This window comes from Calliphora vicina, chromosome 4 (genome assembly GCF_958450345.1).
Source record: "Calliphora vicina chromosome 4, idCalVici1.1, whole genome shotgun sequence".
Classification (NCBI taxonomy): Eukaryota; Metazoa; Arthropoda; class Insecta; order Diptera; family Calliphoridae; genus Calliphora; species Calliphora vicina.
In genome coordinates, this window is record NC_088783.1 from 46,356,980 (window position 1) to 46,501,158 (window position 144,179).

The 144,179-nt window shown below is 29.7% G+C and overlaps 5 protein-coding genes across 6 annotated transcripts in view; 4 read left to right on the forward strand and 1 right to left on the reverse strand.

Moving 5' to 3' along the window:
• Positions 1 to 3,005: 3,005 nt before the first annotated feature.
• Positions 3,006 to 56,064, reverse strand: Chpf (Chondroitin polymerizing factor). The gene is made up of 7 exons (XM_065509048.1): positions 54,559 to 56,064; positions 28,812 to 29,549; positions 7,867 to 8,022; positions 7,196 to 7,804; positions 6,822 to 7,133; positions 6,575 to 6,755; positions 3,006 to 3,996 (listed from the first exon to the last, which is right to left on the reverse strand). Exons 1-7 carry the CDS (start codon positions 54,892 to 54,894, stop codon positions 3,560 to 3,562), a joined length of 2,769 nt encoding a protein of 922 aa, XP_065365120.1. The 5' UTR covers positions 54,895 to 56,064; the 3' UTR covers positions 3,006 to 3,559.
• A 10,516-nt stretch (positions 56,065 to 66,580) lies between these two features.
• Positions 66,581 to 99,577, forward strand: LOC135959033 (serine/threonine-protein phosphatase 2B catalytic subunit 3). Of its 2 annotated transcripts, none has more exons than XM_065510024.1 (3): positions 66,581 to 66,730; positions 91,282 to 93,647; positions 98,262 to 99,577. In XM_065510024.1, the coding sequence occupies exon 2, from the start codon at positions 91,713 to 91,715 to the stop codon at positions 93,456 to 93,458; it is 1,746 nt and encodes a 581-aa protein (XP_065366096.1). In that variant the 5' UTR covers positions 66,581 to 66,730; positions 91,282 to 91,712; the 3' UTR covers positions 93,459 to 93,647; positions 98,262 to 99,577. The 2 variants fall into 2 exon arrangements, with proteins under 2 accessions (XP_065366096.1, XP_065366097.1); XM_065510025.1 differs by lacking the exon at positions 66,581 to 66,730 and adding an exon at positions 71,182 to 71,525.
• Positions 99,578 to 105,807: 6,230 nt separating this feature from the next.
• On the forward strand, positions 105,808 to 109,137 carry LOC135958824 (nuclear envelope integral membrane protein-like). The gene is made up of 4 exons (XM_065509734.1): positions 105,808 to 105,986; positions 106,045 to 106,555; positions 106,618 to 107,092; positions 108,226 to 109,137. Exons 1-4 carry the CDS (start codon positions 105,878 to 105,880, stop codon positions 108,676 to 108,678), a joined length of 1,548 nt encoding a protein of 515 aa, XP_065365806.1. The 5' UTR covers positions 105,808 to 105,877; the 3' UTR covers positions 108,679 to 109,137.
• Positions 109,138 to 121,215: 12,078 nt separating this feature from the next.
• Positions 121,216 to 125,959, forward strand: LOC135958395 (uncharacterized). The gene is made up of 2 exons (XM_065509299.1): positions 121,216 to 121,356; positions 125,235 to 125,959. The coding sequence occupies exons 1-2, from the start codon at positions 121,216 to 121,218 to the stop codon at positions 125,805 to 125,807; spliced, it is 714 nt and encodes a 237-aa protein (XP_065365371.1). The 3' UTR covers positions 125,808 to 125,959.
• A 16,406-nt stretch (positions 125,960 to 142,365) lies between these two features.
• Positions 142,366 to 144,179, forward strand: part of LOC135958396 (nuclear receptor coactivator 6) — a 4,016-nt gene continuing 2,202 nt past the window's right edge. Inside the window, exons 1-4 of the mRNA XM_065509300.1 lie at positions 142,366 to 142,371; positions 142,533 to 142,624; positions 142,691 to 142,820; positions 142,872 to 144,179. The exon at positions 142,872 to 144,179 is cut by the window's right edge and continues 2,202 nt beyond it. Of these exons, the coding sequence (XP_065365372.1) occupies positions 142,366 to 142,371; positions 142,533 to 142,624; positions 142,691 to 142,820; positions 142,872 to 144,179 (1,536 nt within the window). The remainder of the gene's footprint in view (positions 142,372 to 142,532; positions 142,625 to 142,690; positions 142,821 to 142,871) is intronic.

The following is a 144,179-nucleotide window of genomic DNA, read 5'->3' on the forward strand; positions in this document are numbered from 1 at the left end:
TTGGGAACTTCATGCACTTGGCGATATGTCTTGCATTTAAACGAGGGGCCATTCTTGGACTGCACGCTTTTAAATTATGTTTTCTGAGACATGTGCGAACTGTTTGTACTGTCGTAGTTATATTAAGGTCCTTTATTAGTTCGGTTACAGCTTTGAAAGGATCCTTTTTGTCCTCGCGAATCACAATTGCGTTGTGAATCATATTGTTCGAAAACCCAACCAATCCACCAACTTTTTTATAAGATTTTCCATCCGATATTAGTTTTTTGATTATTTCACGCTTCTCCGCATATTTGCGAAACAAAACTGTTTTTATAAAAAATGTGTAAGTGGTGCTATTTTATTTTTCGGCATTTTTTTGGTACTACTTTTTTAATATAGGGGACATGCATGTGCTATTATTTTTTTCCCAACTGTATGTATTTTTTTTTTTTGAAACCGGAACACAAACCAAGAAATAGGATCGTTTTATAAATTTAACATACCCGAGGTTGGGGACCCCAAATTCAGCATGTCAAATTTGAGGATTTCAAATTTCATTCAAAACGGACTAAACGTTTAGAAGATACATATTTATTTCACTCTTCTATTTTTTCTATACCACTGTGTGTTGTCGTTTTAATTGTGGTTTCTATGTCATTGTCGTTTTTATCGGCGCTTCGTTCCTAAATTGGAATGCTTGCAATACATTGAAACGAAAAAGATAACTTCGAAAACACATATAAAGGTGGTAGCACTGCAATATTTTACGGCATATTTTGACTTTTTACTAAAGTATTGCTGCGTTAACATGTTGATTTTTAAAACGTCTTTTTATTTTCATTCACTTTTGAAGTTGCTACCAAAAATCATTTGTGTTCACATCACAAATTATAGAGATATGAATCAGCTGATTTCAGAAATATAGCAATAGAAAACAAACAAAAGAAAATGCCATCACTTTATGGATATAAATAATATAAAAAATTACATCAAGATAAAAATTCAAAATGAGTTTTCCCAGTTTTTTTTCCAATTAAAAACAATTAAGAGTGTTACAGAATCTTATATAGGTACCCACCACCAATATAAGACAGACACCGATTTTTGTACATTTATTTTTATCTGATTATGTCTTTTTTCAATATCATATTTTGTATGGATACCACTATTCTATAGACATTTATATATCATAGAGCCATATTCCGGGAAAAATATTTGAATGGGTGTTACTAGAAATCATGGTCCGATTTTTACCATATTCAACAAATTGTTCTTTTATAATAGGAATAAAGTGGGCAAAATTTCAATTAACTATCTGCTGAATATTTAATGAAAATCGCAAAATGAAAAGCTTTTCAAAACTGATGGATATCTCACAGTATGGTAAATATTTCGATGTGTTACAAGCGGAACATTGTTGGGATTATAAAATATGTTTGTTGGTTACTTAAAAAGCATTGGAAAGGCCTCAGTTTCTTCTTTCTAAATCCTCTGAGAAACGCTGTGTTGATATTCAAACTAAGTCACTGGCTTACATATAAGTAAATAAAAATACAAAAGACAATTTTGTTCACCTGTAACTCAAATTGTTTAGGGTGTTTGACAAATTTCAAAAAGAGATTCTTGTTGTACTCGACAAAACCTTTCAGAAAACTAGAATCGGTATTTCTACTTCATTATTTTTTGTATAACTATGTTATTCATTCCTCCATTTTAAAATAATGTATTTTTAATGAGTTTGATTATGATGCTTTATGTCTGATAAACTTCACAACATAGAATTCATCAGAATAAAGAACTAAAACTTTCTTCAGAATTATGTACATCTGGAAAAATGTAGACTTTTTGAATAAAATCGTTTATTGTTTTCTTTAATTTTATAATTACAATTACTACAATTTTCAATAAATTACATAAAACTTAATACATAATGCACATATATACAATAAATTGATACAATATAAATTTAAAATTTCCTGATTTCTGTAAAACTTAATTAAAAATGTATTTATGTTGGTATTGCAACAAAATACAATATAAATGAATGTAAATTTATTATTACATTCGTATAAAGTAAACAATTATATCAGCAAGTAAATGGCATAATAATTTTACTATAAATTTTATAGGATTTTTTGTTTTATTTATAGTTATATTTGTATGTGTATTTAGTAAACTTGTCTAATATAAAAGTTGTTAGTAGACCTTTGGCAATTTTACAAAATAATGTAAATTAATATTTTATATGTAGTTTATGTATGTGTAGTTAAATAATAAACTTAATGAGAATTATATGACTACAAATAATAAAAATGAAAGAGAGGTAGTAGTAACATCTAAGGCAGTCATAAGTTTAAAGTATGTAGTTTTATATATAATTTTCTTCATAAAAAACAAAATTTATCATGGAATCCTTTTACAAAAAACACAGACCAGTTGAAATACAACAAATATGTAGTATATAAATTAAAATAAAACAAAAAATTAAAAAGACTTAGAAAAACCACTAAAACTATAGGAATAATTTATTTATGAAGGCATGTTTACAAGCAAGAATTTGGCAAACGAAAGTGAGTGATATAATTAAATATATATCTATTTATATGTACATTTTGACATAAATTGAGCATTAAAAAACTTCGTTGGCTATTTTTCTTTTGCTTTGTTTACTTGTTGTTTACAATTATGTTTATTTTTTTTTTTTAATTTTTTTAATAAATACAAAAAAGGAACTGCTTTTGAGGAAATTTAAGGCCTAATGAAAATTACATAATATAGTTTTGTTTTAAAGTTTTAACGAAATATTATTTCTGTTGCAGTACTAGTTTGAGTTGCAGATTTTCAACTTTAGCTTAAAATTTCAATATAATTTGTTGTTGTTTTTTTTTTTTAATTGGTACTATAATCTGTAAATCTGATTATACCATATTTCATTGGAATTGAGAAAATTCCAAATGAATTTTAGAAAATTACAAATTTAAATTGAGAATATTCGAAATAAAATTAAGATCATAGATAAATACACAGATTGGAAACTCTCCTGTCAAAGGCCGTATTCATGACAATTTTTGCTTAGTTTTCACATAGTTTTTTTATTAAAACATTCTCACCACTTAGGTTTTTGACAACTGAGTTAGGTTTTCACAAGATATTTTCCAATCTATGTGTATTTTTCTGTGACTGTAAATTCCTTTTACTTTATTTTTTTTTTGATTACTTTGGAACACAACTTTAAACACACATTTTTGTCTATATATAAACGAAACAAAATACAAGAGTCCTTTTAAATTTTAATTTTAAACACTTATAAACTAACACTTAATACATACATAAAATATTATTTACAACAATTAATAAATAACAATAGAAAATAAAAATTTTTATTTAAAATTTCCTAACTACACGCTATAATAACAATTAAAAAATAAAAATACTCTCGCAAAAGATAAATGAAAGAACTTAAAACCGAAAAATCTCTTATAAAACTACTACATCATAGTATGTACTTAAGAAATTAGATAGGAAGGAAGTAATTATGGGGCAGGGGGATAGGATGACGGATGAAGTGGTTTAATTTTCATTTATGTATAATACTTTTATCTTCATAACGTATTATGGAATCTCCAATTTGTTTTCTCGATGCCAAATGTATGCACTTATGTCGTTGTTGTTGTTGTTGACGACTACTGTCACTGCCACCACTCCTTCTTCTGTTGATACCATCATCAGCATCATTATTTTGTTCATCGTTTAGCATCATACACTTTGGTATGTTATTATTATTAATTTGGTTGTTGTCATTGTTATTGTTTTCATAATTTTTATCAATGAAATTTTTTATGGCCGTACCATAACGTAGATTTGGTTCCACGCCACGCAACATGTGCACCGGCAGCTGTGATGACACAAACATATCCAGAATATTGTTTATTGTTTTATCAGCACGTGTAAGCAATTGTTCGATATCGTTATCGGTGCGTGTAATCGGCAACGTTGCCTCCACAAGTTTACGAGCTGTTAATGAAGGAAAAAAAAAATAATAATTGTTTAATTTTAATGGAAAAAATATGTAATTTAATAGATAAAAACTAACAATGTAAAGAACATAATTTTAAGGTTATTTTAATGGCGGAGTTTCATAAAGTATCATGTAAATATATTAGTTTTCCCTTAAGTATCCAGAAAAAACTTGGTAATGACTTGCAATTACTCAATAACTTACTTTTCAATGACTACTTTATACCATCTGCATTACTTAGAAGTACATAGTCGTATAATGATATATAGTTAGCTTAGTGTACAAAGGTGTTAAGTCCACTTTTTATGAAAGTTTAGAATTTAATACAAAACGTTAGAATATGTAAAAATACATGTTTGCGTAAACAAAGTTTACAATTATTTCTTTTTTTCTCGTTGTTATACAGTATTATAAAAAAGATCTATGTCCACATGACGTTGCTCCATTGCCTTTTCAGAACAACTTAAGTGAACATCATATACCAGAGTTAAAACGATAATAATAAAGAAAAAATGGAATAGAAAAATGTACAAAGTCCACTAAAAACACAAAATAAGTAACAGAAAAAGAGTTAAGTCTCAAAATGGATTTATATGTATGAATATCACAAAAGCACTTCAATTAACTATGTTTTATATAAATAGTAGGGACTTAAGTTTTATGAGTGCATAACCAAAAAGAAATTTTTCCGAAGGAAAAATTATAATAAATTCAAGAAATATCCTCGAGAAAGGATATTTTAAAATACATAACTACATTTTTTAAATTTTAATAATAGATCACAGTTTAAAGATAAATATGTCAAAACTATAAATTGATACCATTAAAATGTTCCGTGAAAATATAGTTATTTAGAATCTCTATATAGAATTTTACTATATTTTCTCTCAAAATGGAAATATCTTTCGACTCAAGCGAATTTTTAACTAAAAATTAAAAGCACTTTTTCTCTGTTTTTCTTTTTATGGAGACAGTAATTAATTAACAAAATTTGAAGCAAAGCCAACTGTTACAAACTACTGATGTGCACTCATTAACAACAGAGTTTGGTCGCTTTAAAAATTGCAAGAATTAGCGTGATTTTTTTTTTAAATACAGTTTTTCACGAGTCACATCCACATTTGCTATATATAGAATAGACTGTTTTTTTGCGTTTGTTCTACACCATTTCCAATTGTATTTCAGTTGATTCTAATCATATTTCAGAAAATTCCAATTAAATTTCAGAAATTTCTAATTATATTTCAGAAGTTTCCACTTGTTTTTCAGAAATTTCCAATTGTATTTCCGAATTTTTAATTTATACTTAAAAAGTTTTTAATTGTATTTCTGAATTTTCCAATTGTTTTTCAGAAATTTCTATTTGTATTTTAGAAATTTCCATTGGAAATTTATGAAATAGAATTAAAAAATTTATAAATACATTTTGAAAAATCTAAAGTATTTCTACTTTCTGAAATACAAATGGAAGTTTCTGAATAAAAAAAATTCTGAAATTCAAAAAAAAAAAAATCTGAAAATGGTTGTGGTTTGGAAAGAGAGACAAATATACCTAAACTTGCTGCCAAGGCGAATTCATTATAAGTTGAGAGAGTTTCTGCAATAAGTACAACATTTACAAACACCACGTGTCATTTCTTTATGTTGGCTGAAACTGTCAAAGTTTTCCTGTTGTGTTTGTTACATTTCTGTTTGTTGTAGTATTCGTAACAACAAACAATAATGAATTTGACAGATCGAGCAGCTGTGCTATCGACACCACCTTGTATAAATACGTCTTGCTTGTTGCCAAATATTATAGAATTAAGAAGATCAAAGACATTATTTTTTTTTCATGAGAAGGGTATATATAAGTTTGTCATTCCGTTTGTAATTTCCACAATATAATTTTGCGACCCTATAAAGTATATATATTCTGGATCCTTATAGATAGCGGAGTCGATTAATCCATGTCCGTCTGTCTGTTGAAATCATCTTTCCGAAGCCCCCAAATAACTTACATAAACGATTCATACATCAATATCTACGGAATTCTTCCGGCTCGGTTGCTTTTTAAAATCGAGAAAATCGGTCCACAAATGGCTGAGATATAAGAAGAAACCAGGTCAACCTCGATATTTTACCTATTTTTTAACTATATCTGGATTACTAAGTCATTAATATAGACAATATGGATATCTAATGATATGTAGATATTTCAAAGACCTTTGCAACGACGTATATAAGACCATAATAAGTTGGACCTACAATGCGTCAAAATCGGAAAAAAAAATTTTTAACCCGATTATTTTTTCACCAAGTTTTTTTCGCTAAATATTAAAAAAAATAATGTTTTAAAATTTAAAAAAAAAAATTCGAAATTTTTTTTTCCAAAAAATGAAAAAAACATCTTTAGAAAAAAAATAAATTTTGTTTACCTAAAAATATTTCAATTTTTTATTTTGAAGTATACAAGGGTATATAAGATTCGGCACAGCCGAATATAGATCTCTTACTTGTTTTTTTTTTAAATTTGAACTATTATTTATAATTAATTTTTAATTGAGATATATAGTAGTATAACATTACACTCACCTTGTACATAATCTCGACTGTAAAATGAAATAACATCATAATTCCATTTATCAAAGTAACCAGTACTTTGACTAACATCACATGACTCACATTCTTTGCAAAATCCAGCCAATTTACAAGGATACATCATAAAACCAACAGGAGAATACACTTGGAAACCTTGTATGGTATTCATGCGAACCTAGGAAAGATACAATATAAATAGTAATTTGTCTAATTTAACATTAAATATATCAAAAATACTTACACGATTAAGAAAGTCTGGTTTAAATGTTATGGCATTTGAAGCCATTAAGACCAGACTTTCTAAACCAATTTTAGGCAGGGCAAGATCAGCTACAGCCACACTTAATATTTCATTATGGCCATATAATGAGTTGAGCATAACATCTTCCGATGGTATGGGATCACTTAATACGGAGGGCAAACGTATGGATACCCAGGCGATACGGCTACCATCGGTTTTATATTTCGAAGATAAATCTAAGGCAAGAGTTTTTAAAGATTTGAAAGGATCTGTGTCTCCTTTGCTGGAGGAATCATAACGATACATAAAAATCTATTACAATGAAAAGAAAAATTAAATGAAATGATTCCAAGAAATATCAATTATATAAATACCATTAATAAGAATGTATTATCCTGATTGTGCATGCATATCTTTTCATATTGAGTAATGAAATCCAAAGCATCATCCAACTGATGTTCGAAGGTGGGCACCAATATTGCTATGCGTGTACTTTCCGTCACATATGGCGAGGGCACCACTTCCACACGACCCAAAGGTTTTACAATTTGAAAACTCTTTATGATGCTATTTCTTTGTGTTAGAGCCGACATTCTGCCCGTATCACGCATATTTAAGTGTATTTGATAATCCATGCCACGCGTAGCATCAAACCTTCTATAGATACTGTGTATGCCCGTATTAACCATTGTAGGAAATTTAGTTTTGGCATATTGTATTGTTATGTCGAGAACCTTTTCCAAGTCCAACGATTCAATTGTACTCAAAGTCTCGATATTATTCTCTCCATTTGGTAAAAATATATGAGTACGATTAATAAGATGCCACATAAGAATGTCATGTCGTGTTTCGGGAGCACTAGCCAAAGGTACACCCAGCGGCCATCTTATTTCCAATATATTATTCGATATGGTGCCATTGGCAATGCGATATGATTTCTGTTCCAATTCTCCGCTTTTAAGATGGACAATTTCTAAATGATACTAAGATAAAGTAAAGTTTAGCAAAATAGTTAAAGTAACTTCGAAATGATATTTAATATTACCTTTGAGAAATAAGCATGAAGTCTATAAAAATCATCAGTTGTTGTGACCGGATATATTGTGGTGGCATTACGGAATGCCTCATCTTTAGCTAATAAATTTAAATCTTTAAATAATTTTGTACTTGTCTTCAAAGCGAACGCTTTCTGTTGAATTCCCTGTAAATGATATAAAACAAAAATTTCAATCAAACATATTGTAACCAAATGTTATTTTTTTTATAGCTTAAAGGCAAATACATACATAAGTATATCTAAACAAAAGTTCATTTTGTTGACATTATTTTGCATACGAATATTTAGAAATGTATAATACAAATACATAGTTTGAAAATTTCACAAAAAAATTTAAAGAGATCATTTATATACACCCATCCTATGTTGACTGCAACTCTACTAGCAATACTTATGTGGAAAATATTTACTGTCAACATAAAAATTCATCAAATTGCCATTAAATTCTTATAGACCATAAAAATATTTATGTATATGGCTTAACAAAGATAATTCATTGTTTCAACTTCACGCCAAATATTCGGAGGAAGTTTATGCATATTTAGATATAGATACATTAGGATGGTACGTACGGTTTGTGTGGAAGAATAAATAAAATAATAATTTAATAATTTTTCAGATAACAGAGCACTGTTAATCACTGAACAATCATAATACTTGAATTATAATAAGCAAATTTATATCTACAATATCTGAAATAATTTTAGAATAAGAAAAAAATAAAAAAAAAAAATATTTTTATAATAAATATTTTATTTATTTATCATCAATTTATATAACCAAGCCTTAGGGCCGGGCCATTAATTATTTGAAGGATTTTGAAAAAATAAATCTGTAGAGGATTTGTGGCCATTATAGAAATTAGGAAGAGTTCTCGGATATGACACTATATTGAAATGATAGTAAAAGTGTCACTGAATGAAACCGTAGTAGTGGAATATCTGAATTAATTTTGAGATTCCAGATTTATTTTTTAAAAAACAAATTTATTGGAATACCAAAATTATTTCAGAAACATATTTCAAATAAATATTTTTTTCTTATTCTGACATTATTTCCGATATTGTATTATGACTAGGGTTTTTATCCCGGGAATTCCCGGTACAAATTTCCCGGGAATTTTGCCAATTTTTTACTATTAAATTAAAAACTGACGAAAATACATAGAAAACAAGTTAGAACTTTTTTTTAACGAAAAACAGTGAAAAGTTTTTTGCATATATCTTGGCAATAATAGACCGCTTATTATTATTTATCTGGAGTTTTTCGTATGAAAATTTAAAAAGACAATTCATTATTTATAGAATTTATTTCTTATTGAATCATTCTAATTTCTTTAAATTTCTTCTTCAAATCAATAACAAAATAGCTTCAAAACATTATTAAATGATTAAATTTTTCTTCAATTAAAATCTAGTACAAAAATGTTTAAGACAATTTTTATACCCTTCACCTTCGTGAGAAGGGTATATATAAGTTTGTCATTCCGTTTGTAATTTCTACATTTTTCATTTCCGACCCTATAAAGTATATATATTCTGGATCCTTATAGATAGCGGAGTCGATTAAGCCATGTCCGTCTGTCTGTCCGTCTGTCTGTTGAAATCAGTTTTCTGAAGACCCCAGATATCTTCGGGATCCAAATCTTCAATAATTCTGTCAGACATGCTTTCGAGAATTTTGCTATTTAAAATCAGCAAAATCGGTCCACGAATGGCTGAGATATGAGGAAAAAACCAAGACAACCTCGATTTTTGACCTATTTTTTACCTATAACTGGATGACTAAGACATTAATATAGACAATATGGATATCTAATGATAGATATTTCAAAGACATTTGTAACGACGTATATAATACCATAGTAAGTTGGACCTACAATGGGTCAAAATCGGGAAAAAAATTTTTAACCCGAATTTTTTTCCGAATATAGCACTCTTACTTGTTTCAATTAATTTTGGAAATGATTTGATTTAACTAAAATTTAATCATTCAAAGTTTGAATAGATTCTGTTATTAATTAACTATAAAATTAATTCAGTTTAAACAAAGGCTTTGGAATGAATCTAAAAAATTAAATATTATTAGGAAGGGATTTATGGAATGAAAGAAAGGCTGATATTTTTTAATTACGGATTAATATTTTAGTGAATTAAGCTCAAATTTTATTAATAAATTAGTAGATCTGATATTTAATAATTATAACACTAAGTTTTTATATGAAATTTGGCTATAATATTCCTAATTTACGGTATCATTATATATTTCGGGAATAGCCGGGTACCCGGGAATGTAGAAAAAAAATTCCCGATTCCCGGGAATCAAAAAAGGTCAGGAAATTAAAAACCCTAATTATGACTGCAAAGTGATAACAGTGCTCTGTTAATTGCAAAATTGGCTGTGCTTAAAATGTGGTTTATGTCTGTGCTAAATAAGAAATGTAAGAAATGGGCCCTATTCCACAAAACAAATCAAATTGGTTTTTTGGTATTTTTATAATATTTGGGATAAAATCTTCTAGAAACAATCGAATCAGCAAATTTTTTTAATTTTTTTTTTTCTAATTAAATGGGTTCTGAAAAAATTTGTGCTTAAGAAAACGTACAACACTAGTATAAAACGAAAGAAAAATTATTTAATTTCAATGTGTAATTTGTTTATGTATTAGATCAGGATTAAAAACATTCATTTAAAATATTATCGTTAAAAAAAACTGATAAAAAATATACTTTTCAATTTTGTTTTTAACAAAACGTACCTTTTTTTTCTTTATTTTTTAACAAAAGGTTCTTTTTCCGATATTAAAATGGGGTTTTATACCAAACATCCTTAACTTTTAATGTGGTGACTTATGGCAGTTGAATGTATTTATTGATAAGTAAGAAACTTGTTACCATTTCCAGGTTCATGCATTTTTTTAAGGGGCGAAATAAATAAAACTCAATTTCCCAAAAATTTTAAATGAGCGAAAAAGTACCTTTTGTTCTGCAGCTCCTCATTTAATGCACCTTCTACCAAATTTGTTACTTTGGTTATAATATGTGGAAAATCTGAAAATGTAGGCAAATTCTATATGGTTCTTTAGTCCAGGCTCACAAATGGCAAACGAAAGAAGAAAAGTAAAAATTGGGACCATCCTTATATATATACATACTTATTTATGCATGTATCTACGAGGTTAGATCGATCATTTATAAGAACTTTTTTGTATCGAAAAAAATACATATCCTTTATTTAAAAGCTAAAGATTTTAAATGATCTATCTTAAACAAGTAAGAGAGCTATATTCGGCTGTGCCGAATCTTATATACCCTTCACCAAATTATACTTTAAAATAATTTTTTTTTTATATTTTTAGTTAAACAAAATTTTTTTAAAAAAAGTTTTTTCCAAATTTTTTTTTTGAAAAAAAAATGTATGACAAAAAAAATTGTTGATGAAAAAAAAATTCGGGTTAAAAAATATTTTTCCCGATTTTGTAGGTCCAACTTACTATATATAGCCTTATCTACATCGTTGCAATGGACTTTGAAATATCTATCATTAGATATCCATATTGTCTATATTAATGACTTAGTAATCCAGATATAGATCAAAAATCAAGGTTGTCCCGGTTTTTTGCTCATATCTCCGTTATTTATGGACCGATTTTGCTGATTTTAAATAGCAAACTTCTCGAAAGCATGTCTGACAGAATTATTAAAGATTTGGATCCCGAAGATATCTGGGGTCTTCAGAAAATTGATTTCAACAGACAGACAGACGGACATGGCTTAATCGACTCCGCAATCTATAAGGATCCAGAATATATATACTTTATAGGGTCGGAAATGAAAAATGTAGAAATTACAAACGGAATGACAAACTTATATATACCCTTCTCACGAAGGTGAAGGGTATAAAAATAAAGCGTTATTAAATTTGGAAACCAATAAACTAAAAGATCAACCAATTATGTTACAATATAATTGATTATGAAAAAGTCAGAACTTGTCAATCACCACAAAAATGTTCGATTTGTAGTTTTTATATATGCCCGATTCGGGGTGTAGTGTTTTAAATAATAAAATAAGGCAGAGTTTTCTATTATTTTTCGGTGAAAATAACCTGGAGATTATGTATATCTTTAAATTTTAGGTAAAAAAAACAGAAGCTGTCGTGGGTTTTTGCTTAATTCTCAAGTCTTTAGGTCTGACTCTAATGTTTTTCATTATCTTAAAGCAATAATATAATTCAGTGATGTTTACTAATTTTTCGAGCCTATACTTTGTAGGATCCGAAATTAATCTTGTAATGATATATAATGAGGTTTATATAAATCCGAAATGAAATACTGTGGAATTATACTGTAGTCATGAAACCTCGTATATGCGTCTAAAAAGGATGTTTATATTACGACGAGTCATAATAAAAATGTTAGATACTTTTTACTGAGAATTAAACAAATTTTGTTTTTACTGTTTCACACATTTTTTTAATTAGCATATATCCTAAATTTTATGTTCATTTTGCCATATGTTCACAATATGAGTGGGAAATATTTTGCGAAAACTTTAGCATCTTAAAGTTTTTATTTAACAAACTGCTTTCAAAAGTCTTTAAATTTGAATGAATGTACTTCTTTTCTTACGCTGCATTTATCAAAAATACCTACATATTAAAGAGTGAGCCAAAAAAACTTATTCTTGTATTAAGTTAAATAAATCTTAAACCATTCAATATAAAAATTCTCAAAAATACCTAAATTTGTTCAAATACAACTTCATTAAACTTTGGCATATTACTCGTTATTTATACAGTGGTGGCCACCAATTTAAGACAAATACTTGAATTTTTTTCATCAACTGAATTTTATGTGCGATACAGCCAAAATAAAAGAACCTCTAAGGGTATAAAATTTATTATTAATGTTTCTAGTTTCTGAAAAATGTTTGGAAAAATCGGTAAAACATATATGGACAAAGATATGTGGAAATACGTTGACCCACCTCAGCGAACATCCGCTGTTAATAACATGATATGACCGAAAATAATGGAAATAAAAATACGAAATTTGGTCCGATTATTTTATAATAATAAAATTATAATGATATAAATGTGCGAAAATATGTTTATTTAAAAAAAAAATGTTTGGTCAAGTTGTAGAAAAATTTTATGTGTTCGTAGTGAATATGTATGAATTGACACAGTCGAATAAAACACTCTTGTGTGTTAAAACAGTCCTCATGCATACATATTTGTGGAAATATTTGAAAAAATAATTGACAATCACGTGGAATTTAGCAAACAATTTTTGTCTTAAATTCCTGGCCACCACTGTAAATGTATTCACTTTTTCTGGAAAACCTCCCATTATCATTTTTTTTAGTTGCTTACGTTACATTTTTGGATGAGGAGGTACACTTACGTCCACTTACTTTACAAGAGCCCAATACCTTTCTACAGGCCGAAGTCACACGAAAAGTTGTATTTCTTTTAATAAAATTTTACTTAAATTTGTTCGCTCGTTCTTTAGCTTCTAAGTTGTTTACCGATAGAAGTGTTCGGTGCTCTTCAACTTCTTTTGCTTTACCAATATCTGTTAGACCTTTTTTTCATCCTGATCAAGGTTTCCTTTTAATGTTCAAGTCATCCTTATACTGTTTAATAGCTTTTGCTATTCTTTTAAATTCCATATTGGATTTTTTGGAAAGTTTTCTCATAGTTTTTTTCGGTAATAATTTGTTGGACCAAGGATAAGTTTTGGTTGGAATAGAGTTTATAAGTTTTTTTGGCTCACTCTTTATTATCGAAAATATTGAAAAATATATGGAAATGTCTGCAAGTATCTGTTTGTCTTTACTCTGTTTACAAGAAAGTGTCGAAAATCACTGTTAACCAGCAGTTAAGCAAGTAATCAATGTATTCCTTATATACAGTAATTGTGACTAAAGACTGACGACTTGGCTGACTCCAATTTATATATTTTGAGTCATTTGACACGCTCCTTGTAGTGCAGAAAGAAGTCAATTGATTACTTTACATATCTCATGTAATCTAGCCTGAAGACAATTGTCACTTTAGTGTCTCTAGGTAGCCTAGAGTGTAGTCACTTTAAAAGTTTATTTTGTAATTCTCTTAAAAAAGTAGTTATTTTTCTAACCAGAAGTAATCTATTTTAGATTTGTCGGAGGAAGGTTTGTTGGACTGTTTATGAGATGTCTTTTTAACTACCTATATAAGTTGATCAAGTTTCGTTGAATACTTTGGACTAGCTACCACACTGTCTCATTGCAATACAATTGTACGTCATGCAAGAGTTAAAAAAACTAGTCATACAACTAGTTATATAACTAGTTGTCACCCTAAATGATAGGTAAAATAACTAGTTCGGGACAGTCACCAAGAACTGCTGGACAGTGGAGATTTATTTAATTTTTCTGGATTAATAAAAAAATAGTTTTCAAAATATTTCCCTTAGAGGTACCCTAACTAATAGTTTTTGCGTTATCGTGTATATTTTTTGCATTTTAGTGAAAGTAAACTTGTAAATATTTTTATGACACCGTTTATTTGTTTTACGAACAATTTGCTTCAAATTAAACAATTTTACTATATTTACTTTAATTAGTTTCTGTTGACAATTAGTTTAATTGTTAGCAAAGGGTTTGATTAAATTTGTAGTTAAACGGTGTAAATAAAAAATGTAAAAAATAACAACAATGTATATAAAATAATAGTACAATTTTCCATTATATTTATTTAAGAAAGCTACATATATGATTAGGGTTAAAGATATAATGTTTTTTAAACTAATGGTATATATGTATAACAGTTAATTGCAATAAGTAATTAGATTTAATTGAAACTACACAGAGAAAACAGATTCGTGGTAGCAACCGAATTTGTAGCCAATCGAATCATTATGTCTTAGTGAACGAATATTTGGTTGTGGGTACAACATTTTAGAAGAGGTAACAAAAGTTCAGTTTTTACAATGGAAATTCTTCTTTATCAACTAACTTTCTGTTGATAGAACCGACAGATTCTATGTGTGCAACCGCATCATTCGATTGGCAACAAATTCGATTGTTACTACGAATCTGTTTTCTCTGTGTATTAGAGTTAACTAAATCACATACCGCATAATTAGTGTATTGCAACGGAAATTTTAAAATTGTTGAATTTTCTAACTGAACTGATTTTCACAATCCCAGCTATTTGCCATACACATAATTTGGATAAATTGTGAACTCATTTCATTTTGAGTTGTGACGATTTTGCCTTCTGTGAGTGATATCTATATTTGGACACATCTCAGACAAGTAATTAAAACAATTATAAAGAATTCAACATGATTCAGACATTTTGTTTAAAATACTTTTTGTCTTTCTAAATAAATGAGGCAGGCAGGCAGTCAGTCATTAACAGTTTTATCTTGCAGAATTCCATACGAATGATAATAATGTTTACTTATTCTCAACTCTTATGGTTGCTATTTTCTAGATAAAAGAATTTTATAATGTATCTTTTTTTTGCAAATTTAAATATTTTGGTCGTCTACCTATGTAAGATATCAATAAATTGTTTTGTTCTTTTTCCTAATTAGCTTTGAAAATACAATATTTATTTGCATTTTTGCAAATTGTTTTAGAACATTTAATCAGTTTTTTTGTTTTTACTATACGCAAATTCTTGTTAAAGAAATAAACATTATATAAAGGGTGATTTTTTAAGGCCGATGCAACCTGAAATTGTAAAAAATAAGCCAAAAAGGTACTCAACGCTGAACACAATACTGCGATAAAACATTCGTCTATAAGTTGCGCGAATCAATGACTGATTTCCAAAGTAAATTTGCATAATTTGTTAGCGTTGATCAAGCGTCAATCTATTCATGATGATTTGCTGATCATAAATGTCAAAAAGTGATCACAGTATGACAGTTCATTTTGCAGTTAACCCTCCGTTAGTCGCAACTGATATGGTTGATACACCAACATTTTTTTTTTTAATTTTTTTTAAATGTCCTAATTTTGAAGCTATTTTTTGATAAAAATGTATTTTTTACTGAAATTTTATTTTGATTACTCTATTAAATACTTGGAATTTAATATTATTTTTATGTTTACGAAATAAAAAGTGAAGATATTATATTCAAACGCGGCTTATTCTTTATTGATATCAATTTGATACATTGAGACTAATCTCAATTGAAAATCATTACGACTAACGGAGGGTAATGCTTTTATAAGTTCTATTGGGCTTAAAAAAACACCCTTCATGTATGTTTATATGTATGTATGTAGTTGCATTTTAACGTTTTTTCAATATGTTTGTTTTTCCTAATTCGTTAAATTTTAACTATAAACATTTTATGTGTTTTGCACAGATGTTTGCTTTTGTGTACCAGTAATCGTGTTGGTGGCGTTAAAGCGGATTATAAAATCAGAAATCTTATTTAATTTTTTGCAGATGTAAGATTTTTAATAAGATTAATGGAATTCTCCGTACAGAAAATGTGTCAGTCTAGAATATCTCAAAGAACTTGAAGAAAGTGAACAAAGAAAAATTAGAAAGTAAGAGCAAATGAAAAAGCTACAAAATGGTAACTTGGCATGTCTATACTATATATATAGTTCCGGGTTTAGCATATATGTGAATTAACTCAGTCATTTGATTTTTATGTTAAGGTCAAAATATTCTTAAAATCGCCATACATATTTTCATATTTTTTATTCATAAAAAGGTCATGTTTTTTACATTTAATAATTTAGCATGACGTTTCTTTTTATCAGTTGTTTGCATAAAACATATATTGAGTTGAAATAAAACTTATTTACAAAACTACGTGTAAATTGTAGTATTAACAAAAATACTTTATATGTTGCTACTTCAGTTCTAGTTCATATTTTGGGTTTCCCATCTTAAATTTAACCATTAAACAAATACAATTTTGGAGTGGCATGAATCAAAAAAAAAAAAAAAATACAGAAAAAAAACTATATAATCACACGTACGTATGTAGATCTTGTTTTTTGTACTTAATTTAATTTAAATACTTTATGTTTCTTAAGAATTCACAACGCTAACTCTTTTGTTAAGTGGCTGGGAGCAGAGTTTTGAAAGTATTATTTCAAAAATCAATTCAAACAAGTGGTTAAAAAATAGCGCTTAAATTAATTTATATTCTCTTTCTATATACAGTTAGAGAATAAAGTTTAAATACACCTCAAAAATATTTAAACTTTTGTCGAGTGAATTTTATAGTATTTTTAAGAATTACCGTTATGTTTGTAATGAAGTTTATATTTTTATTTTTTTTTTATATATTTGAAGTCTATAAAAAAACTGTATACTTTAAGTTTTACTTAAACGTTTACTTTTCTTTAAACAATCAATATACAGTCTCTGACTGTATATAAAAATTAAATGGTCCATGTATGTAATGGTACCACGTGAGAACGGCTGGAGCGATTTGGCTGATTTGTATACCCTTCACCATCTTGAGAAGGGTCATTTCCGACCCTATAAAGTATATGTATATATTCTGGATCCTTATAGATAGCGGAGACGATTAAGCCATGTCCGTCTGTCTGTTGAAATCAACTTTCCGAAGCCCCCAAATAACCACATACACGATTCATACATCAATATCTCCGGAATTCTTCCGGCTCGGTTGCTATTTAAAATCGAGAAAATCGGTTCACAAATGGCTGAGATATAAGGAAAAAGACAGGACAACCTCGATTTTTGTACTATTTTTTACATATATCTGGATTACTATGTCATTAATATAGACAATATGGATGTCTAATAATAGATATTTCAAAGACCTTTGCAATAACGTATATAAGACCATACTAAGTTGGACCTACAATGGGTCAAAATCAAAAAAAATATTTTTTAAACCAAATTTTTTTTTCACCAAAAGTTTTTTTCGCTAAATATTAAAAAAAAATTTAAATATTTTTTAAACCGAATTTTATTTTTTTCACCAAAAGTTTTTTTTTCGCTAAATATTAAAAAAAATTGAAAAAACCCCAAAAAAAATTTTAAATTTAATTTTTTTTTTAATTTAAAAAATTTAAAAAAAAACAATTCGAAAAATTTTTTTTTCTAAAAATTGAGAAAACATGCTCGTTAAAGTGATTTCCGGTTGTGACACTTATATGGAAGCTATAACTATTTACCCACTATGGTGATTTTAGGTATAAAAATTGGCTGGAATACTGGGAAATGAACTGATTTTTTTATTATTTAACGGGAATGGACAAAATCGTTGAAATTAGAATCCTTATGAATTGACTAAAATCTAAAACTACAAAGCCATCTGCTGCCCAGAAAAATTCTTTACATCCCATGCATTTGAAATTCGAAAAAGTAGTATTCGAATTTATCGATTAGAAATAAACACTTTTATGAATGAATTCTTTGCAATACCAAATTCTAAATACAACAATGTATGTATTTTTTTTTTAATTTTGCCTCATATACATATCAACATACTGCATACAATAGATGATGATGAATGAATGATTTAATTTAATTTTACTTTTATTTATTGTATCTTATTTATAAACTATTGAATTGAAATCGTGGCGGAAGTTTATTAGCACCAGCACTCACTCTTATTCTTATTCATTCCTATGTTAGCTGTTTGTTATTTTTATAATTTGTAAAAACATTTAAGTAATTTGAACTAATTTTGAATTGAAAGCAAACAAAAAAAATATTTAGAAAACCAAAAGATATTTGTTTACTCTAACTACGCAAATTATTATTCACTTAAACAATTAATTGATTTTGCAGTTGGTTCTTGAAAATATATGGTTAGTAAAATTTACAGAAATAAAAGAAATTCGAACAATTTAAAAATACTGAAGATTTCTAATTTGTTGAATCATAATTGTATGCACGAGTATGTTTGTAGTTATTTATAGCTACAAAAATCATTTTAATTGATGTTGGTTTGAGACAAAATTTAGAAACCAAGCACGACTTCATGTTTGTTAGGCAATTAAACTTTTTTTGGGAATAGCTAATTTATTAGCAAATTTTATTATACTGACACATTTTCTAATGTGAGATTTCAGTTTAATATGCTGCTGAGGAGTTGCTAGTATTTTCCAAATTATTATTTATTGTACAAAACTCGAAGGAATATTAAAATTGCAATAATGTTTTTAAAAAATTTAATTGATTCTAAAATACGATATGCTAAATATTAATTAACAAAAATGAAGTCATAATTGAATAAAATATTGATAGAACATTCTAGATTAGGGTTCCTACTATTGAAATCTTACCGGGAATTCCCACAAAGTATATATATTCTGGATCGTTATAGATAGCGAAGTCGATATATCCATGTCCGTCTGTCCGTCTTTATGTTGAAATCAACTTTCCATAAATAATTTACATATATGATTCAGACATCAATACGTCGGGAATTCTTCCGGCTCGGTTGCTATTTAAAATCGACAAAATCGGCTCACAAATGACTCAGATATAAGGAAAAAACAGGGAAAACCTCGATTTTTGGCCTATTTTTGATCTATATCTGGATTACTAAGTCATTAATATAGACCTACAATGGGTCAAAATCGAGAAAAATATTTTTTAACCCGAATTTTTTTTCATCAACAATTTTTTTGTCATTATTTTAAAAAAAAAATTTTTTTAAAAAATTGGAAAAATTTTTTAAAAAAAAAATTTTAAAATTTAAAAAAAACTTTTTTATAAAAAATTAAATTTTGTTTACCTAAAAATATGTTTAAGTATAATTTGGTGAATGGTATCTAACATTCGGCACAGCCGAATATAACTCTCTTACTTTTACTATATAGCTTCTTACACAGCAGACAAATTCGGTCCTTAAGAATGAATTATTCGATTAGCAACAAATTGAGTTATCACAACACAACGGAAGCCAAAAAAGTTTGAATTTTGCGAGCAGCAGGATTCATCCAAAAGCAGGGAAATTAGGTACCGTACAAATTGAAGATGAGAGACCTTGAAAGACGATTTTGCATGTTTGAAGTGATGCTTAAACGTTATAAAAGAAAATAATTTTTTAACCGAATTATTACTTGCGTTGAAATCGAAATCAAATCCAAATATCCATGGTGATGAGGTAATTCTCTGTATTGGGTGGGAGCAAAAGGGTCCTATCTATTATCACAGGGAACCTATAACGAAAACTAATGATTCGTTGTCCAAAAAACCCCAATGCTCGCTTCATGCAATACCTGTTAAAAAGTATTTAGAATGAAGTGGTTGGGAAGTTTTGCCTCACCCGCTTTATAGTCCAGACCGTGCCCCGTTCGACTACTATTTGTTTCGATCGATGTGAACGCTCTCTCTGAAATACGCTTCACTTTGGAACAAAGTATCCGATATTGGTTTGATTCATTCGTGGCCTCAAAGGTTTCAAATTAAAACCTACAAATTTAAAAAATAATCCCGCATTTTCAAGTCATACACCCAATATAAAACAAGTAAGGAAGTATGGTCGGTCAAGCCCGACCATATAATACCCTACACTAAATAAAAGTGCAAAAACATTTTTCTTTTAAAATTTCAATAATTTATATTTTTGAGTGATTTTCGGAAGTGGGCCTTATATGGGGGCTATGACCAATTATGGACCGATCACCATAAAATTAGGTCGTGTGATTTATGTCTATATTAAAGTTAACTATGTTGAATTTTGTGTGTATACCAACATTTTTAAGCGATTTATGCACGTTAAAGTGATTTTCGGAAGCGGGTCTATATGGGAGCTATGACTAATTATGGACGGATCGTAACAAAATTTGGTGACATGAATTTTGTATATATAAAACTTATTTGGAGCGAAATTTGTGTAGATACATAGATAAATTAAACATTTATGACCGATAAAGTCCAATTTCGAGGGGACATTTGTATGTGGGCTAGGTGAAATAATGGACCGATTTCAGCCAGTTTCAATAGGCTTGGTCCTTGGGCCGAAAAAGTAATATGTACCAAATTTGATCGATATATCTTCAAAATTGCGACCTGTACTCTGCGCACAAGGTTTACATGGACAGCCAGCCAGAATGAAAACATTTTTTATTACTTCCCGGGAGAAGTTAAGGAACCAATTCCGGATGTTAAATTTTACTTCAATAGTAAAATTTATATTTATGCAAACAAAAATATATAAACAATTTTTAAAAATTTAAGAAAACTGTGAATAAATTTAATTATGCTAATAATGATTTTTAGTTTTTTTCCAAATTCCAAGTTTTGTCGAATTTTAAGCTCTCAAAATATGACAATGACATGTCAAAGAAATAACTATTGATATTTTAACTATCGACAGAATTCATGTTATAGAGTTATTACTGTCAAAACAAACATAAACTTAATAAAAAACACTCATTACTTTTCTGCCGAAACTTTTTGCACATGGCAAATTTAAAAGAGTTTTAAAAACTTTATGATTGGATATTAAAATTATTTAATAAAAAAAAAACTTTAGTTTTAACTATGATTCAGCATTTTAATACATAAATAATTTCTTTCTTTTTTTTGTGATAACTACAACAAAATTAAAGAAGACAAAAGCAATTGCGTCAGCATTTCTTATACATGAAAAAAGTATAGTTTATTTGTTGATCGGTTGGGCAGTTGGTTGGACGTTTGCCGGTGGTTGGTTTGCTCATCATCAGCTCACCTGATTTTTATAATAAAAAGAAAGAATCTGTTGTCGATCACACTGTTTTTATTTTCAGTTTTACGTACTCAAATTCAGTTGAATTAATAACAACTATAAACAAACATTTTATTTTAACATTGGCCAAAATATTTCAACAAGAACACCAACAACAACAACAGCTAAATAATTAATATTTTATGTAGTTTTCTTCAAAGAGCAGCTAGTAAATCAAACTAAAAGTAAACAATTGTTTAAACAAAAATTAAAAACTAAAGTCTGTACATTTTTTTCGCAAATGAACGAATAAAATTTAATAATAAAAAAAAATGTTAAAGAAATTGTATGAACCATCTTCCAGTCCCCCATTTCCCATGATTTTAATCATGATTATTTTTTATTTTGTTCGTTCTTTTTTAATTTTTGTTTATTTTTCCATTTAATATGTTGTAGTTTTCTCATATAGAATTTAGAATGGCATGGAGTGAAGTGTAGTGAAGTGGAATAGTGGAGAATGTAATTTAGTATCAATCATGTGTGTATTTGAGTGATAATTTGAATATATATATATTGAGGCTTCCCATTATAACCCATTCATCCATCCATTGGAGAGTTTGTTGGTTTTTTTTTTCGTTGTTTAATGCTGTAATACAAGTATTATCCAATTCAAATATTATTGTGGTTTTTTTTAACACACTTTGAAGTTCATTGCTACCAAAAATCAACAACAATAACGAAACTAACCAAAATGACCCTGAATGTTGTATGTGGTTATTGCCGTTCAGTGACCTATAAAATTATTCAAATTATATCAAAATTACTGGAGGGTATGACGATTTTTTGATTAGGATGCAGACACTATTTTTGGGATAATTATTTTTAAGTTGTGTATCAAAAGATACCCGTACATACACTAGTCTAGAGAATATATAAATATATATTGTAATAAATTGTTTAAGGAGAAAGTAATTTTGTAATTGAAATATGTCCGAAGAATATTTGCAAATTGTTTAATAAAAAAAAGGTATTGTACACCATCGAAAAATATGTTTACTTCAAAAATTTATTATAAGAGTGCTCTATATTCAGCAAAATTAAAGATAAATATCGAAAAAAAAAACTTTTTGAGTAAAAACAAGTAAGAGAGCTATATTCGGCTGTGCCGAATCTTATATACCCTTCACCAAGTTATACTTCAAAATAAAAATTTTAAATATTTTAAAGATGAAAAAAATTTATTTTTTTTCCACTTGTTTTAATATTTTTAAATTTTAAAACAAATTTTGTTTGTTTTTTCACTTTTTTTTTAATATTTAGCGAAAAAAAAATGTTTAAAAAATATTTTTTCCGATTTTGACCTATTGTAGGTCTTATACATTGTTGCAAAGGTATTTGAAATATCTATCATTAGATGACTATTGATCAATGACTTAGTAATCCAGATATAGGTAAAAAAATAGGTCAAAAATCGAGGTTGTCCAGGTTTTTTCCTTATATCTCAGCCATTTGTGGATCGATTTTCTCGATTTTAAATAGCAACAGAGTCGGAAGAATTCCGGAGATATTGATGTGTGAATCGTGTATGTAAGTTATTTGCGGGCTTCTGAAAGTTGATTTCAACAGACAGACGGACATGTCTTAATCGACTCCGCCATCTATAAGTTTCCAGTATATATATACTTTATAGGGTCGGAAAATTGTATTGTGGAAATTACAAACGGAATGACAAACTTATATATACCCTTCTCAGGAAGGTAAAGGGTATAAAAATAATAAATTAGCACTGAAAGAATTATGGGGAAGAAACATATTAAGGAATAGTAATACTGGAAAGATGAAACACTGAGATAGACAGATGTGACATTACAAGCCAATAAAAACAAGTAAGAAAGTATAGTCGGTCAAGCCCGACCATATGATACCCTACACCAATATAATTATGGACCAATCGCAATAAAATTAGGTGGTATGACTTCTGCATATATGAAACCTATTTGTGTACCCTACACCAATATAATTATGAACCAATCGCAATAAAATTAGGTGGCATGACTTGAAAATGATTTTCGGAAGTTGGCATTATATGGGAGCTATGACTAATTATGCCCATCGTTAAAATGTGATAATAAAATATCTGTCTTATATAGGGGCCAATCCTCACAGAAGTTGGTAGAAAGATTAAGGTTCAATTTAAGGTACAATTATAAATGTTCAAGTCAATGGGACAAATGTTGCCCGATTTTCGCCATACTTTACAGTCAAATTTTAGAGTACTTAGAACTAATTTCTAGTCAACATTGCTTCATAATTAATATATTTATGACTGCTCAAACAGTATCGAGGGGACATTTGTATGGGGGCTAGGTAAAATCATGGACCGATATTGCCCATTTTCAATGGTATAAAAATAGGTCGACTTTATAAAAATTTTAAGTTCTTATGAAATTATTATGGTGTGAAAAAGGTACGGAAAATTGGGAACTCATAAAAATATTTTTCGCTGGTTTTAAGCTGAGATGGGAACCATCAAACTCAGGTAAAGCAAACGCTCCGTTCCGTTCTCCTTATTCTTATATTTTTTTTAATGATATGGTTTCAACTCGATCTATTATTTTCAAGGTTGTTTTGGGAATTTTGGGATTCTCAATAGCAAATGTTAATTCTTTTTTTTCACTTTAGCTTTTAAATCAAAAATGGTTATACGAAAATTGTAATTGTTCAAAAAACTCTGCTAAATATTTTTTTCTGTATTTTTGCAATAAATCTTCTATAATTTGTTTAACTATTTAAAAAGTTATACATTATTGAAAATAGGACACAATTACATATACTTTGATATATAATTTGTATATCCAATATATTCGCTTGTCATTAATGAGACAAAGTACATAACTCTCAGCTTCATCTAGTAGTTTTTTCACATATTTGATATTGCCGTAGTCGGTAATGCAGTGACAAAAGATATATTATAACACGGGAGGATTCAGCCAATTTCCTGTATTTTTTTTCAATGTTGTGAAGTTTGTGCCGGTATGATTATATTTACTTTTAATGATGAATTATGTTATTTTATTAGAAAGGAACCAAAAAAAGTTGAGAACATTTTAAAACCAAATAATTTTATTTCAACTGCTACTAATTTCATGTCCATGGCTGTATAGTTAACATACAAAGAGATTTTGTGTGAAATTGTCTGTACCACTCATAATATTCAACTTAAACTCAATTTTCTTTAATTAAATTGCCTTTCCAATGTTGAGAGTATATTTAATTGAACTTCAGTTTTATTTTAATTGAAATAAATTAAATTCCAGCATGTAGTAAATATTTGCAATTGAATTAAAAATAAATCAACCATGCAGAAACTCTATTAATTAAATTCACAAGCGAAACTTTTTATTAATAAATAAAAAAAACATTTATAGAACAATCATTAAATTTTTAGCATAAAAATTTAAAATTTTTGTAGCACATTTGCGAAAAAAAATGGTCATAAAACTTCTTTAACGTAGCAAAATCTACTCGAACCTAAATATTAAAGAAAATATGTTTTCAATTTATTGTACTTCCTGTCTGCTGTTTCAAACATCTTTAAACTTTCTAAGGAAATGACATATGGATCAAAGCATTAAGAACATAATTATAATGAAAATGTATACAGATTTATTCACTTTTGGATTTTTTAAATTCTAAACACATTTATTAGCCATTAAAGGGGAAAATTATTAGCAGTATTTCCACATGCAAGTTTGTTTGACAATATTTTCCTGCACAGCATGTTCGTTAAACAATAGTAGTGAGTGTTTTGTTTGTTTGTCTGTCATTGAATTGGGTTTTGACTTGCATAATTCGATACTGCAACTTTGTATGGCAAACAGAACCTAAAAAATGCTCACATAATTATTTAAATTTGTTTGACATCCTTTTGTTTTTTTTTTTTTGTTTTGTAAGAATTTCAAACATTAACGGAAATATTGTGCTGCATAATAATTAATGTTAATTTAAATCAGACACATGAACTTTGTGAATCATAAAAAACCGAATAATGCTTTGTCAAATTAACAGTGTTTTGAAGTTTTTGTTGCCAAAACAGATACAAAATTCACAAATTTATGTTTTAACTGTAAAACTTAAGCAAATATTCAATAAACAATACGAATTTAAACAATAATATTAGCATATATAGTCACATAATTTATATGCTATAATATTTATTGGGTGCAAATGATCTAGTGATATTTTCTTAGAAACATAAGTATTCCAGTTCAATTTTAATGCTAAATTAATTTAAATATACATACATATATTTTTTAAGTTGAAAATATCTCACAATATAAGAAATATGTGTGGGTATAAAATAGTTTCCCTAACAATTATATTTACTGAGAAAAGCTGGGTGTTTGACTTAAAATTGTGAAATTTCCAATAGATAGCGTATCTTTCGAACTCAGTTTTTGTTTTTAATAATTTATATGTAATTTTGAAGGGTACATAATATGTGTCATTTATTCTCACATAGTTATTGAACATTATAGTGTAAACTACTATATTTTTATACCCTTCACCTACGTGAGAAGGGTATATATAAGTTTGTCATTCCGTTTGTAATTTCTACATTTTTCATTCCCGACTCTATAAAGTATATATATTCTGGATCCTTATAGATAGCGGAGTCGATTAAGCCATGTCCGTCTGTCTGTTGAAATCAATTTTCTGAAGACCCCAGATATCTTCGGGATCCAAATCTTCAATAATTCTGTCAGACATGCTTTCGAGAAGATTGCTATTTAAAATCAGCAAAATCGGTCCATAAATAACGGAGATATGAGCAAAAAAACCGGGACAACCTCGATTTTTTATCTATATCTGGATTACTAAGTCATTAATATAGACAATATGGATATCTAATGATAGATATTTCAAAGTCCATTGCAACGATGTAGATAAGGCTATAGTAAGTTGGACCTGCAATGGGTCAAAATCGGGAAAAATATTTTTTAACCCGAATTTTTTTTCATCAAAAAATTTTTTTGTCATACATTTTTTTACAAAAAAAAAAATTAAAAACTAAAAAAAAAAATTTCTAAAAAACTTTTTTTAAAAAAAATTAAAAAACAATTTCAAAAAAAAAATAAATTTGGTGAAGGGTATATAACATTCGGCACAGCCGAATATAGCTCTCTTACTTGTTTTAGCTTTTGTTTAATTTTGTGGGAAAGTTTGGCTTTACTTCTTTAATTTGAAAAAGTGCGACTGAAGCAAACCGATTGCTCATCAAAGCTTATGGTGAATGTACTCCATTGGTTTGCGAGAGATGGCTTGTGCGGTTTAGAAGGGGTGATTTTGACTCGGAAGACAACGATCGCCCGTAAAATTCTTAATACATAAGTTTGTCATTCCGTTTGTAATTTCCTCAATATAATTTTCCGACCCTATAAAGTATATATATTCTGGATCCTAATAGAAATCGGAGTCGATTAAGCCATGTCCGTCTGTCTGTTGAAATCAATTTTCTGAAGACCCCAGATATCTTCGGGATCCAAATCTTCAATAATTCTGTCAGCAATGTTTTCGAGAAGTTTCCTATTTAAAATCAGCGAAATCCGTCCATAAATAACGGAGATATGAGCAAAAAAACCGGGACAACCTCGATTTTTTTACCTATTTTTGATCTATATCTGGATTACTAAGTCATTAATATAGACAATATGAAAGTTCAATGATGTAGATAAGGCTATAGTAAGTTGGACCTACAATGGGTCAAAATCGGGAAAAATATTTTTTAAACCAAAAACATGGGACTATTTGGTACGAAAAGTTAAAGTCAATGTAGGTTTAAGAACATACAAGGCTCAAAAAGTTGCTGACAGAAACTCTGCTAGAAATTTAGATGCTTTCGAGAAGTTTGCTATTTAAAATCAGCAAAATCGGTCCATAAATAACGGAGATATGAACAAAAAAACCGGGACAACCTCGATTTTTTACCTAAGACAGCACGCAAATTGAAGTAAAATTGTATACATAAAATATACCTGTTGCATAATGGATGACGAAACGTAAGTATGGAAAATTCGTCACAGCTTCCGGGCAATATTTTTATGTTGCTGATGCTCGAGAGAATGTTGTAGAAAACTTAAGGATCCAAAAGCAGAAAATTTTCCCAAAAAGTTCTTGGCATGGCAAGCAATATGAAGTTGCGGCAAAAAAGTCAAACAGTTGTTACAAAGGGCTCTATAAATACCGAAATTTACATCAAGGATTGTTTACAAAAGAGGATGCTGCCATTCAAAAGATTTCTTAATGTGACCAATTATTTTTGCCCTGATTTGGCATCCTGTCACTATGATAAGCAAGGTCTTAAGTGGTACAAGAACTATAATATGGCATTTGTACCAAGAGATGTAAATCCTTCAAACTGCCTGGATCTAAGGCCAGTGGAGAGATATTGGGCTCTTGTTAAAAGAGAATTGAGGAGCACAAAAAAGGTGTCCTAAAGCGTGGTATATTTTAAATGGAGATGGACTACGTGTTCGAACAAAGTAACAGAGAGCTCTATAAAAACCTTAATTGTAGAGTTTCCGGAAAATGTTCATAAATTCATCTCTATTGATTAGAACTATAAAAATAATAATTTTTGTAAATAATAATAATAATTTCAATCAAATAAAAAAAAATATCAAAACTGTAAGTTTAGTGGTTTCTTTTTTATTAATATTTATGTATGTTAAGATTTTTTCGATCTCAGTTCTTATTCCGAATATCGCTCTTGTTACTTATTCTAAAGTTTTGTATTAAAACTTCAATTTTCATAAAATGTAACGATATATTAACTATTTGTTTTAGTGTAAACATTAGTAGTATTCCTATTAAAGCAAGTTTCTATAGGAATATAGCTTCTTTTTGATACAGAAATTACTTTTTACCCAAAACACGCAAATACCAAACACTCACACCCAGCGAAGTGCTAGAAAACCGAAAAACATATTTAGTAGAAAAAACACCTTTGGTGGTTAATGATGTTTCAACGAATTTTTATATTAAAATCCCACAAAAAAACACTCATAGATACATATATTTATTATGTACGAACAAGACTAAAACAAAACCATAAATATTTGTGTTGTGGTTAGAACAAAAAAAAATACAGATTCGACATTTAAAATTAAAAACAGCAACTACTAAAACTATTAATTACAACTAAATCATAAAATAAATGTTAACGACTTGTTAATGATTTATCCGTAAGATTAATTAATAAATTGCAACTCACCTGAAATTTTTCCTGGCAACCCGGTAAATTACTCGAATATTTTACACAGCGACCAATATTAATGCTATGAACATTTGTAATGCCATTACGAACACACCAGTCTAGATTGTTGCGCATTTTGCGTATAACACTGCTGCTCAATAAAATGCCAGCATTTAAATCACAATAATTACGATCACTTAACATACGAAACTCATCGTTACTAGCAGCACCATCACCACCGCCGCCAGCAGCGTTATTATCATTATCACCATGATGACCATTTAAATTGCCAGCCAAAGCGGCCGCCAAACCACCTTCCCTGCCGCCACCATTGTTGTTGACGCCATAGCTGCTGTAACTGCTCTCAGCAGTTGCTCCCATATAAAGATCGAATGTTATGCTCATGTGGTACAACATTGATTTCAGTTTTCGTGCATCCACATACACGTTGTCTTGTATGATTAGAAAATAATCATAATCGTCTAGGTAATTATCTGCAATGTATTTGATGACATGGAATGGTCGCAGATTTTCTCGTGTGTCCGTAAAGCCAACAATGTTCTTTAATTTATAATTGGTTTTAACATTGTCGGCATTGATGAAGAATTTAATTTTATTCACTAGATGCGCTGTTGTGCGATTTATCGCTGTGGCCAATGTATTGATGTTGTCCTGGGTTGTCATGACACCAATAAAGATTTTCTCACGTATACCCAATTCCGAGGAATAGTAGCGCGGCCGAATAACATTTTTCACCTGAAAATAATCAAGGTAAAATCGTTGTTGATGAAGAATACGTTCAAGATAAAAACTGTTAAATACTTAGATTAAATTATTAATTAGAATTTTAAGAATATGTTATTTTAACAGCAATTTAAATTAGATATTTATATTTTATAAGGACAAATGTCAATAAAATATAATAAATATAATGCTTCCTATAATGTATTCAGAACTGGTTCTAAAATCGCTAGTTCTAAAACGAGTATAATCTGCACCACTTTAGATACTTTGATAAAGTCCATTGAACTATACCATTTCAAGTTGAATCTGTGAAAATACAAATTAATATTGAAAAAATTCAATTAATATTGAGAAAATAATAATTGAAAACAAAAAATCCAAATTCAGATTTTCAGACAAGAGAGAAATTCAGACAAGTAAGAGAGCTATATTCGACAGTGCCGAATTTTATTTTTATTATATTTTTCCCGGTTATGACCCATTGCCGGATCGAATTTCTGTTGCAGAGGTGTTTGAAATAGTTATACTAGGAGTGAGATCGAAAAAATCTTAACATACATAAATATTAATAAAAATGAAACCACTAAACCTACAGTTTTTTCCGGAAACACTTCCATTAAGGTTTTTATAGAGCTTTCTGTCACTTTGTTCAAACAGGTTTTCCATCTCCGTTTAAAATCTACCACACTTTTGGACACATTTTTTGTGCTCTTCAATTCTCTATTAACAAGAGCCCAATATCATTGCACTGGCCTTAGCTCCAGGTAGTTTGGAGGATTTGACTCTCTCTATGTACAACTACCACATTATTGTTCTTTTATCACTCAAAACCTTGGTTATCACTTAGTGACAGGATGCCAAATCAGGCCAAAAATAAGTGTACACATTAAGGAGTCTTTTGAATGGCACCATCATCTTTTGTAAACATTCCTTGATGTAAATTTAAGTATTTATAGAGCCCTTTGTAACAAACGTTTGACTTTTTTTGCCGCAACTGCATATTGCTTGCCATACCAAGAACTTTTTGGAAAAATGTTCTGCTTTTGGATTCTAAACTTTTCTAAAACATTCCCTCGAGCATCAGTAACATCAAAATATTGACCCGGAAGCTGCGAAAAATTTTCCATACGTAGTTTCTTCATCCATTATGCAGCAGGTATATTTTTTTATAAAATTTTATTTCAATTTCCGTAGTCTGTCTTTGGCCTCTAAATTTTTAGCAGAGTTTCTGTCAGGAACTTTTTGAGCCTTGTATGTTTTTATACCCTTCACCTTCGTGAGAAGGGTATATATAAGATTGTCATTCTACATTTTCATTTCCGACCCTATAAAGTATATATATTCTGGATCCTTATAGATAGCGGAGTCGATTTAGCCATGTCCATCTGTCTGTCCGTCTGTCTGTTGAAATCAATTTTCTGAAGACCCCAGATACTTTGGGATCCAAATCTTCAATAATTCTGTCAGGCATGCTTTCGAGAAGTTTCCTACTTAAAATCAGCATAATCGGTTCACAAATGGCTGAGATATGAGGAAAAAACTAGGACAGCCTGGATTTTTGACCTATATCTGAATTACTAAGTCATTAATATAGACAATATGGATATCTAATGATAGATATTTCAAAGACCTTTGCAAAGTTTTTTCGCGGAAATATAATATGAATAAAAAAATGAAAAAACAAAAAAAAGTTTTAAAATAAAATTTTTTTTCCAAAAAATTCATTTTGTTTACCATAAATATTTAAAATCTTTATTTTGAAGTATAATTTGGTAAAGGGTATATAAGATTCGGCACAGCCGAATATAGCTCTCATACTTGTTAAACCTACATTGGCTTTAACCTTTATTACCAAATAATCCGAGTACTGAGCTAACCCGACTGCTTTCCTACCGGATGTGTTGGGAGCTCTTTTGAAAATGCTTTCTATTTATTGGCTTTAGAAACATCATGCGGAGCATTCCTTCTACCTGAACTAGGTTTTTGTATCAACGGACAAGTTCTCCCGATACTGTTTACTAAAATTGGAATCAGTTTGACTACAGACCTCTGATTGTTTGGCCAACTTTTTGTAGGACCAACTTAGGTTTTCGTGGAAATATTTAATAATTTTAGTACTCACTTTTTTCTCGTCACTCATTTTAATCAGATTAACAACAAAAGAACATAATTGGCATTAAACATAATAACTGACATAATTATCAAAGGTAACGTGATCAAAAAAAAATAAAAAAATCAAATTAAAAGTTTTAAGAAAAAACGTGTATTAAGGTTTTTTCGATCTCACTCCTTAATAAAAAAAAAAGTACTAAACGAAGTGAGAAACAGAACTCTATGGAGTTCCCATTTAAATATTTGCTTCTAAATGCACATCTTTTTGGAGTTACACCGAAAACATGCTTTCAATTTACATTTTTTAGAGGTCTAGATATATTTTGTTTAGAAATAATTGCAATTTTATGTTTTACTTTGAATACAGCAAAAATACCAAGGTCGCGCATAAATAATTGATGGGAAAAACACACAAAAAAAGTACACACTAGTAGAGTCGGTTAAATATTAGAAATGTAAATATTTAAACAAATAAATTAAAAGTTAAATAGGTGATTTTTTTTCCTCGCTTTTAAGAAGAAAACGAATTAGGAATATTGAAATGTAAATATTATATGTAGCACCTACAAACATTGATCGATACACAGTTGTGATCGTACATCACTCTGCGATAGGTTTAAATGTATGAATAATATCTGGTATCTATGAATGTCTGTCTGGAGGGTGAAGCAGTGAAGTATTCACTAAACAAACAGTTGTAAAAAGCAACAGCTCGGTAACAAAAAAAAATATTATATATGTATGTATTTTATAGTTGGTTTTCCACTTCACCACTTTAGTTTGTTGGCGGAAATAAACAAAAAAGTAAATAAAAAGAAAAATTAAATAATAGTATTTTTTTATTTTATTATTAAGTAAGTATTTATATACCTCGTACTTATCGGTTTTCAAATTGTTTTATAGGCCCATTTATAATGATATAATAATGATGATGGCGATGATGATTAAATACAAAATTGAAGTAGGTGCTGGTTACTGGGTTTTGTGTGGAGGGAAACATTAATAATATTTTAAATGAAACATTTAACGGCTATTTATATTTGATCGATAACAAAACTGAAGAAGCTTTTTTAAATTGTATTTTTTTAATATTTTTTTCATTTAAATTAAAGCACAAAGTACAAGGTCGTTTGGGGAATTCCATATTGAAGTGAGCTTATTTTTTTATTTTTATTTTACAAAAATTTGCCTTATATTACTCGTAAATGAATAAAAGTGGGTAATTGCTATTTACTGCAGACACAGTTTATGCAATTAACAAGTTTATAATCAATTTAAACATTTTTATCAATTGTCTGTGAGGAAATGCAAGAATTGCATTACATAAGAAAATAACAACAAAATAATATGAGTAGATAGTGAGTGGTGGTGTTTAGAAATGAATAATAATGATAAGATTTCCGAGGAAGAAATTGATTCTTAAAAGGTTTTTCAAATTAATGTTATGAGTTATTTATAATTGTTTTAATAGTGTGCATCAGGGTTGGATAAAAAAAATTTATGTTTGGTATCAAAATGATGTAAAAATAGTACTTTTTTCAACATCAGAGTACTAAAATTTCAAATTTTATTTTTATTTTCCATATTAGCGTAGCATTGTGTTTCAAATCATTCGTAAAAATACTTTTATATGCAATATTTTCTATAGACAATGCAGTTATACCCATAAATAGAATAGTATTACAATATTTTCGATAGAAAATACTGTTACACTAAAGATTTCATACAGGAAATACTGTCATAATGAAGATTTTCTATAGATAATACTGTCATAATTAAGATTTTTTATAGAAAATACTGCTATACACATAATTTTTCATTAAAAACAGAGAAAATAATGTAAATTTCGCGGGAGTACTTCGGAAATTTTGAATATGAATTGAGGATTGAGAACGAAAAAATCTTAACATACATAAATGTTAATAAAAAAGAAACCACTAAACCTACAGTTTTGATTTTTTCTTATTTGATTGAAATTATTATTATAATTTACAAAAATTATTATTTTTATAGTTATAATCAATAGAGATGAATTTATGAATATTTTCCGGAAACCCTTCCATTAAGGTTTTTATAGAGCTTTCTGTTACTTTGTTCCAACACGTAGTCCATCTCCATTTAAAATATATCACGCTTTAGGACACCTTTTTTGTGCTCCTCAATTCTCTTTTAACAAGAGCCATAGCTCAAGGCAGTTTAGAGGATTTGCCTCTCTTGGTACAAATACCACATTATTATTCTTTTACCACTCAAGACCTTTCTTACCATAGTGACAGGATGATAAATCAAGCCAAAAATAAGTGGACACATTAAGAAGTCTTATGAATGACATCATCCTCTTTTGTAAACATTCCTTGATGTAAATTTCGGTATTTATAGAGCCCTTTGTAACAAATGTTTGGCTTTTTTGCCGCAACCTAAACTTTTCTGCATCATTCCCTCGAGCATCAGCAACATAAAAATATTGACCCGGAAGCTACGAAAAATTTTCCAGAATATACGTTTCGTCATCCATTATGCAGCAGGTATATTTTTTTTATAAAATTTTACTTCAATTTCCGTGCTCTCTCTTTGGCCTCTAAATTTTTAGCAACCTGCATTGGCTTTAACTTTTCGTAACAAATAGTACTCTTGCCGCTTTCCTACCGGATGTGTTGGTAGCTCTTTTGAAAATGCTTTCTATTTATTGGTTTTAGAAACATCATGTGGATCATTCCTTCTACCTGACCCGTGTTTTCTATCAACGGACAAGTTCTCCCGATACTATTTAAAAACATTGGAATCAGTTTGACGGCAGACCTTTGATTGTTTGGCCAACTTTTCGTAGGACCAACCAATTTTAGTACGCACTTTTTTCTCGTCACTCATTATTTATCTTATTAACAACAAATGAACATAATTGACATTAAACATAATAACTGACATACTTTTCAAAGGTAACTTGATCAAAAAAAAATACTTGGGTTAAAAGTTTTAAGGAAAAAACGTGTGTTAAGGAGTTTTCGATCTCACTCCTTAGTACCAAAAAAAATACTATTGTGTCAACATTTCCATCCTTAGTGTGGAATAGGGTGGTTCATTTAATATGTTAAATTGAAGGTCGCATATTAAGGAAACATTCTCATTAATGTAGGTCCGGGATTGTGGTTTGGGTCTCCTAGGCAATTTAACCGCACCCTACAGCGCACAGTGGGGGTTTAAAATCAAAGTGGATATAAATCTGTAACGAAAAAAATCTTCTCTTTTTTACAAGGCCAAGAGCTCCATATCATGAAAACCGCAAATGTATTTATAATTTTTGGAAAAGTAACATTTTGGAAAATAGTTGGTGCATGACTTTAAAATGAGGGATCTACAATTTAACATATCTGTCATTTATTCTTACTTAGTTATTGAACATTATAGTGTAAACAACAAAGTTTTCTTTTGCTTCGAAAATTTCGAATTTTATACCAACAAAGCGTCATATGCACGTTTTTTCAAATTACTTCTTCAATTGGAAAAAACGTGCCGCTGAAGCACACCGATTGGGAATGTGTTCCATCGGTTCAAAAATGATGACTTTGAAACGGAAGATAAAGATCGCCCAGGCCAACCAAAAAAGTTTGCAGACCAAGAATTGTAGCCATTACGCCATGAAAATTGGTGTAAAACTCAACAAGAGCTTGCAAAATTATTGGTAGCTACTCAAGCAGTAATTTCAAAACTTTTGCGAGCAGCAGGATTCATTCAAAAGCAGGGAAATACGAATTGAAGCCGAGAGATCTTGACGATTTTGCATGTTCGAAATGATGCTTGAACGCTATAAATGAAAATAGTTATTGCGATGAAAAATAGATCCATTACAATAACCCGAAGCGTAAGAGATCATATGTGAAACTTGGCCAACCGAATCGAAACCAAAGTCAAATATCCATGGCGCTAAGGCAATTATGTGTATTTGAGAAAAACGTCCTATATATTATGAGCTGCTCCAATCAGACCCTATCATCACAGGTAACCTTTACTGAACGCAACATATTCGTTTGAAGCAAGCATTGACCCTAAATCGCCCAGAATATGCGGCCAGACATGAAACCGTAATATTCCATCCTGACAACACTCGGTCACATATTGCAATACCCGTTTTTAAAACTATTTAGATTAAGTGGTTGTGAAGTTTTGCCTCACCCGCTTTATATTCCAGACCGTATCCCGTCCGATTACTATTTGTTTCGATCGATGCAAAACACTCTCTCTGGGATACGCGAATCCAATATTGGCACGATTCTTTCTTGGCCTCAAAAGATGATCAGTTCTCTTGGCTCGAAATTCATATGATTCCAGAAAGATGAGAAAAGGTCATAGCTCACTATGGCCAATACTTTGAAATAATTTATATTGTACAAATGTACATTTTAAGTCAAACACCCCATAAATACTCGTATATCAAACATTTAACAACACATTTATTAATTTTCTAACTAAAATAAATATTTCCACTTATCATTAAGCAAACAACAATAAAAATTATTAAAATTCCTCAATATCTAACTATTGGAAACGTCAAAGATTATGCAAATCGAATGCCATTTGTGTATTTTTATACGAACATCTTAATAAAACTATAAATTATTGTTTACATATTCCACTATTATTTATGAGTATGATCTAAAGTAATTAAAAGGAAAGGCTACGTGACTTCAAATAATTGAGAATTGAGATTGAATTGAATCAAACCAATCAACAGCAAGCACACTACATTAAATCAACAAATAATCTTAAGTTTTTTTCTTATTCGAACTTGCATGCAGTGATTTTCTTATTTACTGCGCGCATAAATATCAATTGCAAGGTGTTATTAATTTATCAGCACGCGCTGAACTCTTCTAAAACGCTTATTGTAGAATAAAAAAAATACTAATAATTTTCAAAGCAATTACGAGAACAATAAATAAATACGTAGATATATGATGATCATGGTACAAAACTCAAATATCAATTTATTAACATGCGTTTTAGAAAGTAGATTTAGCTACAATAGCGAAAAAAAAACAAATACAAAATTATAGAATGAATCGTGTAGACAAATAACAACAACAATAAACTTAAATAACAATTTAAATATAAAAAAAAAACAAAATTCATCCTATAAATCAGAACAAACAATTGACTCACTGACGAATTAAATAACTGCAAAATGTATTTTTAAGATTTTTATTGAGCGAAAACAAAGAAAACTGAAAATAAACGTAATAAATAATTTACCAAAAAAAACAGCGTTATTACAGCTGAACTAAAACGACAAGGGAGTGACCTACATCTATCTGTAAAGAGTGGCCATATTTGAGGTTATGAATATCAAGTAAATTGTCAAATTGATAAAATTATAACAAAATTTTAAATCCTTTGAAATTTATTTTGCATGAACTTGGAAAATTTTAAACATGGAACGTTTGTGAATTTGGTTTTTAAAAAAAACTGAAAGAATTTTCAATTATGTGTTTATGAAGAGTGATCTTTGGCGCCACGAGCAATAAAGCCGGCTTAACATTTCAATTGTTGATCATTTGGCCGCTTTTATCTTGAGTACAAAGATAGAAACTAATGCAAGGTTGGCTACCGTTAACACTAAAATAACACTCCATCTGTTAGACGAAATTATTTACCTATATTCCGGCTTAGTTCGAAGCTCATTCCCGTTTGTTCACCTTATTTTAGCATATGCATACTCATCGGTTCTTTGTTTATTCCTTATTCTCGTTAACTCATCCCATTCTTCTTCGTCTGGTATTCGAATACTGTCAAACCTTTCTGTGGAAAAATAATCCTCTCGTAGGACATTTATTATCCTTTGGTTTCTGGTTTAGAGTTCCATATTTCACGGCACCTTAATGGTTCCTTTTTGCTATTAAAATTTCAATTTGATTCATTCTTAATGACCGAATACAGTTTAGTGACAAAAATTTGGTTATTTCTACTGATCCACAATCGGTTTCCACAATCTCTCGCACTTTCAATCTCCGATCGGCGAACACCATATCGTGAGACCTCAACTGGGTGTCCAGAACTTTCGGCATCTTCCCATAGTATTTATCAAGCTTAGCCAATATTTGAGTAATTGAAAATAATGCTTAACGAGCAGACGAAATTCACTTTTTTCCAATTTCTCCTTAAGTCACGAGGTAATCTGCTATCAATGGCTGCCAAACACAAACTAAATAACACAGCTTGATAACATTTTGACATTAGTCTGACAGATGCCTGTTTACAGGAGTAGTCTATCCCTTTCAGTTAAGAGATGGGAAATTCTAAAAGTCGCGGACTTATTGACCCACCCTTGACCCACCCCCTTTCTCCTACTCTATTTCTAAACGACCTTCACTTCCAAACCTATCTATTCTTCTATATATATAAAAATTAAATGGTCCATGTATGTAATGGCATCACGTGAGAACGGCTGGAACTTGAAGAACTAACATTAACAGCTACCGGGCGAAGCCGGGGCGGTTAACTAGTTTGCAGATAAAATGTAATACAACTCTCATGAATGTGGCGGTGCTTCGAAGTCTATTTTGGAGTTACTCGACCGCGTACAGGAGAGGGCGAAGGTGCTTATAGGTGACAGTAGGGTATCGGAACATGGAACATCGTGGCAATGTGGATTGTGTTTTACTGTTCTAACGATACTACAATGAAATGTGCTCTTCTGAAATTAAGGAACTTTTTCTCGAACTTTCTGCTGAAGTCTTTCCTGTCACTTTCAATATAGGACAAATCAAATGTCCACAAACACTATTTATTCTATCCTCCCTCATATAACCTATTTTCCTAGTTCCAACAGAATTCATTGCATGAGTAAGGGTCATCCCATGAGCACTGGTACAAGCAAAAAAATAGTAATAAATAAGTTATTATACGACTAGTTCTAAGTAATTCTGTCGGTATTTAGTTAGCATTGCAAAGTAAGTTATTGAGTAATTGCAAGTTTTTGCTGGATATGTATGTATTTTCGTAATATCTGAAGTTAGCTCGCTATTTTAGAGCTAACGGTAGAATCCAACTAAAGAATATTTTAAGGGAAACGGTGGTTTTGCGATAACGGTAGCTAACATTATTCAATTTTATGAATGAATTGAATTAAAGAATTTAATTGGGTTCAAAAGGGTTCGAATTGTAATATAGCCTAAAATTTTAACATTTTAAAACTCCGATCATTCAGAATTTAATTTGTTAATACAAATTTGAACCAATAATTTTCAATATCTCACGTTTAAGTGCTATCTTATATCTAATTCAAAAGCCACAATGTAGAGAGCATAAATAGAAATCCACTTGATATACATTTACTATTGTAAACAGTATAAAATACTAGTACTTGTACAAAATATTCTAAAACCCACAAGACAATTGAAAACTGTTTTATTATTATTGTTTTTTTTTTCTTGTCTTTTTTTTCAAATTTCAGTTTTTGTCGTCGTCAATGGCAAATGTTGACTTTTGCAGTGGAAACAACACATGTGTAAATCAAAATGTGTTTCAAGATAAAAGTAAAATATTTAGTTACTATAACGATTTTTATTCTTTCTCTGCTTTATTTTCTTTAAAGCGGATGTTTCTTGGATTTTCAATTTAAAAGTGTTTATTATAATTATTTTGTTGTTCTTGTGGTTTATTAATGTGTAAAGAAAATTAAAAAGAAAAAAAAAAACACACACATGCTATTTGTTTAGGGATTTAGAAAATATTTTCTTCAGCAATTGGATAAATTAATTAATTTAAAAAATATGTTATCTCTTAATAGTTTATGGAATTATAACGCCAACATTTTCCTACTTATCTATTGTATTTCTTTAATACATTTTTTTCAGTTTTATACATTGTTGTTTATAATCAATTTATACAAGAAACTAAATAGAAAAGTTAGATAGATATACATATTTGAGTGAATTTATTCACATGAACGAGTATGTTTAGTGTTAATTTTATCAGCACAATTACGTCAAACACAACATTCGTCACTCCTTATTCCTGATAATAGATATTTTTTTGTGAAAATTTTAAATTTGTTTAGAATTTATATATGAACAATTCTGATGACCATACATATGATATTTATCAATTGCTTTCTAAAGCTTTTTCATTTTATAACAAAAAATATTTGATACATTTAATTCCATTTGATCTTTTATAGATATATATTCATTAGGGTGGGTCGATTTAGTAATCGATATTTTGCCATCGATTTTTCGATAGCTCCCAAATTTCAGAAAAAGTCAACAAATTTGTAATATTTAAGGTAATATTTAATTAAGGACAAATTTGTGTCCTTACAAATCGTCCCACCCTAACATTCATATCGGTAATAGTTGTGTACTCATAAATCACTAATACAATTTATACGTTATATTACCAATAGACAGCTTCATGAAAGTAATGTGAATATAATCCTCAACAATTTATGTTTTGAAACAATATTTTTTATTAGCAATTAAGAGTGCTACATGTATCATATCCGAATCTTATGTACCCTTCACCAAAGTATACTTTAAGAAAAATATTGGGTGCATGAGTAAAAAATTAGGTATTTACAATCATTTTGAAGGGTACATATCTGTTATTATACCCTTCACCTTCGTGAGAAGGGTATATAGAATATGTTTGTCATTCCGTTTGTAATTTCCACAATATAATTTTCCGAACCTATAAAGTATATATATTCTGGATCCTTATAGATAGCGGAGTCGATTTAGCCATGTCTGTTGGAATCAATTTTCTGAAGACCCCAGATATCTTCAGGATCCAAATCTTCAATAATTCTCTCAGCCATGCTTTCGAGAAGTTTGCTATTTAAAATCAGCAAAATCGGTCCACAAATGGCTGAGATATGAGGAAAAAACCAGGACAACCTCGATTTTGTTTCCTATATCTTGATTACTAAGTCATTAATATAGTAGGGTATTCGAATTATTCGATTTTTCTCTTGTTCGAATAAAACGAATAATTCGAATAAGAGATTTTAACTTGTTCGAATAATTCGATCACACGTTTAAAATTAATCGAATTATTCGAATAATTTAATCTTTTTTTAAAAAAATGTAAAGAATGAAGTTTTTATGTCGATTTTTTAATATTTTATTGTTAAAGAAAAACAAAAAATAACGTTAAAGTTAACAATTCAAGTATTGATAATGTTAAAAAACATTTGAAAACAAAGTCCATCATTAAATTTTCATCAGAAATATTCTGATCAGATTAACTTCCGAACAATATATAAAACAATTGACTAGCAAACCCTATAGTTTCCGTTTTGGAGCTTAAAAATTTTGAGCTAGTTGGACATGATCCTGAATTGAAGTACAATATAAACGTATTAAGAACATTTTATGTCGTTCATTAATTCGGATTTTAAAATGAGTAACTTATTCTTTAGTAAATGAATTATTCACTTTATAAAATTATTTATAACAAATTGTATTATATCCTCAAGTTCTATCAGGGTTCCGAATCTTTGCTTAATAAAGTTGTCTTAGGGAATTACACAAATCTGTCCAAAGTTTGATATCATTGTCAGTGAACGTGGCTAATTTGAAGTCAGGCAGTGCATGATTGACGCATTTACAAATACGAAAAAGTTTATTACCATGTTAGACAATGAAGTTCAACGATGTTCAAAATCATGTATAAGACGAACTCCACGAATATTTGTGTTTATCATTCGATTTATTAAATATTTTGCAACACTTACGTAAGCGGTTAATAACATCACTTAAATATATTTTAGGATCATGGCCTTTGTCATCCTCAATATCACTTTCGACGACTGTTTAAAATCACATTCTCCATCACATTCAACTCCACATTAATCTAAGTTAATATTTTGATTATTAATTGCGATTCTTCTAATATTTCGCCAGCTAAATAACAAATATTTTATTCCGTACCTTTTATTTTCATTGGCTCAAGTCCTAAGTTAAAAATTTTGAAAGATTTGTTTTTAGAATTGTAACTTCTTGCAGTAATATTTATATATTTATAGAAGAAGCTATCAGAACACTCATCTACAGTGATCGAAAGTCCCTTTGTGTTTAGTTATTTGTCGAATTTCAGAAACAATACAATTTTTGTGAGTCATTATTACTTATTTAAATTTGGAATTATAAAAAATGTTAAGCAATTTAATAAATTTAAATATGTATATATGAGCATTTATTCGTTTTATTCGATTATTCTACATAAAATTGTTCGAATTATTCGTTATTCGAAAATGGTAATTTTTAAATTGTTCGAATAATTATTCGTAAGAAATTATTCGATTAATCGAACGATCATTAGTCGAATGAATACCCTATAATATAGACAATATGGATATCAAATGATAGATATTTCAAAAACCTTTGCAACGACGTATATAAGACCATAGTAAGTTGGAGCTACAATGGGTCAAAATCGGAAAAAATATTTTTTAACCCGAATTTTTTTATCACCAAAAAAAAATTTTAAAAACCAAGGAAATTTTTTAAAATTTAAAATAATTCGAAGTTTTTTTTCCAAAAAAATCAAAAAAACAACTTTGAGAAAAAAATGTTGTTTACCTAAAAATATTTAAAATTTGTATTTTGAAGTATAATTTGGTGAAGGGTATATAAGATTCGGCACAGCCTAATATAGTTCGCTTACTTGTTTATTCTCACGTAGTTATTGAACAGTTTATTTTGCTTCGAAAATATCGAATTTTGTGCCAACAAAGCGTCATATGCGTGAAGTTTTGCTTTTGAAAAAAACGTGACGCTGAAGCACATCTATTGTTCAACAAAACTTATGGTGAATGTCTTCCATCCAGAGATGGTTTGTTCGGTTTAGAAGTGGTGACTTTTACATGGAAGGCAAAGATCTCCCAGGCCAGCCAAAAAAGTTTGAGGACCAAGAATTGAAGGCATTACTCCATGAAGATTGTTGTCAAACTCAACAAGAGCTTGCAAAATCTTCGGGAGCTACTCAAAACAACGTTTGCGAGCAGATGAAATCATTAAAAAGCAGGGAAATCGGGAACCATACGAATTGAAGATGAGGGACCGAATCATTAATTGCGATGAAAAATTAATCCATTACGATAACCCGAAGAGTAAGAGATCGTACGTGAAGCCCGACCAACCAGCCGAATCGACACCAAAGAATCCATGGTTCTAAGGTAATGCTCTGTATTTGGTGGGAACAATATGGTCCTATCTATTATGAGCAGCTGAAATCCGGTTTGAAGCAAGCATTAGTCGAAAAATGCCCAGAATATGTGGCAAGACATGAAACAGTAATATTTCATCATGACAACGATCCGCCACATGTTGCAATACCTGTTAAAAAGTATTTAAAATGAAGTGGTTGGGAAGTTTTGCCTCAACCCACTTTATAGTCCAGACCTTGCCCCGTCCGACTACTATTTGTTTAGATCGATGCAGAACGCTCTCTCTGGGATACGCTTCACTTTGGAACAGAGTATCCGAAATAGGCTTGATTCATTCTTGGTCTCAAAAGATGAGCAGTTCTTCTGGCTCGGAAGCCATATGTTGCTAGAGAGGTAGGAAAAGGTCATAGCTGACAATAGCCAATACTTTGGATAAATTCATATTGTACAAATGTTTCAAAATAAATGCTAAACATTTTAAAAAAAAATCCCGCTTTCTTTGGCGTATATTCACCCCGATAAACCCACTGCTTTTATTGCTGTTTCATCTCTGGTGTGTTGTGGTGGACCCACGCTTACGAAACGGCGCAAAAACTCGTCTATATTGCGGTTGAAGAACGCCAAACTTCACACGATTGCGTTTGTGGTCGATTGTGAGCAAACGGAAATCTGTATAATACCCAAGAGATCATTCAAAATTAAAATCACTGATCGGACAACACTATATAGTGAATTTTTTCAATTGTTTCGGTTGCAGAGATCCCAACTGGGCGTCCAGAACGTTTGGCATCTTCCGTGCCACAAGGAATTAATTAAACCACTTTTTTACCATTGTAATTAGGATTTTTATCCCGGGAATTCCCGGGACAAATTTCCCGGGAATTTTGCCAATTTTTCACTACCCGATTCCCGGGATTTTTAGTCGGGATTCCCGGGAATTAAAAACTGACGAAACTACAAAGAAAACAACTCTATTTTTTTTTAAACAAAAGTGAAAAGTTTTTTTTACAGTATTTCGTTTATATCTCGGCAGTAATAGACCGCTTATTATTATTTATTTGGGGTTTTTCGAATGAACATTTCAAAAAGCATATGGAAAACTGCACGATCTAGAAATAAAGGTGAATAATCTTCAATGCCAAGATTGACCGGTGCGAATTATTCCAGAAAACAATAGTAGAACAGATGCAGATGTTGTATTATAAAAATTCACCTTTGAATCCAATAATATGGAAATTTTCGAGATCAACATAAATTGTATCTCTTAACTATTCAGTTAAATGTATTGAATTCATTCCTTTTACAAAAAGGCTTAAAAAATTTTTTTTAAAAAAACTGAATGAAGAAAAAACATTTAACTCAATTTGTAGTAGATTTGAATCAACAAAAATTTAATCATTCAAATCATTTACAGTATTATTATATATTTCGGGAATATCCAGGTACCCGGGAATGTAATAGATGGTGCAGAGTTCCCATAGTATTTATCAAGCTAAGTCTTGGTTTGTTTTTTTTTCGCAAAAAATAGTGCTTATTAAAGTCACGCGGTAGTCTGCTATCAATGGCTGTCAAACACAAACTAAATGACACAGCTTGTTAAAATTTTGACAGAAGTCAACTGACGGATGCCTGTAGACAGGAGCCGGGAAATTCAAACAGTCACCGACTTATGAAAATCTGTATGAAAATCTGTACTTTATTGGATTTCCAATATAAAAAATATAAATATATAAAATATTTAATATGAAACCTCTAAAGAGCCCTTATATTAAAATGGATTATTTGCTGTTAAATGTTTTAAATAGTTTTTCATTTTAATTAATTTATCTTATCATTAATAAATGTTTATTTATGAAAATTTTAAGGTTAGCCAAAGTATAGTTTAATTTGATTAAAAAGTTTCATCATTTAATTTGAATATTTTGTTTACACATACAAATATGTAAACAAAAGTTATGCATTAATTGTTAGGGTTAAAAATTTAAAGCCATTTTAAATAACTATGTGTTTATTTGAAGATATTCTTTAATTTAAACAAGTAAGAGCTACATTCGGCTGTGCCAAATCTTATATACCCTTCACCAAATTATACTTCAAAATAAAAATTTTAAATATTTTTAGGTAAACACAATTTATTTTTTTGCAGTTTTTTTAATTTTTTGGAAAATTTTTTTTTAAAATTTTTTTTTTTAAATTTCAATTGATATTATCATACAGACGAACAGACGGACATGGCTTAATCGACTCCGCTATCTATAAGGATAAAGAATATGTATATACTTTATAGGGTCGGAAATGAAAAATGTAGAAATTACAAACGGAATGACAAACTTATATATACCCTTCTCACGAAGGTGAAGGGTATAAAAATAAATAAACTCCAACTATTTGTAAAATCATTATAAGAATGAAATATTTTTGTTTACATTACGTACATAAATAAATAAATAAAAAATAGGTATCGAATTAATGATTGACCATATTTTATACACGTGTATTTTATAATTTGACTCCCGAATATTCAATAATATTTTCTTTGTATTTATTGCATGAAAGTTAATAGTGTAATAGTGTATGTATGTACAGTCAAAGACTAAAGTTTAAATACAATCTCAAATATTGATTGTTTAAAGAAAAGTAAACGTTTAAGGAAAACTTAAAGTATAGTTTTATTTAGTTTCATAAATAACAAAATACAATAACAAAAAATATAGATATAAGATAAAATTCACTCTACAAAAGTTTAAATATTTTTGAGGTGTATCTAAACTTTAGTCTCTGACTGTATACATATGTATGTACATAGTTATTAATTTTTGTTATATATTTTTTTTAATTTTTGCTGATATGAATTTAATGACCTTTTTTTGCTTCTTCTTTGTCGCTTCTTATCATATTCGCAAAAACACGTCATACAGCGCGTGGTTGATTTCGCTGCTGTATTGATGTCGTATTTGATGAAAATGTGTTAAATATTTAAAAATACGAGTAAATATTGTTTAATTTATTAGACCACAAATATATACATATATTTGTAGTAGAGCTTGGACAAAATACAAACATATCTAAACAAATCCAGTTTTTTTGCAAAATATAATTCTGTGACATGCCTGATTGTGGGATTAAGTTTGGTAACAACATACACAAATATAAGTACGTACCTTAATTTATATTTATATAAAATATTTAAAAAGTTTTATACGAATCTCGTGACACTTATTGTCTATCAAAGTAACCGCTGTCACTTTGTAACATGTTTGGATTAAATGAATTAAATAACAACTTTGACAATTCAAAAGTAGATAGGTATTTAATTTTTTTTTGTTTTTTTAAGTACGATAGAACTTGAATTTGTAAAAAATACCACAAAAAGTAAATTTTAATCAAAAAAAATTTTTATTCGAAAGATCAGTACATGACATTAACATTTGAAAATTATTTCGGGAGGCTTTTCTTGACGAAGCGCTTTCTGAACGAACAATGTAGTCGTCAATTGTTGTCATCAGTGACTTCACATAAGTGTATACTAGGGTGGCCCTTAATTAACGAAAGTTGGATTTTGGCCATTCTCACCCTCCAATTTGGTGAACATTAGTAAAAAAATCATTCTGAAAAAATTTTAGGTAAATCGGTTGGGGCTAAGACGTGCCGCAAGCCCTCTGAAGTTTTGAGATGCATTTACAAGGGGAAAAAATGCATTTTTGCAAGTTTTTGTAAAAATTTTGCCATTAAAAAATTACTTTTGCAATTTAATTTAAAAGAATAGAAATGTGCATGTAATTGTCGTTCTAATGAGACATAAAAAACAGAAATTGGTCAAAAAATGTTGAAGTTATTAAAAATTCGACAGGCCATTACCGTATCTCAGACAACTAGAACAAGAAATGTAGGAACAAAATTAACATATTTTGATAAATATTAAAATAAAAGCTAATTTTTACTTAAAATATATCCATATTTACTTGTATATGAGTTTTTGTCTTCGTAGGATACCGTTAACCTATTCGCAGGTATGTCCAAAAAAATATTTTTTTTAACGGCAGTTTCAAAGGCTCCATTTTCAAATTTTTAAAAATTTTAGAATTTTTTAATTATCTCAAATCCAACTTTCGTTTATTAAGGACCACCCTAGTGTATACACAGAAAATAATCGAGAGGTGTCAAATCGCACGACCTTGGAGGCCAATTGACAGGTACATTTCCCGAAATCAAGTTATTTACAAATTTTGATTTAGATGGCTATTTTGATTTAGATGATTATGATAGCCATCCAAAATTTTTAAAAAATCTATATTCGTTAAAATGATTTTTGGAAGTGGGCTTTTTATGTAAGCTATGTCTAATTATGGACATATCGTTATAAAATTTGGTGAAATGACGGACTGACTCCATATGCGGCAACTTTGTTTATTAACAAACCCGTTAAGCCAAATATGAGTCTCATCGATGAACACATTTATGCTAAAAAAAGTCGTCCATAAATTGTGCAAATCGATGACTGATTTTCAAAGTAAATTTGGATAATTTGGTAGCGTTGTTCAGTTCTAAAGGGTGAATAAATTTGAGGCTATGAAGTAAATTGGCTGTCAAATTATGAAATGTCAAGAATGGAGCTGTCATCCTTTGACATTTATTTAGTACAAACATGGGGAATTTTAACCACATAAACAAACTAATGTTGGCATGAGGCATACAGCATTTGCTGCATGATAAATTTCCCGGTCGCGAAATTTCTCGACTTGGCGATGGCAATTGATCGATGGATATTTATTTTTCTGAGGCCATTTGAAGAGTCAGTTTAACGCAAACAAACCGCAAGCAACTGATGGTCCGAAATATGAAATTCATTTTTGCAAAATCAGGTTCAAAATATTGTGAAAAGACCAGGACGTTTGTCGTTACGAAGTTGAATGCAGAGGTGTTACTACTAGTTTATTTTCAGAAATTCCTTATTGCAATCTCTAGGCAGTTTATTCCATATAAAAGTGTTAGAAGACAGTATAATTTTATAACGAAAGTTTCACTTTTATTTATATTAAATGAGTAATAATAATATTTATGGGGTACAAAGTATTAAATAAATAATTTCAAGTATTTTAATATTTTTGTTTGTGTAGTATAAGCAAGAAAACGTATTAATGTAAAATAAGTAAGAAAGCTATATTTGGTTGTGACGAATCTTTTAAACCCTTTACCAAAGTATAATTTAAGATAAAGATTGAAAATATTTTTTGATGAAAAAAATTTCATTAGTGAAAAAAAATACGATTGATATTTTTTCCGATTTTGACCCATTGTTGGTCCGAATTACTATGGCGTCGCTGAAAGGTCTTTGAGAAAACTATCACAAGATATCCATATTTTCTATATTAATGAAAATCATAAAAAATAGTGACAGTCATGGTTTTTTGCTTATATCTCGGCCATTTTTGGACCGATTTTCTCGATTTTAAATAGCAACCGAACCGAGAGTATAACGGATATATTGTTTTATAAATTATGTATATAAGTTATACAGAAGGACATACAAATATGGCTTTATCGACTCCACTATCAATAACGATCTAGAATATGGGGTCGCTAATGAAAAATGTAGAAATTACAAACGGAATGACAAACTTATATGTATATACCCTTGCCACTCATGGTGAAGGGTATAAAAAGTCCCAAGAAACGCAACGTAAAATTCATATTAAAGTAAGTACAACAAGTACAGATAATTTATAATCCAAATAAATGTTGTTTTATTAACTTAAATTAACTTGAAGTATGACTTATACGACATTTTAAATATACGAATGAGAGTGTTGGTTTGTTTGCCTCCCAGTCTACAGTTGTTGTGTGTGGTATGTACCTCTATATATACATATATAGAGATAGATAGATACACATATGTATTAAGTATCTGGGTTTAGCAGTAGCCCGTCTGTCCATCTGTATGTAGATTTGACCAAAGAGACACTGCAAACAAAAATTACGAGTACGAGTAGTACTTGTACTGGTACTAGTACTCGTACAAGTACATTACTATTTACATTATGAAGATGATTACGGTCAAGTGAAGTAATCAAAGCTAAAAGTAAAAACAAAACAACAAATTTAAATGTATATTAAAATATTTATGGTGCACATAAAATAATTTTAATTTTCATTTGTGTGAGTGTGTTTTTTTTTTATTTAAAAGTAGTAAGATTTAACATTATTCATTCACTTGTTTGCTCTCTATCGTAATCTTGGCAAAATAATAGTTAAATTAATGCGCAGCGTCAGCAGCAGCAAATACTCGTAACACTATTTATATCAAAGATCATAGTTTAAAGTATCATATAACATGATGCCATTAACAAAATAAATACAAAATTGTTATTATTTTCAACAGAAAATATTTAATTGCACTTGTTGTTTGCTATTGTGCAACACAACTCAACTCCATCCACTCCACTCAATGTGGAGTTTCACGTGATACTTAAATAACTTTTCCTATTTGAGTGGCTTGGTTGTTTGTTGTACAACTAAAAATAAGTATACACGTCGCAACAACTTTAAATATTGTTTTCAACATTATTACCACATGGTGTTGAAAATGTTCATACATATTTTTTTTTATTTTTTTGTTTTTTTCATTTTCAAGATGCTAATTGATTTTTCAACTAAATCATTGTAGTGGCATGTTGCCATCGATAATAATTCGTAAAAGTAAAAACTATACAAAGAAAGATTTTAGGATATAATACAAATTGACATTTTGAAAATTTGTTTTGATTTTCTTTTTAAACACATGTGCTTGTAATTAGGGGAAGTTTTTGTAAGTGCCAAATGTTTTCTTTAATCAAACATTTCACAGAATTGTTTGTGAATTGTCATTTGTTGATCATGTATATGTCAAACACAGACAACTAATAGAAATAAATATAATTATTTAAATAATTCCCATTGTTTTGGGCTTGTACTACTAAGATCGTCAAAATAAGAAGTATATAATCATTAATAGGGCTAGGATTATCAATATACATAAATAATCTGAAATATAATTCATCTCTTAGCTTATATGTATGTAAGTATCGTCTTTTTGTATGTGTCTTCGATATTTTTCATAAGATTAGAAAGTATTCATAGTAGTATATTTTCACTTACACTTGTTTTGCTCACAGAGGTTTGCTCAATGATTGTCCATACATTTTGCACATGACTATTTAACCTTTAAAAAAATTTCCACAAGAACAGGGTCCGAAATTTTGAGTAGCTGCCTAAAAATCAATTCCAAGTAGTTTTGACCACTAACACGTTAAAAAAATATTTTACAGCTCCCCCAGACCCTACTTTTAAAAACGACCATTATATGGTGTCTACCAGAGCTGTAAATGAATCACTCATTTTTGAATTAATTCGCGAATCATTCACACAAAAAAATGAATTGAATGTAATTTGAGTCAATTCAAATGAATTTGGTAAAAATGAATTGCAATTCGTTTCCAATTCAAATGAATTGAATTGATTTTGAATTAATTCAAATGAATTTGGTAAAAATGAATTGCAATTCGTTTCCAATTCAAATGAATTGAATTGATTTTGAATTAATTCAATTCATTTACAATTCATTTGAATTGAATTGATTTTGAATTAATTCAAACGAATTAGAAAAAAAATTAGCAATTCATTTCCAACTCCGAAGCGAAATTCGCAGCATATTTAGCAGATTCTTCAATGTCATTAAGTATGCAGTATAATTAATCGACGGTTAAAAAGTCTTCCTTTAAATATAATGCGCCGTTACCATCGTCAGCTGGTGTTGAAAGATTATTTTCGTACGCCTCTATTCTAAACGTGGATTTCTTTCAGATGATAATTTTGAAAAGCTATTGTTGTTTAAGATGAATGATGCATTCTAATTAAATCTAATTAGCCTTATTTATGAAACTCAATTGTGTTTTGAACGACATACATTGTTATTTTTCCTGATTTTTGATTATTTTTGGAAGATAGTTTTATTTTTTTGAAATAAATATAATATAAATATTAGCAAAAAGTTTATTGTTGGGTGGTCGTGGGTCAAAAAATATCAAAAATTATTAATTGCTTCGTGAATATTAAATATGTTTTGTCGTTCAGTGTATTTCAAAATGAAAATCAGTTCTTCTTGAAGAAATAAACTCCAAACAATATGTTTTCATTGATCAGGCGCGTATACAGGACAAGGCTTTTCAATTTTTGTACTGGATATTTTCATTTTGGTAGGAGAAATCTTTCATTCCCCCTAGAGATCTGCTCTTGAATTTGATTGATTGCAACTCATTTTTGAATCATTCATTTGAATTGCTAATTCTTTTTTCTAATTCATTTGAATTAATTCAAAATCAATTCAATTCAAATGAATTGTAAATGAATTGCAACTCATTTTTACAAATTCATTTGAATTGGAAATGAATTGAAATTCATTTCTGCCTAATTCGTTTGAATTGATTCAAATTTCATTAAATTCATTTCTTCAATTCAATGAATTAATTCAAAATTTAGCTAATTCATAATGAATTAAAATCAAAAAAGAATGATTCATTTACAGCTCTGGTGTCTACAAATGTAGACACCATATAAAATGTATTGAAATTCACATCACTCTTTTACTTAACTCAAATTTTTTGGAATGCGACCTGTCGAACATATCTTTTAGTATAAGAAGGCAGTTTTTGAACATCGTCTTGCCGCGTTGGTTCAAAAGATAATACTATCACGCTTTCCAATCTACCTAATCAAGCAATTCGAATCGATGCTCATAATGTATTTCATGGCAATGTTGGCCCATCTTGTGCAACCAAAGGGCTCATCGAGTCAGCCGTATTTGATGTTGATGCTCATACAAGTTCGGATTAATGCTAACGCAAAAGCCGTGAAAACGTTTCAAAAGTGCAACGAACAAAACCGCATCGCAAAGGAGTGGGTGTGGAATAAGGTGACAAATATTGAATTGACAGCATTCATTGGGCTTTTATTTTGGGCAGACGTTTATATATAAAACGATGAGGATACAGATGTATTTTGAAGTACGGAAGCAGTTTGTTATTACCGTAATGCCGAAATCTCGTTTCAAGGAAATTTTGCGGTTCAATCGGTTTGATAGTGAGCATACTAGAGCTGGTCGACTGGTTAACGATATGGCTGCTCCAATTTCTGCATTATGGGCTCTAATGAACACCAATCTTCGCCGGTACTATCAACCATCGATATTTATACAGGAATGAGCTCAAAAATGCAAGTTGTGCAAATGGACAAATGGACGATGCGATGGACAAAATGCTTCCGCATATTCAACTAAAAGCAAAACTTTGAGCTGGCCTTTGGAAATGTTTTTTAACTTGCTAGATATAAGCGCTCCAGACGTATTCGTTATATACATATTTGGAAACAAGGACCACATCCACCAAACAGACAAACGACGAAAGTTCCCGCGAAGCCTTGCAGAACAGCTCTTCATGCCACCAATTGAACTTATATGGTTTAAAAGGTATACATCACATCAATGTATAAACTCTGAAAATCCAAGGGTATTAGGCCATTCTCCAACTCCCCTGGCTATTCAAATGACACTCGGTAGTGCGTACTAGTTTATTGTTTTCATATGTTGACATAGTTTTCCATACAAATACATATTGGCTACAAATGTGGACTTCCGACCGCCAACGTAATTTACAATCCCGAGCACATAAAGGTTAAACTGTGTTGCAAATCTTGCCGAAAATTGTCAATAGTGCAATTCAATATTAAGTGCGAATGGTCTTACATCATTGCAAATCCAAAATTTATTTTAATCCAATAACAAAATACACACGAAAACATATACAATTTTGCATTTGCAATGATGCAAGACCATTCGCACTTAATATTGAACTCCGCTAATGTACATAATATGGTATTGTGTCTTTGCTTACTTGCTTATTGTGTCTTAGCTAAATGTCTTCTTAAATAAAATGGTGTTTGCCAATGAATATTCAACAAGGTGATATCAAAATAACATTCGTTTCTTAGCAAAAACAAAAGGCAGAACTTGATCATTATACTTCACACTTGACAAGCCATTAATTTGTTAACTCAGTGAACAATTTCTTGACCGCACATGAATTTGTCTTGTGTGGACAGCTGTTGTCCAAGTTCTGTACTTGTTCGAACAACGAATTTTGTGTATCGAGCCGTTAAATTGTTTGAAGATACTGGTGGAGTGGTTGACCTTCCTATATCTAGGAAGATTTGAGTTCAAAAGCAGGAAATAATGTCGAGGGATATGGATATAGCCAAGGTACATTTTCTTGGGTTTTCAAGAGACATGCCGGACATATATTTGTGGCGGTACTGAAGCAGAAACGCAAACCAATGGAGGAGTTTCACCACAACAAAATGAAGACAAGCAATGGAAGAGCTTCCTAGAGTGCATGCATCTGTGATGGTATGGCTGGAAGTCGCATATGGGGTAACAAAGCTAAAATTCGTGTATCAGAAGTTATGAATGTACTAGGTTCATTGTGATTGTCCTATATTAGTGTCGTGCAAAATTAACAGGATAATTGGCTCATAAGAAACCTGATCCTTTAGTGGCGAAGTTAAGTGTGGGGTATCTGCAATAATAATATTTTCAGTAGAATAACTATAACTGGTCTTCCGTAGATCGTCACCAATAAGAACATACTCTTCATAACTTTAAAAAGTCAATAGAAGATATTGCCAATAATTTAAAGAATTGTTAGCTAATCTCATATTGGTAAATGGCATTATGTTTACAATCTTCCAAAATATATGAAAATCATCGGTATAAAGTGCGGGAAATAGTTGGATGACCTTGAAGTACTTGCAAATAATTCGGATTATCATCCGAAGCTGTATATTGGTCATCCAATTAATGAGCCGAAATTGAAGAACTAGCTTTTTTCATAGTTTTTTAACGAATAACTAGAACCATTTACAAGGTGCAGCAAGAACTTTAGCAATCACATATTACTCAATCAAACCTGTTTCGCCCCTTAGTATTTCGATAGAAAAATTGTTTTTAATCGGACTTAAGTTGGAAATATTGACCGAGAAAACCTTAGACAATTGATTTAAATTTGGTAATGGAGGAGGCCTATAGGGGTGAATCCATACAACCGGGTATATCCCGCGCAAAGCCGGTGATCTGGTTTGGCGCATATTTGGCATAGTTTGATTTTCTCCATGATGTTGGAAAAACATATTTTCGCAGCTGCTCGTAAAACGCAAAAAGATTTCATGCTAAGAATAACAATATGTCAGATTGAAATTTCATGATTTCATGAAGGGTTCTTAAACACTAATTCCATATTTCGCCTTTTCAACGTGGAGAGTCAACTCCATTTTAGGCAACGAATTTAACCTAATTGAAGCTTCTTATGAAAACTAGATCTAGTAAATTGAAACTAAGCTTATTTTCTTTGCAATATATGCAAAGTCACGTACATACTTATAATTACATTTGATTGTTAAAAATACATATACAGCCCAATTATGAAAAAAAAATCACCGGGAGTTTTTTCCCTTTTCTTATTTTTAACATTGAATTTGAATAGGAAAAATGGGGGAAAGGAAAAACTTCCGGGGAATATTTTTTCATAATTGGGCTGCTAAAGTTTTTTAAAGCATATTTCGGTTTCTCCATATGGTCTCCTTATGTTAAACATATGCAGTGTTAACAATTAGTTCGAAAACTATCTTGTGAAACATAGTGTAGATGTGTTGAAGAACACTTACCGGTTTTTTAGCTGCCAACGGTTTGTTAATCAAGTTCAAATGTGGCTCGAATTCCTGGCCAAATTTTTCAATTAGACTATTTTCAGCCACCTGTTGCGGACATTCTTCTTGCTGTACCAATTCCCAAATGTCTTGTGGAACATAAAATGACAAGACCAAACCCAAAAACAGGCCAATAACAAAATAATGATTACGACTCAAAGTAGAACGACGCATTTTCATCGTATAGCTGCTGCTGGTGCTACTGCTGCGGCTTTTTCTGCTGCTGCTGCTGCTACTGGTGGTAGTTGTTGTGATTGTAGTGGTAATGACAGACGAATAGGAGGATGAATGCATTGAAGAACATGTGGGGAGGAAGTAATTGATAACAAAAAATGCAAAAAAAGACAACAAACGCACACTACCACTGTTGCATTTCACTGTCACGCAATGTGGTCAGTAGTCGGTTGATGTTTTTTTTGTATGCTTTGTGATGGTTTGTTGTTGATGTTATTTTTGTTGCTGCTGCCGTTGTTTCAATGATGTTGCTGATACTTTTTTTTTACTTCAATTCATAGACTGTTGACACTGATCTTGGCACTAGTTTACGCGTAATTTTGTTGCTTTGTTTATTATATTAATAAGACTTGTTTGTAGTTGTTGTTTATTTTCACTTTATTTATTTGTTGTTCTTAAGAATTCTTTCTTCTCTTTTTTCTTGTAGTTGACACTAGTACTTTTTTGTTTGCGTTTTTTTTTATTATGTTGATCACTGTTTAGTAGGCTCAATCAAAACATAATTAAATGGCCAACTACAACCACAAACATTATCATGGTAATAACAATAATCGCAAATTAGCAACAATAATAATAATTTGCACAATATACTATTTTCATTCTTTTTTCACAGCATATTTGCCGACACCACTTTTTTTTTGTTTTTAATCAAAAAACACCAACAACAGCTACAAAAGCCAAATACACGGTAGAACTTTTTATTAATTCTTTATAAAAAAAATAAAAACAAACCAAATATATACATATATTTTATTGGCTCTGCTTTTGCAACTGATAATTTTTTATATTTTTTTCTTTTTCAATAAATTTGTTTGCACTCCAAATATTTCAATTTTTTCTTGAATCCCTTAGCCTTTTTTAAAGGAACCGGTTGTTTATTTTTAAGGAGCATTTATTTAATTTGATGTTTAACTTCTTTTCCAATTGAATTGTTGTTTGTTTGCTTAAATTATAACCATTAGAGCGACGAACACAAACAACACAGACACAACTCAAATTAACATTCTATTTGTTTTAACAATCGCGAGGAGAATATAACAAACAACAACTTTTAATTAAATTTAATTAGCAAAACCCAAAATTCTTCTATACAAAAGGCACCAAATAATACGAAACGTAAGAATTGAAAAAATGCCGGGCTCTTATAAATAAAACAACAAAACAAATCAAATAAAAACACCGAGAGTATATGAAAGAAACCCAACAACCGTGTCTATACAACCGCACGCGTACAATACTAATGTCAAACTGACAAGATAAATTTAGTGTCACGTTAATAGAGTGCTAATACAAGACATGGTTGTATTTTTTAGTAGTTAGTAGTCAAAGTAACATTTTGCCGAAACAATGGCGGAGAAAACCCTAACTAACGTACATTTAAAATAACTAATTAAGAGAAATGTATTTAAACAATTAAATTATTAAATAAAGTTAAAACTTTTACTTAACAATATATTTATTTTGTTATTAATAATAATATATGTAGATATATAAAATAAAATGTATTTTTAAATTTGGTTATTCCGTAACTGAAATTAATTATCGACATCAACTTATAATTTGAATTTATTAGTTAATGTCGATATAAATCATATCATGCATTGCATATTTATATGAAAAATAATTGCTATCATTCTAGCAAATAAAACTAATGAAATTGTGTATATGAAAGCCATTGCAAATTAAGTATATACAACATTTAATTTAAAAATTTTCTTTGGAAAAAAAAGTTATTTAGTATATTTACTAAAGTGATGCCAAGTTAATGAATGTACAAGCACACATATAGCGACTGTTATTTTAAATATAAAAATAAAACTGGCGTTACCAATCTATTGTTTATTGGTAAACTTTTTTATCATAATAAACTGTATTACCAGTTCTTCATTAAGTTGCCATTGGTTAAAACAAATTTGAATTATTTTGGTAACGATAATTAAATGATAACAATATTTTCTATATGACTTTAGTTATTAATAAAGTTTAAAATAAATTGACAAAGGTGTTAAAGAACTGAATTTTAACTTCTGTTAAATTAAAAAATCGTAATTCATAATTTAGGATTATGTATTTAAAAAATAACGATTATTTCCATAACGGTAAATTTGACTAGCGGAAAAGAAAAGATATACATATTATATATCAGCGTGTAGGAAATTATGTCCTCTTTTCAAAAATGTACAAAATTTTTAAGAATTAAAAAAATTATTGAAGACTTTTTTCAAAAATATGCGAATAAAAAATTATAACTGATTTTTTTTGGAAAATTTAAAATTTTAAAATGCAATAAAAGTTCTGTTTATGAATCGTTTTTAATGCAATTTTACACTTATATAGAAACGTTCGATGCAAATCCAAAAGTGAAAAAGATATTTGTGAATTGTTAATGACAATCCCACAATTCCCAAAAAACTTTCCAAAAATCCCAAAATTGGGATTTTTTGATTTTTGGAAGGTACCGAAGGTACCAAGGTATGGAAGGTATTGAAGGTACCAAGCTCGGGGCTATGAAATCCCTTTGCATGATATTGAAGAACAGATTGGGACATACAAAACTGGTCTTAATTTTTTGAAAGCAGCTATGCGATTTTAGAATATGTAGTCTAAAGTTGAAATTTACATAAAAAAATAGGTCTACTTCGGAAGGCTCTGGACCACGCAATAATACGAATTTTGATATTATTTTGCTTTTATAATATTTCCCGAAATGTTATCTTTCAGAAAAATATAAACACATTATTTATTTTTTTTCTCATTTTCTGTATAATTTAAAATTAATGTAGGTACTTTTTTCGAAAAAAAATGGCGAAAAAACTACTTTTTTATTTTTTTTAAGTTTGAATGCACATAACTTTTGACTCAGTAGATATTTTTTAATAATTCTTTCTTAAGATTATTAATAAATTTGTTGTTAATTCAAAAAAAGATACTTCAAAATCGGGAAAATCGGGAAAGAATTGGATCCGTTATTAGCAAAATGGCAGACCAAGGTAGGCAAAAAAAATAAAATTTTACTTTTCAAATGCTAATAACTCGTAAACTATAAGAGATAATATATGGCTAAAGCAATGTTTTTTGTAGATCTCGTCTAGTACATTCCATATACAGTGGTGGTCAAAACATATGCAACCAGCAACAGAATATTACAAAAGTGATTTAAACTACTTTAAGATGTAAACAAAAATATTCATTTGCTTATAATATTTTTTAATTAATGCTTTAAAAATAAGAATATGAAATTTAATTCAGAATTTTTTGCATTAAAAAGAAAAAAAATTTAAAAAACTACGTATGGGTTGATATTTCATTGGCCAAAACATATGCAACTAATTGCTTTTAAAACATTTCTGTCTATAAAACTTAATATTTCGTGGCAAATCCTATATTTCCAATGACGGCCTTACATCGGCAAGGCTGTGAAGCTATCAAATTGGCAATAAAATTTGCAGGAATAGCGTTCCAAGCATCTACCAATCCTTGAAACATAATATCTGAATTAGTGCAATTTTCGGTGTCGATTCTTTGATTAACGATTGCCCAAATGTTCTCAATGGGATTTAGATCTGGTAATTGTGGTGGCCATTCCATTACCGAAACTCTTTCTTGTGCTAACAACGATTTAACAACATGTGAAGAGTGCTTGGGGTCGTTATAGTGCTGAATAACTCATCCAAGAGGCTTATTATCCTCAGAATTTGGAAGCATTACTCTTTCCAAGATGTCTATATAGATAAATCCATCCATTATTTCATTAATTTAGAGCGATTGGCCAACTCCAGCATCAGAAAAACTGCCCCCATACCATTACGTTGCATCCTCCATGTTTCAGTGTCTTTTTGCATTATGTGCTTGAAGCCGCGTGTTAAGTGGTCGTCTTACGTAACACATGAAATCACTTCCGATGATATTAAATTCGGATTCGTCGCTAAATAGGACAGTAGTCCATTTGTTTTCTGGCCAATTTAAATACTCCATAGCAAACTTCAAACGTTTCTTTTAATATAAGCGGTTTTTGCGCGTAGGGAAATCGTCGGTGAAGCTTGCAGGATGCAACGTAATGGTATGGGGGTTGTTTTTCTGCTGCTGGAGTTGGCCCATCGCTCTAAATTAATGAAATAATGGATGGATTTATCTATAGAGACATCTTGGAAAGAGTAATGTTTCCAAATTCTGAGGATAATAAGCCTCTTCGATGAGTTATTCAGCACGATAACGACCCCAAGCACTCTTCACATGTTGTTAAATCGTGGTTAGCACAAGAAACAGTTTCGGTAATGGAATGGCCGCCACAATTACCAGATCTAAATCCCATTGAGAACATTTGCGCAATCGTTAATCAAAGAATCGACACCGAAAATTGCACTAATTCAATATTATTAATAATATTATGTTTCAAGGATTGGTTATGCTTGGAACGCTATTCCTGCAAATTTTATTGCCAATTTGATAGCTTCACAGCCTTGCCGATGTAAGGCCGTCATTGAAAATATAGGATTTGCCACGAAATATTAAGTTTTATAGACAGAAATGTTTTAAAAGCAATTAGTTGCATATGTTTTGGCCAATGAAATATCAACCCATACGTAGTTTTTTAAATTTTTTTTCTTTTCAATGCAAAAAATTCTGAATTAAATTTCATATTCTTATTTTTAAAGCATAAATTAAAAAATATTATAAGCAAATGAATATTTTTGTTTACATCTTAAAGTAGTTTAAACCACTTTTGTAAAATTCTGTTGCTGGTTGCATATGTTTTGACCACCACTGTATATAAAAATCTTTCAAATCGGATCGCAAACAAAAATTTGGCATCATTTTTAATTTTTGATATACCCGAGGTGCCCCACTTTGGGGCATTGTGGCTCGGCCCCCCTTGTTTGTTTAAGCCCAAATTCAAAACTTAAACTTATCGATACCTCCTATATAGCCATGGGAAATTTTATTAAAATCGGGCTATTCGTCTAGAAGTTACAGATTTATTTCCTTTTTTTTCAGATCCCCCACTGTTCTGCGTTTGTGAAATTATTTCATTCCAAATATTTCATATCGCACACCCAGATCAAAAGTGACACAACCCAAAATTTAAATTTTTCAGAAATCGAAAAAAATATATTCCAATATAATAATATATAATTCCATTATAAAAGACATAACTATTTTTTTTAGCAACAGTTAACAACAACAAAACTTGTTCAACCTATTTTGTTAATTTTTGGACACATACATTAGAACTGTGTTTTAATTGTTATTAAACTTTGGACGGACATATTGTTCTAAAAGTGTTTTTAGTTGGAGCGATTTTTAATATCAAGAATTTCTGATCAATAGATCATATTTGTGAAAAATTTCTTCCCTCTAATGCACTATTGTCCCTTCAACAGACGGACGGATTGTTGTGTTTATTATTTTTTTTTTTTGTTGGAACGATTTTTCTGGTTTTCAATACCAAACATTTCAGGTCAACATAGAATATTTGAGGAAAATTACATCCTTCTCATAACTAGACCGTCTTTGAATTTTATAAGTACTCAAAATGTATGTATGGATAATTGTGGATGTTCCTAATTTGAATAAAAGTTTATTTTATTCTAAGATGCCGTTTTTAAAAATTTTTGTCTTTTTTGAGAAATGGTATCTTAGAATGAAATAAACTTTTGTTTTAGTTGGGAACATCGACACCTTATTTTTGCTCCTTTTGAGGGTTCAATATGTTTTTCATTTAATTAAAATCTTGCGTAAAATTTGTTACACCCTTTATAAGATAAAATCAAACTGAGAATGTTGGTATAGCCTTTTGTGTGTTGATACGCTTTAGTAGAATATTATTATATTTATAACTGCTTTAATTAATTATTTTAAATTTCTTTTCAGCACAAAGAAATGTTGAGTGATCCTTTGAAATAATATTTAATGTACGTATGTACTTACATACATATTTATGTATGTGAGCTTATAAGCTTGTCTAACAAAGAATTTGTTTTTTTGTATTAGGGTTGTCAATTATTCGAGTTTTTTAATCGAATAAAAGTTTATAACTTTTTTTTTTAATTTCCGTTTTCGTATTTTTTCAAGAAAAAATAATTTTCTCTTTTACAACATTTTTTGCATTTTGGAAAAAATTTATTGCAATTTGTCTTTTATTGCTCTTATGACTTAAAAATACGGGATTTTTGAAATTTTTTTTAGTTTTTATTTTGGAACATGTGTACAATATAAATTTAAGCAAATATTGGCTATGATCTTTTCCCATCTGTCTGGCAAAATATGGATGCCGCGCCAAAAAGAACTGCTCATCTTTTGGGGCCAAGAACGAATAAGGATAATTTCGGACACTCTATTCTGAAGTGAAGCATATCCCAGAAAGAGCGTTCTGCATCTATCGAAACAATTAGTAGTCGGACAGGGCAAGGTTTGAACTATAAAGCGGGTGAGGCAAAACTTCCCAACCATTTCTTTCTAAAAAGTTTTTAATAGTTATTGTAACGTGTGACCAAGTGTTGTTATGATGGAATATTACGGTTTCATGTCTGGCCGCATATTTTCGGCATTCAAACGAATCAGTTGCGTTCGGTACAGATTCCCAGTGATGGCCTGGCCATCATAATAGATAGGACCCTTTTGGTCCCATCAAATACATAGCATTACCTTAACGCCATGGATATTTAGCTTTGGTGTCGATTTCGCTGGTTGGCCGGGCTTCGCGTATGAACTCTTACGCTTCGGGTTATCATAATGAATACATTTTTCATCTCAATCTCAACGTCTTTCAAGGTCTCTTGACTTCAATTCGTATGGTACCCAATTTCCCTGATTATGAGTGAATCCTGCTGCTCGCAGATTGAAATATCTGCTTGAGTAGCTCCCAATGATTTAGCAAGCTCTTGTTGAGTTTGACAACAATCTTCGTGGAGTAATGCCTCCAATTCTTAGTGTTTACGCCAAAGCAATTTTCCTCATTTTCCTGCAATCCTTATTTTTCCTCAATATATAATGCTATGTTTTGCAGTATACATCCGCTTTTACTATTTAGTTCTAAATCAATCGTAAAGGATCCCAAATCAGGCCAAAAATAAGTGGACACATTAAGAAGTCTTATGAATGGAAGCATCCACTTTTGTAAACATTCCTTGATGTAAAGTTCAGTATTTATAGAGCCTTTTGTAACAAATGAACTTTTTTGGAAAATTTTCTGCTTTTGGGTCCTAAACATTTCTACAACATTCCCTCGAGCATCAGCCACATAAAAATATTGACCCGAAAGCTGAAGCAGGTATATTTTTTTGTAAAAAAATTGACTTCAATTTCCGTGCTCTGTCTTTGGAATCTAAATTTTTAACAGAGTTCAAAAACTTTTTGAGCCTTGTATGTTTCTAAACCTGCATTGGCTTTAACTTTTCATACCAAATAGTCCGAATACTTAGCTAACCGGACTGCTTTCCTATGTTGGGAGCTCTTTTGAAAATGCTTGCTATTTATGGGCTTTATAAACATCATGTGGATGATTCCTTCTACCTGAACCAAGTTTTCCCGATACTGTTTAATAACATTGAAATCAGTTTGACGGCAGACCTTTGATTGTTTGGCCAACTTTTTGTATAACCCAGTTGGGTTTTGTTAAAAATATTTAATAAGTTTAGTACTTCTTTTCTTGCCACTCATTTTAATCAGATTAAGAACAAATGAACAAAATTGACATTAAACATAATAACTGACATGCTTTACAAAGGTATCTTGATCAAAAAACAAATAAAAAATAATAAGATTTTTTTGATCTCAGTCCTAGTTACCAGATTTTCGTTTTTAAGTTAAGTTTCATAATGTTGGTTGTGTTAATCCAAAATCGATTGAAAAATTAATGTCGAAAGTAGTTTCGAATAAAATTTCGTATTTAAGCAACTTGGAATAACATTATTAACTATGGTCCTGTTTCTTTGAGATATTTTTCTGCAAATTTTTCATTATTTAAAGTATTTTTTTTTCATTTTAATTTGAAAATATATTTATTCGATTAATAGGCAATTATTGATCGAATATTTTTTTATTCTAAATTGAAAAAATTGTATTTATTCGAATAAAAAATTATTTTTTTCCTCGATTATTCGAATGACAACCCTAGTATGTATATATTTGTTTACCTTGAACTATAAATCCTTTATTAAAAGATTTTCTACAAACACATACCTATACATAGTACATACATACATACATATGTACATAAATATTTGCTTTGAACTTTAATCAGTTTTTTGTGTAGATTTTCATTTATGTAGCTTTAACAGCCTTGAACTATGAAGTACATATGAATGTATGTATGTGTTTTCTTTATGGCGAATTTTATTTTGGTACAACAATATTTCGTATAAAGTTGTTAAAATTGTTATACGATTAAAATTGTGTGGCAAGTGTTAAATATCAAATTAAATTTGAACATAAAATAAGATAAACTCAAACACACAAATACAAGCAAATTTAATAGCATTCGTCCCTAGTATTAAATTAAAAATAAATACATATATTCATATAAACATACATATATCTAGGACTATATACATATGTATGTACGTTCATATGTATTATAAATACGATATCAGTATCTACAATATACGAGTACATACATGTATTTATGTATAAAAATTGCTTTGTACTCTTGTTATCCCCGTATATTGCAAAATATTGTACAAAACTCTAACATTTTGAAATGTAGTTTAACATTGAACATGTCATCTGTTTCCTGTTGATATCATGTGGAAAATAACAATAAAAGGGAAAAATAATGAACAACGCTTTTATAACGGCATTTACTCCTAACCAACCACCATTGAGTAGTTAGTTGGCCATAAACAATCAACAACCCATTTTTTATTTTTATTTTCCTTTTTTTTTTTTTCTTTTTTTGTATTTTGAGTATGAAAAGGAACTCTTCCACTGCAATGTAATGGAAAAAAAATGTACATATAAACAAAAAATACATTAACGAATGAACGTATGAAAGAACCAAAGAAAATGACAATAAAAATAACAACAAAAATTAGAATCAATAAATGTCGGCACTCTTTTTCGAATTGTCCTAGTTTTTCAATTCGAAACAATTGAGAGAAGAGAGTAAAACTGGTTTGTAAATAATATGGTAATACTGCTCAGCACCAGAATTAAGATAATTCGAAATTTGCAGACTGGAGGATAGAGAGCTCAATGAAAGAAATTTATGTAGGTTTATAGAATTTAAAGGATGCCGTATCAAGGATTTGTTTTCTTCTGCTCAAGGATGACATATTTATTTATTTGTAGCATGTTTATTGTGAGCTTTTTCCAAAAAACCAACTCCAAAATTTTATTTTTTTTAAATGTATCGAGAGAAAATATTTACAATAAAACTAAGGATAGATTAATTCTTAAAAATTACGAAAACCAAACTAAAGATTATTTAGGTTCGTATATACTCAAAAAGCTAGAAAAAAAAATGAAATTTGTAGTTACAAAGTTTCTTCCTTAAAATGTGGCATGAATTATTTTCGGAATAAAATATCTCCCGACTATCATTCGCAGAGAAGGAGGAAAATTGTTTCATCTTTTTCCTTATCCTTACAGCTACATCAATGGTCGTTAAAAGGGAGTCAGTGCGAATTGGATGCTTGTCTAGCGTCCAGTGCCCCGTTAATACTGCCAACAACATTGATATATTCGGGTTATCAGTTGCATAGTTCTATTCTCAGCCTTTATAAGAACGTGTCTGAAGATAATACATTTAAATTGCATTGGAGATATCCAAAGTAGATCCCATTCTGGCTAATTCGTCTGCCTGTTCATTGCCGAACTAAAGTAACGTCAGATAGACGACCTAGCCTTGACAGTGTATTCTTAGGTTGCCTGACTAATGATGATGAAGTTGTATATTCAGTGAGAGATGTGCCGCCTGATGGTCACAAAAATGCCAATATAGCGACGAGCATTATGGTCATGTTCACAAAAATGTCTGCCTGAAAAATACAACATTCATTCAGAAGACGGTATGAGATGCATATCCCAAGTTCGTAACAGAAAACACCAGCACCACAGCTCATTTTAGAACCGTCTGTATATATCCTGGTGTCATATTCGTACACGAGATTACCCCTACTACACTCAATCCTGGAGGGATTTAAGACCTTGAACACCCTATCAAAATCTATATATGGAGTAATATAGTCCGAAGGTTGGTATACGATCGTAGGCAGTAGGCCCAGAATACCCGTGATCCCCAACATCCAGATGCGTGAAGCCTAGCTGCGCTGAAGGCAGAGGTGACCATTATGTGAACAACATATGGTCAATTCACAAGGTCTCTTATCATGTCATATTGTCATAATGTCCTAATATTTCACAATGGTTTTTATTGTTTTTCAAGCAAAAAATGTCCTAAAATAATACTACTCTGTATGCTATGTTTATTGTGTTATCGTAACCAACCAGCAAAGACCTGCGCCGAATGCCTAAGAGTCGGTTAAGCCGAGCTGCCGGGTCGTGATATATTAGGACATTATGACAATATGACTGATAAGAGACCTTGTGAATTGACTAATTGTTTCTTTTAGTTGCAGTCCACCATACAAGAGATCCATAATAAGAATTGGACGTAGTATAGCCGTATACATCCATTTAACTATGTTGGGACTAAGTCCCAACTTTTTTTTATAGGCCACCGTTGCCCTCTTAACCCTGTGATGAATATTCAGTTTCCTTGATAATTTAGAGTTCAGGATAATACCTACTAGATATTTTGCATGATTTCGCAGTTTTTCAAACGCGGAAGTCTGAAGCTTGGAATCTTGGTCTTTGCCATGAAGAGTACACGTTCTGTTTTGCTTGGGTTTACCTCAAGACAGTGGCTTAATTGTCGAGATACCCTAGAGCTGTGGTCATAATATCACTAATCACATCCGAAAACGATCCTGATACGAGTATCACCACATCGTCCACATAAGCGACAATTTTTATCCATTTTTTGTCTAGTTCAATGATAATCGAGTTAACCTTGGTGCCAATTGTCTACATTCCAGTTCCACTTAATTTTAGACGAATATAAGCTTGATACTAATTCAGATTCTAATTCAGAAAAATCAAATGGAGTACGAAAAGTTTCAGCTAACGAAATTCTAAATCAAACTTAAGCTAAAGGAAATATATATTATATATAGAATTATAATTAAAAACAATTTTTTCCTGTTTTTCTCTTTATGGAAACGGTATTTTTATACCCACAATCAAAAAAGATTTTCTGAATTTGTAAAGAATTTGCATGAATTGAATACGTTTTAAGTAACAAGGATTTAACTCTATGCATTAATTTGCAATGAAAACATTTTTGAAATGGTTTAGATATTAAATTTTATTCGATTTCAAAAAAGGAAGTTTTAGTGAATTCTTTCTTTGTTTACCAGGCAATATTATAAACTGTATTACCGACATTAAACTCAGACGAACTTTGTTTTTTTTTTTTTTTTGTAAATTGACACATTAATTTAACATACTGGTGATTTTATTAAACAATATGAAAATTCGAACAATGTAGTGAAATATTTAAAAAATAGCTCCGAAGATAAAGCAGTTGTGTATGTACTGCCATCTAACATCCGGCGCCAAATATATTTAAAAAACGTTCCAATAAGAATCTACAGCTATCCAACATGTGGCAGCACTAGTTGCTTTCGGCAATCTGACAAGATTGTAAAAAAGTAGTCGAATAAAAAATTAGTCATCGTTAGTTGGTGGAAGGTAGCACACAATATTTTTCGGATAATGTTTTAAAATTGGAAAAAAAGAAAAAGAATTATTTTTTTGTGCAAAAACAAAATAATTTATTTAAAACTATAAACAAAGTAAAACAAAAAAAAACCAAAACATACGTTCGGTGATAAATGTGAGTAAACATGAATTGCCAAGAAAACCATATGTGAAAAAAGAAAATTTTGCAATATCAGTGAAAAAGAAAAAATTAAAAAAAAATCAACAGAAAAAATTGGTAAAATCCACAGATTTAGAAGGAAAAAAAAGAGTTATAGGACAGGCAAAGCCTAAATAAAAAGCACCTACAAAAAAGCTGCAAACGAAAACTAAAAAACAAAGAAATACAAAAATAAAGAGAAACGCAAGAAGGGAATTATGAAAAGTCAGCTGCAGTTAGCAGAGCTTACAGAGATTTCGAACTTCTTTATACAAAATACAAGATAAAACGTTTTGTATATTGTATTGTTTTTTTGTTGTTTCTTTCAGCCAGAGTCAAGTGCGTAAAGTGAATTTTTAATTAAAAAGATTTTGTATTGACACAAGCATTTCGTTGAAAGTTTTTTTTTTTTTATTTTTACATAATTAATAAATAAAAACGGGTTTTTATAAATAATAATAAAGATAAGTTTTTGTTTGTTTTCGATTTTGTTTTTATTTGTGAAAAGCAAATAATCATATGAATAAAACAAACAACAAGTGTACATTTTGTTTTCTTTGATGGTATAAATTTGCAAAAAAAAAAAAAATAAACTGTATTAGTCGAACCACAAAAATATAATAAACTTTTCATACGGTACAACAAGTAAAGAAAATAATATTTGCACCGCAAAATTTTTCAAGAAAACAATTTTAGTTTTTATGTTTTTTTTCTCTTTTTATATTTTGAACTACATACAATGTTTTGGTTTGAAAAAAAATGTACTTGTTGTTGTTGGCTATGTGTGTTTGAGAGTGAGTGTGTTTGTGTGTGTGTGTCCACATAACACTAAATAATTACAATGTTGCCATACAATTTAAATGTTCAAAAAAAAAAACACCGTTGTGCATTTTTATGTTTAAAAATAAATTTTAAATAAAGCTTACATTTTATTGTTTGAAACTTTTAGATCGTAATTTTGTAGGTAGATTTGCATAAAATAACAAATGGACTTTAAAATTACAAATGAATACCTATACAATTTTAGAATAAATCGCCAACCTTGTTATTTTTAAAACACATGAAAGTCAAAAACAATCAATCAAAAAAACTATGTCTAAATTTAACCTGGAGTATGATGTAGGTCAATAGAAGCTTATGGAGCACATGTACTAATTAACTCTTATTTCGAATAAATAAACAGTCCTTATAAACGCCATTAATACGTAGTCTGGTTATGTGTTAACCAATAGATATACTGACATTTTTCATACTAAAATAATTTTAACTGACAGTATAACTATTAGTTAACATTACGCAGGGCCTCATTTAGTTAAACAAATCGACAAAGGTTTTTAAAAAAATTGTATTGAAAAAATTTCCAAATATTTTTAATAGTATGAAATAACGCCCACTCTTGGAAAAGTTCGTATTTGTTTGATACTATTTTATGTTAAAAAGTAATCCTTGGTTAATTTGATACTTTGAAACAATTTACAGGTTTTTAAATAACCATTTTTTTTCTGTAGAAAATTGTATGTATAACAGGTTTTTTCTATAGGAAAATGTGTACATGACAGTTTTTTCTATAGAAAAACTTGTGTATAACGGTTGTTTCTATTGGAAAACTTGTGTATAAGTTTTTTCTATAGAAAGATTTCTGAATAACAGTATTTTTTTATAGACAAAATTGTGTATAACAGTTTTTTCTATAGAAAAACGTGTGTATAAAAGGTTTGCTATAGAAAAATGTGTGTATAATAGTTTTTTCTTTAGAAAAACTTATGTGTAACAGTTTTTTCTATAGAAAGATTTCTGTATAACAGCTTTTTCTACAGAAAGATTTGTGTATAACAGTTTTTTCTATACAAAGATTTGTGTAAAGTAGTTTGTTCTATAGAAAACTTGTGTATAACAGTTTCTTCTATAGTAAAACTTGAGTATACCGGATTTTTCTATAGGAAAACATCTGTATAACAGTTTTTTCTATAGAAAGATTTGTGTAAAGCAGTTTGTTCTATAGAAAAATTTGTAACAGTTTCTTCTATAGAAAAACTTTAGCATACCGGTTTTATCTATAGGAAAACATGTGTATAACAGTTTTTTCTATAGAAAGATTTGTGTATAACAGTTTTTTTTATAGAAAAACATGTGTATAACAGTTTTGCTATAGAAAAATGTGTGTACATATACAGCTTTTTCTATATAAAAACTTGTGTATAACAGTTTTTTCTATAGAAAAAATTGTGTATAATAGTTTTTCTATAGAAAGATTTCTGTATAACAATTTTTTCTATAGAAAGATTTGTGTATAACAGTTTTTTCTATATAAAGATTTGTGTATAACAATTCTTTTCTATATAAAGAGTTTTTTCTATTGGAAAATTTGTATATTACAGTATTTTCTGTAGAGAAATTTGTGCACAACAGGTTTTTTCTATGGAAAAATAAATTTTCTATAAAAAAGTACTATTTTGAATATTTTTTTAAATTGAAATGAAATTTTCCATCCCCCGATAAGACCGTTAGAGTCCTCATTATCCCGAAAATATGTCTTAATTTATTATTATGTATTATTGTAATTTGTAATTTAGAAATTTTGAGCTATTCTGCTGAAATATAATAAGTTTAATAAGTCAAATCATTGCTAAAATTTGGGCTCCTCAAATAATCCTACTATTTTCTTAGCAATTAAAGGTTAATGTAATATTTCCAAATTTATAAAGAATTCGTTAAAAAAGTTTATATTTCAACAGTTTCCTGGACAGTTCTTTTATACAATTGACTTTCAATACTATAAAATTATTTATAAAAATATGTATACGAAGGGTCGATAAGTCCAAAGGTTCGAAACAAATATTTCGAATCAAGTTGATTTTTAAAATCAAGTTAAATTTTTGGTATCTCAGAATTCATTACGAATTAATTCATAGGCTTAATTCCTCAGTATTTCAATCATATTGACTTCATTCCTTTGAGAATTATTTCTTTATATAATTAATGCATTATTGAATCATTCAAGTTTTCTTTAATTCAAATCTAATACACAACAAGTAAGAGAGCTATATTCGGCTGTGCCGCATCTTATATACCCTTCACCAAATTATACTTCAAAATAAAAATTTTAAATATTTTTAGGTAAACAAAAATTTTTTTTCCAAAGTTGTTTTTTTCATTTTTTGGAAAATTTCTTTTTTCGAATTGTTATTAAAAAATTTTTTGGTTTTTACATTTTTTTTAACTATTAATGTCTTAGTACTCCAGATATATGTAGGTCAAAAACCGAGGTTGTCCTGGTTTTGCTTTTTTCGAAAGCATGTCTGACAGAATTATTGAAGATTTGGATCCCCAAGATATCTGGGGTCTTCAGAAAATTGATTTCAACAAACACGAGGACAGACAGACAGACGGACATATCTTTATCGACTCCGCTATCTATAAGGATCCGGAATATATATACTTTATAGGGTCGGAAAATTATATTGTGGAAATTACAAACGGAATGACAAACTTATATATACCCTTCTCACGAAGGTGAAGTGTATAATAACTCAATAAAATTTATTGAATGATTAAATTGTTATTCAATATTTTAACTAAATTTAGATTAGATTTGAATTAACAAACATTTATGCCCAGTTTTTGACTTGTTATTTAAATACGTATTTAGTTAATTTTAACTTAAAATTAAGTTGTATTTAAATACAGTTTGAGTTTTTCAGTGCTACATAATTTGTCTTATTTAAATAAGATAAAAGTATGGTAGCACTACTAAATATCAAAAATTTATCGATAGTTTTGCTTAAAACAGCTGTTCAACCAAAACAAAAATTGATACATTTTGCCCAATAAGAAATAAAAGTTTATTAAACAATAAAATTATTGGTAGGAAAATGCACAAAAGAAGCTCCAATTGCCCCGCATCGGAATTGTAGTTTTTGCAAGACGCTTTTTTTAGCAAGACGCTGTTGTTTGTTTTTTTTTTTACTACAATAGAGTGAAAAAAAAACCAAACAACAAAAGTCAGCTGTCAAAAACATATGGTAGTTTATGAAACTTAAATAGAATTTAAATGACCAACGTTGGCCATTTAAATATCATTTAAAAAAGCACTGAGAAACTCATTTTCGTATTTAAATAGAACTTAAATATAATTCATATTTAAATACGAAGTCAAAAACTGGCTCTTAGGCCCTAATTTTCACCAAAGTGATATTTATATGGATAGCAAAATCAATATGTCAAAGATTTTCAAAATTTTTTTTTGATTTTCATACAAAATTTTCAAATTATGAAAGTCAAATCAAATGCGTTTTTTATTAATATTTTAAGGCATATCGAAAAAATCCTCTGATTTTTTTTAAACAAAAACCCGTTAGAATTCTCACAAAAGACTGAAATATTTTTTCCCCACTAGATTGCTAAAATCTTTTTAAACTTGCTGAGAAAACAGCTAAATTATCATCACTCATGAGTAGTGGTGTGTTGCTTTTTATTCAGTTGGAAAAGCACTGGTAACGATTTCATTAGTACGAGTATAAGGAATCTATAAAACGCTTGCTGGCTGGCTGACTGGCGGGTCGATACAGTAGAAGTAGAAATACAAAACGTACGGCAAACGCAAGTGCGCGACTTGTTCATTAAATTTAAAAATAATTGTTCCGATTTTTTAGTTGTTACTCATCCAACACCAAAAGAAAAAAAGAAAAATAATACTGTGATTTGTTGGTGCAAATTCTTTACAAGAAATTTAAAATAACACCAGAAATTCTAATAAGAAAAAAACAAATAAGTAAGTTCTTTTTTGTGTTAAATCCTCTATGAGGAAAAATAAAGGCAAAAATAAAATAAAAAAGAAAAATAAAATAAAAACAATGCATAATTGTGTATGTATGTCACTCGTATGCGTGTAGAAGAAGAATTTAACAGTGTCAGTGTGTGTGTTTGTATTTGCTGTAAAAAAAATTATGCGCAAGTTTTTGATTTTTTTTTTGCGTTTGTTCTACTACTCGAGTTCTGTTTTAGGTCGCAGCGCCGTTAATAGGTTCAAAAAGGTGTTGCAGGTAATTTGTTGCCACTCTGTTGCTTGTTTCGTGTATCTGTGAGTTTGTGTTGTGTATGTAGTTTCTCATTATCAAATATTCACCCCCTTGACATAACAAAAAAAAATATCTATACATTAGCAATAAAATTATAACAAAAACGAAAATGGAGCAACAACAAAAGTGGTAGCAGCAGCCGCACAACCCCCACTTAAAGCTTACACATCAACAGGCACACACACTCTCGACATTTTCTATCTCTCTATTTTTACAGTGTACCCAAATTCATCGACCCAATAATTTAAGTCAACCTGTTTGCAACTCTGCACTAGTAGTGTTGTATTCTCCTCGTCGCAATAATAACAAAAACAAACATAAAAACAACAACAAACTGAGTTTGTCATAATATTTGTTTTCCTTTTCTTTTTTCCTCTGTCCGTCTGTCTGTTTTTTACCGTTATTTATGCTCATCATATTAAAATACGTTGAACAAAGTGTTAACTATTTATTCAAAATAAAACACTCGTGCAAATAATTTATAAATATTTACTAACTACATTCACACAGTTCTAAGAAAACAATTTTTTATTTAATCAAGTGCTTGAATTAAAAACAATTTAATTATATTTTTTTTTTCTATTAAAAACAATTTCCTTTAATTATTTTTTCTTTATTAAAAACAATTTTCTTTTATTTTGCAGAGAAAAAAAATATATGGTAAATAGTGTGACACAATTTAATCAAGCTGTAGTTGCCATAGTTTAGTATTGTGTTTTATAATGGGAATCTAACAGATATTTTGAAGTTGACTTATTCAAAACAACTTGGTGTTATATCAAAATTTATAATGTGAGCTATTCTTTTGCTTAATTTGGTGTTGTTGACTCACAAATCAGGTCCGAAATTGTTATTAAAACTAGATATAAAAATATATGTCGGCCACGCCTATTGTCGAGTGGGCGGGGATTCAAAGTTGAGCATATTTTCGATTATATCTCGGAAACTAAATATTGTTCATAGACACAATACTTACATATGTGCATATAAGGAAAATTTTAAATTTTTGTAGAATCGTATTTCTGTATTTCTTTAGTGTTTCAAAATAAAAAATACAATAATAAAGACAAATTAATAATCATTCACCTCATAAAATTATGAAAATTTAAAAGTTAATCAAGAGTGCCGAATTTCATTCAAATATTAGAGAAGAAAATATATTTTTTATTCGAATGAAAAACATTTCTCAATTTAAAAAAAAAAATATTCAAACAAGTTAATTAATCGAATAGATTTATTTTCAAGCTAAAATTAAAGCAAAAACTTTACTTAAAAAAAATTGGACAAAACTAATTCAATGAACCAAGACCAATAGGTTATAATTTTATTCCAAGTTGGTTGCATTGACAATTTTATCAATCAATAATTATTCCATAAAATATTTAACTACATCTATATTATTTATTGTAACCAAATAATGGTACTACATATTTTATATTAAATATTCCAATAATATTTTTTAATCGAAGAAATCTTAAAAATGTATTCACTAGAATAATATAAAAATTATGAGTTAAAATTTTTCACGATTTTGACATATTATCAGTCGTTGGAGAGGCATTTATATCTAAATTTTCTATTTACATGACTTAGTAATCCAGATATTTATAAGTAATATTAGGTAAAAACAAGTAAGAGAGCTATATTCGGCTGTGCCGAATCTTATATACCCTCCACCAATTTTTACTTCAAAATACAAATTTAAAATATTTTTAGGTAAACAAAATTTATTTTTTTTCTAGTTGTTTTTTTCATTTTTTGGAAATTTTTTTTTAAATTTTGAATTTTTTTTTCTAAATTTTGAATTTTTTTTTCTAAATTTAAAATTATTGTTTTTGGTGAAAAAAAAATCGTGTTCCGATTTTGACTCATTGTAGGTCCAACTTATGGTCTTATATGGTCTTTATATCTATCATTACATATCCATATTGTCTATATTAATGACTTAGTAATTCAGATATAGGTCAAAAATTGAGGTTGTCCTGGTTTTTTCCTCATATCTCAGCCATTTGAGGACCGATTTTGCTGATTTTAAATAGCAAACTTCTCGAAAGCATGTCTGACAGAATTATTAAAGATTTGGATCACGAAGATATCTGGGATCTTCAGAAAATTGATTTCAACAGACAGACAGATAGACGGATATGGCTTAATCGACTCCGCTATCTATAAGGATCCAGAATATATATACTTTATAGGGTCGGAAAATTAAATTGTTGAAATTACAAACGGAATGACAAACTCATATATAAAAAAGATAACTTAGCCGATATTTAATAGCAACCGTACCAAGTCCAATCATGTTTGTAAGCTATTTGGTTCAACAGACAGACGGACATAGCTGTATCGACTCCGCTATCTATAAGGATCTAGGATATACATTTTATGGGGTCGAAAATTAAACCATTTATTATATAGCAGACATTAAGGAACTTTTGAAAGCGGTTTTTTTTTATATTTTATCTGTCATTTTAGTGTAAACATCAACGTTTTTTATTTGGTGAAAGTGCCTTGGCAGTCAATGTGTTAAAGCTGAGCAGTTATTTTGGCTCGGAATTCAAATGTTGCCGGAGAGATTGGAAAAGTTCATAGCTAACAATGGCAAATACTTCGAATAAATTTATATTGAATACACCCAATAAAAGACAAGAGATTAAGCTTTCAGAGCTATAAATCATGATCATATGTGGTCATGATAAAGAAAGATTTTGATTTTTTTAGTAAATGTGTGCCCAGGACGTAGGTAAAAATGTCTGAACTTTTAGATCCGCTCAATCGAAAATATTTTAACAAAAATATCTATTTGATATTTTTTGGAGTTACAACTTTAATATTTAACTGATTTGTTATTATTTGATTAAATGAAGTTTGTTACATCCCTGATCATAAGCCCATGTTCTAGGGTATTCAATCGATTAACCGTTAATCGGTTAACCGATTAATTTTGGACGGTTAACTGTTCGAATAATTTAAAATTGCCGATTTTCAAATAACAAATAAACCGATTAATTTGTGTCGATTAACCGATTAACCGAAATTCCTTTTTTTACACTTTAACATATTTTTTTTGTATTTATTTTTTCCGTTTCTATTCAAATACAAATTTCAAATTAAAATTAGATATTTTTTGGAACATCCAATAAACATTTTTAGTGAGTATAACAACTGATATATTTAATTTACATGTATTTGAAACTATGTATGTATTTACATGTATAGACGAAACTTTTTTAGAAATGAGTCTTTTAGTTATCAGAACTAAATTAAACTATTAAAAGTATTCAAAATATAAAACAATCCAAAAAGGACTCCAATGGTATAACCAAGGATTTTATTCGCCAACATATACATTCAGCGAGAGAGTCTTTTTCCAAGAAAAGTTTTATTAAATCTAAAGAAAAAAAATCGTTTAAAAGGAAAACATTTAAATTATATTCTTTATTTAAACGATTTTTTCAGAAGATCTCACTAAAACCCTAAAAAATACACATATCATTCATTTGCTGCAACAACGTCATAATTCAAAAAAATGTTTTATGACATTTTTTGAATGTTTTATGACATTTTACTATTTCATAAAAATATAAATACATATAAATAGTAGATGTTAATATTTTTCTAATTTGTATTTATCCCAAATTTTTACTTGTCAAATATCTCATACAAAAAATAATAGACTTTTTTGAAAACTGATAAAACTATATGAAAGATTATAGAATGGCGCATATTTTGTATTACTAAGTTCAAAAAACACGGATTTTGAGTTATGACGTTGTTGCAGCAAATGAACGATATGTATTCAAAAATGATCTCAAATACCATATTTGCTGTTTTTTATATTTTTGTACACAAAATTCGTTGTTGCATTTTCAATTTAAAATTAAAATAGAAATTATTCGGTTAATCGAATAATTTTAAATTAACCGATTATTAACCGAATAAATCTAAACACTGATTAATTATTTGCTCGATTAACCGATTAAACCAGAACCCCGATTAATTGAATACCCTACCATGTTCTGAAAAGCGCATATCGCTTAAAATTTGCATTTTTGACTTGACCCTGGCTTGAAAGTGAACCCATTTGAAAACTTTCCAAAAATATGTAATTAGCAATATCATTAATTACTAACTTCAAATTTAAACGAAAATTGTTTAACGTATTTGCTTCTCTAATAAAGATTTTTAAAGCAGTTGCTGCTACTGTTACACAAAATAAAAAAAATATAAAAATTCCTTTAACCCTCATTTATAACCCTTATTTTTATTTATACAGCTAGTAGTGAATGACAGCTATTCACAAGTTTAAACACTTTACTAAGATTTACAGTAGTTAACCCTAAAGTTTAAACAATAAACGTAAATAAAATCTCAATTATTTATAAATAATTTACATTTTAAATTAAAACTTTGCTGTTTCGTGTGAATGTACGTATGTAAGTACCTACAACATCAAACATCAACATCTACTAGATACAATATAATAATAATAATAACACTTTGTAATAGTTGACTTGATTAAAATGACTTAATTACAAGTTAAAATTAATAGTTTCTTTGCACAGAAGAGACTGACTGCATGAATAACTGACAGACAAGACAATTATAATTACTAACGTCAGCTAGAGCAAATAGTACCAGAGAGCAGCGTGCACATGGTGGTTGTCTACAAATGACACTTTTTTTCTTCTTTCCTTTTTTTGTATTTAAATAATTCTTTCTTTCAACACTCTTAACACCTAATGCTTGCTGACTACATATTTATAATAATTATTGTATTATTCATCATCATCGTCATCTTCTTCATCATGGATGGCACTTATGCAATTTTACATTAACAGATGGTTGTTTGCCTGTGTTACGTACAAATCTTATTCTGGCAAAAGAGAGATGAAGAAAATTGCTTGCAAAAAGTTCTAGTTATCTGCCTGGCATAAAATATTTATAATTCTTGAGATAGTTAACAAGTTTTTTTTGCCTGTTGAAAATTATTGATTTTTTTCCCCATAAATCATTTAATTATCAACAATTATTTTGATTTATTAATGTTTTTTTATGATTTCAAAACTGTTTCATTCTTGTTTATGGAATCTTACCATTTACGAGTACATAGTATTTACATATATATTTCTGTATTTTTGTTTTGTACATGTTTTACTTTCTCTAAATATTTTTCTTTTTTCAATTAAAGAATGTGCCTTTAGATTGAAACGTTGCTATAATGTTTATTTTTTGTTCAAAATTTTGTAGACATGACACATAAACAAAAGAAAAAATTAAAAAAATAAATAATTTTATATAAAAAAAGAAATTGTTAGTGGCCAACCAAAGGTACCTTAGGGTAAATTAAAGCTTGTGTTAATATCTGGATACATAAAGAGTGAGTCAAAGAAAACTTAAACATACTTTTCCAGCCAAAACTTATCTTTGGTCCACCAAATTATTATTTTTTTAATCACGTTAGCTTTTAAATAAATGTCAGATATTATCTTTTCTAAAGCATTAATTTAAAACTGTTATTTCGGACAAATTGGAAAGTGAAAATAAAATACGTGGAAAAATATTAAAAAATTTTCAAAAAAATCCAATATGAACTTTTAAAAAAATAACAAAAGATCTGAAGGATCATTCACACTGTTTCAAAAACCATTAAACCGTATAAGGAAAACTTGAACATTGAACGAAAATCAAGATCAGGAAGAAAAACAGGTCTAACAGATATTGGAGCACGGAACACTTCTATCTGAAAAGTAGATCTCATTATTTTGTGCACAGAGACAAAGCTAATGAAGGGTTGAAGTCGTATAAAGTACAGAAAGTTCCAGATCGCAATGCGTTAAAAATTTTGAAGCAAAAGAACGAGCCAAAAAATGTATGTCAAATTTTATAAAAAATACACCTGTTTGATGAATTATGAAACATATGTACTGGCAGACTTTTCACAACCTCCGGATCAATATTTTTATGTGGCTGGACGAGGTAATGCTCAGAAAAATACCGGACAAAAAAACAAACAAAATTTCCCAAGAAGTTTATTGTGTGGCAAAAGAATCCAATCATTTCTGGCATCAGGTACGATAAAGATAGAAATATATATTGCGGAGTATCTATAAAAATGACTGTTACCTTTCTGAAAAAAGGAAAAGTAACACCTTGTCCAAAAAAAGGAAAAGGAAGCAACTAAAAAATCTTTAGTGGGAAGATTTCCTGAAAAAGTCTATAAATTTATAAATTGAACGGTTTAAGTTTTATTTAACTTAATACAAGTATAACTTTTTTTGGATCACTATTTATATATAAGTTTGTCATTATTTTGTTAGCATGTCCGTCTGTATGGTGAAATCAACTTTCCGAAGCTCCAAATTACTTACAGGATTAATTCATTCATATATCCTCTATAGTCCCGCTTATGTTGCTATTTTAATTTCCAACGATGTATGTATAAGGAGTGAGATCGAAAAAACCTTAACACACGTTCATCATTAAAACTTTGGCCAAACAATCAAAGGTCTTCCGTCAAATTGATTCCAATGTTATTAAAGAGCATCGGTAGTTCAGGTAGAAGGTATGGTCCACATGATGTTTCTAAATTCAGTAAATAGAAAGCATTTTCAAAAGAGCTCCCAACACATCCGGTAGGAAAGCAGTCCGGTTAGCTCAGTACTCGGATTATTTGGCACAAAAAGTTAAAGCTATTACAGGTTTAAAAACATACAAAACTCAAAAAGTTCCTGACAGGAACTCTGCTAGCACGGATGACGAAACGTATTTTCTGGAAAATTTTTCGCAGCTTCCGGGTTAATATGTTTCTAGGTTTTATATTGCTGCTGCTCGAGGGAATATTGTAGAAAACTTTAGGATCCAAAATCAGAAAATGTTCCCAAAAAGTTCTTGGCATGGCAAGCAATATGCAGTTGCGACAAAAGAAGCCAATCATTTGTTACCAATGGCTCTATAAATATCGAAATTTACATCAAGGAATTTTTACAAAAGAGGATGCTTCCATTCATAAGACTTCTTAATGTGTCCACTTATTTTTGGCCTGATTTTGCATCCTGTCACTAAGCAAGGTCTTGAGTGGTACAAGAGCAATAATGAGGTATTTGTATAAAGAGAGGCAAATCCTCTAAACTGCCTGGAGCTAAGGTCATTGGAGAGATATTGGGCTCTTGTTAAAAGGTGTCCAAAAGTGTGGTCGATTTTAAACGGAGATGGAACAAAGTGACAGAAAGCACTATAAAAACCTAAAGGGAAAGGTTTCCGGAAAAGATTCATAAATTCATCACATTATGAACCATAAAAAGAACAAAACTGTAGGTTTAGTGGTTTCTTTTTTTTATTAACATTTATGTATGTTAACATTTTTTCGATCTCACTCCTTAATTTGTCGTGGTTTTTTGCTTATATAGGAACTGAACCAGAGTTATTCCCGATATATTGGTGTATATATATCAGTCATATTTGTGGAAATAACAAAACGGTATGACAAACTTTTACCACTCATTGTGAAGGTTATAAATAAATTGTTTCAATCCAAATCTTTATTTGCTCAATGTCAGGCAATAGTAGTAAAACTCAAAAGTAGCAGTAATAATACTGAAATCACTATTATTGACATACAGGGACTGTCACAAGGTGTTTGTTATTGTTAAAAAGTTAATGAAATAACCGGCTTTTGACACAAATTATATTGAATATTTGTATTTATGTACGATAATCTTTTAAATATAAGCCAAATATGTATATGGGACAGATCAGTTATCTAAATATATACTACATATACAAATGCATGTTTCTGCTGGTATATGTAAATGATGGCAAAAAAATATTTAAAAAAAAGTCAATGTTATAGCAAGAATCATACCAACAAAGGCTCTTTTAGACGACTCGTTGGTTGGTGGGCTGACTTGTTTATTTGTATATTTAGGTGATTGTCTGTCCGTCAAACTGTTCGGGTTAACATGAACAAAAAAAAAATACTAATAATACCACCATAACAACCGATATTTAATTATTGTTTGTAGCTTATTTTTTTTATTTATTTATCCAAACCAATATCTATATTTAAGTATGTATAATTCTGTTATTTTTTTTCATTTCATTTCGTTTAAATTTAATAATACAAATAACAATCGTACGAATGTCTTGTACGTACAACAATGCGATAACTTAAAGTACTCGTGTTTACTCATTGTATATCGTCACCTAAAATGCAAAACAACGTATCATCAAAAAATTCGAAATTGATTTTATTATTGATTACGATTCACTACATAATATTCTTCATTTAATTTGTTATTATCAAAAATAACCAAGTTATAACCAAAATTTAAAACAAAGTGTCAACAAGTGCACGATTTTTTTTTTAAACAAATTAGTGTATAAAAATAGTATTTTTCCTTATTTTAGGAAAAATAAAAAACAAGTAAAAAAAAAAAACAAGTAATCTTATATACCCTTCACAAAATTATACTTCAAAATACAAACTTTTTTTAAATTAATTTTTTTTTTTAAATTTTAAAAAAAATTTGATTTTTTAATTTTTTTTGGTGAAAAAAAAAATCGGGTTAAAAAATATTTTTTCCGATTTTGACCCATTGTAGATCCAACTTACTATGGTCTTATATACGTCGGGTCAAAGGTCTTTGAAATATCTATCATTAGATATCCATATTGTCTATATTAATAACTTAGTAATCCAGATATAGGTCAAAAATCTAGGTTGTCCTGGATTTTTCCTCATATCTCAGCCATTTGTGGACCGATTTTGCTGATTTTAAATAGGAAACTTCTCGAAACCATGTCTGACAGAATTATTGAAGATTTTGATCCCGAAGATATCTGGGGTCTTCGGAAAATTGATTTAAACAGACAGACGGACATGGCTGAATCGACTCCGCTACCTATAAGGATCCAGAATATACATATATACTTTATAGGGTCGAAAATACATACAGTGGTTGACAAAACAATGGAAACTTTTCCAAATATTGCATTAGTGGCCTAAAATCTGAAATAATTTTTTAAAAATTTTTAACATTTTTGTAGTATTTTATTTGTATACTTTTATTAACTTAATTTAACAAAAAACAAAGGACATAATTAATTAAATTCTAAAAATGAGAAAACAAAATTAAAAGATTTCTTTATTACGGCATTGACAAAACAATGTAAACTTAGGTATTGTTTTAACAAACATGGTCTAAACTTTGCAATAACTCAATATTTTGTTGGGTATCCCTTATTTTTTATAACTGCTACACATCGACGATGCATTGAACCAATTAAAGAGTCAATGGTCTCCTTTGAAATATTTTGCCATTCCCTTATAACCGCCTCCGATAAATCTTCCTTCCTGGTGTAATTTTGGGTCCTTATTTTACGATCTACAATTTCCCATAGATTTTCTATGGGATTGAGATCTGGCGATTGGGTAGGCCACTTCAAAACACGTACCTCGTTGGATTGTAACCACTCGGTTACAACCCTAGAGGTGTGTTTCGGGTCGTTGTCGTGTTGGAATCTCCAAACTAGGGGCATATTTTCCTCAGCGTATGGATACATAACATCGTTTAATATGGTTCAGAATCCTATACCTGTCTGGTATCTTTTATAATATGAATTGGGCCCATACCTTGCCCTGAAAAACATCCCCATACCATAATATTGCCACCGCCAAACTTTACAGTCTTATTTGTGTACTTTGGATCTAATCTTTTTCCCTTTGGTCGTCTTACAAATGTTCTCCCATCACTGCCTCTTAAATTGTATTTGGATTCATCGGAAAAGAGGACAGTATTCCATTTCTGTATCGACCAGTTTAAATGATCCCTGGCAAATTGTAGACGAGCAGAACGGTTCTTTTTGGAAATGAGTGGTTTTTTTCACAGGACGATAGCAACCAAGACCAGCCTCATTTGCCCTGCGACTAACTGTTCGGGTACTTATTTCTAATTTTAGGCTATTATCAACCTCTCGAGCAGTTATTTTTGGGAATTTCTTGAACTCTCTCGCTATTAAATTATTTTGTCTAGGAGGTCTTACACCTAAATGTTGAGTTTTTACAGAACCGGTCTCACGAAATTTCTTTATAATTTTAGAAACTGCCGATTTATTTATTGAATATTTGTCACAGATACTTTTTTGTTTTAAACCAGCTTTAAAATCGTTAATTATTTTATTTTTTAAGTCTTCACAAATCTTAACTTTAGCCATTTTCGTTAACTTTGAAAAAAGCAATTATGCGAAAAACTTAGAAAAAGAAATTGTGAAAAATTACCAGAATTTAAAAATAAAATAACTGTAACAGGATGATTTTTACATTGTTCTTTTAAATATTATTTTCGTTTTACAATTCCTTCTTGCAGAAGTTTAAAAGTTTCCATTGTTTTGTCAGTAGCGAAATATTGAATATCTTTAATTTTGTTCTCTTTTTTCAGAATATAATTAATTATGTTGTTTGTTTTTCAGTTAATTTATATAAATAAAACTATACAAGTAAAATACTAAAAAAAAAAATTATTTTAAATTTTGGGCTACATATGGAATATTTGGAAAAGTTTCCATTGTTTTGTCAACCACTGTATATCCTTCTCACGAAGGTGAAGGATATAAAAAAAATTATTTAAATTTTTATTTGTTCATGCAAATTTATATTGTTGATACGTTAGTTTGGTTTTAGGAAATAACGATACAAAGTGTGTTTTAAAAAAACTATTTTTTTTATATAAAATAGATTTCTAATTTCATTTTAAGTCAGATTTGAACAATTTAGTTTCAATATCTCAAGTAGTTTTCATTTTATATCATTTTTTTGCTGCTCCTATAACCATATGAAAAGTGATGTTACGTTATTTTGCATTTTAAGTGACGATATATTCATATGTGTACTATATTTATATCATATTTATTTTATTTTATTTTATTTAATTATTGTATTATTATTATTATAATATGTATGCATATATGTTTTGTTGTTGTTGAAATGGCAAACAAAAAAACAAAAAACAACTTAAATTTTTTTGTTTTTGCCATTTCTCACACACTCATTCATTTGTAGTTCGTACATAAACTGAATTTTAATTATATTTAATTTTATTTTATTTTTTTTTTTCTTTATAATAATTTCATTTCGAAAATTTTGTTATGTGTAGTTTCTTTTTTTAATTTTTTCCCCCGATTTTTTGCTGTTTTTGAAAACGAGCCAATTGTTTTGTTTTTTTCGCTCGACAAAAACAAAAAAAAAATAAAAAATACCACCTGTAATTTTGTTTAAACAATTGTCGTTTGGTATTATTAGTAGGTTGTTGTTGTTTTCTGTTTTGTGGTATTTTGTGGTGTCAGTTTAGTAAAGAATTATTTCGTTTTATTATTGAGATATTTTTTTTTTTAAAATATAGACAAACAAGTATTTGAATTTTAATTCGGAATTGAATGTTTAACAAGGCATGGTAGCGACAAGTTGTTTTGTTTTGAGGAGATGACAAACATCTTCAATGTTTTCTGATATAATACGCAATATTGGCCCATCTACTCAAAATTACTATAAGGACATATGGCCACCAAGTTTAAATTCGAAAAACCAACATAACAATGAGTGCCTTATCATGATAATCCGAAATATTATGATAGGCACACTTTTGTTGAGATAATCCCCTTTAAATATAAAGAGTGAGCTAGAAAAAGCTTATACATACTTGTATTAAGTTAAATAAAACTTAAATCGTTTAATATAAAAATTCTTAAAAATACGTAAATTTATTAACTTTATTCAGATCTTTATAAATTTATCCACTTTTTCCCATTAAAGATTTTATAGTTGCTTCTGTTTCCGTTTTGGACGAGGTGGTCCACTTACGCATAAAATCGCACATGTCCTTTTATACCTTTCCTGTGTTCTTTAATTATTTTTTTTTACAAGAACCCAGTACCTTTCCACAGGCCGAAGTTCTGGACAATTAAGTGGATTTGCCTACCGTGGTACAAAATTGACATTCATCCCTATCGGCAATAACATGTGAAATTTTGTTCCCATGAAATATCCATTTCATTTTGCTATCGTGATATTTTCATGAGCTTTTCATTCACAATAGTTGATTTTGTTCGTAACAGCAGCTTATTGTTTACAAAATTCCATCTAAAAGTTTCACAACCTGGGGAATATTTTCACGTGAACAAAGTTGATGAACGAGAAATGAGAAAAGGGTATATATTTCATGTGAAATATTGATTCGCGATAGGAATGGCATGATGCCTAATCGAACCAGAAATATCAAAGCACTCTGTGCTGTTTTAAGAAAAGTAAGAACCATTTTTTAGGCACTCCTTAATATATATTTCTGATGTTTATTGTGCCTGATGTCACAAATTGACAGATTGACTTCTTTTGCCACAACTGCAAATGGCTTGACACACAAGAAACTTCTTGGGGAAATTTAAATGTTTTTTTGTCCGATATTGTTCTTGAACATTGCGTCGTCCATCAGCCACGTAAAATCTTGACCCGGATGTTGTGAATAGTCTGCCAGCGCATAAGTTTCATCATCCATCTTTACCGCATTGCGATCTGAAATTCTCTGAACTTTATACGACTTCAACCCAGCATTATCTCTGGCTCTGCGCACAAAAGAATCAGATCATTTAACTTTATGAGCTGCTTTTCTGATAGCAGTGTTCGGTTCTATTCGAAAGATTTGTTCGACTTCTTTTTGCTTTACCAATATCTGTTAGACTTTTTTTTCTTCCTCATCCAGGTTTTCTCCTGGATGAAGCCTTATGTACGCCGTTGCAAAGGAGTTTATTGGATATATTAAAAATTATATTGATGTTAATAAAGCAAATCAAAACAAAGAGCTGCTGTGCTGAATTGTTTATGTTAATAAACTTCACCTTCGTGAGAAGGGTATATATAAGTTTGTCATTCCGTTTGTAATTTCCACAATATAATTTTCCGACCCTGTACAGTATATGTATTCTGGATCCTTATAGATAGCGGAGTCGATTAAGCCATGTCCGTCTGTCTGTCTCTTGAAATCAATTTTCTGAAGACCCCAGATATCTTCGGGATCCAAATATTCAATAATTCTGTCAGACATGATTTCGAGAAGTTTCCTATTTAAAATCAGCAAAATCAGTCCACAAATGGCTGAGATATGAGGAAAAAACCAGGACAACCTCGATTTTTTACCTATATCTGGATTACTAAGTCATTAATATAGACAATATGGATATCTAATGATAGATAGACCTTTGCAACGACATATATAAGACCATAGTAAGTTGAACCTACAATGGGTCATAATCGGGAAAAATATTTTTTAATTCGAATTTTCTTTTTCAACAAAAAAATTTAAAATTTAAAAAAAAAAAATTAAATTTAAAAAAAAAAATTAAATTTAAAAAAATTAAATAACAATTCGAAAATTTTTTTTTTCAAAAAATTAAAAATCAAATTTTGTTTAGCTAAAAATATTTAAAATTTGTATTTTGAAGTATAATTTGGTGAAGGGTATATAAGATTCGGCACAGCCGAAAATTACCTTTATCCCAGAAACTAGCTCTTATTAATTCAGCTATAGATAAAAAATCGAGGTTGTCCGGGTTTTTTTCTTATATCTCAGCCACTTGTCGGCCGATTGTCTCGATTTTAAATAGCAATCGATCTGGGATAATTCTCGATATATTGATGTATGAATCATGTATGTAAGTTATTTGGGGGATACGGAAAGTTGATTTCAACATACCACAATTTATATCGATCCAGAATATTTATACTTTATAATAAGTTTCATATATCGCACTCGTTCAACAATACTGTATTAACTCAAAAATTTTAAAAATTCACTTTTTGCTAGAAATCAACTAACAACACCAATATCTATTTACTGTAAAAATATCAATGTATTCCGATTACTCTTTCATCTCGAAAACCACATTTGAGACCATTTTCGTGATAATTAGTGACTACCTTGTATCTACTAAAAGATATTATTTTGAGTTAATACAAAAATTTAAATAGAAATACATCGTATGTTTTCATAAAAAAATGTATTATTTTGAATTGAGCCTTTATTCAAGTTAAAAATAATCAAATTGTTTTATTTAAATTTGGTTGTACTTTGAGTTGATACTGTTTTGTTGATAAAATAATACAAAAAATATCGAGAAGTTTCAGAAAAATGGTATTAACTCAAAAAATAGATTTATTTTGCAATAATTGCAAAAATTTTAAAGAAAAACAATGTAAATATTTCAAATTTTCAAATTCTCTTAAAAAGTAATCACAAACAGTTTTTGCCCTCTACTGAACATTTTAAAATTTTGAGTTAATACAGTATTGTTTAACGAGTGCGATATGTAAAAATCACGTGACCTAATTAGCTTCTATATAAGGCATACTTTGTTCATATTCTCAGTGTAGGGTATTATATGGCTGGGCTTGACCGACTATATATTCTTACTTTTTTATGCAATCAATTGGATTTATTGAAAATAGTTTAATTAAACATTTCAGATTGTGCAGCTATAGGTTGTCAAATAAGACAATTTAGTTGACGCCGTCTTTTATTGAATACAAATATAAAATTGTTAAGTGTTTCTGATACTTTCTGATTTTTTATAGAAATGTACGTAGTTTATACATGTTTTAACTTATGTGCGTTATTGTTTCAGAAAATCCTTGATTTAACTCTTAAATGAGACTTTGGTTTTTGAAATCGACTTCTCTCAATTTTTAAGGTATAAAACATCGAAAAAGAATGTCGGGTTTTACTTTGCTGATATCTATCTGTGTTTACTTTAAAAAATTATTAAATAAATATTTAAATTTTATACCAACATAGTAGATTCTTTGCTATGTCTGCTTTATTTTTTTGTGCCTTCTTTTTATTGTTTGTATTTTGGCCACCCGATAATAGTTTACTAGTGGTTGAAGGTGTTTTTGTTCTTTCTCTTCCCGCCTCTGCAAACAATAATGGTATTATAACAAATCGTCTGTTTATTAATTTATTTATTTTCTGCATAGTTTATACAAAAATGAGTTTTTTTTCTTTCTTTTACGAAAATAATAATTTTTGTTTGCTATTATAATTACTTTAAATAAATTTCATTGCAATTATTCATTGTGTTGAGTTTTTTTTTTTTTGTTTCATATTTGGTTTCGTTTTTGAAAATATTCCCTATAACGTTAGTGTGTGTGTTTTTTTCACTTCTTTTTCTAAGTAGTATATTAATTGTTTTTAATTATTTTTAGCACCTCAGCACCAAATTACAATTTTGATTTGCAAGAGTTTGAAAAGAAATAAAAAACAATACACTTTTCAGTCATTTATTTCAAAAATTAGGTATAGAAGCAAGTAAATATGCTGGGGATATTTAATAATATTAATATTTATTCGCCATAATTTTTTTTCCTAATCATGTGATTGATTGTAAATTGTGAAATGAAATGTTATTCGTATTCATACATATGCATTTAACTTGTGCTTTGCAAATAAATTTAAAAATACTGCCAATAATTGTGAAATTAGTTGAATGTGGTAGGATTTTTAGTACGTATAATAGGAAACATGTGTAAAAAAGGATTTAAATTTTTGTGAACAATACTAGACCATGAAATTACTTAATTAAAACATGTACTCACTAACGCGAGCCAATAATGAGTGAATAGTATAGTTCAATAATTCTTCCAAGTGCGAGGTGTTGGCGTATGTGATTGATTATATTAAAACATTTTCACATATATTTAAAACAAATTTAATTTGCAAATAATAAAAATGTGACCAAAATAATAATTTAAAATTAAATAAAATATAGAGCAATTTAAAAAACGTCTTACAAAAAAACTCACATAAAATTTTAAATATTTGTACTGTTACAAAATAAAATAAAAAAACTACAAATAAAATACATTAACATAAACAAGTAAGAGATCTATATTCGGTTGGGCCGAATCTTATATACCCTTCACCGAAGTATACTTTTGGATAAAGAGTGAAAGCTAAAGTTTTTGTTGGTGAAAAATTTTAAATTGAGATTTTTTTTTTTTGAAAATAATTTTTTTGTTAAAAAATATTTTTCCCAATTTGTCCCATTCTCAGTCCGAACTGCTATGGCGTTGTATACGTAGTTGCAAAGGTCTTTAAAATTTCTACTATATCATTAAATATCCATAGTGTCTATGTTAAAGACTTAGTAATCCAGATATAGATCAGAATTAGACTTCGGGGGCAGTTTTTCTCGAATTCAAATAGCAATCAATAGCGGGTATATTGATGTATCAATAGTTTATGTAAGATATTTGTGGGTTTCGGAGTTCCCTATCAATAACGATCCAGAATATATATTTTATGAGACCCCAAATGAAGAATGTAGAAATTACAAAGTGATTAAAATCGTTAAAAAAAATTAATTTTTAAAATTTATACTCTTTGGAATTATCTATACAAAATTTAAAGTAAAACTGTTAATAACATTACAATTGTTAATCAGATTCTGATAATTTTTATAGCAATCAATTTCTCATCAAAACAGGATATAGCATAGAAAATCGTCCTTGATCAAATGCTATCTTAAAAAAGATATCATCAATTCACCCAACATTTTCCATAAATATAAGCTATTGCACTATTAAAAATATATATTAAATTTGGAATTTTGGGGCTTATCGAGATAATTGAAATTTAGACATACATATGTATTTTTATACCCTACACCACCATAGTGGGGAGGGTATAATGCGTTTGTGCAGATGTTTGTAACGCCCAAAAATATTAGTCTAACACCCACCTTAAAGTATACCGATCGACTTAGAATCACTTTCGATTAAATGATGTCCGTCCGTCCGTCTGGTCGGCTGGCTGGCTGGCTGTCAATGAAAACCTTGTGCGCAGAGTACAGGTCGCAATTTTGAAGATATTTCGATGAAATTTAGTACATATTATTTTTTCGGCTCAAGGACCAAGCCTATTGAAACTGGCTGAAATCGGTCCATTATTTCACCTAGCCCCAATACAAATGTCCTCCCGAAATTGGACTTTATCGGTCATAAATGTTTAATTTATATATGTATCTCCACAAATTCCGCTCCAAATAAGTTTTATATACTCAAAATTCATGTCACCAAATTTTGTTACGATCGGTCCATAATTAGTCATAGCTCCCATATAGACCCGATTCCGAAAATCACTTTAACGTGCATAAATCGCTTAAAAATGTTGGTATAGCCACAAAATTCAACATAGTAAACTTTAATATAGACATAAATCACACGACCTAATTTCATGGTGATCGGTCCAAAATTGGTCATAGCCCCCATATAAGGCCCACTTCCGAAAATCACTCAAAAATATAAATTATTGAAATTTTAAAAGAAAAATGTTTTTGCTCTTTTACTTAGTGTAGGGTATTATATGGTCGAGCTTGACCGACCATACTTTCTTACTTGTTAAATATATAGATGTTTATAAAAAAGACCAATAAGTCGATCATATGTATACTTTTGTAACGGTGTGTATATGAGGCTATCAGTGCAAAAGTGGTGTATTCAATTTACACTACTTTTGCTACACATTACTTTGTTAAAACCCGTTTTTGCATAGAGCAAAAACGGGGTTTTCAGCTCCATCTACTTAATTATATGAAAAAAACATAAAAATTTGTCAAAGGGGGTAAGGTTTGTGGAATTTCTGAGAAGTAAATAAAGCTCTTTTATATAAGTATTTGATATTGTTGAAAACATTATGACTTGAGGATTGATATTTTAGTAAAATTAAATAATTTTATAAAATTTTGGGACTTCATTTACATTAAAAACTAAAAAAATTATAACATGGTGATTTTCCACGAATAAAAATATAAAATTTTAACAAGTAAATTTATCATAACAAAATTTGGAAACAATATAGACTCAAATGTCCTTAAATCAATGGCATTAAAATTTTTGGCATTTTTAATTTCCAAGTATCGAAATTCCTAAAACGGGGAAAATGTGTTCCAAAAACTGAGTTTTTTTAGAAAAGTGCCTACTGTGACGATATTTACGGTGTGATAGTAAAAAGAGCTTTAGAAATAATTAAGAAAGATATGGGGTTATACAAATATGGAGCTTTTTCGAGGATCGGTGCTTTGCCTTTTTAGAATTTTTTACTCAAACCGAATTTTTTTTTAAAATTGGCCAAATTTAGATAGGTTGGGGGGCTGATATGTCCGATTAAGTGAGTCAAATTTTTCTTTACACGCTTTTGCATTAAGTTATCTTTCCGGATCATATAAAAATTCTATATAGTCCAGAAGACAATTTTTTTCTACAAAAGAAAATATATATGGGCTTTTTCGGAAAAAAAAACATAAAAAATACGGCCCTTTTTACAAGTTCCAACTTTGGATGCGTATAACTTTTTATAGGGAACATATAACTGTTAGCAAGTTTTTTTTATTTAATTTAGAATTTTATCGCCAATATAGCTGATATTTTAAAAATAAATTTCGACCCTCTGTAGGCCCGCCATATCTAAAAAACCATAAAAAGATTGAGCAAAATTAAAAAAAATAAATTAATAAACCTGAATATACATATCTTCGACTAATAGAGATAACCTACACTTGTAAGCGTATTTTTTGTAGAGCATCTAAAGGACTATTTATATTTACAATTTCAGCTCATTCGGATCATAAATGGATTTTTGGCGATTTTTTTAAAAAATTTGACACTCGAGGTGACCAATTTTGAGGGGATACGCACTGGCCCCCATTATCGCTAGGAAGCTGAACATACGTAAATCAACTTGAAAACACCTCAGCTCAAACCATGTGATATTTCGTAACAATATCTACAATAGTTCCCAAGATACCGAAAAAAAAAGTTTCTAACCACTGTGTAAATTAAATCGGGTTCTGGACTATCAATCTGAGGGTTGCGGGTTCGCTTCGCAGTTTGTATCCAAAAAATATGAGACATACATTTTTAAACATTAAATCTTCTGAGCTTTTAGAAAAATATTAAATTTTGTAATTTTTTTTCCTCCATATTTTTGTCTATGAAACGAATCACTGTGGAATTCGAATCACATATGGTCCAAATTTTTTTTATGTAGTTAATTTTACAGTGGCTTGTAATTGAGGACAATTTTTAGAAAATGGAAGATATCTTTTTTGTGATATCCTTTGTTCAAGCACCCTAAAAATCCTGTGTACTAAGTTTTAATAAATTTGGAACGAGTAAGGTTCTCCCTCACTTAAAATTTCAAATAATTGTACTGTTACAAAATAAAATATGTAAAATAAAATACATTAACATAAAATATCTACAAAACATTCAAGTTAAAATAATACTTATTTCCATATTTCTAATGCATTAATATTGTATTTTTATATATTTTGAGTGTTTCTTTTTTTTTGTTGCTCTTATACCTATTTTAACTTCTTTTTTACCCCTCGTCTTATTTTTTTCAGGTCACTCCGTGATGTTCTCGTTTACAACATAGGATAGCAGAAAAAATAAATAACTAAAGAAGGAAAGAAATATTTATAAAAGAAATCATACCAGAACAATTGCTTCCCCCGAAAAATTAAAAAAAAAACTCGAAAAAAAGAAAATAAATTCTATATGAAATTTTTGCTACAACCATTACAACAATCAGCAAACGTACTACCGAAAAGAAAGTAGAAAGAAGAAAAAGCCTTGAGGCATAGAAAATAAAAGAAAAACACATCTAGTGAAACGAACAAAGGAAGAAAAAAAAACAACAAAGAAAATTTAAAACATTTTTTAGAACCAAATAAAACCAAAAAATATCTAGGTATAATACAACACTTTAAATAAAAAGTAAAGCTTTAAGAAACAACACAAACAACAACAGCAACAACATCAACAATAACGAAACATGTCTTCGCCAGCAACACAGCATCCACCAACACAACAGCAGCAGCAGCAACAGAAATCAGCAGCAGCAGCGGCTACAAATAATAATATACATGAGAAACCCACAGCTGTGAATACAACAACTAAAGGATCATCACAAACTAGCACACAGGCAGCTTCTGGTGCCGGCGGCGATGGTGGTGGCGGTGGGAATAATTCCGGCTCGAATAGTCTCAACAATAGTCCAACTAAGAAACCACCATTGAATACTAAAGATCGTGTCATCGATAGTGTACCCTTTCCGCCCAGTCGCAAACTAAACCTGGCCGATATATTCGATGCACGAACTGGCAAACCCAATCACGATGTACTTAAGCAGCATTTCATACTGGAGGGCCGAATCGAAGAGGACGCAGCTCTAAAAATTATACGTGATGGTGCTACCTTGCTGAGGCAGGAGAAGACCATGATTGATATTGAGGCACCGGTGACAGTGTGCGGTGATATACACGGACAATTCTATGATCTTATGAAATTGTTCGAAATCGGCGGCTCACCGGCCACCACGAAATATTTATTCTTGGGTGATTATGTAGATCGAGGCTATTTTAGTATTGAGTGTGTCTTGTACTTGTGGTCGCTGAAGATCACATATCCCACAACATTATTCTTACTGCGTGGCAATCATGAGTGTCGCCATTTAACTGAATACTTTACGTTTAAGCAAGAGTGCAAAATAAAATACTCGGAGCGTGTGTATGATGCGTGTATGGAGGCATTTGATTGTTTGCCGCTGGCGGCATTAATGAACCAACAGTTCCTTTGTGTCCACGGCGGCCTATCGCCCGAGATCCACGAACTGGAGGATATACGCCGTCTGGATCGTTTCAAGGAGCCACCCGCTTTTGGGCCCATGTGTGATCTGTTGTGGTCTGATCCTTTGGAGGACTTTGGCAATGAGAAGAACTCCGACTTCTATACGCACAATTCGGTGAGAGGATGTTCGTATTTCTACAGTTATGCAGCATGTTGCGATTTTCTGCAAAACAACAATCTACTCTCGATTATACGAGCTCACGAAGCGCAGGACGCTGGCTATCGTATGTATCGGAAATCACAAACCACCGGCTTTCCGTCGCTCATCACCATATTCTCAGCACCCAACTACTTGGATGTCTACAACAATAAGGCTGCTGTATTGAAATATGAAAACAATGTCATGAATATACGCCAATTCAACTGTTCCCCCCATCCCTATTGGCTTCCCAACTTTATGGACGTCTTCACTTGGTCGCTGCCATTTGTGGGCGAAAAGGTCACCGAAATGCTGGTGAATGTTTTGAACATCTGCTCCGACGACGAACTGATGACCGAAGAGAACGAAGAACCCTGCTCGGACGATGAGGCGGCCTTACGCAAAGAAGTCATACGCAATAAGATTCGAGCCATTGGCAAAATGGCACGCGTCTTCTCTGTTTTGCGTGAAGAGTCTGAATCGGTGTTGCAATTGAAGGGCCTGACACCGACCGGTGCCTTGCCATTGGGTGCTCTATCGGGTGGCAAACAATCGTTAAAGAACGCCATGCAAGGCTTCTCGCCCAATCACAAAATCACCTCGTTTGCGGAAGCCAAAGGTTTGGATGCTGTCAATGAGCGTATGCCACCACGACGTGATACCACACCCTCGCCGGCTGAAGAAGGCCAAAAGACATTGTCTCAGCAAGCAGCTGCAATCGCCAATGCCAATGCGAATTCAATCAATGGATAATTCTAAGTCATACTGCAAAACAACCAACCAACCAAACAAACAAAGCTAAACAAATAATATTGTTGAAACAAGTTTTAAGGTTTTTTCTTCTTTCTTTGTTAACAAATAATTCACATTTTTTTATATATTCTTCTACTACTGCATACTACAGCAACAATTTTGGTTGAACATATATAATGGATAATGAAGGTAAATAAATATATCCTCTACTCTCTACTACTTAGTATATAGAACACATAAATGTTTATGAAGTACATTTATTATTCCATTATATGCACCTACTACTATTTATTTGGTAGTTTATTTTTCATTTCTTTTATCCATCTTTTTTTTTTTTGGTTATTGTATTTAATGTGCAATAGAATTGTTTTTTTTTTTTCTATTATTTTTCAAAAATCATACAGTTATGGCAATTTAATTAGTACATACTGCAGCTAATGTTTGTTTTTGTTTTCATTTTGTCTCTAGTCTTGGGGGCACCAGTTGAAAATGTCAAATGTCAATAGACTTGATATACTTTTATAATTATATGGTACATAGTAGGACATACATACATAGATACATACTTACATATTTACTTATGTATGTACATTTAAACTCACATATGAGGGCTTTATAAGTACATATCGTCAACTAAAATGAAAAACAACGTATCATGGAAATATTCGAAATTGAGTTTTTAATTGATTACGATTCAGTATAATAACGAAAATATAACCAACATTTTAAATAACGTATCATCAAGTATATGATTTTCTTAAACAAAATAACGTATAATCAGTCATTGTAAGGAAAAAAATAACATACCCAGTAGTCAGCCTAGAACCAAATGACTCTATGTCAACACTCTTTTATTGAATTGGATGATATGGACACTAACGACATGCACGAGCGATTTGAGAGCATGGTCATCTCACGTGGAGATGATGTGAATTGGCCACCGAGATCGTTCGATTTCACACCGTTAGACTATTTCAGACATAAGCCACAAACCACAGCAGCCCTCAAAGACAACCTAACCCATTCATGGAATACTTTATAGAAAAATATGACAAAAAATGTTTTTTATTGAATTTTTGCATAGATACAATTTTTTCGAATTGAAATTAAATTTTTATTTATGAATAGTTTTTTATGAAATTTCACAGTTATGTTAATTTTTCTATTTAAAATGGAAAAATAAAAACGAATTTTGAAATTTATTATCAGCAATCCCGCAATTCCCAAAAAAGTTTTGAAAATTTCCAAAAATGGTAATTTTTAGTTTTTTGACTATAATATCCATACCAGGGTCGGGGTTAACGGGACCCTTTACAAAATAATTAGAGACATATTGAGCCACCCATAATCGGTTACTATATTTTGATATCGGATACGCGATTTGAGAATTTTTGGCCTAAAGTTTTATTTTACATAAAAAATAGGTGTTTTTGAAAGGACCTGGTCCCCTCGGTAACAACAATTTTGAAATTGGTTGTCCTTTAAAATATTTTGTGAAGACTAAGCTTTCAGAAAGTTGAAATTCCTTATACATCCTCTTAGAAATTTTTTGCGATATCTTAAAAAGAAAAAAGTTCTTTTTTCCCAAAAAAAAAATAGCGAAAAATTGCTTTTTAAAAATTTTTTAAATTCAAATGCATATAACTTTGAACTTAGTCATTATTTTTAAACAGTTCTTTTTCTATTTGACACGTACATGCGTTGTTAGTCCAATAAAGGAAAACTGGAGAGAATCGGGAAATATTTGGATACGCTGTTATCAAAAAACTGGAGTAGGGTGGGTAAAAATGTTGAAAATTTAATTTTCAAATGCGAATATCTCCTAAGCTATAATAGATTGATAGCTACGACTAGGTGCTCGATGAGAAGATTCTACAGGTATAATGTTTTTGAAATCGGAACCCAAACCAAGAAATAATATCGTTTTAAAAATGTAACATACCCGAGGTGTCCTATTTGAGGGCCCTTGGTCGCGCCCCTGGTGGGTACATGAGGTCCACGTTCATAACTTAAACTCGACAACACTTCTTCTTTGGGCACGTGAAATTTCATTTAAACCGATCTAACCATTTAGAAGTTACAGATTTATTTCCCTCTTTTTTTCCTATACCATGTGTGTCGCTTACGATAAAATTTGTTTACTGTAAAATATAAACATTGACTTACGATAAAATCTTACCCCCTATATTTTTTATGTTATTAACGATTTTGATATTCTGAGAACGCTAAAACATCAGTCGGTCCACAAAATTTAAATTTCCGCAATAAAACAAAAATTTTAAAAATGTCGTTTACGATAATTTGCATCAATTTTAAATCTTTACACATCTATAAACATTCATATATTAGCTTTAATCGTAGACAGAGGTATTTCTTAATATATTCATATTTTAGCTTCAACTTATGAAAAGAGTGATGTTACGTTATTTTGCATTTTAGGTGACGATATCTAATCTATCTAATCATTTGTTTTCATCATAATATTGAAGTGATTAATGAGAGGTTTTCTTATTTTTTTATTTAGTTTGTTTTATTATTTGTATATACGATATGCGTAAAGAACTTTAGTTTATGTGGTCATTTATACTAATTTCTTTTTAATAATTAAACAGCATTTGATTTAATGTGCTTATAATTTTGATCTAATATTAACGTTTTGTTTAGGTTTTAATTATTATTTACATACAGGCTCATGGTGTTATATTGACCCAAAACAAAACTATTAACAAAAGGGTTTATTAAAAAAAAATTTGTATGGAAATTTACTATTGTAATATATTACGACATTATGACAATATGAATAATAGCAGACCATGTGAATACCCCAAATGTAAATAAAAAAGTTGTATTCAATTATTTAAATTTTTTAAAAATATTCTATTATTTTGACCTTAGTTGCATTAAAGGGTTTTTTTATTAAAAATCCACAATGTAAATTTTTATAACGAACTTAAATAACTTTTTAAAGCGCAAACATTTAAATGTGACAATGTTTTGTCCATACAAATTTTAGTTCATATAGAGTTCGGATTTTTGACAGACACTGATGGACAAAAGTCACCGTCATTTCCCTTTAGAATGTTTAAAGAACTACCACGTTATAAATATAATTAAAACACAAAATTTTATTTTTTCAACAGAAACAATAATTCATGTTAATTATACTTCAGTTAAAACAAGTCTTTTTAACTTAACCTAATTTACAAAAACGTAGCGTACATCCTAAAAGGGAAATGGCGGTGAATTTTGTGTCCATCAGTGTATATATTTAGTTTTTTCATTTTGTTATGCAAAATGCTTTGTCACTTTTTTAAAATTCAGTTAAATATTGCCAAGAAATATTGCAAAGAAAAACTACGTTATTAATATAAAAGTGTAAATAAAGTTGCCGGTTTTAGTTTTATCGTCATATTACAGTCATATTTTAGCAGATCTTTATACAGTCATTTATTTGTCTCAATCTTAGACTTTATTTCATTCACATTTTAGCTTCAATCGTCCACAATAATTATCTTCAATTGTAGGTCTTTATACAGTTAATATTTAGCTGCAATCGTAGGTCTTTATACAGTCAATATTTAGCTGCAATCGTAGGTCTTTATACAGTCAATATTTAGCTGAAATTGTAGGTCTTTATATAGGCAATATTTAGCTGCATACGTAGGTCTTTATACAGTCAATATTTAGGTGCAATCGTAGGTCGTTATAAAGTCAATCTTTAGCGGCAATCCTACGTCTTTATACGGCAATTATTTAGTTGTAATCGTAGGTCTTTATATAGACAGTATTTAACGGCAATCGTAGGTCTTTATACAGACAATATTTAGCAGCAATAGTAGGTCTTTATAAATTCAATCTTTAGTTGCAAACCTAGGTCTTTATATTGACAATATTTTTGCGGCAATCGTAGGTCTTTATACAGTCAATATTTAGCTGGAATTGTAGGTCTTTATACAGTCAATATTTATCTGCAATCGTGGGTCTTTATACAGTCAATATTTAGCTGCAATCGTAGATCTTTATACAGTCAATATTTAGCTGCAATAGTGGGTCTTAATACAGTCAATATTTAGCTGCAATCGTAGGTCTTTGTACAGTCAACTGGAGTTTTAAGGGCTAAACTAAACCGAACTTAATCAGATATGTGATGGAAATCGATTCTGAAAACGATGATGTATATGATGTATTTAATATTTTCGTTTTCTAAATTATTGGTTAAACAATTATTGGTGAAATCGATCGAAATTCATGAAACCTTTCCAAATCGTTCATTTTGAAAACGATCGATTTTCATCACACAACTGAATATAAGTTCCCAAACAAACAGAAACTTTTCTAATGTAAGGCACCCCACATGGTGAAGTTTTCCTGAATCATCCAGCAAAGTGTTTTCAGGATGGATTTGAAATATATATGTTCTCTGTTTGATTATTTCCGGATTTGTTAGTGTATGGATTTTTCCGATGAATTTTAGGTTCGTTTTCGGTCTGAATACAATACACTAACTCTCTACAACTTGCTGTTACTATTTATATACAGAGTGCCATCTTCTAGTAGTTTCATGAATTATCTAACGGACAAAACTAGAATGTGATTTTAGCAGCTTTAATGGTTTATGTTGTTATACTTGTTGATATGTTGAAGTTTCGAGAAGTTTCTAAAGATGACGAATGTTGCAAATTAAAATTTATAGTACAATTCTTAACAATATTTTCTTACTGGTTGCATTTTTATAAAATTAATTTTAATCATTTATTTTACTTAACCACTCTAACAATTTTTTTCTTTTTTTTCTATTTCTAGGAGTAATTTAAAAGAACAGCAAAAGAGGAAAACTTAATTTAAGCATATATCAAAAATTTAACAAGAAAATAAACACATAATTTTGAAAATTTTTGAAATTTTAAAAATCATAATGAAATGAATAATTAAAAATCTACAACATTTATGAAGTTATTAGCCAAGATAAAAAACATGAAAACAAATTAATAAGAATTCAACAAAATATTAAAAACAAAAAAAAAAACTAAAAAAGTAAATTATATAAAAATATACATATTTCTTAAACTCTCTCACCCTAAAACTAACTATCTAACTCTCTCTCTCTGTATTTCTCTCTCACTCTCTCTGTCTATAACAAAACTTTTTTAGATAGCTTTAACTAATCTTTAAACCATAAAACCAAAAAAAAACTAAAAAAAAAACTTTTCTTACTATTTTATATTGTATACCTAAATTTTTTTTAAAAGAAAAATAAAAAATTATAAAAAACATTATTGGTTATTTTTATATTTATAAAAAACAAGTGAAAAAAAAATCTATAAAAACATGTTACCCATTCCATCAACCATAAATTTTCGTTATTTTTTTTTTTGGTTTTCTAACATAATTTCTTAAAATAAAAGTTATTTCATCATGTGGTAAATTGTTTCCTTTCTAAACATTAAACAAAGAAAAAAAACTCCTTCATCAACTTTAAAACTCTACTTTTTTAAATACTACTTATACTACAACATACTTAGTGATCATAGTCATATGTGGTCTTTATATACGTGCCATCTTTTTTAAACTTTAAAACAATTGTTAGTCATTTTTATTTTACAAAAAAAAGAAAAGAATTTAAACATGTTAAGCTCTAAAAAAGTAAACTTTAATAAAATAATTAATAAATTAAAAATATAATAAAACATAAAAAAACAACAACATACAAACAAATTTAAATTAAGCTTAAGGTTAAATATAAAATTATATGAAATAATTATTTGGCCTCTTCTCTCCCTTCCTACCCCCACCTACCTATCTACCCTTTAAAGAATCTCTAAATTAATAGTTTAAAATTTGCTGTAATGTCCTTTTTTTAATTTTTAATGTTAATTTTTCTTTAGTTAATTCATACTTAATTTTTATTAATTACTTAAACAAATTGTATCATATGTATTCTTAATTATGGTTATTATTGTTTTTATTTAAATAAATTATTGGGTTATTTTGTTGAATTTATTTTTTTGCTCCTACTATTTTTATTTATACATACATACATATATTTTATTATTAATAATTTTTTTTTTTAATTTTTAAGAATTTTATTAATAAAGTTGTTTAATTTTAAAAAAAAACAATTTTTCCAAGAAATGTTTTTTCTTTTTCATTATTATTTTGGTTTGTATTTATTTGATTTGACATTTTTAAAATGTTGCACTCGAAAAATATATGATCTCCTGTCAAAGACCTAACTCAGTTGTCAAAAACCTATGTGGTGAGAATGTATTAGTAAAAAACACTATCAGCCCAATTATGAATAAAAATTCGCCGGGAGTTTTTTCCCTTTTTCCTTTTTTGTTTGAGTTTTTTCTACACCATTTCCAATTGTATTTCAGAAGTTTCTAATTGTATTTCAGAAATTTCCAATTGAATTTCAGAAATTTCTAATTATATTTCAGAAAATTCCAATTCGATTTCAGAAATTTCCATTTATATTTCAGAAATTTCCATTTATATTTCAGAAATTTCCAATTATATTTCAGAAATTTCTAATTATATTTCAGAATTTTCTAATTATATTTCAGAATTTTCCATTTATATTTCAGAAATTTCTAATTGTATTTCAGAAATTTCCAATTGTATTTCAGAATTTTCCAATTGTATTTCAGAAATTTCCATTTGTATTTCAGAATTTTTATTTTATACTTAAAAAGTTTCCAATTGTATTTCAGAATTTTCCAATTGTATTTCAGAATTTTCTATTTGTATTTCAGAAATATCCATTGGTATTGCTATTAGAATTTTCTGAAATACAAATGGAAATTTCTGAAATACAATTGGAAAATTCTGAAATACAATTGGAAATTTCTGAAATACAATTAGAAATTTCTGAAATATAAATGGAAAATTCTGAAATATAATTAGAAAATTCTGAAATATAATTAGAAATTTCTGAAATATAATTGGAAATTTCTGAAATATAAATGGAAATTTCTGAAATATAAATGGAAATTTCTGAAATTGAATTGGAATTTTCTGAAATATAATTAGAAATTTCTGAAATTCAATTGGAAATTTCTGAAATACAATTAGAAACTTCTGAAATACAATTGGAAATGGTGTAGTTTCCCCTCTATGTGTATTTTTCTACGGTTTAAAGCGTAGAGAAACAGAGCGGAAACAAAAAAATTACTTAAAATAATCACACTTACGAGTGTTGTTTTTGTTTTCACAAGTATATTTTACTAATACATTATCACGACTTTGGTTCTTTTACAACTGGTTAGGTCTTTGACAGGAATTTTTGATCTATGTGTATTTATCTATTGTTTAAAGTATCGAGTTTCGTAAAAGGCTCATTTCGGGGATTCTTGTAAATAAGCGATTTTTAAGGCTTTTTAAGCGATTTTTAAGGCTTTTTTATTTCTATTTTTCTAAAAAAAAGATTTTTTTTGTGAAAAAGCGTTTAAAGGTGATTTTTCAATTCACCTTTAAAATGTTCAAAATACTTTATATAGAGTTTCATAAAAAGCTTTTTGTAATGTTTTTTTTTTCATGAAAAAAGCTCTTTTTAGAAATGAAAAATATTTTTTTTTAAAAAGCGTTTTTGGTAGAGAATGATGGAAGTGGGTTGTTTTAGGTGGAACCCGATTTTTCAATTCGCGTTTAAAATGCTTTATATCGAGTTTCGTAAAAAGCTTTTTGTAATAAGGGAAAATTACACTCTGATTTTTTTACATTTTTACACAACAAAAACATGAACAAAATTCCACGAAAAAAATACGATTTTTTTTTGGATTTTTTTTCTTGTGTTTGTTGTGTAAAAAAATCAGAGTCTAAATTTCCTTTTTTTGAAATGAATACCCTCAATGTTTTTTTAGAAGAGAATGATGAAAGTGAGTCCAAAGCAACAATCGGTCTACGAAACAAATGAGCTACTAATTTATCGATAGACTAGATGATAGTGCGCTGGTCTATCAATCTGAGGGTTCGATTCCCACCAGAGACTCTGAGTGAATCTGCAGACAAGCAAAACACTACGCAGTTTGTGTTTGTTTAAAAAAATACTCAAAAGTAGTTTCTTCTTTAAATTTCCATAATCCATGCTTTATAAACGTTTCGGTGTTCGCACAAATTTTGACATTTTGTTCGGACTCTAGTCTATAAAGATTTTTTAAACAGTTTTTTGCATGAAATCGTTTTTTTAAAAAATTATTTATTTTGTTAAAAAGAACTTTTTTTTATTTTTAAAAACTGAAAAAAATTGTATTGAAAATGGAAAAAATTATCTTATAACAAAAATGTTTGATTTTATTAGAGCATTCGATATTGAGTAAAACTTATCATAATTTTCTTATTTGTTATAATTTCGATATCGAAATTATACGATCGACTATTCATGGTAATTCGCCCCCTGACTAATAAATGTTCGAAAACAATCTTGCGATTTCATTGAAAATTTTTGTTTTCAATAAAAATTTAAAGCAAATTAAGTAACATTTTTTTAACAATATTTCAAAGGCGGAGGACATGTAAACAAAATTTAAAAAATATGACTGTTTTTGAATAAATAATTGCAATAAAGTATTATTTACCTCGAAAAAAATGAGTCAATAGTAAATAATATAAATATTTATATATTTCATATTTCTTCTACTATAAACAATAATGTATTTTTGAATATTTATTTAAAACAATTTCAAACATATTTTCGCTTTAACCACATCTGCACAAGACTGTCATTAAAAAATTGCTACATTTTTTTCTTCTTAAAAACAAATCTGTTAAACAAATAAAAAGCAAAATCATAAACAGATTATAAATAAAGAAAAAAATTATTTAATTAAACAAAATACAATTTACAACAGTATTTTTCAGTTAATTAAAAGAAATAAAAGCAAAAACTAAAATAAAAATCCTATGAAAATCATTTATAACAACATAAAAACTTGAAATTTGTAATTTCTCTCAATTTAATTAATATTGAAAAACAACCCCAAACCTATAAAAAAACATTTTTAAATATTTTTTTAAAACCTATTATTTAAACAAGAAAACCAAAAGATGAAAATAAAATAAATTTAACATAAAATTTAATGAAATGAAGAAAACAAACAAAAAAAAGAAACTCTTCTCTAGTTAAAAAATTAAATTTAAAAATTAATTTTTTTCTATTTAATAATAATATTAAAATAAATGAAAAAAAACTAAACAAACTTTTTAATTATAAGCAACAAATACCTTTCAATGGTGTAAAACTTTAATGCAATCTTTCTTAAATAAACAAAACAAAAAAACAAAAATAAACTAAACAAAATATATTTAAATAAAATGAAAACTTTGCGTAAAAATTAACAAATAAACAACTTTTTATTATTAATAAATAAGTCTCTATTTGCTAATTTCGATAACTAAATCATGAACAAGATGAAGAAAAATTAATCATTACAAACAAAAATTTAAGCATAAAACTGATAATTGACAAAAACATTAAAATTAAAGAAAATGATTAACAAGATTAATGTTATTTAATAAAATTTAAGTTTAACATTATACAAGTACCTATCCTTAATATAAAAAATAATAAAAAAAAACAAGAAAAAAATTGAAACCAAACAAAAAATAAATAAAACAAATGCACGTTTATAATCTACGACAATTTTCTTCCCTAAATATTTGTGTGTCAATGTGTTTTATTTATTTTTGGGGGGTTTGTTGTAGGATTCAGTGATTTTACAAATTCTTCTGGGGATCTGCTAATGCGAATGGTAAATCTTCCGTTTTCATAACTTTTAAATTATTAGCTACACCGATATTTTCATTCCCCTTTTCAAATCCACAACAATTTTTGTAGTTTTACTTATTCAAGGTGTCAACCTTAGATTCGAAATGGTGAAAGGTAACAGTAAATCTAATTTGGATTAATTCTGTAACGGTGTTTAGCAGTAACGGTATTTGCTCTTTAAATTTCACATTTTATATTTTATATATTTTTTTTCGTCGAATATGTCGAATTTTGTGACAACAAAGCGTCATATGCGGGAAGTTTTTCTTTACTTCTTTAATTTTAAACAAGTAGGATAGCTATATTCGGCTGTGCCGAATCTTATATACCCTTCACCAACTTATACTTCAAAATAAAAATTTTAAATATTTTTAGTTAAACAAAATTTTTTTTTCCAAATTTCCAATTTTTTCGAATTGTTTTTTTAAAGTTTTTTTTTGTTTTTTAATATATAGCGAAAAATTTATTTTTTTAAAATAAAAATTCGGGTTCAAAAATATTTTTTCCGATTTTGACCCATTGTAGGTTCAACTTAATATAGCCTCATATACGTCGTTGCAAAGGTCTTTGAAATATCTATCATTAGATATCCATATTGTCTATATTAATGACTTAGTAATCCAGATATAGGTCAAAAATAGGTCCTGGTTTTGACCTTATATCTCAGCCATTTGTGGACCGATTTTCCCAATTTTAAATAGCAACCGAGCCGGAAAATGTATGTAAGTTATTTGGGGGCTTCGGAAAGTTGATTTCAACAGACAGGCAGGCGGACATGGCTTAATCGACTCCGCTATCTATAAGGATCCAGAATATATATACTTTTTAGGGTCGGAAAATTATATTGTGGAAATTACAAACGGAATGACAAACTTATGTATATATACCCTTCCCACGAAGGAGAAAGGGTATAAATAAGTGACGTAAAAGCACACCGATTGCTCACCAAAGCTTATGGTGAATGTGTTTTCGGTTTCAATGTGCGAGATATGGTTTGTGCGGTTCAGAAGTGGTAATTTTGACACGGATGAAAAAATCGGCCAGGCCAGCCAAAAAGATTTTAAGGCCAAGAATTTGGGGCATTAATCCATGAAAATTGTTCTAAAACTCAACATGAGCTTGCAAAATCATTGGGAGCTACTCAAGTAGCAAAACCATAAGAATTGATGCCAAAAGACCTTGAAAGACGATTTTGTATGTCTGCAATGCTGCTTGAATGCTATAAAAGGAAATCATTTATGCACCAAATCATTACTTGCGATGACAAATGAATGCATTACGATAAACCGAAGCGTAAGATAACCTATGTGAAGCTTTGCAACCAGTCGAATCGACACCAAAGCTAAATATCCATGGCGCTAAGGTAATTCTCTGTATTATAATCTGCTGAAATCTGGCCAGACCATCACTGGGAACGCAACTGATTCGTTTGAAGCGAGCATTTACCAGAATATGCGGACAGGCATGAAACCGTAATACTCCATCATGACAATACTTGGCCACATGTTGCAATTCCTGTTAAAAAGTATTTAAAATGAAGTGCTTGGGAAGTTTTGCCGAAACGCTTCACTTTGGAACACAGTATCCGATATTGACTTGATTCGTTCTTGGCCTCAAAACATGAGCAGTTTATTTGGCTTGGAATCTATATGTTGCTAGAAAGATGGGAAAAGGTCATAGCTAATAATGGTCAATACTTTGAATAAATTCATATTGTACAAATGTTTAAAAACAAATGCAATGTATTTTCATAATTTTAAATTATTTACAGAATAACGGTAGCAGTTATTTCTGTAACGGTAGCTTAGCGATAACGGCAATCGAGCTGAAAGGGTATTTTAAGAGTAACGGTAGCAAACCAAGGTTTTAAAGAAAAAAATATAAAAACCTTAAATTTCAACATAATTAATAGTAAGAAAATTAAAATTGCAGCCAAACATTCACCCTAATCGTGGTTGGCGTAAACTTCTTACGCCTACGACTGTTTCGTACTAGATTAAAGATAAAATGCAAACTGTTTCTTTAATCTAGTACGAAACTGTCGTAGGTGTATGAGGTTTACGCCAACCACGATAAGGATGATTAATTTTTATCAAGAAAAATTATTTGCATATGTAACACATTGGCCCCATGAGGGTTAATACTATGGGCACTACTTTTTTTTTGCATATAAACATGGCAATGCTGCTTACAACAACAAATAAGCGTGGCATCACATTTACCAAGGCGAATTCATTTAAGATGGAGTCAGTTAAACAGCTGGTTACTTTTTTTTGCTTGTTTGGTTTCGGCGGCTGTCAAAACTGGTTTTTATATTTCAATATCTACATATTCGATGATTATTAACAAAATATTTATTTTTAATATAATTAACTAAACAGTCACTATTCATATATCCAAACTATTTCAAGTTTTATTTTTCACTTTTATTTAATTTTTCATTTCTGTTTTCTGACATTTGCTAAGACCAATTATTGTTTTTGTAGAACTGCTACCACCTTACATATATGAATTCGCTTTTGATCTTAAAAATACAAATTTGACAGAAGTTATCGAAGCCGGTAGTAATTTATTATTATTATTTTTTGCAACTTCATTTGTTTTGTTTTGTTCTGAATAATGTTCAAATGATAATAAAAAAAATAATTAAACAATGGCTATAAATAAATGTGTGATATTTTGCTGCTGCCTTGCAGCTGTGGCAAGCGCAGCAGAGCTTGTTGATAAAAACAAAAGTGATCAGGGAAATTTAAGAGGCAAAGGTTTGTCATAAACAATTTTTTGTTTATAAAATTAATATAACACAATATTATTTAATAGTTACCTATTTGGAGGCTGGTGAAATTCATATTTATGAACCAATACGTAGACATCGTGGTTTCTTTGAGAATGATTTGCGTACCTATTGCTACAAAGGAGAACAAAAGACACTGGGACGTCTGTTTGAGACTGTGGAATTGATACTAGAGATTGATAGTGATGATTATACACAATATGATGGCGCTACTCCGGCCGAAGTACAAGAGCATTATGAAGAACATCGTTCCTTATTTAGTTTTAATCTATTTAGCCAAAAACGTACACGCTTACAATTATCGCCATTTGCTTCCAGTTGTATGGGCATAGAGACAATAGAATCATATCGTATACGTTTACAAAAAGTAAGAGTAGATTTTTGGCGTGTTATCCAATTGGTAGTGGGTTGTTTGGTTTTCCATTATGCCGGAAAATTATCCAAGAATGCAGTATTTTATTATATAACAGGAGTAGCATTGGGTATTTGTTCCTCTTTTATGTTGCTAATATGGTTGTCAAGTAAATTAATACCAAGGTAAGTATCCTTTTATTTTATACAATTATGTAAATAAAAATTTGTGTTTTCTTATTTTACAGACGCACCATGATGTATGGCGTTTTAGTTGGTGGCTGGGCTATTGGTTTATATGTCATACAAATGCTGTGGGAAAATCTTCAGCTTATTATTCTAACCTATCGTACTTATGTGTTTTGGTATATTTTCATAACCGGTATTGTGTCCTTCTTTTTCTGCTACCGCTGGGGTCCTCCCACCAATAAACGCTCCAAGAATATTATTAAATGGTTGCTGCAACTGATGTCTTTGATTATGATTTATTTTTCGAGTCGCTATGAAGAAGCCACTGCTGCCATAATTATTTTAACCATCATTTTACATTATTTCCCACGTTCTTTGTGGTACAGGGGTCGAGCTTTCTGGTTGCGTAAATTTCCGCCCAAACGTCGTTTTCTTACCAATGAGGAATATTATGAACAGGGTGTTCGAGAGACAACAAAGGCACTGGGTGAATTGCGCACATTTGCCAGCAGTCCGGAATGTAATCAATGGAGGGTGAGTTTTAGTTTTATCAAATAAAGTAGATTTACATTATGTTTTTTATGCTATTTTAAATGAACCAGTTTAGTTTTCATGCTATTCTAAATGAATCGCCTATGTTTTCATGGTTCGGTTCTAAAGCTATTATAAATGACTCCGTACAGTTTCCAGCTATTTTAAATGAACTATGAGCTCTTCTAAATGAATCGGTTGAGTATTCCTATTCTGAATGAATCAGTTAAGTTTCCATATCGTTCTACGGTTAAGCATTCATTATGGATGGAAGGATTTTTCGAACCTTACCGGTTTCAAATTTTTAAAACTTATAGTGGAACATTTATTAACAGTTTAGCTTTAGATATTTTGCATGCATCTTTTAAAACACTTCAACTTTGAACCTATATAAAAACTAAAGCGAATTTTGGAAAACTGTAAATTTTGTTTCGCGATGGGAAACATAACAGGCCAGGCCTGTCACACATTTTGTTCGGAATGATTTCAATTCCGTAGTTTTTATTCCGATCGATTTCGTTTTAGGTTCTTCAGATTCCGTGTAACTTATTAAGTCATAAAATATTTAATAATTCTGTATTTTCGTTTTACTTTTTCTGAAGAAGCAAAATGCCGAATTAATTCCACTTTCGATCGGAATGGAATTATGTGACAGGCCTGTATATACCAAATATCGAAATCAGAAGAGTTAGGTCTCAAAAATTAATTTTTTTGATAGAACATTTTCGTTCGCCCCTTTTATATCCAATTTTCAAGTTAATCTGAACAAATATTTTCAGGTTTCAAGTAATTCTCAATCGGTTTAGTTTTCAATATGTACTTTATAATAAATTCACAATTTTTAAACAGTTTGAAGGGTTAATTTAGGTGACGACTCACAAAGTTTTCGAATAATTTTAAATCGCAATTCTCATTTTTTTAAAATTTTTTTTTAACTTTCCTAAATTAAACTTTTAAATTGTTAGATCTATTCTAAATGAAAATGTTCAAGGTTCATAATTCTTAAAGATCTTATTCATAAACAATTTCAATAATTTTCAAAGGTTTATCAAATTTTAAATTTAAAAATTGTTTATAATTGTTTGTCTATATCATTAAATAAAATAATGAAAACTCTTTCAATACTTTTATTTAAGGTCATGAGTAAACTACGCGATCCAATGCGTTTTGCAGCATTTGTGGAGGGAGCCTCACATTTACGCGATGAAGAAATTTTACATTTTGAATCGTCAAAGTACTCAGATGATTTAGATGATTCCGACATTAGCCTCAATGACAGTGAAGAAGAGAATGAAGTGCAGCAGCATCGTTCTGACAAATATTATAATAACGGACAACATCATTCAAATGCCGTTGGCGATATAAGTGAAGATGAAGATGAACCAGACCAAGATGAAAGCAATTTTAGGGGTAGAGTTACACCGTCACGCTATCACCTTAGTCAAGCTTCTACATCAGCAACTGTCAATTCGGCCAAACAAAGACCACGAAATATCACTCCCACAATAAGAGCACGCCATTCAAGCGCTCCTAGATCGGTGACGCGATCTTCAAGAGTTTATGAACATGAATTGAGTGAGGAGGGTTAAATGTTAAAGACTAATTTGCATTGAAATTTAACGACTAGCTTTTAAATACATACATATTTTTTTTTTTGTAATATTTTGGACTATTTACTTTTTAAATATTACTTATTATTATCTTTGTATTCTGTTGTCTGTGTCAATGACCCGCCAGTTGTATCTAAACTTTAATTGAATTGAATTATTATAAGACTTTGTATTTAGTGTTCTTGTTCTATGTTTAATTAAACATTTTAATTTCATTATTATTTCTAAAAATCATTTCATCAATACAATGTTTAGGTTAGCTTATAAAATTAAAAAAAAAACATTTAATTGTCTCGAGAATAAATAAATTTAATAAATTTAGGTTTATTTAAATTAAACAAATATTGCTCAATCTCAATTTTTTAATTTTAAGATTTTTCTATATTTTTATTAAATAATTGAATTAATTACTTAATAAAGTTATATAAACAAAACAAATATAGTTTTTACATAAATAGTATTTTGCAATACGATTACTATGCATCATTTCTTTTATCTATGCCTAGAAACTTTATTATAAAATAAGTTGTGAAAACACACAAACCTGTATTTTCCCTGGCATCTTATAATTTACGTATTTATGTGTGTAAATTTATTTGTGCAATTAATTTTAAACATTTTTATACACATTTCTTATTATGTAAATGCTGCAAGTGACAAATTTTTTAAAATAACATCTGGCATCAGTTTACAGTAAGTAAATCACGATATATTTCGAAATTTATTATTACATGGTGGCCACTACTTAAGTTGAATGCAAAAAAATTTAGGTTTTGCAAGATCTGACACTAAATTTTAAAAAATCTATGATTTCGAATTCATCGTTGTTAAAACTTTTTTATAGCTCAAATTCTTAGTCGACTTAAACCCAGATTTTGAAATCGTTTCCCACCTGTTTTCTATTCTCATTTTGATGCTGTTATTTGTTTTCATTTTAAACACTTTTAATTTTCTCAAATTGTCTACATCATTAATGGTTTTGCGCTTCAACATCTCAATTGCTGACACATGTTCGTCATTATTTCCTACATCACATTGTAATTTTTTTTTGCTAAACCGCAAAATTACACACATTTACTTTTTTTAAACAAAAATTTACAATTACATTTTGTCTGCTATTTGTTTGTTGTTACATCTTCTATTACAATCTCACAATGAAAAATATTTAACAATTTTACTCGCAGCACATTAATAGCAGTCGCAATAACATCAAAAACAATACAACAATTTAAGCCATACATATTTAAGCCTGATAACATTTAACTGACTGGCTGGCTGGTTATTGTTTATAATTGCTTAGTCTCAACATCTGGATATTGGTTAAAATTGTTCATAAATTTATGAATGATGTGTAGAGCAATCACAAGGTCTTTAATTTTGTTTTGGTGATAATTAATTAAGATGGTTCGGGAAAATTGTCAGATATAATAATAAATATTTGTTTTTAGTTCATTTGAAAATACAGTATGACATGAATTAAGGAATTGAAGGTTTACTTTACAGAAAATTATATGTTTTTCATGGTATTTTAAATGAGCAAAAACTCGTCCTGCGAAGTTTTCACATGATTGCGTTTGTGGTCGATTGTGAGCAAACTCGACTCCCATCTTATGGAAAGCTTTCTCATATCCAAGTGATTATTCAAAATTTTAACCACTGTGCCACGTGAGATTCCTGTAGCTTCCACAATCTCCGATTGGCCAACACCATTTTTTCAATTGTTTCAAGTTAGAGCCTCAAATGGGCGTCCAGAACGTTCGGCATCTTTCGTGCTTGTAAGGTCACAATGAAATTCAGTAAACCACTTTTTGTACCCTTCGTTAGAAGGGTATATATAAGTTTGTCATTCCGTTTGTAATTTCTACATTTTTCATTTGTGACCCCACAATATATTCTGGATCCGCTATCTACCGGAGTCGATATAGCCATGTCCGTCTAACCATGTGTATGTTGAAATCAAATTTCCGTAGCGCCCAAATAACTTACATTCATGATTCATACATCAATATATCCGCTATAGACCCGGTTCGGTTGCTATTTAAAATCGGGCCACAAATGGCTGAGACCAGGACAACATCGACCTATAAGTCCAGAGTATGTCGGATCTACAATGGGTCAAAATCGGGAAAAATATTTTTAACCCGATTTTTTTTTAAATTTTCAATCGAATTTTCTGAAATTTTTTTTTTTAAATTTTAAATTAGTGAAAAAAAAATTGGAATAATAAAAAATTTATCAAACTTGTCTTTGATTTGAACGATGATTATTTCCGAAAAAAATAATTTTAACTTGAAAACTGAACCGATTTGTTGAGAATATCATGAAAACTCAACCTATTCATTTAGAATCGCATGCAAAGCGAACCGGTACCTTAGAATATCATGAAAACTGAACCCGTTAGTTTTAAATAGCTTGAAAACTGTATCGGTATATTGCGACGTTACGTAACCGTAGACGAATCGTGGATCCACCACAACACACAAGAGACCAAGCTTCAGTCATAACAGTGCATTTCTTGGGATGAATAGGTATTTTTGGAAGTGAAAAAAAATGGAGAAACGTTAGAGATCGGAGATTGAAAGTGCGAGAGATTGGGGAAGTCATAGGCACCTCACATGGCTGAGTGGCTTCAATTTTGAGTGATCACTTTGGTATAACAGGTATTGCAACATGTTGCTAGCTTCAAACGAATCAGTTGCGTTCAGTACAGGTTCCCTGTGATGGCCTGCTCAGATTTCAGCAGCTCATAATAGATAGGACCCTTTTGGTCCCACTAAATATAGAGCATTACCTTAGCGCCATGGATATTTGGCTTTGGTGTCGATTCGGCTGATTGGTCGGGCTTCACATACGATCTCTTACACTTCGTGTTATCGTAATGAATCCATATTTCATCGCAACTGATTATACAAAAATATCTTTCTTTTATATAGTTCAAGCATCATTTCAGACATACAAAATCGTATTTCAAGGTCTCTCGGCTTTAATTCGTATATTACCAAATTTCCCTGATTTTGGATGAATTCTGCTGCTCACAAACGTTTTGAAATTGCTGCTGGAGTAGCTACCACTGATTTTGCAAGCTGTTGTTGAGTTTTACAGCAATCTTCATAAAGTAATGCCTCCAATTCTTTGTCTTCAAACTTTGCTTGGCTGACTTGGGAGATTCCGTGTCAAAATAACCACTTCTGAACCGCACAAACCATCTGTCGCACTCTGAAACCTATGGAATACATTCACCCAATGTTTTGGCGAGCAATCGCTGTGCTTTAACGGTATTTTTCGTTTCGACATTTTCGAACCAAAAAAAAAAAAGTAAGAGTGCTATATTCGGCTGTGCCGAATCTTATATACCCTTCACCAAATTATACTTCAAAATTTTAAATATTTTTAGGTAAACAAAATTTAATTTTTTTTTGCAGTTGTTTTTTTAATTTTTGGGAAAAAAAATTTTTTTGATTGTTATTTTAAATTTTTTTTTTTAAATTTTAATTTTTTTTTTGTTTTTTGAATTTTTTTTGGGAAAAAAAAAATTCGAGTTAAAATTTTTTTTTCCGACTTTGACCCATTGTAGGTCCATCTTACTATGGTCTTATATACGTCGTTACAAATGTCTTTGAAATATCTATCATTAGATATCCATATTGTCTATATTAATGTCTTAGTAATCCAGATATAGGTCAAAAATCGAGGTTGTCTTGGTTTTTTCCTCATATCTCAGCCATTTGTGGACCGATTTTGCTGATTTTAAATAGCGAAAGCATGTCTGACAGAATTATTGAAGATTTGGATCCCGAAGATATCTGGGGTCTTCAGAAAATTGATTTCAATAGACAGACAGACGGACATGGCTTAATCGACTCCGCTATCTATAAGGATCCAGAATATATATACTTTATAGGGTCGGAAATGAAAAATGTAGAAATTACAAACGGAATGACAAACTTATATATACCCTTCTCATGAAGGTGAAGGGTATAAAAAGGGACATGGGATTTACACAGATAAAATTGTCCAGCAGCGTTAAATCCCAAGAACGATGCGGCCAATTGACATGGTCAAATCGAGGAATTTACGACCAGGAAATTTCTCATGTAACAACTAAATTGTTTGGCCGCTGTGGATCGTACGAGGTCTAGCGGAAACTAAAGATCACTGATGTTTACATAAACTTTTAATTGAAAATGGACCTCAGCTCTAGGTGGAGAAAGAATTCGTCATTGTTATTATCACTTAAGGGCAACCAGGCCGTCATTTTTCGCTGCCTGCGAGAGGTTTGCGTTCGAAGTTTTTGCATTGACCACATGGATTCCTTTGGTACTCCACCACTTTACAGTGGGGCAGAATCTAATAGGGCAGCTTTGGAAAGCTTGATGTGTTCCCTAGTTATCCCCAAAGTATTTTCCCAGCCCCGAAGGAAAAGAGGGTACACTTTTGGGCAAAATTTAAAAAAAAATAAAAATTTAAAAAAAATACCATTTTTGGGATTTTTGCCCCAATTTGTAGGAATTGCGGGATTCCTTTTGACAGGTTTATTTACACTTTGCTATTTAGAATAACAAATTTAAAAGACGTTGAAAATTTCATTGAGTTTTGTTAATAAATAAAGATTTTATTACACATTTTTATTGAGTTTCTAAAACTAAAATTTGTATCAAAATTTTAATAGGATTGCAAATATTAGGACCAATTTGATCCACATTTATTCCGAACTAATTTTTTAGTTAGATTCAAAAATATGCCACTTTTAAAACTCAGTCCTTTGTCCACTTTAATTTTTTCTTATTTGGAAAAAATTACAGGTATTTAAAAATTTTACATGTCGAAGGTGCCCTACTTTGAGCTCCCATAGCGCCGCACCTGGAGCATTTATAGGGCATATTTTAATAACTTAAACTCAAATATTCCTTGGCTACGCCCCCGTCAATGCCAGAAATGCCAGATTTATTTCCAAAAAATTTCGATTCTGCCCCACTGTGCACTTGTCGTTGTGGAGTACCAAACAAAACCAATTTTGGAATAGTGGTAGAGTACGAAATAAAACTAAATTTGGAAATTGGTGGAGAACATAAAATTAAGAAGTTTAGTGCTAGGCGCAAGCCGTAATTACTGATGGCGTTATGATTATATCGCGACCAAATAATACAAACAATAATGATGATTTTCTTTAAAAAAGTTTTCGTTTAGATTTTAAAAAATTAATTGACAAATGTTCCATGCTTACAAATCGTTTCATGGATAAAATTTCTCAAGTTTCATTTGACTGACTAACATCAAATTTGACCACCCTTTTCATATGCAGATAAAAATATTTTCAATTTATTTTTACACTCTAATAAATTTGTTTTAATTATTTACTATCACACTGTTAAAATTTAATGGCAAATATGTTAATTTAACAAATTAGTTACACTTGTTTGTGGCCACTAGCATTAAATGGAATAACATCTTATTAATGTTTTTTTTAAAAAAATATTACAAGTATGAACGTTAAGTGATACAAGTACTAATGATTTATTAAAAAAATCTTAAACAAAAGGTAACTAGTTCCTAGACCTTCAGGGCGTAGCGTGATTTCAATTTCATTGTGTCATGGAATAGCTTTAATGGGACAGAAAAGTGGTTGGAATTTGTTTAAATTGAAAAGAAATTGGAAATAAAATATTTCAAATGTATTAAGTACTCAACATGAAGATACAGATATATTTTAAATCTTAAAAGATGAAACAAGAAAATTATTCAATTTTTCAATTCTCAGAAAATAATTTTCCATTATGTACACATATTTGTTTCATTTGATCCCACATCAAAAACACAATTACTTGTCTTCTTTTTTTAGTTATTTTGCAATTCATGTCTAGACCTACAGATTTACCAGATTGTAAATAATTTTTATTGTTTTTTTTTGACATTAAGGAAGTTTTAAAATTATGTTTTAACCCAAACTACACTCAGGCCAACCGCATTTTATTTCGTTGTCATTGATTATATTTTCTGAATAAATAGTTGTGGACACTTGCACAGATGTAAACATATAATTTAAAACAACAAACAGTATGTCTTTGGTTGGTCTTCCTTGGCCACTTACTTATACCTAAAGAGGATTCCCTAAGCTGTGGTTACTGCCATTCGAAAGCACATGATTGTGTTAACGATGCTTCAAAGACAAAGTAAATTAAACTCAAAAGAAAAACTTCAAGAAATTTACAATCGACTACAGATTTTCTTCGTTTCATTGAAAATCGCAGTTTCACCATTATAAAAATTATATAATCTAACTGCATAATATTGTTTGAAGATGATGTATTCATTATTGCCCTGTAGGAAAAATAACAGACTAGTATTTTGAAATTATTATTTAGAGACATCGATTTAATTTAACAATAAATCTAGCCATTTTTTAAAGCTTAAACTTATGTTTATCTAAACAATGTCAATTGATTAAACCTAGATTAACAAATTTGAGGTTAGGTCAAGAATTTAGCTGTTATAATTTGACATTTATTTAGTAGAATCTTTGGACATTTTAATCATAAAATGTTTTGGAATCATGGGAGAAAACAACACATTTTTGAAACAAAAATTCCTTTAGAAATGAAGCCAATTTTCGGTTATGCTATTATTCACATTTGGTTTCATTGAATTAAAATAAATTTCTCGAAAGCATGTCTGACAGAATTATTGAAGATTTGGATCCAGAAGATATCTAGGGTCTGCAGAAAATTGATTTCAACAGACATACTGACGGACATGGCTTAATCGACTCCGAATCCAGAATATATCGAGCCCTTAGCGCCAAATTATCGTAAGCGACAAAACCCAAATTTTACAGGAGAAGGTTTTTTCGATTATTTTGAAATTTATACATAAAATTAAAAATGTTATGATGCCATATAATATAATTTTGTTCAAGCTATTTGTTTATTTTTCAAAAATATTTATAACTTTTGACAATTAAAAATTCATGGAATACTTTATTGAAAAATATGACAAAAAATGTTTTTTATTGAATTTTTGCATAGATAAAACTTTTTCGAATTGAAATAAAATTGTTATTTATGAATAGTTTTTAATGAAATGTCACAGTTGTGTACAATTTTCTATTTAAAATGGAAAAATAAAAACGAATTTTGAAATTTATTATCAGCAATCCCGCAATTCCCACAAATTGTTGAAAAATCCCAAAAATGGAAATTTTTAGTTTTTTGGCAATAATATCCATACCAGGGTCTGAGTTATTGGAACCCTTTACAAAATTATTTAAAGCATATTGGGCCATCTAAAATCGGTTACTATATTTTGATATCGAATATGCGATTTGAGAATTTTTACCCTAAAGTTGAATTTTACAGAAAAAATAGATGTTTTTTTGAATGGACCTGGTCCCCTCGGTGAGAAAAATTTTTAATTTTTTTTCAATTAAAATATTTTATGAAAACGTAGCTTTCAGAAAGTATAAATTCCTTATACATCCATTTAGAATTTTTTGCGATAACTTAAAAAGAAAAAAAGTTCTTTTTTCAAAAAAAATTAGCGAAAAATCGGCTTTTTAAAATTTTTTATATTAAAATGCATATAACTTTGGACATAGGCATTATTTTTAAACACTTCTTTTTCTATTTGACACATACATATGTTGTTAGTCTAATGAAGGAAAACTGGAGAAAATCGGAAAATTTTTGGATACGCTGTTATAAAAAAACTGGAGTAGGCTGGGTAAAATTGTTGAAAATTTAATTTTCAAATACGAATATCTCCTAAGCTATAAGAGGTAATTGATAGCTACGACTCGGTCTTTTGTAGCGCTCGATGAAAAGATTTCATATGTGTAATTTTTTTGAAATCGGAACACAAACGAAAAATGCAACATATCAGAGGTGTCCTACTTTGAGGACCCTTAGTCGCGCCCCTGGTGCGCCCATGAGGTCCACATTCAGAACTTAAACTCAACAGCACTTCTTCTTTGCGCATGTGAAATTTCATTCAAACCAATCTAGCCGTTTAGATAAAATTCGTTTACTGTAAAATGTAAAAATTGATGCATTAAACACATTCAAGACAACAGGCTACACGACTACACGAACACAAATTCTGCTGGTTACAGTTGTAGTCGTGTGGCAGCTACTGAATTATTTTAAAGACGACAGCTACAAAGTAAACAGCTGATTTATAATTCAGTGGTACCACTTTAATAAAACATAACCGTACAAAATTCCAAAGTAATTAAGACTAATACAATTATTTTGAGTAAAAATATATATATGGTTATAATTAATTATGTGCCTTTTATTAATTTATTTCAATATGGTTATCAGAAACTTCTCTTAATTAAGTAAAAAAATATATTTTTTTAAGCACTAATTTGATTTACATTTTTTTATTATATTAGCAACACTATTTCTGTTTTGTAGTTGACAAAAATAGAAATTAGCCTAATTCGGCTACATCGGCATGAGTAGTCGTGTGGCCGAGTAGCTGTGCTGTCGTTAAAATAATCGTCTCCATATAAACGTGTGCATTTTATTTTTGACAGATTGAAGTTGGTAGCCTGCTGTCTTGAATGTGTTTAATGCATGACTTACGATAAAATCGTACCCCCTATAATTTTGAAGTTATTAACAATTTTGATATTCTGAGAACGCTAAAACATCAGTCGGTCCATAAAATTTAAATTTTTGCAATAAACAAAAAATGTTGAAAATGTTGCTTATGATAATTTGGCGCTAAGGATTCGATATATACTTTATAGGGTCGGAAAATTATATTGTTGAAATTAAAAACGAACATGAAGGGTACAAATATTTTGAATTTAATGTATGTAAAGGTTGGGCAATCTTGAGGTTAGGAAGTAAATTAGCTGTCAAATAATGAAATGTCAAGAATTGAGCCTCCATTCTTTGACATTTATTTAGTACAATCTTGGGAAATTCTAATCATGAAACTTTTTGAAAAGCAAATCTTTTAAATGAAAAAAATTTACAATTTTTTTTTAAACCGAGCTGACTTTTTTGGAAATTGCAGGAATCCTGATAACAAATTTAAAAATTTGTTTTTATTTTTGTTATTTTGGTGATGGTGGTTAAATGATAACGGTAGTTGAGCTGGCGTTTCGAAATATAACAGCTTATCAAGGACAAACTATTAATTGATACAATGAAATTATGGTTAATTCTATTTATTATCTTTTAATAAATTACGTTTCATTTTCTATTGGGTATTAATTTTATTTTTAACAAACATTTTTCTTTATATTTCTTTTGTATGCATATGAATTTATTTATTTATTTTTTCTTGCACTTTCCATTAACATTAAAAAGTGCAAATGTAACGCTTATATGGAAATCATTTTTATGTCTATGACTACTTTGCACCATTGTTTTTATTGTTTTTTTTTTAGTTTGAAGATGTACTGTATGAATGTTTTGCAATGTATTCATATGTACAGGCCATTAGTTGGCCCAATTGTGGGGGCATGTTTGTTTAAACTTGTTCAGCATTCAATTCTTACATCATTTACCACTTTCGCTGTTCATAACAATCGAACATTTTTTTTTTTTAGGAGATGCTACATACTAACTTTACAAACGTGAATAACTATGCATTGTTGCAACAGCATTGGTAGCATGTGCAGCAGAAGTTGGTTACAACTAAAATTAAAGTATTTATTTGACTTTTATAGGTTGTGAGGTGATCTTTGGGAAATTTAATTTTTTTGTTTTGAAAAATATTTTTGAACATTAAAGTTTACATAATTTGTATAATTAAAGCCAGGGTTAGTCATAATTTAAGCTGTTGCCAAATCGTCTTAAAAATGGCAAATTTGAGGTTAGGCAGTAAATTAAATTAAAACACACACTTCTTCCTAAATCTTCGCTAATATTTTTGTTTCAATTTCAATTTATGTCTAACTAAATAACGTATAGTACATTTTTTTATCACCTAGAAACCTATACTTTAAATTAGAGTTTCCATTTCGGTTTTAACCGAAACCGCGGGTTTTCAAGGCCTAAAACCGAAACCGACAATTATTCTTCGCTTTTTACTTTTAATCTATTTTCAGTAGAAAAACAGATTTCTTTAAATTTTTTAAATTATATTACTATAATTGCTTGAGATTATGTAGCAGGCTATGCAAGGAAACCTGTTAATAAAGAATGACACAAACTCATTTAAAAATATTGATCTACAAGTATTTCCGAATAATTAAACTGTTTATTTATTTAATTAAAAAAATAATGCAAACTTTTTCGAACAAACACTTATTTGTTTTCAAATATCTGATAAAAGTATGGAGTACTAGCTGACTCGGAGCGCTTCTCCACCCGAATTGGAAGAAAGAAATAGTACTATTATGTCTCCCTTAGTGAATTAATACTAATTCAGGATAACATGTCTCTAGTTTCATGTTTATTGATTCATTGTAATGTGGATTCTAGCTCATTCGAATCGTTTTGTTTCTATAACACTTAATATTTAACAAATTATCTCTAAACCGAAATAAAACCGAAACCGAAACCGATGGGTTTAAAGGTCCCTGGGGACCTTTTTAATTTTCAAACTAAATTACTCCTTGATGGTACATGGGAAGTATATCCAACCCCCACAAGTATTCCAAGGAAATTTTATCTAGAATCGTTTAAGAAAGGCCATCCGACCAATATTTTAGTTTCTATTGAGATTTAAAGGAGTTTAGTGCGAGGTCTGCTGGGACCATGTACTGAAATTTCAAGAATTCATTAATAAATTCACTCTCTTTTGGCTTGTTTTATTGCTTGGTCACATCACAAACGTGTTCTTTGAATTTTAGTTACATCTTGGGCCTATTGCCATTCTTGTAGCAATCCAGCTTGTGCAGAAAATGCAACACTATGTTGGATGAGGGACAATCTACACAACAATACTTGAGCAAGAAAATATGTTAAGTTCACTAAAAACTACAAAATAAGTGCTGGTTCACACTATAAACTCAAGACTTACTCAAGTAAACTTGATGTGTGTGAACCAGCACTTATTTTGTAGTTTTTAGTGGACTTAACACATTTTCTTGCTAAAGTAAACTTATGTGAACGAGCACTAAGTAACAGGAAATGTGGTAAGTCCCAAAAAAATAACTAATAAGTCATCAAAGCATTTCTTCTAAACTGTAATTTTTTATCGTTATAAATCATATTAAATAATTAACAAAATTATATTAACAGCTTTCAAAAATATTTAAAACAAAGGATTTTAGAACGTTTTTGGGTCTACTTTAAAATTTGTGAAAACGGACTTATCACGCTTGTACACTAAGCTAATAATTTTTGCAAAAAGTCTTCATTTTAAATATAAAAAATATTATCAATTTTTTAAAAGAAGACAGAATTTCCTACACTTTCCAAATCCGTTTAGAAATTACAATTATTTATTGCTGAAATGGGTTTTTTTGAGTTTGTTTCCAAAATTGTTTTAAAATTTTAGTGGAAAACTATAAATCATATATATATGAATTCATATGACCCTCATATGAATAATAATAATAATAACAGTCATTAAAATATTGCCTCGAAAACTTTACCACAACAAACCATAAGTTCTTTAAGCAATTTTTCACACCTCATACACAAAATTGTAGCAGATGATAATCAATCACTTGCATAATTTTTCTTTAAGGAAATTTTATTAAGTTTGTGTTGTCTTTTTTTATCATCTTCTTTCTTTTTTTTTACTAAATTGATTAAATTTGTTTGATAATCAAATTGTATTATAAAGTTTCCAACCACAACAAATTATTTTTCTATGCTAAAATAAAATAATTTTTCTCACCAAAGTATATTTTCCGGACTTAATAAAAAACAGAATATTAAATGATCATTGGAAAATGATTTTGATGTTATAATTTCAAATTGCTTTAACAAGTTTGTTGGTGTCTTCTAAAAAGTTTATTACACAATTTATTTTTTTTTGTTTGTTTGTTTTTCTTTGGAAAGGATCCATCGTTATAAGATACTGCTATCTCTGGCTGGAAGAGTAGTGGTTTACCTAAATACGATTAAATAAAAAACAAGTAAGAGTGCTATATTCGGCTGTGCCGAATCTTAAATACCCTGCACTAAATTATACTTTAAGATAAATATTAAAATCGAGTTTTGGTGAAAAATAAATTGGCGAAAAAAAATGGAAAAGCAAATTTGGTGAAAAAATCGAGGTAGTCGAGGTTTTTTGTTTATATCTCAGCTATTTGTGGGACGATTTTCTCGATTTTAAAAAGCAGCTTAAGTTGGACTATCTCGGATATATTGATGTAAGAATCGTATATGAAAGTTATTTGGTAGGTTGGGAAAGTAGATTTCAACAGACTCACGGATATGGCTATATTGACTTCACTATATATAACGATCAAGAATCTATATACTTTATGGTCGCAAATGAAAGATTTAGAAATTACAAATGACATGACAAACTTATATACATATTCCCCTGCCACTCATGGTGAATTGTAAAGTATAATTTAAATACAGTCGGTACCAAATAAGTCAAATGCATAATGGTAAACTGGCTTGCTCCTACAACGAATTGATGCAACACTTATTGAACACAATAGATTGTTTAAGCAAACACCAGCAACAACTGCTGCTGTGGCAGCAGCAAAAGTCAAGTGGACATTTCTACTTTATGTTTGTAATAAACAGGCACCTTTAGATGTTAACTCTTGTGCTTGCAACCCAACTCATGTGGCTGGCTGCATTTTAAATGTGTTACTTCAACAAGCATCTTCGTTTTCATTTTCATGCGAGAAAGAAAGGGGCAGACAAACAAAAAACCAGTCAGTCACTCAAAGATGCAGCATGGATTTTTATATTTCTCCAGCTGAAGATGCAGTTTTGCGTTTTGTTGCAAATGGTTTTTCGTTGTTGTTAGCGCAGTTTTGTTTTCCCAAAAAGAAAAACAAAAAAAAAAAAATTGTAATTATTAAAGTTTTTCCGGTTGTAATATGACTTTTCATCTGATATGTACCCATATACTCAGTTGGCTCTACTGACACAATTGTGGTATAAAAGTATTGTACATCTGCCACATGTTGTCAGTAAACCAATAGTCTCTGTACAGTTTGGATAAACAACTTGAAATTCAAATTATTTCATCAAGGATTTAAAAAAAAGCAATAAAATCATCATCATGAAAGTACGTTAAAGTTAAATAATAATGCAAACAAAAGTGAAAACTATAAGTAATGAGAAAAGTATTTTAATAAAAGGACTTTAAATAAATAAAAATAAAAAATAATATTAATTGAAATCCCTTAGAAATGATACAAAAGTGATATATGAAATGAGAATAATAGGACCTTAAAAAAGAATGTTTGTGAAGATAAATTAAAATTTAACTAGCATAGACAAAAACCATATTTTTTAACATTGATCATGTTACAAGTCAACATAGCACTGTTAAGCCCGTAACAGTCATGATAAATGAATTACATACTCGTATAATACACAAAATATATCTGAAATAGTTTCAGAAATATAAAAAATAAAAAAAATTATCGACGAGATTAATAGTGGTGAATGATTCGCATACTACGCTGTATTAAAATGGTAGTCCAAGGGGTACTTGTTGGAACTGTAATAGTGGGATAGCTGAAATAATCTTGGAATTTAAATAAAATTGAGATATTTTAAAAAATAGTTTGAGAGGATTTGTGACCATTTTGGAAACAGGTTCTCTTATTACACTACATAGAAGGGTTGGTCCAAGGGTAATTGTTCGAACTGTAATAGTGGGATATCTGAAATAATCTTGGGACTGAGAAATTTAGATTTGAAAAATCCAATACTTTAAAAAAAAAACTTTTTTGAGAGGATTTATGAACATTTTGGAAATGGAGTGAGTGGATCACATACTACACTATATAGAAATGGTGGTCCATTTCACATAATCACAATTTCGGAGAAGTGCGTTGGCGACTCATAAGTGCTTTTTTTGGACTTAGCACGTTTTCTTTTAATTAATTTATATTTTTTAGTGAACTTAACACATTTTCTTATAACTTCTTTTCTTTACTTGTTATTTTTAAATTTGTTATTTGATTTATAAGCAGAGATAAAACATGGTTGTGATAATCTAAGAACAACACATTACGATAAGATTTATGATTGAAGTTCAATCCTATTTTGATCATTATTAGCATAATAAAATATCATATTATGATCAAATATAGTCAGAGAATCATTGCCATACATGCTCTTAATATGTTCTGAAGTAATTATCAGGCCTGTCACATATTTTGTTCGCAATGGTTTCAATTCCGTAGTAACAATACCGATCGATTTCATTTAAGGTTCTTCAGATTCCGTGTTATTTATTAATTACAAAAACATTTAATAATTCTGTATTTCTGATTTTAATTTGACAGCATTTTTTATATTAAAACAAAAAACAAAAGCCTGTAAAGCTTTTGGTACATAAATTAATTAAAAAATTTTTAAAAACAAATAATTACAAAGAAATATCAATTCCACTTTGAAAACTGAAAGTGGTTTCATTCCGAAAGAAATTTTCGTTTTACTTTTTCTGAAGAAGCGAAATACGGAATTAATTCCACTTTCGATCGGAATGACATTCTGTGACAGGTCTGTATATTATGATCCAAAGCAATCATAATGTAACCCAAAGTAACCATATTATTGTAGCATTAAATGTTATTTTTGGAAATACAAAAATGTAATAAAGAACGAGTCAGAAAAAACTTATACTTGTATTAAGTTAAATAAAACTTAAACCGTTCAATATAAAAATTCTCAAAAATACGTAAACGTATTCAAATATTGTACAAATTCATTAAACAATAAAATATTGGTATATTTTAATGTTTTCGGACGAGGTGGTCCAATTGCGGTTAAAATCGGTCATGTCCTGGGATACCTTTCCTGTTCTAGAGAGTTGGGTGGATTTGCCTCCCGTGGTCTGACTGTGAGTCTGCCCGTCTGCCTGTTGAAATCAACTTTCTGAAGCCCCCAACTAACTTACATACACGATTCATACATTAGTATCTCCGGAATTCTATTTAAAATCGAGAAAATCGGTACACAAATGGCTGAGATATAAGGACCAGGGCAAGCTCGATTTTTGACCTATTTTCGACCTATATGTGGATTACTAAGACATTAATATAGACAATATGGATATTTAACCTTCGCTTTACCAAAGGTTTTTTATGTACATGGTTTACCAATACCCACCCGGGTGACACTACACTTCTATAAATATATGCGACGAACGAAATTTTAAAAAATTTTAAAAACCATATAAAAAGTTTAAAATGGTTCTATTAAATTCTATAGAACTCTAGAATTTGTTCAGTGAGTACAAATTTCATTTAAATCGAAACAAAATTAAAAAAAAATATTAAACCAATAAAATCGATGTGGTCACCCGGGTGGGTATTGGTAAAGCGAAGGTTAATGATAGATATTTCAAAGTCCATTGCAACGATGTATATACGGTTATAGTAATTTGGACCTACACTGGGTCAAAATCGGAAAAAATATTTTTTAACCCGATTTTTTTTCCACCAAAAGTTTTTTTTACGCTAAATATTAAAAAAAATTTAAAAAACAAAAAAAAAAATTAAATTTAAAAAAACAATTCGAAATTTTTTTTTTCCCAAAAATTAAAAAACAACTTGGAAAAAAAATAAATTTTGTTTACCTAAAAATATTTCAAATTTTTATTTTGAAGTATAATTTGGTGAAGGGTTTATAAGATTTGGCACAGCCCGTTCTTTTGCTTCTAAGTTCTTTACCGCATTTCGATCTGGTACTTTTTGAAATTTATACAACTTCAACACAGCTGAGCTGCTTTTCTGATAGAAGTTTTCGGTGCTCTTCGAAAGAGTTGTTCGACTTCGTTTGCCTTACCAATATCTTCTTTCAATGTTCAGGTTTTCCTTACACTGTTTAATGGCTTTCTTTTGCTATTTTTTGAAAGTCCATATTGGATGTTTTTGAAAAGTTTTAATTATTTTTTAACGTTCTTTTTTATCGCTGTCCATTTTGACCGAAATAACAATTGAAAATTAATGATTTAGAAAAGATAATATCTGACATATTTTTAAAAGCTAGCGGGATTAAAAAAATTATAATTTGACTAAGGATACATTTTGGCTGGAATAGTGCATATAATTTTTTTACTGACTCCCTCTTTAATCATATCTATGATCCAATTAAATCATCATTAAAAGTTATTTTTGGGAATACAAAATTTAATTTTAATAGGTTTTAGTTTTAGAATATAAAAATATTGTTGAGTTAAATTAGATTAACAATATATTGTTACAAGAAACACAGTATAGTTCTCGTAACCATGCCAAACCATGTCTTTTTTTGTGTGTAAAGTCTCTGTTGTCACCAAGTTGCTTCTGCGGTGAAAACAACTACATTCCCACACTTTTCTCAGAAATGTTGTATGTTTTTTCCTAAGTCTTTTGTTTTCTTATGGAAATAAAATAAAATTGAAAATTATTGTAAACAAACTTATCAAAATTAACTCTATTTCAGGCCTTTGTATGTTTGCTTTTAATCGGGGCTGCATCCGTAACGGCTAAACCAAAACCTGGAGGTGGTGGCGGCGGAGGTGGTTGGTCTTCCGGTGGTGGTGGAGGAGGAGGAAGCGGTGGCGGTGGTGATGTTCAAATTATTAAAATTATAACCGAAGATGGTGGTGGTGGAGGAGGAGGAGGAGGTGGCTGGTCTTCTGGTGGTGGAGGAGGCGGCGGTGGTGGCTGGTCATCTGGGGGTGGAGGAGGAGGTGGCGGCGGAGGCGGTGGAGATATTAAAATTGTAAAAATTATTAGCCTAGGAAGCGGAGGAGGTGGTGGTGGTGGAGGTCATGGAGGCGGCGGCGGTGGTGGTTGGTCATCTGGCGGAGGAGGAGGCGGTGGCGGCTGGTCTTCAGGAGGTGGTGGAGGAGGAGGCGGTGGTGGTTCCACCAAAATCATTAAGATCATTAAATTAGGAGGTGGTGGAGGAGGAGGCGGTGGCGGTCACGGAGGCGGCGGTGGTGGCGGTTGGTCTTCCGGTGGAGGCGGAGGAGGTGGTGGTGGCTGGCAACCATCCGGTGGTTGGGCTTAATAGAGTTCAAAAACTGTTCTTTATTTTTTTTTTAATTGTTTTATTGTTAAATATTGTATATGTAAATAATTGTAAATAACAAAAACTGTTTTGGTTGTGTAAATATTGTTTTTATTGATTGTAAATAAAAATATGAGATTATTTTTTGTAAATTACATGTGTATGAAATATTATAATGTAGTTAACTACAACATTATTTTGAAATTAGCTTTCCGTAGCCCCCAAATAACTTTGCTGTTTAAAATCAAGAAAATCGGTCCACTAATGGCTGAGATATAAGAAAAAAAACAAGTCAACCTCGATTTTTGGCCTATTTTTTATCAATATATGAATTACTAAGCCATTAATATAGACAATATGTATATCTAATGATAGATAGACAAAGTCCTTTTCAACGACGTATATAAGGCAGTCATAGTAACTTGAATCGAGAATATTTTTTAACCCGATTTTTTTGTCACCAAAAAAAAAATTTGTTTGTATTAATTTGTTCACTAATAAATTCGGAATATTTAAAAAAAAGATTTTTTTTTTTTTAAATTAAAAACAACATTTTGAAACAATGTTTTACCTAAAAATATTTAAAATTTTTATTTTACAGTAAATTTGGTTAAGGGTATATAAGATTCGGCACAGACTCACTTACTTGGTTTTATTTAATTTAAAGTCACAGCTCTTTACTATTTAAAATAAAAATTTTAAATATTTTTAGGTAAAACATTGTTTCAAAATGTTGTTTTTTTAATTTTTATATCCAGTTTTGAAAATACATACTCACAAAATCTATTTCTCGTTTCTGTATTGTATGTGAGAAACTTTTCATTCGGAATATTTATAAACCTCTAGTTGAACACTGGACTAGTAAGAGTAAATTGCTTATTGTGTCTGAACTTTCAATGTATTCAGTTTAGAATTCTTTCGATTCGAAAACTTCTTCAATCGGTACTGGTGATTTTATTCACAAAATTTAAGTGAATTCTGTTTTCAATTTTAAAAGCGATTCGGAATGCTTGTGTGTGCTATGAAGATATTGTATTTATTACTAAAGGTAGGATCACACATGGCAAATATTTGACGAAAAAGACGTAACCGCTAAATGAAATATATTTAAAATATTTTATTTATTGTCAAAAACTCTTTTTACTTAAGACAATTCAAAACAAATATTTAGTTTTATTTTATTTGATGCTGTTTGATCTTACAAAACACTTGTAAGACACGTTAACACACGTCAAACAAATTTGAGCTAAAAAAAGTGGTTACGCTTTTTTGAGTAAATATTTGCCATGTGTGACCATACCTTAAGCAACTATTTATGATTCGATATATTATTGAGTGTATGACTTAAAACATGGCTTTTGTTTTTAATAACTTATTGTATATCATTTTGAAGGGAACATATCTCTCATTTATTCTCACTTAGTTATCGAACATAGTGTAAACAACAATGTTTTGTTTTGCTTCGAATACGTCGGATTTTGTGCCAATAAAGCGTCATATGCAGGAAGTTTTGCTTTACTTCTTTAAATTGAAAAAAAGTGCTACTGAAGCACACCAATTGCTCACCAAAGTTTATGGTGAATGTGTTCCACCAGTTTCAACGTGCGAGAGATGGTTTGTTCGGTTCAGAAGCGCTGACACGGAAGACAAAATTCGCGCAGGCCAGACAAAAAAGTTTGAGGAGCAGAATTGGAGTCATTACTCCAGAAGATAGTTATCAAACTCAACATGAGCTTGCAAAATCATTGGGAGCTACTCAATTAGCAATTTCAAAACGTTTCGAGCAGCAGTACTCGTCCAAAAGCAGGGAAATTGGGTACCATATGAATTGAAGCTGAGAGAACTTGAAAGGCGATTTTGTATGTCTGAAATGCTGATTGAACGCTACAAAAGAATATAATTTTTGACCGAATCATTACTTGCGATGGAAAATGGATCCTTTACGATAACACGAAGCGTAATAGATCATATGTGAAGCCCTACCAAACAGTCGAGTTGACACCAAAGCCAAATACTGAACGCAACTGATTCTTTTGAAGTATTGGCCGAAAAACGCACTGAATAGCGGCTAAATATGGAACCGTATTATTTCACTATAACTACGGAACATGTTGCAATACCTGAAACTATTTAGAAAGAATTGGTTGGGAAGTTTTGCCTCTACTCGCCTTATAGTCGACACTTTGCCCCGTCTGACTACTATTTGTTTCGATCAGGGATACGATTCACTTCAGAATAGAGTATCCGAAATTGGCTTGATTCGTTCTTGGCCTCAAAACATGAGCAGTTTTTTTTTGGCTCGGAATACATATGTATGTTGCCAGAAAGATGGGAAAAGGTCATAGCTAACAATGGCCAATACTTTGAATAAATTTATATTGTTCAAATGTTTCAAAATAAAATTTAAAAATTTTTAAAAATTCCTCCTTTTTAAGTCATACACCGAATATAACTAGGGAAAGTTTTTCAAGCAAAAAGCTTAAACCTTTGTACATTTTGCATGTTTACTGTAACCATTTCAATATTGTTACAAGTTTTTTAATAATATTATAGTCACAGTAACTATTTACACGATTGTGGTAACCATAATCACATGATTGTATCAACCATATATGTATATGGTTACAGTAAACAAATATATGTTTGTGACAACCATTTATATGATGAAGGACTTAAAATAATATGTTGCTCTCGGCTTATGGATATCATAATCTGAGAACAACATATTATGATAAAATTATTCATCATAAATATTTGTTTATTGTAACCATATATATGGTTGATACAATCATGTGAATCGTAAATTAACCATATTATTGTTAGGAGAATCATGTAAATACTTACTGTGACTATAATATTGTTAAAAACTTGTAACAATGTTGAAATGGTTACAGTAAACATGCACAACTATATTTTTTCTCTGTGTGCAGACATCGGGTAGATCCGAAGTGACCATATTTGTGGGTTGGCCTCCAATACTACTTTCTAAATTTTTTAATTCTGTAGAATTCAATAAATACAATTATGGAAAACAAACATTTTTATTTGTTTATTTAAAATTATTAATATAATAACGGAATTTCAATTATTTTTCTATTATAGATTTGACGGTTGTTCAGCTCAAAAATTATTTTATCACTAAATGTAGCAGAGCAGTAACGGTAGCCAACTTACCAACTGCTATTTGCTCGAAATCAACTATTGTGTAATGAACGGTATCTTAAATACAAAACTGGAAAGTAATTTATCCCGTTTATGAATCTTTTAATTATATTCGCGAAATAAATTAAAATTATATATAGTTCATCTGGAACTGGTTTGTAATAAATGTTAATTTTTTTGTTGTTGTAATTTCCAAACAACAAATATTGATAAATTTCAGACATTTTGTCATCAAAATCAAATAGCTGTCATTTGATCATAACTTAGCATATCTAATATTTAAATTATAAAAATGACAACTTAAGACAAAATGTATTATTGACATTTCATTAGTTTCTAATAACTATAATTAAATAATTTGATTTCAAAGGTTTTTTTCCACTTAACAACTTAATACTCTGGACATTTAGATTTTAGTTCGAACTAAAAACAAAAAAAATAATATTTAAAAAACATATTGCAAAGTTAAGAAGAGTTAAGAGGTTGAAAATATTAATGAATACTTTGGATTTTGCCACATACTTTATTAAGAAATAAAAAAAAATGATTTAAACAGTTTTTGTAAAGTCACAATCTAAACGGTTTATGTTGGGTTTCTCACGAATACGTTGAGTAGTGCATAGATACATATGTATATATTAGTTTATTATTTCAACGTTCCAACAACGATTAGACAAGTGTGTATTTGAAACATTTCAAAGATTGATGGATGAATTGTTGAAAATTTTTTGAATGTAATAAAATGTTTTAAAATCAATAATTTGCATATTCATAGTGCTTAAGAGATAACCTGCTAAAAAAATGACTATTTTAAATTTATGATTGCAATTTGTGTACTCTACGCCAAGCCTCTCTTGGCGAAGCATTTGGAAAATTAATGTTCAAGTAATTTTCTGAGAGGGATTTTTAATGGAAAATAGGGACAAATATTGCCAGATTTTCGCCATACTTTACAGTATAATTTCGGATTACTTAGAACTAATAAAAATTGTATCTGGATTGCAACATAATCAATATACATATTTAAAACTGCTCAAACAATATTCAGGGGAGGACATTTGTATGGGGGCTAGTTGAAATCATGGACCGATATTGCCGATTTTCAATACCAAACAAACCTTATCAACAGAGAGTTTTGTGGAGAATTTTAGACAGCTATTTCCTTTCGTTAGGGCCCTATCATGTTTTCAACAGACAGACGGACGGACATATCTAACTATGTCTTAGAATTTCATAAGGACCCAGAATATATATACTTTTGTGAATCTGCGATGAATATTTCGATGTTGGGTATAAAAATATATCAAAATCGGTTTTTCCATGGACTAGCAATTGTTGAAAATTACCCTTAAAAATGTCTGATATTTTCCTATAAAAAAACACTGTTATTGTTGAGAAAAACATTGATTATTTATTTAATATATTTCAAATAAAACTTATTAGGGTATTAACAATTCGAATATGTCAAATATAAATTAAAATTTTTGCTAACATCATGTTAGACTAATTAAACGTTTTGCCAAAGATTCATTTCAAAATTAGATACAAAACATGAAACTAAAAACTTATTCATGTTAATTATGACCTTTTTCGTCAAACTACAAATATTTAGCAAAGTGGAATGTAAACTATAAATTTTGTCACCCATGTTTATTCGTTTTTATTTTTATTTCGCTTCAATTTGAATATTTTTTTTACCAGCTTATATTTTATCAGCTTAATTACAAATTAAACCAAGTTTAGCTGACCGATTAGTTATTTGAAACAAACGAGAGAAAAAAAATTGATTTGAGCAAAACAAAACCCCCAACTAATTTATTAATTTACAATGCGAGTGAAAGGTTTAAAATAAAAACTAAAACAAAAACTACCATAAACCATTTAAACGACATCAAATTTATTCTTATTTTTCTGAGTTAATTTGATAATTAATTAAAAAAGATTTCAAGGTTAGTTGTAAAATGTTCCTCAAATGGGGTTAATAATAAAAAACTTTAAGGTGTGTTTGTTTTGTATGTCCGGTACTATTTTAAATATTTATTTATAAATTTCTGCAATTATTTAATAGTTTCATTTTGTTAGTTTTTTTGCCAACAAATTGTTAAAGTTTATTTATTTATGTTAAACACGCATTTTAATGATTTATAAAATTCAAAGATTGTGTAGCAAAAAAAACCTACAAACAAATTTTTAACATAATAAAATGATTGATTTTAGTTCATACTTACATATGTGTATATTTTTAGTTAAACCCCCTTAATTACTCCCATGTTACGTATGTAGTTTCCGTTTATTTCTATTTTGTTTTCAGATGTTTTATTAATTTATAATTTTCAATCATTCTGCGGATATTGCATGTTTAAATTAATCAAAATACACAATAAAATATATTACTTTAAATATAATTTGTAATAACATATTTACTATGTGTTTGAAAACATTTCATTATAATAAATAATAAAATACATCAATGTTATAACGAATTCCACATTACAACGAACTTATATTAAAGCCTCAATATTTTGGTAGCTATTGTCATATAAAACGAACTTTTTTGTAAAAGTAAAATCAACAAATTAAAAATGGAAGAATTTTAAACAACTAACACCCTAACATAGATAAATACGCATATATCGGAAACTCTGCTGTCAAAGACCTAACTCAGTTGTCAAGAACCTAAGTGGTGAGATTGTATTAGGAAAAAAAAAAAAACTATGTGAAAACAAAAACAACACTCGTATGTGTAACTTTTTTGAGTAATTTTTTTGTTTGAGTTTTGTTTTTAGTTTTCGATCTCGGCGCCGATAACGAAAACTGAAAAACGTTGGTGTTCGTCACCGTCTCATTTCTGAATTGTTTTCGTTTCAGTTGGGTACAGAAACGAAATTATTTTTTTAATTTTGAATGTCGCACATTGAATAGAATTTCATAATTTTTGACAAAATCTATTATTTTATATTTTGACCCATTGTAGGTCCAACTTACTATAGCCTTATCTACATCGTTGCAATGGACTTTGAAATATCTATCATTAGATATCCATATTGTCTATATTAATGACTTAGTAATCCAGATATAGATCAAAAATAGGTCAAAAATCGATGTTGTCCCGGTTTTTTGCTCATATCTCCCTTATTTATGGACCGATTTTGCTGATTTTAAATAGCAAACTTCTCGAAAACATGTCTGACAGAATTATTGAAGATTTGGATCCCGAAGATATCTGGGGCTTCAGAAAATTGATTTCAACAGACAGACAGACGGACATGGCTTAATCGACTCCGCTATCTATAAGGATCCAGAATATATATACTTTATAGGGTCGGAAATGAAAAATGTAGAAATTACAAACGGAATGACAAACTTATATATACCCTTCTCACGAAGGTGAAGGGTATAAAAATCAGGGACCGAAAATAATAATTATTCTTGAAATTTCTAAGGAAAAAAGCCATATAATATCGGAGAGTCAAGTCAAGCATACCATTTTGATTGTTTTCAACTATAATTTCATAAAATAACATGCTTTTTAAATCCTTGATATTTATTTCTTTTGTCAGAAATAATTGTTATTTTCTGATTTTTATTTTTTTTGTCAGAAATAATTGTTATTTTTGATTTTTATTTTTTTTTGTCAGGAATATTTGTCGGACTTTGAGTTTTATTTTTTTTTGTCAGGAATATTTGTCAGACTTTGATTTTTTTTTTTGTCAGAAATAATTGTTATTTTTTGATTTTTATTTTTTTTGTCAGATATATTTGTCAGACTTTGATTTTTATTTTTATACCCTTCACTGTGAGTGGCATGGGTATATATAAGTTTGTCATTCCGTTTGTAATTTCTACATTTTTCATTTGCGACCCCACAAAGTATATATATTCTGGATCGTTATAGATAGCGAAGTCGATATCGCCAAGTCCGTCTGTCCCTCTATTCGGCTGTATGTTGAAATCAACTTTCTGTAGCCCCCAAATAACTCACAAACATGATTGATACATCAATATATCGGGAATTCTTCCGGCTCGGTTGCCATTTAAAATCGGCCCACAAATGGCTGAGATAACGGGACAACCTCGATTTTTGGCCTATTTTTGATCTATATCTGGATAGATATTTCAAAGTCCATTGCAACGATGTATGTATATAAGGCTTTGACCTACAATGAGTCAAAATCGGGAAAAATATTTTTTAACCCGAATTTTTTTTTAACAAAACATTTTTTTGTTCATAAATTTTTTTTTTTACCAACAAATTTTTTTTGTCATAAATTTTTTTTTAACAAAAAAATTTGTTTGTCAAAAATTTTTTTGTTTCCAAAAAAATTTTTTTGTCATAAACTTTTTTTACCAAAAAAATTTATTGGTAAAAAAAAATGCCTATATTAATGACTTAGTTATCCAGATATAGATCAAAAATAGGCCAAAAATCGAGGTTGTCCCGTTATCTCAGCCATTTGTGGGCCGATTTTCTCGTATCAATCATGTTTGTGAGTTATTTGGGGGCTACGGAAAGTTGATTTCAACATACAGTTGATTTCAATAGACGGACTTGGCGATATCGACTTCGCTATCTATAACGATCCAGAATATATATACTTTGTGGGGTCGCAAATGAAAAATGTAGAAATTATAAACGGAATGACAAACTTATATATACCCTTGCCACTCGTGGTGAAGGGTATAAAAATAAAAATCAAAGTCTGACAAATATATCTGACAAAAAAAATAAAAATCAAAAAATAACAATTATTTCTGACAAAAAAAATAAAAATCCAAGTCTGACAAATATTCCTGACAAAAAAAATAAAACTCAAAGTTTGACAAATATTCCTGACAAAAAAAAATAAAACTCAAAGTCTGACTAATATTCCTGACAAAAAAAAATAAAAATCAAAAATAACAATTATTTCTGACAAAAAAAATAAAACTCAGAAAATAACAATTATGTTGTGATTTTTATTATAAATGTCATAATTGTTACGGTCCCTGATAAAAATAATTAAAATAATTTCGTTCCTACAGCACCGAAAATAACCTACTTCAAGTTGTTTTCGTTCCGGCCCTAATGACAGGGTTTTCGTTACTGATCGGTGCCGTTTCGTTCCAAATTTTCGTTGCCGATTTCTGAAACGAACTTTTTTTCGGTGCAAATGTATGAAATTTAAGGTGTATGCTAAATTGTTAAGAAATTAGGAACGAAGTACAAGTTTTTATTGCTCCCACGGAATTCGTTATAACCGCGTTTTACTGTATTTAGATATATCATTGAATAAGATTTGTATTTTAGCCAATTGAACTTATTTAAGTATTTGTGAGATTTTTATTGTTTTTTTTGGAAAAAATTCATTTAAAAAATTATTTTAGGAAATCGCTGCAAATGTACTTTAAACTACATATATGAATTAGGAACGGAACTAAGCATTTTGAAATGGTTCTGTTAATTTTAAATTTGGAACAACACAATGCACAGTGGTTAACGATCAAATATTTTGGAAATAAATCTGTCATTTCTAACTGGCTGATCCGCTTGGCATGAAATTTCTCAATGGCCGGAAATACTAGTGTTTGGTTTGCAATATAATGCTCCGGGGGTAAATTTATTGCTCCAGAGAAATTTTTGAGAAACTATAAATATGCATTATTTATAATAGGATGTTTGTACGTAGACATTGTAATTCTAAATATAAAATTAAAAAAAAAAATAATTCCAAAAATCCCAAAGATGGGAATTTGAAGATTTTTACCAATTAGCCCGAGGCTGGTAAAAACATACAATTATATTCTGTTTGGGAGTATGTGCTATGGAATTTTAGAACAAATTCGTCATAAATGTGCTAAATTTGGAAGTACCTGTGAAGGACACCTATTTTTAAAAAAAAAAATACAAACACAAACTGCGAAGCGTTTTGCTTATCTGCAGAAACACCCAGAGTCTCTGGCGGGAATCGAACCCGCAACCCTCAGACTAATAGTTCAGCACACTTTCGGCTGGTCTATAGGGCCTAATTGGACACATTTTGTATGGTGGTATAATCTCTGTAAAACTATTAAAAATATTGTACTTCTTTAAATGTATTGTATTTTTTTTACTTTAAAATCAAAAATTCGGTAATATTCACCTATGGATTTGTGCAAAATATTGATTTGAATATTTTTTCGAGTGATCGCAAAGAAAATTAAATCCCGCAATTCTCGAAAAAAACAAACGAAAAATTTTAATTTTCTTATTTTTTTGGAATTTTGCCCATAAAGTCCAAATTTGGTCCTGGGCTGGTAAAAGAATAATATGAATTTGGAATACATCATAGTATCTAAAACTGTTGCCCATTTGGAAATCCCTGCTTAGCAAAAATTTAAAATTTTGGTTACAAAATGGTTTGAATTAGGCAGGTCCATGTTAAAGATATCCTCGTTGAGATAACTTTCAAAAAATATAACAGCTTTATAAGTTCACCAAGAATTTTTTTTCTAGGTAACAAAGAGTAATAGCAGTTTTTTCGGACAAAAATTTCTCAATTTTTAAATTCAAAATCTATTATCTTTGGATTCGTAAAAGGTATTACTTTAAAACTTGTTTCATATGATTTTCTTATTTATAGTTTAACTAACAATAACAAATTTAATGAAATTGGTTATACATTGTACTCCATATTATGAAAAAACTGAAACAGGTATGTTAAAATTTTTAAATTTGAATTTTCAAATGTACTTTGAGAACCCACAACGCCGATCTTGAGGGAAATACTGCTCTGCTACGCTTATGTAGTATGTGAAAATTCATGCCAATTTATATGATCAGTCATTGAAATTTCAGATTTATTTGTAAACTATTTTTAACTTTTGATAAAATTGGTTTAAATGTTCTTTACTAAAAACTATGAAAAAGTGCAATATTTTTGAAGGACGGAGTTTTAAAATTGCATATTTTTGAATCTAATTGTAGCGAATAGTGGGAGTGTCGGTGCTTAATAATTAAACCTTACAAATAATAAATAACTACAACTTTTAAATTTAATAATCTATCGAAAATATTAACCAATACTAAACCTCATTAAATCAATTAAATTGAATTTTAATAACATAATACCATAATAATTACAAATAATCAATTAATTTGGAGCCAATATTAATAGCATTTATTTTTTTAGACAAAATTTAACATCAATCACATTTATTTATTACTTTATATTTAGTTCCCATATAAAGCCGCCCATGGAAACTTCAATAATTTAACTATTTCATTCACACTCTATACCCTACAAATAATAAATAACTACAATTTAACATAATCGTTTCAATTAAATCGATTTTTAATATCATAAACATAACACCATAATAATAATAACAAATAATTAATTAATTTGAAGCCAATATTAATTGCATTTCTTTTAATTGAACAAACAATTATATTAATTTTTGGAATATTTATTTTTTCTATAGATAGTTATTTGTGATGAAATGACCTTGAAACAAATGTATAAATTTCATAATTAAATTATTTTGTAAAATTTGCTTTAATTTTTTTTTTTATTTTTAGTTTCCTAAAAACAATTAATTGTTGCAAATACAAAAAGAGCAAGATGCATGAAAAGAAACCTTAAAACAATAAACAATTTACATATGAATTTTGAATGCGTCAGCAACAAATATTATTGGCAATAAACTAACAAAAACTTAATTAATTTTTTGTTTTATGTTTTTCTTTGGAGCGCTTACAAAAGAAAATAAATAATACGATGATCTCGTGTTTATATTGTATAAATCAATGGGCCTAAAAATGAATGTTAATATAAATAATTAAATAAATAAAATGAAAAAAATTAATAATTATGAAAATACAGCCAGCCTATTTGTGTATAGTTTTGAAAAAATATGTCAAGCCAAGATTTATAAGTTCAACATGAAATACAAACAATATGAATTGAATTCGTTTGATTTTAATAAAATAATAAATGATTTAGTTGTTTTGTTACTATTTATTTGAGATATTTAGATAAATAAATTGTAGTTTCTGTTTGTTTAGGGTGACAAAAGTAAAGGTGCATTAATTTATATTGTTGTTATTTGACCTTGACAATGCAAAACTTTTTAAAATTATTACAAAAAGATTTATTTAATTCAAAGTGCTACTTACAGTCCAAACAAAATATATATATTGTGTGAATACAAAGAATAAAAACTTTTTTAAATTTTTGACTTATGTGACATTTTTTGATTGAGGAAATTTAGTTCCCAGAGAAAAATCTAGTTCAGAGCTTAGACGTTGTATTATTATAAAAATTAATACAGTTTTTCAGTACAAAACAATTGAATTCCATACCAACTTTTGTGAAGATCGGTTCTTAATTGACGCTACCCCATATGACCCCAATAACATATTTTATTGTCACATAATATAACACTTACTTGTAATTTATCCAGTTTTGGAGATTGATGATACCAAAAGAGAAATTATATATACATATAAGATAGTAGTGAAATCGATTAAGATCAAAGAAATGTCAACCATTCGAAAACTTGGAATAACGATCTCCAATTTTGAATGTAACAAAATCTGCTCGAGTCTTAGTACATTAGTTCCAGACATCCCTCGTACATCCAGATCCTACATTATTAATTGACAATTAATACCACCAACTGATCCTTTTTTTCTAAATCTATAGAAGTTTCAAACGAATTATGACGCTTAGTTTTGTCCGGAAAAAGAAAATCAAAAATATATGAAAGGGGAAATTATACAGTTACAGTCAGTTGGATAGTTAAATGTACAAAATAATGTCAATGTTATATAAAACATGTGATTATTTTAACTACAGGAACAGGATTCCTTGTAAACCAATATAAAGATCTACGGTTGTAGATCTATAAAATCATTAAAAAAAAATTAGTTAGAGTACTCTTCACCATCATTGCATGGTTTCCCCAAACCTATGTCCATTATTAATTACCACCAAGAGACGCTACAATCAAAAGATATGTGTTACACGGTAAGTCTAGTTTCGGTAATAGATCGGACAGGTTCCTCAACCATCGCTTAGAAAAAGAAAGCGGGATGATACTGAAATTATTAATCTCAACTTCATGAAGTCACCGGTTTTTTATGTATGTGGGTTTTGAAGTGATTTATATTAGAATAAATAAAATATTAAACATCACTATTAAGATGCTAACTCTACTACCTGATTTGAATCCTTCGATAAAAAAAGAAGAAGTAAGAACGGACTCTCTTCATTTCCCACAGAGATAAAGTTTGTTGAAGAATCATCTGGGAGTACAATAATCATTATTATTCGAGGATTTCCAGGCATGTTTCCTTGAACGTAGTTTCCATTATAAGGAGTGCCATCGATAGCTTTATTTATTTATTCTGTATAGCACCAAACAAATTTGTATCTCTCCAGCAAAATTTTTCAAAAAATTTATTACTTCTGTTCACTGCGCGGAACAAGCAACTATCACCAGTGAAGTCATCGGCGACACCCTTCACTACTTGGACAAAGTTATTGCCGATGCAGTCAAAACTCCGACTCTTAACCATCCGAAAGTTGTTTAACAGTATCTTTTTCTCACGCCATAGCAATCATGAGCAAACAAGGTTCTCAGAGATAATTCAATTACACAGTGGAGAAATGATCAAACTGTCAAAATGCTGCCCTAACTTATCTGTATTCAAATTACATCGAATCATCATATACACGAGGAAACGTCATTATCAGTCATTATTCTCTTCACCATGAGGGGTATGGGTAAATAGGTTTGCTTTCCGTTTGTAATTTCTTCATTTTTCATTGCGATCTTGAAGATATATAGTTTATAGGGATTGAGATGGCGGAGTCGATATTGCAATGTTCGTCTGTTTGTTCCGAAGCCCCCACTTGCATACATGCTTGATACATCAATATATCTGCTATTGTGACATGTTTTTTTTTAACAATATTATAGTCAATATGGTTAATTTACGATTCACATGATTGTATCAACCTATATATGGTTACAGTAAACATGTTTATGTTTGTGACAACAATTTATATGATGAAGGACTTACCATATTATGTTGCTATCGGCTTATGGATATCATAATCTGAGAACAACATATTATGATAAAATTATTCATCATAAATATGGTTGTCACAAACATATACTTGTTTAACGTAACCATATACATATATGGTTGATATAATTAAAAATTAAGATAAAATTAACCATATTATGGATACCACAATCCTGTATATAGTTACTGTGACTATAATACTGTTAAAAAACATGTAACATGTAATATTGAAATGGTTACAGTAAACATGCACAACTATATTTTTTTTCTGCGTGTAAATGTTCTCCCTTTTTTAAACTTATTTTTGATCTACAGTGAGCCTCAAAAGTGAGTATACACCAAAAAATATTTGATTTTTTTTAAGATAAAGAAAATCCTAAAATGTATTCATCTATTAAAATTTTAATGTTTCGGTTTGTTGGAGATTGAGTTGAATAATAGATTCGATTGTGAAAAAAAAGATTTAAGTCGAACTATAATGATTTTAATGATCCTAAAAAAATCAAAAAAATCGCGGGTGTTTACTCACTTTTGAGGCTGTGTGTATATCTGAATAACTAAGTCATTAACATAGACAATATAGATATATAATGATAGACATATCAAAGATTTTTCCAACGATGTATATAATGTACCGACAAAATGCGAATATTTTATAAGTCCATTTTTTTCACACAGACATTTTTTGCACCAACATTTTTTTCAAAGTATACTTTGGTGAAGGTTGTATAAGATTCAGCACAGCCAAATATAGCTGTCTTACTTCTTATACTTAATGTCATATTGACAGAGCAGTTCTTCCTCGGATGTCATCGGAGGATTCATCCTACCTACGACATGATACAATTGGAGTGACACCCGAGGTGTATCAGAAAGTATCTTTGTGTATAAGAGGAAATCATGCAGAGGTGTTTGCAGGATCCATGGCAACATTGAATGACAATCATAGAGATCCCATAAATTCTGCGGTCGCAGTATACCGCATGAAGTTTGCCCGACCAAGAGGTACCAACAAAGTAGAAGTACCACAATTACTTGGCAGAAGAACCTCGGTTTAAAAAGTTGTAAAATAACATGTCCACACTTTAGTATAGATTTGAAAACCTTCCAAAGTATAGTGTGGAAGTGACAAATTCTTCCAATTCTAAATTAATTTGTAGTAAAGTGAAGATTCCTTTGTAATATAAAATCAAAACAAAATTTGTCTCTTATGTTCCTACATTACAATTCCAATGTTGTTAACATATTTTATAAACATCAACAACTTCAATCAATTAACAATTCATTCACTCATAAATTACTTCCAACATACATAATCTTTCACTAATATCTTGTAATACTAGAGGTCATCTGGAGACTATCAATTCAATAAAGATGTGTTAAAACGGCATAAGACAGACAACACAATAAATAATATTTTTTAATAAATATTTATAATTTAATAAAAGCTTCTGTAAAACAAAAACAAAAAATCATAAATAATCAAAACGACTTTATTTTGGGCTCAAAAAACAACTTTTAAATATAGTAATAAAAAATGCTAAAAATTAAGGGTGGTCAGTTTTAACTTTATGCAAAATGAGGTGAATTAATATCAAATTCAAGCCACCTTTCACAAAAATTTTGCGACAAAACACCTCAAACTAGAAATAAGGAGTGAGATCGAAAAATTCTTAACACACGTTTTTCATTACATTTTTTAACCCAAGTATTATTTGAATTTTTTTTTGATCAAGTTACCTTTGAAAAACATGTCAGTTATTATGTGTAATGTCAATTATATTAATTTTTTTGTTAATCTGATTAAAATGAGTGACCAGAAAAAAGTGCGTACTGAAATTATTAAATATTTTCAACAAAACCCAACTTGGTCTTACAAAAAGTTGGCCAAGCATACAAAGGTCTGCCGTCAAACTGTTTCCAATGTTATTAAACAGTACCGGGAGAACTTGTCAGTTGATAGAAAACCTGGTTCAGGTAGAAGGAATGGTCCACATGATGTTTCTAAAGCCAAAAAAATAGAACGCATTTTCAAAAGAGCTCCCAACACATCCGGTAGGAAAGCAGCCCGGTTAGCTCAGTGCTCGGACTATTTGGTACGAAAAGTTAAAGCTAATGCAGGTTTAAAAACATACAAGGCTCAAAAAGTTCCTGACAGGAACGCTACTAAAAATTTAGAGGCCAAAAACAGAGCACGGAAATTGAAGTCAAGTTTTATAAAAAAATATTCTTGCTGCATAATGGATGACGAAACGTATGTTCTGGCAGATTTTTCGCAACTTCCAGGTCAAAAATTTTATGTTGCTGATGCTCGAGGGAATGTTGAAGAAAAGTTTAGGACCCAAAAGCAGACAAAATTTCCCAGAAAGTTCTTGGTATGGCAAGCAATATGCAGTTGCGGCAAAAGAAGCCACTCATTTGTTACAACGGGCTCTATAAATACCGAAATTTACATCAAGGAATGTTTACAAAAAAGGCTGCTTCCATTCATAAGACTTCATAATGTGTCCACTTATTTTTGGCGTGACTTGGCATCCTGTCACTATGGCAAACAAGCCCTTGAGTGGTACAAGAACAATAATGTGGTATTGGTACCAAGAGAGGCAAATCCTCCAAACTGCCCGGAGCTAAGGCCAGTGGAGAGATATTGGGCTCTTGTTAAAAGAGAATTGAAGAGTACAAAAAAGGTGTCCAAAAGTGTGGTAGATTTTAAACGGAGATGGACTACATGTTCGAGCAAAGTGACAGAAAGCACTATAAAAACGTTAATGGAAGGGTTTCCGAAAAAGGTTCAAAATTTCATCACTAGTGATTAAAACTATAAAAATAATTTTTTTTGTAAATTGTAATAATAATTTCAATCAAATAAAAAAAAAATTAAAGCTGTAAGTTTAGTGGTTTCTTTTTTATAAACATATATGTATGTTAAGAATTTTTCGATCTCACTCCTTATGTTGTTTTTTTAAATGTTTTAAACATAAAAATTTGGCTAAAAACAAAGCAAAAATTCGAAAGAGAAGATGAAGATTTACAGATGATGATCAATCAAATGCAAAGATTTGGAACACACATGCTACGATCGATCGAACAAGTGCCAGTGTATGCATGTGTATTGAGTGCGCAGTCGCACAGACAAAGTGACTGGCATACTCACACTCCATCACACACACACATGTACTGAGCGGGTACGACACAGCGATTTGTTGATTTTTTGAATGAAACTTCTTTGGATTTTGTTTGATTTTTGTAAATTATATATTAGTTTAGTATAAATTATGCGGATAGGTCAGTTTAGGTTATCATTGCATGTTGGACAGTTGAAAGATACGCACGACCAACATCAAAATGAAGGTAAGTAACATTTGGCTGAAGATTAACACATCAACATAAACACCTAAAACCGAGCAACTGTGGATTACCGCTCGTACTTCATACATCTAAGGATTAACTAGCAATTACCAGTACTTGACACCATCTTTTTTTCTATTTTGTAAAAAAAATTCTCTTTTTAGCTATTAAGCCCTTTTGTTGGATTTTTACTAGTGGGTCTATGGGCTTCCGCCATTGAAGCAGATATTTCTTTGTCTTTAAGAAACAAACAACAATATTTACCGCCACCCATACAAGAATTACCCGTCAAAGACGATTACTACAATAATCAAGAGAATACACAACAACAACAGCAGCAACAACAACAACAGACATTTGAAGAGAAAAAATATGCCAATTCCAGATATCAAGTCTTCGAGGTTCATAACCATTATGAACCGGGTAATGGAGAAAACAACCAGAAATCACCAGCCACCCAAACGAACTTTGTAAATAATAATAATTATTCGCCTTCACAAAAGTCCGGAGCTGCTGAAGAAATACGCATCGAACACATCAATGCTCCGGCAGATTTTCCTTTAGATGATCCCAATTTGGATGCATCATACTTGAGTTTCGCTACCGGCAATGAAGACAGCAATCAACAGATTATTGTAAAACATGAGACCAAAACTGTTCAAACCATTTCTAACAATATTCCAGTGCCTTTTCCCTCCAACTTTAAACACACCTTCCCAGAAAAATCTAATAAACAGCAGAACTTTAATTCAGTACAACAATCTGTCTCATCTGTAGAACAATATCAACGAAATCAGCAACATGGTGTTAATAGTTTTAAGACACAAACACAACAATATTCAAGACAGCCACAGCAAAATTCTTTGAACACTCAATCTCAAGCATATCAGCCAATACAGCAAACTGGTCATAATTCTGGCAGCAAAACTGGAAAGGAATACTTGCCGCCAATTCCCAAAAAATCTACAACTCATCAACAAGGATCAGTTAAAAGCCAACAAAACTTTGTACCAAAAGCTCCTTTCAAGGGTCCCGATTATTTGCCACCTCAACAACATGGTTCAACTCAAAGCCAGCAGAATTTTGTACCAAATGCTCCTTTCAAGGGTCCCGATTATTTGCCACCTCAACAACATGGCTCTGCTCAGTCCCAGCAAAACTTTGTAGCCAATGCTCCTTTCAAAGGACCCGATTATTTGCCACCTCAACAGCAAGGTTCTGCTCAATCCCACCAAAATTTTGTACAAAATGCTCCTTTCAAGGGTCCCGATTATTTGCCACCTCAACAACATGGTTCAGCTCAGTCGCACCAAAATGCTCCTTTCAAGGGTCCTGATTATTTGCCACCTCAACAACATGGTTCTGCACAATCCCAGCAAAACTTTGTTCCAAATGCACCCTTCAAGGGTCCCGATTATTTGCCACCTCAACAACATGGTTCTGCACAATCACAACAGAACTTTGAACATAACGCTCCCTTCAAGGGCCCTGATTATTTACCACCATCAGAGCAATCAACGTTCCGCCCAAGTACACCATATAATGAACCCGAGTATACACCATCTCAACAACCTAATTTCAAGGGTCCAGATTATCTACCGCCACAGGGAAACTCTGTTCAGCAACAGAATAAACCTTTCAGGTCTGGTAAATCATTTAAAGGAGCAGATTATTTGCCACCCCAACACCATGTTCCAGGAAAATCTCAACAAATAAATCAGAATCAAAACACTGCATTTAAGGCTCCGGATTATTTGCCACCCCATCAGCAACAACAACAGGTAACATCCAACCAAAATACTCCATTTAAG

Excerpts from the sequence above, each read along its gene's own strand:
- LOC135958824 (XM_065509734.1), top strand. The coding sequence starts at position 105,878 with ATGGCTATAAATAAATGTGTGATATTTTGCTGCTGCCTTGCAGCTGTG. Across the intron at positions 106,556-106,617 it reads TCAAGTAAATTAATACCAAG|ACGCACCATGATGTATGGCG; the intron begins GTAAGTATCCTT and ends CTTATTTTACAG. Across the intron at positions 107,093-108,225 it reads CGGAATGTAATCAATGGAGG|GTCATGAGTAAACTACGCGA; the intron begins GTGAGTTTTAGT and ends CTTTTATTTAAG.
- Chpf (XM_065509048.1), bottom strand. The coding sequence starts at position 54,894 with ATGCATTCATCCTCCTATTCGTCTGTCATTACCACTACAATCACAACA. Across the intron at positions 8,023-28,811 it reads GTTGCCAGGAAAAATTTCAG|GGAATTCAACAGAAAGCGTT; the intron begins GTGAGTTGCAAT and ends TATCATTTACAG. Across the intron at positions 6,756-6,821 it reads AACCAGACTTTCTTAATCGT|GTTCGCATGAATACCATACA; the intron begins GTAAGTATTTTT and ends TATCTTTCCTAG.
- LOC135958395 (XM_065509299.1), top strand. The coding sequence starts at position 121,216 with ATGCATAATGGTAAACTGGCTTGCTCCTACAACGAATTGATGCAACAC. Across the intron at positions 121,357-125,234 it reads GACATTTCTACTTTATGTTT|GCCTTTGTATGTTTGCTTTT; the intron begins GTAATAAACAGG and ends ACTCTATTTCAG.
- LOC135959033 (XM_065510024.1), top strand. The coding sequence starts at position 91,713 with ATGTCTTCGCCAGCAACACAGCATCCACCAACACAACAGCAGCAGCAG.